The sequence below is a fragment of the Ascaphus truei genome, chromosome 5 (assembly GCF_040206685.1).
Source record: "Ascaphus truei isolate aAscTru1 chromosome 5, aAscTru1.hap1, whole genome shotgun sequence".
NCBI lineage: Eukaryota > Metazoa > Chordata > Amphibia > Anura > Ascaphidae > Ascaphus > Ascaphus truei.
Genome location: NC_134487.1, coordinates 83,112,225 through 83,256,403, shown reverse-complemented (window position 1 = coordinate 83,256,403; position 144,179 = coordinate 83,112,225). Strand labels below are relative to the sequence as shown.

The 144,179-nt window shown below is 43.8% G+C and overlaps 1 protein-coding gene across 1 annotated transcript; it reads left to right on the top strand.

Annotated features, from left to right (window-relative positions):
• Positions 1 to 84,537: 84,537 nt before the first annotated feature.
• Positions 84,538 to 142,699, top strand: SLC38A1 (solute carrier family 38 member 1). The gene is made up of 16 exons (XM_075600131.1): positions 84,538 to 84,738; positions 87,043 to 87,230; positions 92,076 to 92,151; positions 92,453 to 92,568; positions 111,090 to 111,163; positions 112,868 to 112,960; positions 118,462 to 118,543; positions 120,011 to 120,093; positions 120,547 to 120,605; positions 120,718 to 120,846; positions 128,103 to 128,182; positions 128,315 to 128,415; positions 128,984 to 129,102; positions 131,254 to 131,395; positions 133,228 to 133,325; positions 135,781 to 142,699. Exons 2-16 carry the CDS (start codon positions 87,112 to 87,114, stop codon positions 135,880 to 135,882), a joined length of 1,473 nt encoding a protein of 490 aa, XP_075456246.1. The 5' UTR covers positions 84,538 to 84,738; positions 87,043 to 87,111; the 3' UTR covers positions 135,883 to 142,699.
• The last annotated feature ends 1,480 nt before the right edge of the window (positions 142,700 to 144,179 follow it).

Here is a 144,179-nt window from a genome sequence, read left to right as displayed (position 1 = left end):
TTCACCACCACTCATTCCCCTCACCCCCTCCTACCTGTTCTGGTTGCTACTCTAGAGACCTTCGCTCCATTAACCTCTCTACACTGAACGCTAACCTCTCCTCCTTCCTCTGAACCTTGTCAAATATTAAAACTATCCTCCTCTCTTTGTCCATTTGCCCCTTCTTGTCTCCGATAGACCCGTGCCTCTAACCCACGGCCATGGCTACATTCACAAACACTCTTCCTTTGCATGTGTTCCTCTGAACGCCTATAGAGGATATCTCATACTCTGCCTGATTTCCTGCACTATACATTTCTCCTCCTGTTTTAACTCTGCTCTCTCCATGACCAACAAACACTACTTTTCCTCTCATCAACACTCACAAATCTAATCCATGCCGTCTTACCTTTTGTATTTGACTCCCTTGTCTGACATTCCACATCTCATCCTTCCTTCACTTCTCCTCAAGACTTTGCCGACCACTTTAAAGGCAAGGTGGAAGCTATCCACAATGAGATTCCTTCTGTCACTTTCCCCTTCTCTCTGCTTCTACCTAAACCTTATTTTCACTTTTGATGCCTTTTCTCCTGTTACAGTAAAAAACTTTCAAGCTGATTTTCTTTTCTCCCTCTACCACATGTCCTCTTGATCCCATTCCGTCACACCTTAACAGAACTCTTGCTCCTGTCTTAATCCCCACTTTCACCAATATCTGCGAATCCACCCTGACCTCTGGCATTTTTCCATCCTTTAACATGCGGTGGTTACACCTATTCTCAAACGCCCTAGACCCAATGGGCCTTACTTACTACCATCCTATATCTCCCCTGCCTCTTGTGTTCTCCCATATGATCAATTTCTTTAATTCCCATGCACTCTTGGACCCTTTATAATCTGGCTTTCGTACAGCTCTCTCAACATATACTGTGCTCCCTAAAGTAGCCAATGGTCTACTTGAAGCAAAATCCCGTGGTATTTATGCTGCTCTATCTCTGGTGCCTTCAATACTATCGATCACTCTCTCTTTCATATTCTAAACTCTTGGTATCCCAACAACGCTCTATCCTGGTTCCCTTTATACCTCTCGCATCCCACATTTTCAGTCTCTTTTGCTAGCATGTCTTCATCTCCGGTTGATCTGTTGGTGTACCTCAGGGCTCTGTTCTGGGACCTCTACTTTTCTCTACCTGAACACTATCACTTGTGACCTAAATAACGCTTTTGGCCTTAGGTATCATCTTTATGCAGATTATTTGCAGATATATATCCACCCCTATCCTCACACCTGCAATCCAGTCCCAAATCTCAGAATGCCTCCTGGCTATATCCTCGTGGATGCTGCTCAGCCGCCTTAAACTTAGTATGTCTAAAACTGAGCTCGTATTTCACCCTAAACCTTGCCTAATATCCAATTTTTCCATGGTCGTAAATGCTACGGTCATGGCAAAACAGAACTTCAAACCAGGATCAAGGACAAAAGCAGTTAAATAAAGTGTGTTTATTCTGTCCGAAGCCAGCAGCAAACCCAACACATACTCATAATCAGAGCTTACACTCACCAAAACGGAATACATGGGGAAAGACTCTTGTTACCTATTTGCCACTTCAAGTTTTACCCCTGGTTTGCTTTCACTTCTGTTGGGGTAGGGACCATCCAGACCTCTCTGGTGCAATTCGTGGCTGAACACTTTCAAATTACCTGCTCAAAAGTCCTGCTCTCTGCCTCTCCAGCAAATTACTCCCGCAGCACAGAAGCACTTTTAAATCTCCCTCTCGGTTAGGTGCCCAGCATAATTTTCAGGTGTCTCCGTCACAGCCTCGGAGAACACCGCTTAGTCCACCTAAATGCTTGGATCAGACTGAGACCTGGAACGCAGATCTGGTTTCCCTTATATAGATTCACCGCTGCCATAGGAAATAATAGGAGACAGAGTGGCGACCAATCACAGCACAGGTGATGCAATGCAGAGTCAGCTTGAAACTTAGCGGGGCTGGATGCCTTGGGAGAGCATGGGGCCTCTTACCTGCTCCGGCATCTTCTGTTCCTCATCCTAACAATATTGACGTTATGTTGTCATGGCAATGCGACACAGCTACGTCACGTCATGACAATGTGATGCTGCGATGTTGTAGAGATGAGGAGAACCCGGATAAAAGGTAACAGGCACTTACAGAGGCCCCACTCTCCCACAGCAATCGGTTTAACTGCTGTGGGGAAGAGTGTGGGGCCTTTGTAAGTGCGATGCTAGGTGCGACTTCACCGATGGTACCGTCATGAAGCCGGCCCACCAATCAGGATGCGAGGAGGGCTCGCCAGCATTGGCCAATCTGAACTGGACGGGGGAGGGCGAAACCGAGTTAAAGGGCTTTGAGTGAAATATGAACGGGCCAATGTGAGCAGCGCCTCCCAGCAGAAGATTGGCTTTGGCTTCCCCGACCAGCAGGATATCCCCCTCTGGGCTTGGTGACGCAAAGTCTGGGGGATTGGCCAAATGCTCTGTTTTTCGGGTAGATAGCCCCCTGGCCCCCAATCTACACTCCCGGGTATTATCCCTTTAGTCCCAGTCTCCGGACATGTGGGTTGCACAGGCCCGCATGTCCATAGACTTTGGCTATACTTACAGTGTGCATCATCACATTTGTATACTTCGGTACAGTTTAGAACACACAGGAATAAAGGATTACATTTACAGGTTATGCAGGGAGCTACCTGGTTGCTCCAGGGTCTGGCGGCCAGACGAGCCACAGGAAAGGATGGGCAGAGGCAGGGGACCAGACTTAAGCTTTATTATTCTGGACCTGGTCCCCTACCATCAAAGGTCTACCATCTATCCTGTTGCCAAAGCACGTTGCCTAGGAAGGACATTTGGCTTCTCCCTTCGCATTCATAGTATGGCTAAAACTTGTTGCTTCGTCCTCCATAATATTGCCAAGATTTACCCTTTTCTCTACCAATCTACTGCTAAAACTCTAATGCATGCCCTTATCTTCTCCCATCTGGATTATTGTAACATACTGTTAACAGGCCTCCCTGCCTCATAACTTTCTCCTTTGCAATTTATCCAAAATTCTGTTGCTAGAATAATATCACTTTCTCCAGAAATAGTCTCTGCTCATCTCCTTAAATCCCTTCTGGCTTCCCTTGAAATTGTGGGTCATATACAAAGTTCTCCACCTTACCTTCAAGGCTTTCCTCCCATCTGCTCCTCCCTGCTTTGTTCTCTCGTTATGCCCCTGCTTGTCTCATGCAGTCTACCGGTAACTGTCTCCTTTTCACCCCTTTCACCTTTACTGCTCTCTCTCGCCTTAAACCTTTTCCCTCTCTGTCCATAACCTGTGGAACTCTCTCACACTCTGTATATGACAATCATCTTCAATCCCCACCTTTAAGTCAAATCTTGGAACTCACCTCTTAAATTAAGCATGTCAATAGCCTACAGTAGACTCATGTCTACTGTCCTACAGTCACAGTCACTCCTACCAACCATTGTGGCCAAGCACTGCCATCTACAGCACTTATTCCCTCACCTGCTGTCTCTGTAGATTTGCCAACATACCAAATAGATTGTAAGCTCTCCAGGGCAGGGATTTCCTATCCTATTATCTTATTTTGTCTATTGTACTTATTGTATTATAATTCCCTATACTTTATTGTCTCTTTTGTAAAGCACTGTGGGTGCTGTATAAATAAAGGTATACATACAGTTTATGGACTTTATAAATAGAGCTGTGAAATAAAATTAAACAATGAGGTATTCAGAGCAAACAAAATTCACACCCAGGTATCCTATGCTGACATAAGGCACACCCATTAGTTACAATAATCATCCTGACAAGTAGTATGCCTATTTTTATTTATAGACCTGTCTAAGACATGCAAATGAGCACACAGTAATATTTCCATTTGCTATTTTTATTTAGATAGTGCCAACAAAGTACACAGTCAAAGAGCTTTACAAAAGTCAATGCGATATAGGGAATTTTTAATAATAATACCATAAAATCAGACGAAAGGAAATCCCTGCCCTGGAGATATTATAATCTACAGCAGGCCTGCACAACATATGGCCCACGGGCCTCATGTGGCCCGCCTGGCCTCTCTGTGCGGCCCGCGATGACTCCGGCCGGGCGCCAGTTAATTAAATAAATTAAAAAAAAAAAAAGTTAAAAAAAATGGCGGCGATCCCTCCCTCCCCGCCCCGGGTTTTGCGGTGCGCGGGGGCAGCAGCAGCATGAGGAGGATGCGGCAGCCTGAGTATTCTTTTTTTCAATAGCAGGGGTTGGAGGTCAGAGCATGCCGGGGGCGGGGCTTAGTACTGGGGAGAGAGGATGTGCTGATCTAAGAGGTGTGTGTGTGTGTGTGTGTGTGTGTGTGTGTGTGTGTGTGTGTGTGTGTGTGTGTGTGTGTGTGTGTGTGTGTGTGTGTGTGTGTGTGTGTGTGTGTGTGTGTGTGTGTGTGTGTGTGTGTGTGTGTATAAACCGGGCTGGTGGGGGGGTGGGTGTGAAAAACAGGCTGGTGGGGGGGTGGGTGTGAAAAACGGGCTGGTGGGGGGGTGGGTGTGAAAAACGGGCTCGTGGGGGGGTGGGTGTGAAAAAAGGGCTGGTGGGGGGGTGGGTGTGAAAAACGGACTGGTGGGGGGTGGGCTGCTGACATGTGAGGGAGGGTGGGCTGCTGACATGTGAGGGGGGGTGGGCTGCTGACATGTGAGGGGGGGTGGGCTGCTGACATGTGAGGGGGGGTGGGCTGCTGACATGTGAGGGGGTGGGCTGCTGACATGTGAAGGGGGTGGGCTGCTGACATGTGAGGGGGGGTGGGCTGCTGACATGTGAGGGGGGGTGGGCTGCTGACGTGAGGGGGGGTGGGCTGCTGATGTGAGGGGGTCGGCTACTGACATGTGAGGGGGGGTGGGCTGCTGACATGTGAGGGGGGGCTGCTGACATGTGATGTGCAGGGGGGAAGTGATGTGAGGTGCAGGGGGGGGAGAGAGTGATGTGAGTTGCAGCGGGAGGGTGTGATGTGAGTGGCAGGGGGGGGAGAGAGTGTCATATTTAGAGGAGGGGAGAGTGTCATATTGAGAGGAGGGGGAGAGAGTGTCATATTGAGGGGAGGGGGAAAGAGTGTCATATTGAAAGGAGGGGGAGAGAGTGTCATATTGAGGGGAGGGGTAGAGCGTTATTTGGGGGAGGGGGAGAGTGTCATATTGAGGGGAGGGAGAGAGAGTGTCATATTGAGGGGAGGGAGTGTCATATTGAGGGGAGGGGGAGAGATTGTCATATTGAGGGGAGGGGGAAAGAGTGTCATATTGAGAGGAGGGGGAGAAAGTGTCATATTGAGGGTAGGGGGAGAGAGTGTCATTGAGGGTAGGGGGAGAGAGTGTCATTTAGGGGAGGGGGCGAGTGTCATATTGAGGGGAGGGGGAAAGAGTGTCATATTGAGAGGAGGGGGAGAGAGTGTCATATTGAGAGGAGGGGAGAGAGTGTCATATTGAGGGGAGGGGGAGAGAGTGTCATTTAGGGGAGGGGGAGAGTGTCATATTGAGGGAGGGAGAGAGAGTGTCATATTGAGGGGAGGGGGAGAGTGTCATATTGAGGGGATTGGGAGAGAGTGTCATATTGAAGGGAGGGGGAGAGTGTGTCATATTGAGGGGATTGGGAGAGAGTGTCATATTGAGGGGAGGGGGATGAGGATGAGAGGTGCTGGAGGAGAGATGATGATGATGATTTAACCCGTGCGGCCCAATTTTTTTTTCCTTGGAGCAGTTCGGCCCTTCTCACTTTACGAGTTGGGCAGGCCTGGTATATATATATATATATATATATATATATATATATATATATATATATATATATATATATATATATATATATATATATATTTAGGCACTGGACCGTGTATTAGTGTCTTTGGATGTAGCACTGAGCTCTGTCTGTGTTTCATGTTCTGTTTCTGGTTTTAAATATGTATTGCCATGCTCAGTAGCACTCCTCTTTGACACTTATACGCATATATATATGTTGTGGTTACTTTGGGGGTTCAATATGAGCTTATAGGGGTCCTGTATGTTCTATATGGAAGTGGCAGTTCCCAAACAGGCCAAAGGCATTGGGCAACATAGTAAAAGACCCACCAGGACTCCCGTATGGGCCTAGTGAAATCGTATTAATCTTGATGATATCCGGAAGCAACAAAGGAGGGGGGGTCCCAGATCTACGTAGAGCAACAAAGTAAATGTGCCTCCATTCGAGTGTTAAGAGTGGGCACTAAAGGAGGAACCATATTCATATATGTCTGATATAAAATACAGTGCAACGTTGTCGAAATGTGTGTGAGCGGTCCTTGTGCTTGGGGGCACAGATAAATGTCAGTTGTACTACAAAAGTTCCTGGTGCCCATTATTCTACTACCTTGCTACCTCATCGCCCAGCCGCCCTGAATCCAGCACCCTGAGTGAAGATAACCCATGCGGAGAAGCCATACATAACACACTGATGTAATCTCTCTAGAAGCCTGGCAAGGGGGGTTACATTTACTATATACGAATATTTAGCAGACATGTCAAAAAGGTAGAGTGTCTGCCTTGGCCACGCAGAGTGGCCGGGTCTCACAAAGTGTAAAAATATATATCAAATAGTGACATGAGAGAAGCATAGAAATAAACAAAGTGATGTAAATGGCATTTTAATGAAAATAGAACAGAAAGGTATTGCATGTGGCAAAATAACGTTTCTTGAGAGCATCTATATATATGCTTTTACTAGTATTGTGTCTAAGGTTTTTGTTCTCTTGAGGGAAAACAGGGCTTTTCTTTACACAAATGTCCTGTAACAGAATCTTTCTGAAGAATATATGGTGCTGGTTTTTTTGCAAAGTTTTGCCACCCTTTTGCTCCTGTGATATTTTACTAAATAACCTCTTCCCCTTGAAAAGGGGAGTCTCCGGACTAGCAGCTTTAAGAGATTGCACCTCCATAAAGACCACCCACCCACGCCAACATTTTCAACATTACTTTTCCTATCAGTAAATGTGTTATGAAATCACGGTCATAATAATGTGCGAGAAATCATTACACCACTGTCCTGTTTCCATGGAAACACTAAAGTAAATACACCGGGGCGTGGTTCTCTTGTGCGTATTATACATAACTGCAGTGCGCAGATTCAGGCACTGCTGCTCACAGCGTAGAAAGAACAAATATTTGCAAAACCAGGCAAACGTACTTTGCAAGAGGCAAATGATTGACATTGTGCAGCAATTTGACCACTTTTAAAACTTAAAGCTTAAAGAGGATCGTGACGTATACATTATGGCTTGGTACAAAACAGGTACAATTGTAGTGCAACAAGCACCACATGTCAAAATAAACACATCACATTATTTGTTTAGGAAACAATATTTTTTTCATAGAGGTTCCTCTATTTCAGGGGGGCTCAACTCCAGTCCTCAAGACCCCCCCAACAGGTCAGGTTTTAAGGATATTGACTGGGCCACTGATTGAACCACCTGTGCTGAAGCTGGGATATCCTTAAACAGGGCCACAGACAGATTTACAGGGGACCAGGACTAACGTTTCGGAACGTTTAACGATATCCCCGGAGTAGGATTGTTTAAGCTAAACATCCATCCTGCATATGCCAGTTACTTAGGGCTCCCTAGACCCATATGGCAACCAGCCTAGTTCACAGGACTGGGAGATAGCTATTTAATTCGGTTTTAAGTGTTTTGTGTTTACCTTAACCCTACATGTAATTAAATGTAACGGGTTTCCCCCCCCCCCCCAATCGCACATTGGCCCGGGTACTCTAGCAACCAACCCCCATTACGTGTTCGTGTTTGGTGGTGCATCTGTAGGCAACAGGACTCCTGAGTCTCCCGCTTGATGGTATTAGGGGATGTCATCAGGACAGGTAGCTGAGGTAGTGGGTGCGAGTTCAACTTACATCATGTGCAGCGCCTCCACCTCATCAGGGTCTATGCTTCCGCAGGGAGATGGTCCTGGTGAGGAACTCCTTCTTGGTGGTGCCTGCCACTGTTGAGTAATTTCACACTCACACAGTGGGGTTTTCGTTAGCAAGGCCATCTTTATTGTAGTTTGGGATGTAGCAGACTGCCCCATGCAGCTGCCGGCTCTAGCCGCACATCTCTCCGTGCTGTCCCTTTGCCAGGTACGCCCTCCCAAATTGAAGTGGGATTCCCTCTTCTCCTAGAGAGATCCTCTCTGTGCCAGGTCCCTGGACACAGAGTGGCTTAGACAGGCCGATTGGTCAACCTGGACCGCTAGTTACTGCACTAGGGTCACAAAGTGTTCCTACAATCCCTTATGCAGGAAAATACAACTTCCCAACAACTTCCCACAGCTGCTGGAACACACACTAACTAACTGTGTTGTGCCTTATATACTTCAGGAGGCAGGCGCATCCCTGATGTCACTATCCAGGGACTCAGAACATACAGCCACTCCCCTCCATACATAGGGCACATCACCATGGTGTGAGGGAAAACCTCCATAACTACTCCTGGCATACCTGTACTTACCAGGACTTACTGCCAACAGAGAGGAAAGTAATATACCATTATTATGCATGGCTATATACTCCCCCTGGTGAATCCCCACCGTCCCGGCTGGGGCCTAAATTTGGTGTACCTTGCTCCAGGAAACACTGAAAAAGAACACACAAATTAAGCGTCAAACATTATCACCTTCACATAATAATGCAAGAACCTTCCGCTCACTGACCAGCAGGGAGCGTTAAAGAAAAAGGCAGACCACTCGTTGACGGAACCTAATAATAGTGTCGAGGGTCTGGTTTCTTCACCTCCCGTCGCTGCATCGGTGACTGTCACGCTATACTCTCGGGGCAGGCCTCGCTCATTACAATACACCACTTTGTGCATATAAATGCTGCGCCCAATTTTCCAAACCCTCATCAGTTGGGAAACCCTCTGCTCAGCTTGAACGCCCTTAATGGCTCCTCCCTTATTAACAATATAATATTCTATATCATTACGAAGCCACCTCTCTCGGTTGTCCTCTATCTCCCTCATCAGAGGTTCAGGGACATATGGGTACTCAAGCCCATGAGACCGTTTATACTTGGCTGTAATGGCCCGCTCAGCTCGGCAGGCCCGGGTTAATTTAGTTTGCCCAGCCTTTCCCGGTAACACCCATGACAGGGGCTCATCTGACTCCACCGGATCATCTAACCCTTCAGATCCCTTTGGGGTAATAAGACCCCCTTGAATGCGGTCCCACCTTACTCGCAGCTCTTTGAGGTATGCCTCATCGTCGAAATCCCCGGCAGCCCACCAATGGTCAACTACCCCATCCCTTTCTAGAATGAAATGGGTGCGGTCTATCCAGGCGACATAACCCTCATATAGTGGGGCCCACCATCTAGTTTCCCGTACCTCCTCCGAGTTGGATTCTAGTGGCTCTTCCTCTTCAGGCCCGCCCGATGATACCCCTGAAGTACCCTCAGATTGCGTAACCTTTCCCCGACGCTGTGACCAGTGTCCACCCGAGATACCCAGCACACTAGCACAATCACTGGGCACCGACCCTCGTCAGGAAATCCTCCCTCCACCCTCCGATCCATCATCAGAAGTTCCCCAGTCTAGGCTCCCAGTCCGTTCCTCGGTAGGACCCCGGGAATCCCCTGACATCCACAGGCTAGAGGTAGACCCGAATGAACAGGTGACAGGGACAGGGGATTTAACTAGGGCCTTGGGGCTAACTTTGGGGATGGACGGGGTTGGGGGACGGGGCCGGATGGTAGGTATCGACAGGGTTACGGCCTGCTCCTCAGCAATACCTGCCTCACTTTCGCCACAAAGTTCGTTCTTTCCTCCGGCAGCTGAGCTTCTCGGTCTCCGGCTCGAGCGCCCACTCCGTCTGTCAGTAGGGGATCGACTTCCACTGCTCGACCGCAGAGGCGCGATCACCTCCCACTCGATGCCGCTCTGGTTGTCCGGGATCTCCTCCGTACATGCACGTGCTTCGACGCCATCTTGAGTTGGGTCCCCAATCGAGACCTCTTCATCCACGAGGACATCCGGCAACGCCCGTCTGCTACGCGGTCCAGCCTGACCCTGGATCCGCTCCTCCTTCACCTCCACCCCCTTGGGTGGCTGAGCTAGCCTACTGCTCCGCAGCGTCGGGGTGGATCGACCTCCTTCCGACCCGCTAGTCACCACGGCAGTGGGACTCCGGCGATCGGGTTGTCGCGGTACTGGAGACACTCGACTCCGTGTCTCCACACCACACGCAATAGCATCTCGCCACGGGATACCACTGGTACGGTACTCCGTCAACAAGTCCTGTGCATCTGCCAGCCTGGCACAGTCCTCGTCCGAGGACTCTAATTTACAGTTCGGGCGGGGTATTCCAGTAGGGGACCGTCGATGGGCTCCTTTCTGGTCACTTCTCCGATGGCTAGTTTTCTCTGGCTTGAGAACCCGGCTTGATTCCTGCTCCGCGGGGCCTGTACTCTCACGCCACAGTGCACCCGGAAGCTCCGCCGCCGACATCGGGGTAGAATCCTTCATTCCCCCAGCTTGTACCGGCACAAATGTAGTCATGGGCCACATATATTGCAGTCCACAATGAGGACATCGAGTCTCGCTGCCCACAGCTCCGCCCGGCAGTCTGCACTGTAGGCAGAGACAGACCACTGTCTCCACACCCTCTACGCGGATAATCAGGAAGCCTCCTGGAACCGAATAGGGATGGGTAGATATCAAGGGACTCTGATCCACTTTCTCGGAATGTTCAGCCATAGTCACCAACGGAGGCACTCTTCTTAGAGGTCTGTATCGATCAATGGCTCTTCGTAACTGAAGAGCAGGGGATGGTTGAACAATCCCTCCCCCTACTTCCTCCATCGGCATCCGTTGGAATTGCAGACCACTCCCCCTGGTTGAAACTAGGGGGATGTCTCGTAGACTTGTAGGCTGACCCAGCACAGGTGCAGAGAGAGTCATAGTCCATGAGGGCGCAGCTCCAGCTTTCGCGCCAAACTCCACAGCAGGGTGGAGTTTTCTCGTTGCCGCCAATCCTGGCCAACAATTAGCAAACTGCAAAGTTGCAAGACTTTCTGCAGCTGGCCCACGCGGTGTCTCGGGAACGCGGGAACCGCCATCTTGGTGAGTACTGTCCTTCTTCATATTTGAGGTAGCGTCTGGCTGTTTGTTTATTGGTGTATAACAAAGTCCATTTCGTTCCTCCCATCTCGCAAGGCTGTCATCCTCACTAGTCTCGAGGGTACTGTCCCGAGAACATAGGCAGGACAAACACGGCGCAGCCACGGCTTTCACGCCATTCCATAACAAACACACAAGAGTCTCTCCTGTAGCTTGTTCTTCTTCCTCAGTCCGGCATCCTGGACATTCTGCTCTTTGCAGATCCTCCATTCTGACGGTTGTTTCTCGATCACTGTATACTGGATTATTGTACATGGAGCTCCGCTCTGCGGGGCAGCTACCACATCAGTACAATAAACATGCCTTGTGCACCACCTTATGTACCTAACGTAGATCCAACTCGTGTTTGCACTACCTCAGGCTAGGCTCACTCTCTCAGTGTCTACTGTATCTCCTTCCTCCCAGTCTGTGCTCCCTTCGGTAAGTGATCTGAAATGGGCTAGAGTACTCTGGGGCTTCCATGCAGTACTTGGGCGTCTACCTCTCTTGGTCAGCCTAGTGCAGACCCTCTCCAGGAGTCCTGACCTAGTTAACAAGCTATCCCTTCAGGCGTCCTACCCCTAGCGCTACCTCAAGGTGACTCGGACAGCTATAGCCCCTCTCCAGATCCACTAACTTCTCTCAGGTTCCCAGGTTACTCCTGCGGTTCCATCCCAGCACAGCACAAAGTGGAAGCATACACTTTCCCTGTTTCCTAGTGTGTGCCTAGCAAAAGCCTGTCCTGTTGACAGGTATATATATCTCAGCAGCGCCTCCAATTGTAACGGGTTTCCCCCCCCCCCAATCGCACATTGGCCCGGGTACTCTAGCAACCAACCCCCATTACGTGTTCGTGTTTGGTGGTGCACCTGTAGGCAACAGGACTCCTGAGTCTCCCGCTTGATGGTATTAGGGGATGTCATCAGGACAGGTAGCTGAGGTAGTGGGTGCGAGTTCAACTTACATCATGTGCAGCGCCTCCACCTCATCAGGGTCTATGCTGCCGCAGGGAGATGGTCCTGGTGAGGAACTCCTTCTTGGTGGTGCCTGCCACTGTTGAGTAATTTCACACTCACACAGTGGGGTTTTCGTTAGCAAGGCCATCTTTATTGTAGTTTGGGATGTAGCAGACTGCCCCATGCAGCTGCCGGCTCTAGCCGCACATCTCTCCGTGCTGTCCCTTTGCCAGGTACGCCCTCCCAAATTGAAGTGGGATTCCCTCTTCTCCTAGAGAGATCCTCTCTGTGCCAGGTCCCTGGACACAGAGTGGCTTAGACAGGCCGATTGGTCAACCTGGACCGCTAGTTACTGCACTAGGGTCACAAAGTGTTCCTACAATCCCTTATGCAGGAAAATACAACTTCCCAACAACTTCCCACAGCTGCTGGAACACACACTAACTAACTGTGTTGTGCCTTATATACTTCAGGAGGCAGGCGCATCCCTGATGTCACTATCCAGGGACTCAAAACATACAGCCACTCCCCTCCATACATAGGGCACATCACCATGGTGTGAGGGAAAACCTCCATAACTACTGCTGGCATACCTGTACTTACCAGGACTTACTGCCAACAAAGAGGAAAGTAATATACCATTATTATGCATGGCTATATAAAGGTTTATTATATTTATTTCCTTTCATCACTTTACGAGTGCTTGTTCCAAAGGGGTCCTTTTTCTTGCCTAGGCAAGTACATTCCATGTTACTATTTCACTTACCCTTGGCACCGTTTCTAAGACAGTAGCTAGAGCTCACTCCCCCACACCCCCCTCCTTTATTTATTATAAATAATATGCTAGTGGATTTATTTATCCAAAAATATAACAAAAACAATGGGTGCTCTGTCCCTTTAAGTAAAACCAAACATAAACAAAAGCCTATCCCTGTCAGGGAAGCTAACTAAACTAGGTTAAGCCTATCTACCCGGCTGGTTAGCCAAGCTAGACAAGACCAACAATATTTGGTAATACCACTTGGCTCCTTACCTGGGAGCTTTATTCCACTGGGACAGCACAAGTCTGTGGAGCCTGGGTCTGTCTGTCCATCTGTCTGTCTGTCTGTCTGATCTCCTCTGTCCTCTCTCAGTGTCTGAGAGAGACTGCTGCCCCAGAGGCATTTCCTCTTCCTCTTTTTAAAGGCAGGTGAGCTTACTAATTAGGATCACCTGTGGACTGCTTAATCAGCTGGGTTAACTCCTCGTATACTGGAAAGCAGGGATACTGCCACCTCCTACTAATGTATACAGAGTCTATGACTCTGTCACAATACTTACACCCCCCCAAATACATACTTACATTACCTCCCCAAATACATACTTATACTAAACCCCCAAATACATACTTACACTAACCCCTCAAATACATACTTAAACTAACCCCTCAAATAAAATTGAAAAAATTAATGGTCACTACTCCCTTGTACCGACACAAGCTTGATAAATTAAAAAATAAATTTTATTACAAAAAAAGGCTGGACATCATGGTTAAGACCACTCTGACGCGTTTCATCCCGACATGGGACTTTATCAAAGAGTCAAGGTTAAGGGTTAGGGGCAGCATTTTTGGGACACATATTGAGCTTACAGGTGGTATGTCTGCGGTCATATTACCATGTACCTCTAGTTCCTATCTGCTAATTAACCCCCGACTGGTTTATTTATACCATGAAGCCACCCCTCATCTTATAACTTTATTTGCCATTATCTTATACCTATGTTGAGACCTCTTTCCTTGTTGTATCTGGACAGTGATTGTATATCTGCCTATACACCTCTACATGATTGTTCAGCATTGGAATATTGGAGGTCACTCCCCACATTTTTTTCTGGATATAACCCCTCAAAAACATACTTACACTTCACCCCAAAGACATACTTACACTAACCACCCAAATACATACTTAAACTAACCCCTCAAATACATACACTACCCCCCAAATACATACTTACATTAACCCCCCAAATACATACTTAAACTAATCCCTCAAATACATACACTACCCGCCAAATAGATACGTACACTAACCCCCCAAATACATACTTGCACTACCCACCAAATACATACTTACACTAACCCCCAAATACATACTTACACTAACCCCCAAAATACAAACTTGCACTAACCCCTCAAATACATACACTACCCCCCCAAATACATACTTACACTACCTCTCCAAATACATACTTACACTACCCCCCAAATACATACTTACAGTACCCACCAAATACATACTTATACTACCCCCCCAAATACATATTTACTCTAACCCCCCCCCCCCAATACATACATTTACTTTGGGGTGGTCTCAGGAGGCTTTCCCCAGCTGCTGCTGGCCTCCCTCACTCACTGTCCCGTGCCAGACCTCTCTCATTCTGGGGGGCCCGGCCAGCCAGCGCTGGAAGTTGGGCCGGGCCAGAGGTCGAGCCCAACTGTCCGGATGTATGGCCTCTGATTGCCGCTAGGTCCTGGCTCTCCCATGCTTATGTGGGCATCCTTCACTCTCCCGCGGCCGGCATCTCTCTCACGCAGTGCATGCCGGAAGCTGGGCCCAGCTTCTGACGCGCACCGGCATATGAGAGAGCCTCATGCATGGAGTGGGGAATGAAGGAGGCCTGCAGCTGGGTAGAGCCAGGGTCCAGTGGCAGCCAGAGGCCCAGCAGCCGGACACTTTGGCTCAACCTATTGCCGGCACAACTTTCAGCTCCGCCTAGCGTGACCCCCCGCAGCCACCAGACACTTGTCCCGGCTTTCCCCCCCTGTAGGCGGCCCTGTCCTTAAAACTTGACTTGTTGGGGCATCTCGAGGACTGGAGTTGTGCATTCCTGCTCTTTTATATGGCCCCCTGTATACCTTGCAGGTTGATTTGCTCTTATCACTGGTAACTTTTTAATTACTGTGAACAAAATATGTACCTAGAATAAGCATTGGAGATTGGCTCTACAATGGGCTTTTCTACACACAATGTTTGTAGTTTGTAGCCAACTTTAGGATTAAACAAGGAAGGCATGGAAAAAAATATACACCGGATGTAAAAGACAAAACATGCACCAGCAGATTCCATCATGCTGGGTTTGCACGCCCATTAGTACAGTAAAAAAAAGTAGCCAGGAAATTCGGGGAAATCCCTGTTAAGTTATTTTACATTAGTACAGTGAATTCTTGCATAACTTATTCGCTAGCCGACACCTATAATTGGCAAGAATCCTTGTTTTGTGATTATGTTATATAACGCAGGGCCAGGTTAGGAACTTTTTCCCCCCAAATAGGATACCACTAATAATACATGCTCTGCAATGCAGGTTGGGCCAGTCACACAACTAGTTCCATCACTAATGAACAGCACTTGAAAATATCACTTGTGAGCACATTCACATGTCCAGACAGGTCTGCAAACCTGCCTTTTGCCATTACTTGCCATTGCTTAGCATACATACATTGCTTCCACTGCAGTCAGGGATTCTGGGTAATGACATGCGAATGAACACACAATGCGTCACCTTTTGCTTCTTGTCCATTTTAACATGGACACCTAGAATGTTATGTCTGCCATAAGGACCTATACAGTTTTACATACTCCTTCATTTGCATGGAGTTCATCTCTTACTGCCTAAATTTCAGTTCTTTACATACACACTGCACTGTAAAATAATTTCACATACCTTAGTACAGGGGAGCGCAAACTTTTAGTGCTGTGCCCCGTCTCTCTCCTTCCGGCTCTCGCACCTCCCTCCCCCCACTCCTCCGCCTACCTTCATCCGCGTCAGATGACGCTGCAGGGTCATGTGATGTCCCATCACGTGACCCGCGGCGTCATTTGACGCGCGTGACGTCACATTGTGCCGTGGCATCAGATGACGCCGCGTTGCCATGGCGACGCGTCACAGCCGGCTGAATCCCGGTAAGTAAACAGTTGCAGAGGCCTCACTCGATCCCCCGGCATTTAATTTAAATGCTTGGAGGAAGAGCGCGGGGCCTCTGCAACTACCCGTGCCCCCCCCCCCCAGCAAACTCTCCCGCCCCCTTGCGGTCGTCGCGCCCCCCACTTTGCGCACCGCTGCCTTAGGCCTCGTTCAGGGTGCAGGCTTCGGAGGGAGGGCGTGCTGCCGTGTGAGCTGCCGTGGGACACAAAGTATTCAAATTGAATACTGGTTGTCAGGGTAGCAGCTGCCCTGACTCCGAAGCCCAGAGTTGACGCTGGCTACAGTTTCAAGAAACAAAAAATTCGTTTTTTGAAGCTGCAGCAGCGTCACTGGGACCTCGGCCGCCAATGAAATCCTTCTTGAGAACGATTTCAAGACTGCAGCCTCGATCCCTAACCTCACGTCTGTAGCCCCGCCCCCTCCTCAACACCTGAAAATGTCTGCTGGGGATGAACACACATCGCCCAGCAGACTGCCGCCCTCCCTCCCGAACACCCGCCCTCCAACTCCTGCCTCTGGCACCCTGAACAAGGCCTTAGTATAACCTCTTTGAGTGCCAAAGGGCAAGGCCTTCCAGCACTTGCAATCACGTGATGGCTCTTTCTCACTTCTCCGTCACTGGTGACAGAATGGAAGGAGTCATCCCCCTTCCCACAGGAGCCCAGGACGTAATCTCCCCTAAAACAAGGTGCATTTTCCTGGGGACGGAGCTACTATGTCATGGGGCAACCAGCGTGACAGAAACCATTACATAACGACATCCCAGGGGACTCAAAGGGCTAAGGAAGCCTTCTCTTCCACTACCCCCTCCCCACCGGGCTGCAGCATTTCTAAACTGAGAGACATTTTATTATTTGAGGAGCGTTATTTGCTTTGTCCATGAAATCTGTCGGCCAACCTTCTTGCCGGAAGACAGTCAGTAAATTGAAGGTCACCTGAAAAACAAATGTAAAAGTTTGGCAAACACTGGACATCCTCTATCTGCATAAATAGAAACATTTATCAAAACATTGCGCAGCATATTCCAACGGATCCATTAAAGAAAAACATGATTTATTTCCCCCCAAAAAAACGTCCAATTCATTGTATCTGTCCCCAGAAATGGATGCATTGCTCAAAATTGTTACATTTGTCATTCATCTCTTTGTGCGACTTTATAATCTTTGCATCAGTTTTGGTTTCATTCGAATACTTATTGGCAAGCCGTTTTTGAAGGGGTTACATGGAGCAATCAGGTGAATCAGAGAAGCATTCATTTGATGCATCAATGGTAACACTTTGCATACATTTCCCACTCAACATGCATCACAGAAATTCTCTTGTTCTTAACGTAATTTAAAACACCACATCTGAGCTGACGCTACCCTTGCCTGACTTAGAAACCTGAAGCAAATGTATCAAATATTCATTACATTTGACGTAGCTGCAAGAGGAGGAAATACTGAGCAACTTTCTACACTTTGGAAACAATCCGCTTCATTAATGACTAAGCAGTTTGTTAGACTCAATGTAGGTTGTCATACATTTTAGTTGACCAAAAATTAGAGTTCTTCCTAAATAACGTTATCACAAATCCTCATAGGTTTCTTCTTCAAATGTGCTCTCTCGGGTTGTGCTTCCTTTCTTTTGAGCTGGCATAGTTATTGTTTTCAAGACTATTTGTTCCATTTGCTGCCAGAAGGACCAGCAAAGCTCCCTAGGAGTAAAAAGGTTAACTGATTCCTTGAAATCGTTTGTTGAAATGTGCTGAAAATCTGTGTAATACAGCAGGCATAAGCTTATAGGGCTCCATGTTAAAATGGACATGAAGCAAAAGGTAACACTGTGTGCTCGTTTGCATGCCATTTCCCAGAATCCCTTGCTGAGTGGAAGCACTGTATGCTAAGATACAATGGTGAAAAGCAGGGTTCAAACCTGTCTGAGGCATGTGAATGTGCTCACAAGTGATCATTTTATTTGCAGCCCGCCTTTTTATAACAATGATATTGCTGTAGCCTTTTACCAAGTCTTTGTATACTTTGTACAGTAGTTCTGCCCTTGCACGTTATACTGTAGCACTCCAAAACCATTTGCCTATAAATTTGTAGGCTTTTGAAAACTTCTGAAATGGCGGATGTCTCTTTTTGAAGATACAGCCAGAATAAGGCATTTGTGATATAATACCTGTTTTTTTATTTATTTTTTTACTGGAAAGTATTGGGAAGAAAAAATAGCCCAATGCCATCTTTTTTATAGAGTTGTGATTTTCTTTGTCTTCCTTAAAATAATGCTGGATTTACTATATCCTTAAGAGGAAATTAAATAATATAAACATGAGAAGATCCTCGCAGGAGGGGTGAATGGAGCACAGCAGCGGGAAAATGCAGGGATACGGCACACCAATAAAAACTGAAATCCAATTTATTGCAAGGTGACAGAGAGAGACATCACACAAATAGGGCCAAAAGGACACTCTGACGCGTTTCGGGCAAAGTCCTTTTTTGTCCCTATTTTTGTGATGTCTCTCTCTGTCACTTTGCAATAAATTGGATTTCAGTTTTTATTGGTGTGCCGTATCCCTGCTTTTTCCCGCTGCTGTGCTCCATTCACCCCTCCTGCGAGGATCTTCTCATGGCTATACACTACCTATGATGGATGCACGCCTGTGAGCCCCTACACATTCAACCTGTGAGTTATCTCTTGGAATTTTCACATGTGCTTATCACCCTGTGTTTGCCGATATACTCTAGGTAGTTTCTTAGCGTGGTGGCGAAAAGGTCTGACTCACCCTTGTTAAAAGGGGTTAATGTCTCTCCCCAGTACACCTTAAATCCCACTATTAGATTCATGCCATAATATGGCAACTACCATTACATGAGTTAGTGGCTAGTATCATTGCAAGATGTGTTATGTGCTTGGAGAGGATAACAAGCTTGCACAAATTCCTGTGAATATACTTCAATGAACGTTCTTAAAAACAAAAGGGGCTCACACCAAGGGACAATAAGAAGACAATCAGAATATATTTGCTACCTGTTCTAGTTCCTGTCGCACTGATATTTGGACTGTATGTCTGCTGGTTTATCTTAAATAATATAAATAAAGAATGCATGGAGAATGCTGTCAGTTCTATGTCACTTTCTGACATTTGTTTCTCTTCTCGCTAGTAATACGTTTTCTGTCACATTCCGTCACCTTGTCCTTACTATAATCTCTTCCCACATTAGTAGAGATGTGCGTTTTATGTGCAGAAGTTCACAAATCAGGTCAAACATTTTTCGTGAAAACTGCAACTGTTGCAGAATGTTTATCAAGGGAAAGGAGAAAAATGTTTATCAAGCATTAAAAGTCGGGCCATGGACTATAAGGAAAAGGGTCCATGACTACAGGGACAAAAACCTGCGATGGTGATGAGGTCAAATGTTTAAAAAAAAAATGGGGTGAGCAGTGATTGGGCATGTGTTGGTGGGTGGGACAAGCTGTTGAAAAAGGGCAGCTCATGTAGCACAATGCAAAGGTTTCCTGCCCTCCCGCCGTTGTTTAGAAGGTATGGTTATGATCCCCTCTGTCTCACTCTCTCCCCCTCACCTCTCCCCCTCTCTCTTTCCACTCATATACTCCCTCTCTTACTCTTTGTCTCCCGTTCCCCGCCGTCTCTTACAACCCAGTCTCCTCCCTCACTCTCCCCCCTAGCTCCCTCACTCAGTCACACCACCCCTCGCTCTCCCATCCCACTCTATTTCTTTCTCCCTACTCACACTCCCCCCTCTATTTCTCTCCCTCTTCTCACACTCCTCACTCTCATCCGCTCCCTCCCCCTATGTTTTTCTCTCCCTCTCTTACAGTCCCACCTTCCCCCTCCCTCTCTTACACTATCTCTCCCTCCTTCCTCTCACACAATCTCTCCTCCCTCTCACTCTTACACCCTCTCTTGCTCACTCGCTCACCATCCCCCTCTTGCTCACTTACTCCCCCTCTCTCATTTGCTCACTCTCACTCCCCCTAACTCCCTTACACTCCCCTCTCACGCCTCCCTCCCCACCCACTCTCCCCCTCCATGTTCCCCTCCTCAATCCCCCTCCCTCCTCAATCCCACTCCCCTTCACACTCAATCCTCCCACACTCAATTCCCTCCCCCTCCTCACAGTCAACCCCCCTGCCCTCACTCAATCCCCCCTCCCGACTAATACCACTCCCCCTCCTCACAATCAAAACCACCCCCTCCCTTGTAAGGAATCCGCTCCTGGGTTTGGCTGAATCCTATTCCTTACAGAACTATGCAGTTTCTAGACAACTCCCCCTTGTTTCTGCAATCCCCTGCTCCTGCAATCACTGCAGCATGCATGCCTCCTGTGCAGCTCTGCCCCTATTCGCTGGCTATACTATATAGAGACAGCCCCTCCCACCAGGAAGTTGCTGAGCATAGACAAGTTGGACTTGAATGTAACTGTGTTTGCCACAAGCTACCTTGCCTTAGCCAATCTGTTCCCGTGCTGAAGCGCTGGATTCTAGTGCAAGCTGTTCCTGTGGCCTGCTGCATTACCTCCTTGCAGAGGCCTGCTCACTGGTTCCTGTGGCCTGGTGCATATTCCCCTTGCAGAGGCCTGCTTCCTGGTTCCTGTGCTGAAGCGCTGGATCCCCAGTGCTAACCTTTGGTGTTCCTAGGCCGGCCTGCATTCTCCACTTGCAGAGGCCTTCATCATGGGCCGCTCCCGCTCCTCGCGCATAGAGGCCATTCCTGCGCTGCAGCTGCTACGCTGAAGCGCTTTGCACCAACCTTCCTGTTGCCGAACCCCAGCCTGGATATCAATTACCCTGCCGTCTCCAACCTTGACCCTGGCTTGTCTGTGGATTCCCTGCTTTCTCCAACCCTGACCCAGCTACGTCTGACCACGGAATCCACACTCCGGACTCGGCTTCGTGGCCTAAGGTCGGTGTATTTACATCCCCACCTCAGCCCCGCGATCCGGTCCCGGTTTGTGGCGAGCACGTGCATTACATCCCCACACTCAAAACCACCCCCTCCCTTCCTCACACTCAAAACGACCCCTTTCTCCTCCTCACACTCAATACACTGTGACAAACGCCCCTCTTTTGTAGTGCTGACGTCTGTCTGGGTTCTTCCCGACACAGTCTTCTAGGGTTAATTATACAACAAACAGGATCATGCAAAGTATTATGCTGCTTAACTCAGGCTTCTGCCTGCTTTATTTTCATCCAAGTAAGGTACTGCAGCTTTAACATGTGAAGGTTAGAGGTACTCAGATACTTTCATTCAGCAGTTCACATATTTCAGTGTTACAATATTTCCCCCCACTGTTATTTCAAGAAATAAAACCAAAATCATATAAGCAAAATCCTATCCCTTTCAGGGATCTAACTACACATCAGAATCAGTCTCTCTAACAGCTGCTGGCCAACTAAACTGGTTCCCCAGCTTAAAATAATGCTCTCTCATTTAGGGTCACAAGATACAGCACAGTCTTTTAGCAACAGCAGTAACCATTTGTTTTGTCTTATCTGTTTGTGGTGTCCAGGCAAATCCTCTGGTACTGTGATACGTGGAGGGGCCGTCAACCCCGACACTGGATGCAGGGGAGCAGCGACACCCCCAGCCCCCAGGCTCTAAGGAGAGAGAGTGAAATGCAAAACCTCTCTGCTCTAAATACCTGTGCATGTTATTAGAAGAGCAGGTGAGGGAGAACTAGAGCCATTGTAATCTGTGGTCTGGATTTTCCATCCAGCTGCCTGAGTTAATGGGAAGCTGTGGAACGGATCATTTTTAACTATTCCTGCACTTTCTGCTCTAAAATGGGGCAGAAAGCTGCCTAACATCTTTGGACTATGTCACAACACACATACACTCAATACACACAGACTCAAAACACACACTCATTTTACCTTGAGAAGAGTCATCTGGTGCCTGACCGATCCTGCGGGTAGATGTTGAAGTTGAACCTGACTTCCAGGAGGGCCCAACTTCCGGTGCCGAGCACCATGCATGGGGGAGGGGCTTGGGGTGTAGGCCCAGGCTTCAGCTGGGGAGAGCCGGACCTGGCAGCAAACAAAAACCAAACAGCCGGGCCCAACTCCCAGCGCCGGCCAAACCACCTACAGCTGCCAGACCCGGGACATTTGTCCCAGCTCTCCCCCCTGGGGTTATATGATATGTTTGTGGGGTTGTTAGGTTTAGTACTTATCTTTTTGATTGTTAGTCTATTGTCACAGCATGCAGGATGTTGCTTGCCAGCTAAAGTTGGTTGGGAGCTTTACCTGGTTTTGGGTCCCTTGTTGGGGTCTGGTAAGGTAATAGCAATGCCGATAGCCTTGCAGCAGCGCTTGCACTAACCTTTGGATGATACAGCTATTTGCCCATTGGCCATTGCCGTCAGTGGCTGGCAGTATATGTTTGTTTGAACTGTGTGTAAATTACGTTAATATTTGCTGGCCATTTTGTGTGATGTTTTAATAAATGCTGTGTCAAAATTTTATTGGGATTTGGATAAACTGGTCTGAGAAAGCCAGGAAAATGGAGAAATCTGGAAGTCAGGTCAATGTAAAGCGCAAAATCCAACACAGAAGCAAATGGCAGCAGGTCACATGACCCTTTATGTACTGAATTTTTTTTGCACAATTCTAGCTAAAGTCTCAACATTTCATGGGCATCTAGTGAAAATATTACATGTCGCCAGATTTTGTTGCATTCCCGAGCAATGTGAATGAATAAACATCAGATAATCTCCTGGGGCAGGGGTGAAAATGGCTGTTTTGACCTATTCACCATAATAACCATAGTAATCCCAGCTTCCCAATGCTATCCATCAGAAATATGTTTTACAAAAGCAATAGGTTGTTTCATTATTATATACAAATGATATCACATTACAGTGAAACATTGTAAAAAAAAATTCTACAAATTGATCTATTTTGCTTAAACAATAGAACATACTAGAAAACAAACCAATAACGTGAAAAATAATATATCTGCCAGTACCGTTATTTTGGGAACTCAGGGGTACTGAGGGAGAGCATTGCTGGGTAGAGCATTGCTTTTAGGAGTGTTGCATTTAAAGTGGGCAGTTTAAGTGAATATGTGGTTAGACTGTAGTTGGACTCACTAGAGTCACTGTCTGTTGATATTTAGCTGACAGCTTGCGAAATTGCAAAAATCTCAGACCAATTTTGCAACATTTTTAGTCCTTTGAGTCTAGGCGAGATGTATAACAAGGAATGGAATTTTGTAAAGATAAAAGGAAAAAACGCTTAAATGTTTGCGAATGCCTCTAGGGCAGTTTTGCGCATCTCTAGTGCTAGCCAAGGTATATAAAATGTTCGGTCCAACCAACTCTATTAGAATCACAATCAAGTCAAAGCATTCATCCTGAATTCAAAGCAATGGGAACCTGCATTCCCATTGTTACTATTTGCTTCATAACTTAGCACAGGGGTGTGCCCCCCAGGGGAAGTGCGCAAGATTTTCTGAGGGGGGGCGGCGGCGGCGGTTACAGAGGCTCCGCGCTCTTCCCGAAGGCATTTAGATTAAATGTCGGGGGTGTGGCGAAGGCCTCTGTAACTTTCCTTACCTTGGCTCCGGCGGCTTCTGGTGACGCGTCGCCATAGTAACGCGTCACATGACATCGCGTCGCTGTGGCAACGTGACTTTGTGACGTCAGAACGCCGGAGACAAGGTAAGGAGAAATATAATAAAATATATAATGCATAAAGCTTTTGTTACGGGGCTATAACTATACACGGGAAATATTCTAAAGCTGCAGCAATAAGGGGTATAATTAAAGGTATAAAGTCAGGGTTTTGTTTATCACAATGGTTACAGCTTGAAGGGGTCCTTGCAAACTGAATTTTATCCTAATTATAATTTTCTTAATTTCTAGTCATTTTTGTTTTAGAGTAAAATATGTTGTAACATAAGCAGGCATGGAAAAATTCCCAGGCGCCTGTGCTGTGTGTGGTGATGACTGAGCTGATTGCAAAGACCTCACAGTGCAGCTCAGGGAGGAGGGCTGGGGGCGGAGATAGCTTCGGAGCTGCGAGCGAATATCTGAGAGTCTCTTTGTGTGTCTGCGCAGCTCAGTGAGGGTTGCAGAGGGATCGGAGAACAGGAGTCAGAGGATGTGAGGGCTAGTCAGAGCGGGGCAGAGCTCATTGGAGCTGATAACAGAGGTGTTTGTGTGTGTATCAGTGTGTCTGTGTCAGTGAGAGATTGTCAGTCAGTGTGTGTGTGTGTGTGTGTGTGTATCAGTGTGTCTATGTAAGTGAGAGATTCTCAGTCTGTCTGTTTGTGTGGGAGTGTGTATGTGTGTGATAGATACACACTGACATACACACAGTGACAGAGCTGACATGCGCCTAACCCTGGCTTCTTAAAATTCGGTCTGGCTCTTAATTATTTTATATTTTCAGCCACCCCTGAATACAAGTTAGCTGAATGTCTAAGTAACACACAATGAGAGCGGTTCAATGTGTATGTTCCGTGATATTTTTTGTTATGCTTTCAGACTTACATTTGGAAAGCTTTTTAACTTAAATTATCAAACAGGTGCAAGTACATTTTCAATTGTGCGAAAATAACAGTGTACTTCAGTAATAGGTGATACCTTTTATTTGGACTACTAATGTTTGGAAACCATACTGCCAAGAACAATGCTTGTGTTAAAACCATAACAAACATCTTTTTCCCATCATTATTTGAGTATATTATTGCACCACATTTCTATTGAATTGGAGAACTCCACAGTCTAAATCTAAGACTTTGAAATTATTTCACACACAGATGCTACTCAGGTATTATGAGTTTGTCCAAATGGTTGTAGAGTGGGCAGATCCCTCTGTGACTATTTGTCTTGTGCCAGAGTCTGTTATTTGGAGGAAGTAGATGTACACTGTGACACTGTCTCGTTATAATGGAAGAAATAAGTCTTTGTAATAAATTGCAGCACTCAGGAAAGAGCTAATTTCCCTTGTTCCGTTGCTGCAAACAGGATTTTTAAATATTTCGTAAGTACAAACCATAAGGGGACAATTCCTACTAGGACCAAAGTGAATGTATTCCAGTGACATGTTTAAGGGGTCTCATTTTGGTGATTGATACATTTTTGTACCCAAATCTGACACATATGGGTATTTATTATTTCTTTTTTTAAAGTTAGACTTGAGAGGGGTTTGAGTACCTTTGGCTACTTATGTGTAATGTCACTGTGTGTATGGCCAGACTCCCCCTCCACGTCCCCTCTTAACTATTGGCAAGGACAGGGAGGGATAAGGGCAAAGAAAACAATTGATTGAAAAACACTTCCCTATTGTATGTATCATTTTATTTATATAGTGCCAACCATGTACGCGGCACTTTACAACACTACAGTAGGAGGTAAATAATGTACATTACAAATAATGGGAATACGTGCAACAGATAAATGACAACATACGGCTAAAGGAGGCTCTGCCCCAAAGAGCTTACAATCTAAGTGTTATGTTGGAAGGCTTACAGACACATTAGGAGTGCATTATTAGAAGTGCAGACAGGGGAGGTCAAGAGCATCTGGAGTTCGTGGCAGAGGCGTAAAACGTTTAATGAGGCGAAGGAAAAGCAGCAAGATTTAGTAAAATTATATGTGGGGAGAAGGAAAGGGAGGAGTCAAATGCAACCCCCACACTGGGCGGACCTTCAGGCTCCACCAGACGCAGAACCTCAGATGGATCCTCAATCACCTCTGAGGTAACATTGGCCTCCGGAAGTCCAGCTGAAAGGGTCTCCAGAGATATTTCAGCAACCGTAGAGATAGGTACGACATCGCTCCTCTCTTCTGGGGTGGAACTCACAGGTTCTTGTTCTCCTTCCACCGATCCGGGATGAGGGGCTTCTAACTAACGGGAGTTCAGGGATGGAGCCGTCTGCTTTGCTCATGTCCCTACTTCCTTGCACAGAGTTTATCATGGACTCCATTGTCCGATGATCATGAGGCTGCATGTAGGGCAATTGTACTCAACACACCTGGCAGTGCTGGACAGTTCTCCTCCAGGATGTCAGCATCCAAAAAAGTCAGTCTGTAGGAATTCGGTATCTCCCACAGTAATGACAAAAACCCTGCCGGGGATATCAAAATGCACAAACTGTGGGGTACTAGGAAGTAGAGGTCATCTTACCAGCGCCAAAGCAATACAGTCTAACATGCAGTTACTAGAGTGAATGATATAGTCACTCCCTGTTCCACGTGCTTCTTGTTCTCTACAATACTCAGTCCCATCCCTAACAAACCAGCAGAAGTAGGGCATGGCCCATGTGATCCTGTATCTCCAGACTGTCGCTGGTGAGTCTGAGGTGGGGTATGGCCGTACACTTTGTGCCACCCGGCAACAGTCTCTGCACATTGCTGCAAGTATAAACAGGTGAACAATGAGTTAACCTATAAGGTGCTTCAGAAGTTACAAGTAGTTGCTGAATCTTGCAAAATAATTCAATATATGCAGCAGGTCTAGGCAAAGCTTAAAACAAATGAGTATAAGAGTCTCTACCAGCAATTGGCTCCCCAAGAGCACCGTAAGAATTGAGATTGAGGTACTCACAGTTTGTAAAGCAAGTGGCGCCGAGCCTAAGTTCTCTTCCTGCAGTCTGTTGCACCGCCAACCCTCAAGCAACTCGTCCGTCGCGATGGGTGGTCTGTGACCGGCGGTGAAGAGGCTGCCAACCGAGACAGCCCTTCCCCCATCCCCCCTCTCCCTTCCTCCCCCCCTTCCCTCTTGTTTTATTTTAGCATGCATATATTTACTGTTTATTATTAATAATCTTTATATCCAGTTCATCAATTTGAGTAACTATGTGTTCTATTTACTGTACATTCTCTTATCCATTTTTCTTGCTCTCTCATTTTCAATATTTGGGTTTGTATTCATTGTATTTCTTATTATTTCAATATAAGTGTATCTACTGTCACAGATCATTTTATGTTATCTGTTTTGTTTTTAATATTATGACCAGTTCTTCAACCTTGTTTTACATTTGTGTTGTCGTTAATTTTATAATGCATATGTTTCACACTGGCTTTATCTCTGGTCCAATTTTTATTTTTATATGTTTTCTCTGATGTATGCGTGTCACTCCTTGCTCCTGCTTCTCAACAGGTGATGAGAGGTATTTACAGGTGTCAGGTATTAGACATACTATATCAGGACTCCAGGTTGTCTGACGGATCACTCTTTGACAAAGGCCTGCTGGGCTGAAACGCGTCAGAGGATCCGTCAGCCCTACACTTCTCTGCAATAAAGTTTTTTTTAGTCACATTACCAGCCTTCATCTCATTCCTCACTACAGCGGTGCATCGAATCTTCCTCCCGTGGGAAGTGTTCCTGTTTGTTTCTGCACATTGCTGCACCATGCACTCTTGCATCCTTGTCAGGGAACTTAACCCCTCTTGACTTGGCAGGACACTCAGCCCCTTTTAACTGAGGCAAAAAAATCCTGGTAGTGAGGAGTTGTACTCACTACAATGTTGCTGTCACTCGGGCTCTCAGCCCTAAATGCACTACATCTTGACCCACAGTGATTTATGTCCCATGCACACTAATTTCTTTTTCAGAAACAACTTCTTGGCTATACAGCAAGGCTGGCATTTGTGGCTGTGGACCGACGCCATTTTGAACGTACATTCCTCTATCTGGGATTGATGCAATTTTACCTTCCGAATATCGGGAAAGCTTTGCACGTACATAGTCCACGATCTTTCTTTCCTTATTTATTTTTTTCTTTTAGAAGCATTCCTGTCTTCCTAGATGGGAAGCATGCAATGTTGTCAAAGTCCACACAAAAACAGACTCTTGGACCTAAAAGTATCAAAATGAGTAAAACAACAACATTCTTTCATTCTCTTTCTTGCCCAGTCCCACGTTGGGTGCCAAAATGTAACTTTCCTTGCCCAGCTTCTAGGAAGATTACATCAGTGTGTAATATTTGGTTTTGGCTTTGGCTTATCTTGACTCAGGGTGCTGGATTCAGGCTACTTGGCGACGAGGTAGCAAAGGTGAAAATGATGGACTTCAGGACAACTTTGTACTATTTTCTCATGGTTATTCATGAACACTGTGCTTCCTTAAGTGCCCACCCTTAATACTCAGAGGGAGATGTATCTGCTTGGTTACTTTACTGGAATTGGAACTGTCCCCTCTGCGGAGTGATGTATGTTATACCCCTTTAGACAGGATCCTTACTGGGATCCTGAACGGTTGTATTGTATTGTATGTCTTTATTTATATAGCACCATAAATGTACATAGCGCTTCACAGTAGTAATACATGTTGTAATCATATAAATAACAAATAATATAAATAACAGGTCATGGGAATAAGTGCTTCAGACATAAAAGTAACATTAAGGAAGAGGAGTCCCTACTCCGAGAAGCTTATAATCTAATTGGTAGGTAGGGGAATATATTGAGACAATAGGAGGGAATTCTAGTAAGTGCGTCTGCAGGGGGCCAAGATTTATGTATCATGTGTCCAGGATTATCCAGTGCTATTCATATGCTTCTTTAAGCAAATGTGTCTTAATGTGGGTCTTAAAGGTGGATAGAGAGGGTGCTAGTCGGATATTGAGGGGAAGGGCATTCCAGAGGTGCGGGGCAGAAAGTGAGAAAGGTTTAAGGAGGGAGAGAGCTTTAGATACAAAGGGGGTAGAAAGAAGACATCCTTGAGAAGAATGCAAGAGTCGGGATGGTGCATAGCGAGAAATTAGGGCTGAGATCTAAGGAGGGGCAGAAGAGTGTAAAGCTTTAAAAAGGAGGAGGGGAATTGAGTGTGAGATGCGGGATTTGATCGTAAGCCAGGGGAGGGATTTCAGGAGGGGAGACGCGGAGACAGATTTAGGAAATAGTAGAGTGATTCTGGCAGCAGCGTTTAGAATAGATTGTAGGGGAGACAGGTGAGAGGCAGGAAGGCCGGACAGCAGGAGGTTGCAGTAGTCGAGACGGGAGAGAATGAGGGCCTGAGTCAGAGTTTTAGCAGTCGAGTAACAGAGGAAAGGGCGTATCCTTGTGATATTGCGGAGGAAAAGCGACAACTTTTAGAAACGTTTTGAATGTGAGAGGAGAGAGAGAGGAATCGAGTGTGACCCCTAGGCAGCGTGCTTGGGCTACTGGGTGAATTATCGTATTTCCAACAGTAATGTGGAAGGAGGTAGTAGGGCCAGGTTTGGGAGGAAGTATAAGGAGCTCTGTTTTTGCCATGTTAAGTTTCAGTCGGCGGATGGCCATCCAGGATGATATTCCAGAGAGGCATTCAGAAACTTTGGTCTGTATAGCAGGTGTAAGGTCAGGGGTTGAAAGGTAAATGTGTGTGTCTTCAGCATAGAGGTGATATTTAAACCCAAAAGATGTGATTAGGTCACCTTGAGAGAGTGTGTAAAGAGAAAAGAGAGGGGGTCCAGCACAGAGCCCTGGGGTACCCCCACAGAGAGATCAATAGAGGAGGAGGAGGTTTTAGCAAGAGAGACACAAAGTACGATGGGAGAGGTAAGAGGAGATCCAGGATAGAGCTTTGTTCCGAATACCAAGAGTATGGAGAATGTGAAGGAGAAGAGGGTTCTATGCAAGTGAAGATTGTACCACTTTCCTGTTTGGGAACTGCCACTTCCACATAGACTGAAAAGAGTACGTGTACGGATCTGCCAATAGAGCCAATCCACTGACACCCAGGAGCCCTCTGTCTTGGGCCCTCTGTAGTGTCGGTCTCTCCTCTCTGGTACCTGCTTGTTGCCATTAACCATCTCATTTGGATCCTAACTTAAAAGACTGTCCCTATCTATAAAATAATAAAATAAGGGGGGACTGGTTGCTTCTATTAGTTTATGGACATATCTCTATCTACTCTCCCAGCGGCTCCTCTTGTCCTCCAGGAAACAAACCTTCCAGAACCTTCCTCCTACCTTAAATACTCCATGCTGACGTCAGTATCCCTTTAGCATCACAGGGTTGGGCCCAACATATAATAGCCTGCTAGTAATCCCTTCGGAGTGTATGTGTATATATATATATATATATATATATATATATATATATATATATATATATATATATATATATATATATATATATATATATATATATATATATATATATATATATATATATATATATATATAATATGTGTGTGTTTATATATATATATATATATTGTGAAGTAGTGAAGGGTTAAATTCCTCACTGTGTGGCCACAGACTACACCCTAGCTGGTAGGCTGTGTGTAGACAATAAACCCCTGAGCATGGCTTTAAAAGGCAGGAAGTTGCTTTCTGTCATTGGTACCTGTTCCAGAACCTGCAGACAGGTCAAACGCTGGCGACTGCCCAGAAGGGTGTGCCTGGGAGCTACAGGACCCCGCGGCTGTGAACATGGTGAGACTCGGGGAATCAAGCTGCCCAGAAGGATGGGGACAAGACTTGGACTCTCCCCTTGTGCCCCAGTCAGGAGAAAGCTGGGGTCCAGAAGGTACAATTACCTGTCAGTGACTTTTGTTTACTATAGTTGGTAAGGGGCTAAGCCATCCAACCACTAGGTTAGGGACTAACAACGGTATGAGTTATTGCTCTCAGAGAGGAGCAAGGCATTTTGTCTGATTGTTCTTTTATGCCTTTACGAATAAACCTGCTAACAGATCCTTACGCTTCCTGCCTTTAATGTGTGAGAAAAGGCCATGTAAAGTGGCTGAGTTGTCAAAATTGGTGGAGAATGCAGGCACCCTAAAAGGCATAGGACTTAAAGGTCTGTGGGTTTGGGGAAAAAAAAAAAACATGGATTTTTAAAATGGCTGCTCAGCAGGAGTAAAACGTCTACAGAGACACCTACGAGAGATACAATTCTGCAAGTAAAGTCGGCCACACCTGCATGACTACCAGCTGTGATTGTAGCATATACAGAACAGTATTGATGCAATAGCGCCTCCTGTGGTCATTGTGAAGAATACACCTGAAGTGCCAGAATGGAGGATATAATGTGTTTATTGTGTAATGAGTCCAGCCACACGAGACGTTGTCCCTTCAGGAATAAGCATTCCTACGTGGCCCCAGAAAGGGAGCAGTACCAGATGTATTTATGGTGTAAAGAGCCCGGTCACATGGAACAGTGTTCCTTGAGGCCTGTTGATGTTGAGGATGACTCCTATGTGAGGACTCCTATGTGGCCCTGAAAAAAGAGCAGCATCAGCAGAAAGAGGAATATATTTTTTTCCAGCGAGCCAAGCAACTGCAGCAGCAAGCAACACACTGTGGATGCAAGAAAAATGCAGACACTTTTAACAATGAATGTGTGCTCAGTGCCATTGATGCATCAGAGTATTCAAGGTAAAGAGGAAGAGCGAGAAAAAGAAAAGAAGTTCTCAACAGAGGAAGCTGCAGAAACGTTTAAAGATGATTCTGAGACGTCAGGAAACCGTATGATAGAAAGGAGCCGAGATGTACTGCAGCCCAGATTGACTGGCAGATTCATCAGGAGAATGGTGGAATCTCCAGACGCTCCTCAGAAGCAAGTGCTGGACCGTAGCTACAGCAGAGGCCCCGACGTACCAGAGCGTCCAATGCTGAAATAGCGTACCAAGAAGGTGCATCTAACCGGTTCTAACAGTAAGAACCCCTCAACAAACAGTACTAGGGAAGTGTACGAGGAACCAAAGAGTGATGATTCCTTTAGCTGTGCTGAAAAATCACTGCAAACTGCCAGGCATGATGTCTCCTCCATCAACGATTAGATAAAGAGCAAGAAGTCAAGGCTGAGCAACAGAGGTATTTGTCCGCAGCGATCGCTAAGTGTGTATTTATGGATAAGACAAAGTGTCTCATGCAGAGTGAGTTGGAGGATGTGACGACTAGTCTGGAGAAGGCAAATGCTGTTGTTGCCGATGTGGATGAGAGGGAAAGAAAGTCTGACAAAATGATTGCTGACTGGAAGCAGAGCTATGAGATCTCTCAGAAAGAGGTTATTTTGGGGGTTCAATATGAGCTTGCAGGTGTCCTGTATGTTTTAAGAAATCGATTCCCCCACATGTCTGAAGTTGATGGTACGACCCGGGACAAAAGATTTCTAAAATACCATATCCTTTTTAAAACCAACCACTCAAAGGCACTTGTACCCCTAAGCCAGTAACTCCACACCAAATTTCAAATTTCTTTCTTCTTTGAGTTACAGGGGCCTAAAATGTCCTATGTTAAATTATAGGCTACAAACTTTTAACACACCTCATTTTGTCTCCCCTGCAACTCAAAAACAACGCAACGGATTGGTGAATTTTTGAGTTATGACCAACTGATGAATGGGGTTTATAATGGAAGTCTTGATCAAACCTTATCTATGGATGCGCATCCATAATCTATGTGAGGATGATGCTGAGTAGGATGCGTAAAGATTTTCATGTGGCTCTATGCATCCAATAAATGTACAAAAACATAAGCTTAACTGTTTCTCTGTACTGAAGTTCAGTATTAACATGAAATGAATGTGTGATTCTTCTATAGTGCGGCAGTAACTGCAGTTGCAGTCTGCTGCTCTAGATGGCAACCATTTTGTAAAAATATCAGCTCATTGAGCTTTCAATAGTCCTTTTATGGCACTAGATGGCAGACAAATTTGGAACTAATTCAAAACAACTGATTGAACCTGAACACCGAACTCCTGTAGAAAGCCAGAAATACATTTTTAGAAGATAGATTTTATTTCCCCCCTGAGGTAATAGCAGGCTACTGACAAGATCTCCAGATACTTGCAGATTTTTTGTTTTATTATCATTAACACTATTATTTTAAATCATATATCAAACTAGTATGTATAAATATAAAATGTATTTATATCTGTACTACAAAAACAAATCCAGCTTTAAATAAGAAAAATTGTCAGCAAAAGGATGTATCCACTTCCAGTCAGTATTGCAGCCCCATAAGTTTGTTATTTATTAGTACACTAAAAAATAGTGCGGGAACTTAGTACCACTTAGATATAGCCCGGTGTATGCTTATTTTGTATTTATTTACAGTGTTCGACAAACCTATACATTTGCTCGCCCCGGGCGAGTGGATTTAACATTGTGGCGAGCTCCTATTGGCCCAAGCAGCACACGTTTGGTACTAGGTGGTGAGTAGATTTTTTTGTGTGGCGAGTAGATTTTTTGGTGATTTGTCAACCACTGTTTATTTATATTTGTTAACAATATTGTACTTGTGTGGGTTTCACTCGAGTGAAATGCGGAGTTATGGTTTCAATGCCGAGCTTGGCTTGTTTGCAGCTGAGTGACTTTATAAAACAGGTCTGAGTATGTGATCATATGAGGAGCACGATTAAGTCTTAGAGACAAACTTTGGTCATATTGTAGTTCTGTAAATTTTTGTAATTACAAATCAGGGAAATATAAAACACAAAAAAATAAATTAAAAAAAACACACAAATCCCACTCATGGGAGTCATTTTCAAAGTCTCCAAGCTACTGGGGCAAAACTGCTGCAAATACACCGCCCCAGTGTTAATACATTACCCCGTAAGAGCATAGAATATATTAAAATATATAAATCATTTGGAGAAGCGTCATTAGGAGTGTCACGTACGGCACACCGAGGAGCTTACAATCTAATTGGTAGGTAGGGAGAACGTACAGAGACAGTAGGAGGGAATACTAGTAAGTGCGTCTGCAGGGGGCCAAGCTTTATGTATCATGTGTTCATGATTATCCAGTGCTACTCATATGCTTCTTTAATCAGATGTGTCTTAAGGTGGGTCTTAAAGGTGGATAGCGAGGGGGCTAGTCGGGTATTGAGGGGAAGGGCATTCCAGAGGTGTGGGGCAGAAAGTGAGAAAGGTTTAAGGCGGGAGAGAGCTTTAGATACAAAGGGGGTAGTAAGAAGACTTCCTTGAGAAGAACACAAGAGTCGTGATGGTGCATAGCGAGAAATTAGGGCTGAGATGTAATGAGGGGTAGAAGAATGTAAAGCTTTAAAAGTGAGCAGTAGAATTGAGTGTGAGATACGCGATTTAATCGGAAGCCAGGAGAGGGATTTCAGCAGGGGAGACGCTGAGACAGATTTAGGAAAGAGTAGAGTGATTCTGGCAGCAGTGTTTAGGATAGATTGTAGGGGAGACAGGTGAGAGGTAGGAAGGCCGGACAGCAGGAGGTTGCAGTAATCGAGACGTGAGAGAATGAGGGCCTGAGTCAGAGTTTTAGCAGTTGAGTAACAGAGGAAAGAGCGTATCTTTGTGATATTGCGGAGGAAAAAGCGACAAGTTTTAGAAACGTTTTGAATATGAGAGGAGAATGAGAGAGAGGAATCAAGTGTGACCCCTAGGCAGCGTGCTTGGGCTACTGGGTGAATGATCGTATTTCCAATAGCAATGTGGAAGGATATAGTAGGGCCAGGTTTGGGAGGTAGTATAAGGAGCTCTGTTTTTGCCATGTTAAGTTTCAGTCGGCGGATGGCCATCCAGGATGATATTCCAGAGAGGCATTCAGAAACTTTGGTCTGTATAGCAGGTGTAAGGTCAGGGGTTGAAAGGTAAATTTGTGCGTCGTCAGCATAGAGGTGATATTTAAACCCAAAAGATGTGATTAGGTCACCTAGAGAGAGTGTGTAGAGAGAAAAGAGAAGGGGTCCCAGGACAGAGCCCTGGGGTACCCCCACAGAGAGATCAATAGAGGAGGAGGAGGTGTTAGCAAAAGAGACACTGAATGTACGATGGGTGAGGTAAGAGGAGATCCAGGATAAAGCTTTGTTTCGAATACCAAGAGTATGGAGAATGTGAAGGAGAAGAGGGTGGTCCACGGTGTCGAATGCTGCAGAGAGGTCGAGTAATATGAGCAGAGTGTAATGACCTCTGTCTTTGGCAGCGTGGAGGTCGTCTTTTATTTTAGTGAGGGCTGTTTCAGTAGAGTGAGCAGTGCGGAAGCCAGATTGTAGAGGGTCTAGTACAGAAATGTTACTTTTATGTCTGAAGCACTTATCCTCATGACCTGTTATTTATATTATCTGCTATTTATTTGATTACCCTGAGTATTACTACTGTGAAGCACTATGTACATTAATGGCGCTATATAAATAAAGACATACAATACAAAGCGTGAAAACAGCTCATTCAGAGCCCAAAGTATCACTTATTAAAGATTTGTTTCAATATATATAAAAATACAATGCATAGGTTACAGAAAAAGACTATTACAAGAACATACAGTTAGAATAAATACAGACAAGTTTCTTAAAATAAAAGGATAAAATATAAACAGAAATCCTTATACAGTACGTTACCATGTCATAGGTCCTTACCCAGAGAGGTTACTGGAGTAGAAGAGAATTCACGTGTTCGGATCCCAAAACACACCTTTGTTGAATTCTAATTTTCTATAAAAAAATGCCAACATTTATGGTCAGACCTTCTTGCATTGATACACACAAGACCCATCCCTGTCGTAAATCAGCTCCTTGGTTGACATATGCAACTTGAAAGAAAAAAAATAATCTTGTGACGTTTAATGTCTGACTGAGTGAGATGGACCGGTAGTGACGAGACGAACGCAGAAGTGATCCGGGAGACGCAGAGACACTCAAGCACCTTTTAATCTCTATGGCAGTTGAAAATGGTGGCAGTGGGCACACAATTTTGTGATGCGGGATAAAGGATCTGGTGGAGGTACATCTAAGATAAGGAACCGTGGCCATATCAAGGTACTAGTAGAAAAGCAGCACTTCAGATGAGTTTGACTATACGCAGGTTTGCTAAATCATGCATAGATTTATTTGATGCAGAGTAAAGGTTATAGTGACAGAGGCACAATATTTCAGGAAAAACCTTTGTCAGGTGTTATGGGTTGAGCTTCTGTCCCGGTAACCATCACTCCGCATCAAATAAATCTATGTACGGTTGAGGCAAACTGCGTATAGTGGAATTAATCTGAAGTGCGACAGGACTTGCTGTTTTACCTCATTCACTTTATATGCACTTCTTCACTCTGCAATATTGTTTGTCATTCCCTATGATACCCTGAGGGACGTATGAAGGTATAACCTGGGTGAATAACAGAGTTAAGCAATTAATTATAGGATATATCCTGCCTAATGAACAAACATGGTTTAATAATCCCACAATTTTTAAGATATAACCCTATTTTTTTCTATTTCTGTCTTATTCAATAATATATCTGTAGTCACCTACACTTCTGAATTCACTTGATGCATTGGGTGCTAAACACCTGCTGTTTACATTAGATCAGACATTCCTCTGAATGTCTCTCCGCTATATCATCCTGGGTGAAACCACGCCGACTCAAACTTAACATGTCAAAAACAGAGCTCCGAATACTTCCTCCCAAGCCTGGCCCTATTGCCCCCTTCTACATTACTGTTGGCAGCACTATCATACACCCAGTATCACAAGCACGCTGCCTAGTGGTCACATTTGACTCCTCCCTCACATTAAAAATGTAGGTAAAACCTGTCAATATTTCAAAGATACGCCCTTTCCTCTGTTGCTCCACTGCTAAATATCTGATGCAGGCCCTCATTCTCCCCGTCTCGACTTCTGCTGTCCGGACTTCCTGCCTCTCACCTGTCTCCCCTACAATCTATCCTAAACGCTGTTGTCAGAATCATGTTACTCGGTCGCCTAAATCTGTCTAAGCATCTCTCCTGTCAAAATCCCTCTCCTGGCTTCCTATCAAATCCTGTATCACACACACAATTCTCCTTCTCCACTTTTACGGCTATACACTCTTTTGTCCCTCCTTATATCTCAACCCTATACACCATCCTGTGTCTTGCGTTCTGCTCAACAATGTCCCCTCTCTCCCCTTTTTGTATCTAAAGCCTTCTTCCACTTTAAACCTTTCTCACTGACTGCCCCACACCTCTGGAATGCCCTTCCCCTCAATATCCGACTAGCACCATCTCTATTAAACCTTTCAGACCTATCTTAAAACCTTGATAAAGTGTTTTCACACGAAACGCGTAGGAAGTTGTTCACCTCCGTTTTTTAGATGGTTTAATAAAGAAGATTTTATTACATCTTTGGGACCCATTCTTGGCTGTGCGTCAGTTTTTTCTCTTGTCTATCTTAAAACCTACCTCTTTAATGAAGCATATGGGTAGCTCCGTGGCTGAGCTCAGCGCACGCCAACGACAAAGAGGCTCTGCGCGCGCCGGCAGAGAGGCCCTGCCCGTGTCGACATCAGAGTCTTGAAGTGGGACAGTGTTAGTGTCAGTGAGGGAGCCCTGCAGCTGGGGAGAGCCAGAGCCCGGCTGCAACGAGAGGACCGGCAGCCGGTCAAAGAAGTTGGGCCTGGCTAGAGGTCGGGTCCAACTGCTTTGTACGGCCACGAGCTCCCCACAGCCACCACGCCCGGGACACCTGTCCCGGCTCACCCCCCGTCAGCAACCCTGCCTGCTTGAGTCGATAGCCATTGCAGTACACTTTACAGCAAGAGTGCTTCCCCTTTTGTGCTATTATAACAGAGCAAGAAGATAAGCACCATATGATATGAAGCTTTTGATTTCAAGAATATTGTGAATGCAGTGAATTAAGTTCTTTTAATACAATTTTTCACTTTAAAAACATATTGCATTATGTGTTTTCTTTGCTCTTTTCTCCTTTTCTGAGGTCATTCCGGCACTGGAATTACATCTTCTTTGGATGCACTGCTTCCATTTTTAGGGGGCGTACATACCATTAACATTCATACAACTAGCACAGTCCGTTTATGTGGGAATTTAAAACAAAATCATTTTTGATGATAGCGCAGATTGAGAAAATTCAGGCACACACAAGCACAATTTAAAATTAGATTTCCGTGAGAAAATTTTGGACCAAAAAAGCAGCTTGAGACACTTAGTTCACAGTCCCCAAAATATCTTGTGGGCTTCATTGAATCTAGGCTTTTTCTCAACCCAGGGGGAGCATGTGGGAAAAAAAACAACAAAGAAAAAACACACTAAGTGCAGACAATAATGTTCAATAGTGAAGTAATGTGATGCTTGGCTCCTATGTGCTGCCTACTCACAGAATGTCAGTAGGATAAAGACAGTGGCGGGATATATGGGGTCTGGTGGGTCTCTCTGGACACAGACAGGAGGCAGCTAGGACTAGGATTCCAGGTGCAGACTTACATGGTAAGATAAAGACAGACCTCCATGGTGCAGATCAATGGTACAAAGATAATATTTATGTATTAATAAAAAATGTGCACTTACAATAGTAAAAATCAAAAACAGCGTTTTAAGTGCACATTTTTATTAATACATAAATATTATCTTTGTACCATTGATCTGCACCATGGAGGTCTGTCTTTATCTTTCCATGTACGTCTGCACCTGAAATCCTAGTCCTAGCTGCCTCCTGTCTGTGTCCAGAGAGACCCACCAGACCCCACATATCCCGCCACTGTCTTTATCCTACTGACATTCTGTGAGTAGGCAGCACATAGGAGTCAAGCATCACATTACTTCATATTGAACATTATTGTCTGCACTTAGTGTGTTTTTTCTTTGTTGTTTATTTGCCACATGCTCCCCCTGGGTTGAGAAAAAGCCTATTGATCATCTGGGACCAGTCAAGACAGTCCCTTCCAGAGGGTCTGAGCAGGGGGTTACAACTTTTATTACTTTTTCACTACTGCACTATTTTTAGTCACTATTAATTTTTTACACTATTATATGTGTGTTATATATTCACTGTATTTTAAGTGATCACTAGCATTCAATTAGCGCCAGGTTTCACCAATCACTTTGTCACATTACATTCGGCTTCATTGAATCTAGCCATTAAAATTAGAGGCGTCCAAGAGAGTACACAGAGGAAGTATTATTTTGGACTCATTCAGAGATAAACTAATCAACTATGAGTCTTGTTTACATGTTGTAGAAATATTACTGTCTATTTCAGCAAACTAACTTTCTAACCGAAACAAAAAAGTAGTAGAAGTTTTAGTTCCATCTGAACATGCCAGAAAAATCTACAATATAAACAAAACACAGTTGTGATGAATATGTGGCAGGAAGACCAAAAAATGACTCTACTGCACGCATAAACTGAAAAAATGAGCCTAATTATACATTATGTGGAAAGACAAAAGACCACATAAAAGAGGAAAAGGTCTCTGTAAACCGAAGCATGACAACATACCACAGATGTAATAAAGACAAACAGTAAAACTGCACCAGGAAAGGGGGCTGGTATAACAACGGATGGAGCATTTTCAGCTTCATGCAAATCAGGCAGCTCAAAATCACCATTAATAAGATAGGTCAAAAGGTCGAAACAGCTGTCTGTGCCTGAGACGTGAATGTACCCACAAGTGACATTTTTATTGGCAGTACACTGTACGGTGGAGGGTTCTTGTCACTTATTTACCCACCATAACATGTTTTGGGTCCAATTAATAAGGTTTAAAGAGAAGACTCAGAGGGTCATTTACCAGTCTTAGGCCTCGGCCAGGCTTACCGCTGGCGTGCTGAGGCGCGCTGAGGCTCAGGGAAAGCGGGTGCTTTCCCTGGCCTTGCGGTTGCTTGCCCAGCGCGCCGTCAGGGGGCGTGCCGGGAGCGGGCTGGGGGCGGGCCAGTGGGGTCACGGAGCTGGTTCGCCCTCATTGGGCGAACCGCTCACGTGACCGGCCTGTCGCGCCGGCAAGCGGGGGACTTTTAAATTCCCCTAAGACCTACGCTTCCGCGCGCTTGCGGAAGCGTAGGCGAGCCCCTACTAAAGCCGCTCTAATTGCGGCTGTAGGGGCTCAGTGCTGAGCGGGAGCGCGCCTCAGCGCGCTTCCGCCAGCAAGCGGTAAACATGGCCAAGGCCTTATGCTGATTTAAATGCGAATATTTTTCCTTAATAAATCTGGTGCGTTTTTTTGTTATTGTTATGCAGCCGCGAGATTTAATGCAACACAATATGTATTTAATTCAGCTGATGAGGTTTGCCAGAAACAGGTTTTCCTGGGGAAGAAATAGTTTTGTGTTAGTATAAAAATGTGTTTAATTATCATAACTATAGCATTCTTGTTGTTTTTGTAGAAGTGAATACACTGGTCATTTTGAAACAGCATAATGTATACTGCAACGCTTTAAGGGAAACTGGTCCTGAACATGAAACATGAAATGTAGCAACATGTAAAGCTGGGTTTATAGAAATGTGTGTTTCCATCAATAGTTCTCTAGGTAGGAAAGTATGAGGGGATTCTGCAAAGACGTGTATGAAAAAGGATAACACCTACATGGGTAAAATGAAATAAGGAAGTAAGTAGAATTCAGTTTATTGCGTACAAGGTGAGTATTAAAAAAATCGCCGGTCCATTTAATTCGCCTGTTTTTTGAGCGTTGCTATCACCGTATTCAGAAAGCCTCGATTACCTGTGATAGCAAAATTCCCAAAATGGGCGAGTAGCCGGCGGCGTGAAGATCACCTCTCTGAAAAGGTAAAATCCAGCGATTTTGTCATGGAACAGGAATACCCCTGTCTGCACTTCTGTTTCACCCCCCCCGCCTTTCCTCGCAGCCCTGCTTGCCAGCTTATTAGTGCCAGCTGTATGTGTTTGGTTCTGCACACAAACACAGTGCTTGTGTGATAAATACAGTGCCATTTCCCCTCTCCCAGCAGCTTGTTGTATTAAAGATGCAACATTATTGCTACATGTTGTAGCTCCCCCAGACACTCCTGTGAGTTGCCATAGCAGCCCCAGCTTTTCTCTCAAATGGGCTAGTCTGCCTTCTCCCCCTCTGCTCTGCCCACAGATGGTCTGTCCCCAGACTATCTTACTACCCAGCATACATTGCCATTTCCTTTCCACCATTCCTCTGGACTCGTGAGTACCTTGCTGTAACCCCTGTAATGGTACTGCAAGATTATCTTTTCACCTCCCTTTACTACTAAGCACACACAGAGATATTTAGACCTACACCTCTACACAAGAAACTGTTTTTACCTGCTTTCTCCAAAATAAAGTAAGAAAAGAAACAGACCTTGTCGTGCTTGTAAAAGAGGGCGAGTTGACACTATCTGAGCTAAGTCATCACCACGTGACCCTCTGGCTTCCAGAATAGTGAAAAGATATCGTGTGCCTTACAGACACTTACAGGAGCTGCTACTCCAGACTCCATGATAAAACAGAGCAGTCTGCAGACAAAGGAAGCACCAAGTAACTCAAACTGCACACAGCCTGCAGCCTTAACAGACAAGCAGCAGCCTACACTGCACAGCAGCTTTGCAACAAACAGTGCTTCTTACACAAAACCTAACTTGCCTTTCTCTGTCTGAGTTCACCCTCTGCACAGCCCCAAAGTGGGGAGCCACCATCTTACCTACCCCTGCGCACGTCCCCACGGCCAGCGCCATCAAGGGCCACGCCACCAGACACCCGCCAGGACACGGGTCAGAGCCACTGGACACCTGTGAGTACAGCTACCCTACGCTGCATGCTGCAGGACACCGCTCGGCATCATCTGAGACAGACGCCCATCGCTGACAAGGTAAAAGACCGCACGCCACACGCACTGGCAAAAGGCCTACACACACCTACAGCATGGCAGAACTCAGAGCCTCACCAGACATCACGCAGGAAAGCGATCACTCAGACACAGAGACCGCTGCGCAACTGCAACAGGCGCAGGCAGGCACAAGGCCCAAACGGACAATCACACTGACACAAAAGGCCCGCAAAAAATATGAGACTGACATTGAAGCGCACCGCGCCAAATTAGAGTTGGCCTGGGAAACAACCGCACTTGGGGTATGCAATGTCGCCGGCGCTGGCAATTCTGTACAACAGCTCGAGCAGGCAATAACTCAATTAAAGATAGATCACACACGCTACCAAAGACTGTCAGAGGCATACGTCACTTACCTGGCCAGGGCTAACACCGGTGAAAGCCTGCAAGAAAGGGAATTACAGCACAATATCGACTTGACACGAGACAGCCGCGTGCGAACCGCCATCATGGACGCCCAAAGCGAGAGAAAAGAGCTCCTCCTGGAGACCGCATCGCAGCGCTCAAACACATCCAGACACTCATCAAGGTCAGCAAGATCAGCACAATCCAACGCGTCCAGCGCAAGCGCAAGCGCTACAAAGGCGCGAGCCACCGCGGAGGCCGCACGTGCCAGGGCCGAATATGGTCGGAGAGAGGCAACCGTACGGGCAGAAAGAGCGCGCATAGAAGAGGAAGAGCGGAACGCCGCCGCTGCTACCGCCGCCGCTGCCAATGCCGCCGCGCATAGAAAGGCCGAATTGGATGCGGATCTAGAGGCACTTAACCAAGAGAAGGAAGCCGCCGCCGCCATAGCCCAAGCTGAAGTCCTGGAAGCAGCCGCGAAACAGGATGGCGGGGAGCAACCGTACAGACGGATTGCCTCAGAGGATCCGGTCCGACGCACTGAAGACTACGTAAGGAGCCTCTTCAGTGTGAACACCAGCGCACCATCTCAACACGGAGGGAGTGACAACACAGACACCGAAGACTCGCTAGGAGTACGCAAAAAGACTGCGGGCAGCAAACGCACACCAACCCCAAGTAGGTCTTGACCTAGTATGGGAAAGGCTAGAAGAGTCCTATGGCAGTCCCGAAGCAGTCGAGGATTCGCTCTTCAAAAGAGTCGACAGCTTCCCCAAGATCACAACCAAAGACTATTCGAAGTTACGAGATCTTGGAGACCTGCTGCAAGAACTGGAGTTCGCAAGGAAAGACCATTCCTTAATAGGGCTCAACGTCCTAGACTCAGCTCGTGGAGTGAGACCATCCTGGAGAAGCTACCCTTCAACCTCCAAGAAAGATGGATTTCACAAGGTTCCAAATACAAAAGGCAGAAGCAAGTCGTCTACCCCCCATTCTCATTCTTCTTGAGCTTCATCCGCGAAGCGGCAAGGACAAGGAACGATCCCAGTTTCATCATAGGTGCGCAAACCACATACAGTGCAAGCAGCCTGAGGAACGAGAGACCAGTGACGAGATATGGTAACACCCAAACACCCATCTCGGTCCGCAGGACGGACATGTCTCCCACGACCCAAACTACTCCCGATCAGTCGGTCGCCGGAGACAAAGAACCAAGGGACCCAAACAGGGAATGTCCCTTACACAAGAAGCCACACCCACTCAACAAGTGCTTTGGGTTCAGGATGAAGTCCCTAGAGGAATGCAAGAGGTTAATTCAGGAGAATTCAGAGTTTGCTTCAAGTGCTGCGGTTCCACGACTCACCTAGCCAGGGACTGTAAAGAAGAGATCAAATGCACAGTGTGTGAAAGTGACAAGCACGTGACAGCGTTACACCCAGAGGCGCTGACACTCCACCAACTCAAGAACCCATCCTCCGTAGCGGAGCATGGCGGGGAGAAAGAAGAAGGAGAGCCAACATCCGTCACGTCTCAGCGCACTGAGGTTTGCGGAAAAGAAGGTGACAAAATGTCCTGCTCCAAAATATGCCTTGTCGCAGTGCACCCCTAGGGACAACCTGAGAAGGCTATTCGGATGTATGCAATCCTCGACGACCAAAGCAACAGATCATTGGCGAAGACGGAGTTCTTCAACCTATTTAACTTACAGGACAATGCCTCACCCTACACCCTCAGAACCTGTGCAGGGTCAACTGAGTCAACAGGGAGAAGAGCAAGCGGTTACGTCATACGTTCGGTGGACAACATAGTGAAGATAGCTCTCCCTACACTCATCAAGTGCAGCCACATGGCCACAAACAGGGACGAGATTCCCACACCGGACATGGCACGCCATTACCCGCACCTCAGAGGAATAGTCAACTACATCCTGCCGGTAGAACAAGGCGCCAAGATCTTGCTGCTGCTCGGTAGGGACATCATGAGGGTACATAAAGTCCGTAAACAGCTTAATGGACCCCGCAACGCGCCATACGCCCAAAGACTTGACCTAGGATGGGTGATAATGGGCAACACGTGCACCAACTAAGAGCACGGGCAAGACTACGTTGATGCCCGCAGAACGGTGGTGACAGAATGTGGACACACATCTCTCTCTGAACCATGTCTTGGCCATCTCCAAGTGACCGAAGGGCCAAGTGAAGAGAAAAGACAAGGTCATACCCCTGAGATCAACAAAGACATCCTCACGTCGAGGGGATGTGACAATGGCCTGGGATGCTCAGCAGTCCAGACAGCTAAGGATGATGAGTCGATTCCACCGAAGGAAGAAAGTAACCTCCCAAAGGTGACCGACAAAGGGATCGTCCAAAAGGCAATGAACAATCAAACAGTCCTCTCGCGAGCAGTGGCACGACTAAGATGTACAGTTGTTCCTCTCCACAGAGTATCAAGTGACAAAGCACCCAGCTGTCACGGCTGGTACAGCCGCAAAAGATTGCGCCCTACAGGTGAAGTCCCAGTGTCAAAAAGACTGTCCTCTCACACGTCTAAAAAGAGACGGTCACAGAGACATTTCATAAAGGGATTTACTAGGGCAAAAGAGACTGTTCTTCTTTATGTCCGGGGAGAAAATAACCTCCCGATGGCAGTCAACAAAGAGACACAAAAGCGTTTCACCAAACTACGCGGAGATGTTCTCGTGCAAGAGAAATGCACCGATGACCTACGGTGCACAGCGTTCCAGACAACAAGGGACGACGACAAACAAACACCATTAAGGGAAGATAGAGGATTCCCGAAGTTAACAGTCAAGGAGCTCTCTAAAGACGGACTAAGCAGTTGGGTGACTCTGCCACCATTCCGTTCACCAAGAAGGCGCTTCCCAAACAATGGAGAACATGCCATCTCTAGGTTCACTTCGCACCTCTGCGACTTACAAAGGGAACCAGAGACCAAAAACAACCTTGTGGCCTTCATCCAGAAGATATGCCTTACCGGCCACGCAAAGCCAGCACCTCTAATGAAGAAAGGTGAAGAATGCCGGTACCTCCAATCATCTGGGGCCTACCACCCTCAGGAACCCGATCAAATCCGGGTAGTGTTCAGCCCCAGCGCTCAGCTCCAGGGAGTCCCCCTGGACGACGCCCTCTCTACTGGACTAGACACGACAACCAGTCTTCCAGGAGTGTTGTTCCGCTTCCGCAAGGAGCTAAAAGCCATCTCCCTTTGCCAAACGCCAGGTGATAGAGCGACAGGCTACCACGACTGGCATACCTACAAGGGGGTGCACTCTGTGGGCAAAACTACAGAGACAAAAAGACTGTTTTCTCACAAGGCTAAAAGGAAACAGTGCCAGAGATTTTTACAAAAGACATTGTGGTGCATCAAGCTAACCAAGAGCTGTGCACCCACCTGGCTTCCCTTACTGGAAGGTTGGCCAAAGGACTTTGACGCAAGTGGTACCGGCCGGTATCACCTTGCTATGGGAATATGGACCTTTGCATTGTTATGTTATGTTTGCATTGCACATATGTTCCACATAGCCTGTCATATAGTGGTATCTACAGATACCAGACGGGGAGTGTCATGGAACAGGAATACCCCTGTCTGCACTTCTGTTTCACCCCCCCCTTTCCTCGCAGCCCTGCTTGCCAGCTTATTAGTGCCAGCTGTATGTGTTTGGTTCTGCACACAAACACAGTGCTTGTGTGATAAATACAGTGCCATTTCCCCTCTCCCAGCAGCTTGCTGTATTAAAGATGCAACATTATTGCTACATGGTGTAGCTCCCCCAGACACTCCTGTGAGTTGCCATAGCAGACCCAGCTTTTCTCTCAAATGGGCTAGTCTGCCTTCTCCCCCTCTGCTCTGCCCACAGATGGTCTGTCCCCAGACTATCTTACTACCCAGCATACATTGCCATTTCCTTTCCACCATTCCTCTGGACTCGTGAGTACCTTGCTGTAACCCCTGTAATGGTACTGCAAGATTATCTTTTCACCTCCCTTTACTACTAAGCACACACAGAGATATTTAGACCTACGCCTCTACACAAGAAACTGTTTTTACCTGCTTTCTCCAAAATAAAGTAAGAAAAGAAACAGACCTTGTCGTGCTTGGAAAAGAGGGCGAGTTGACACTATCTGAGCTAAGTCATCACCACGTGACCCTCTGGCTTCCAGAATAGATTTGTTTCAGCTACAGAGAGCTGCTCAGAGAGAGCCGCATCTCCCTGCGCAAATCTCGCCCGAAATTAATGTTTTTTAATAAAATGTTTAATACTAGTGTATGAGCAGGGGGTCTCCGGAGCAGAACCGCATTGATTTGAGGTCCGGGGACCCCCTGCTTCCTGAGATACAGGCCCCGTTATGTGGTGCCCGTATCTCCTAAGCAGTGGTGGGATTCAAAATTATTAGCAACAGGTTCTCTCTCACGGAGAGGGGGGGGGAGAAGAGGAGGGGGAAGAATAGATGGGGGGGAGGGGGAAGAAGAGGTGGGGGGGGAAGAAGAGGTGGGGGGAAGAAGAGGTGGGGGGGGAAGAAGAGGTGGGGGGGAGAGAAGAGGTGGGGGGGAGAGAAGAAGTGGGGGGGAGAAGAGGTGGGGGGGAAGAAGAGGTGGGGGGGGAAGAAGAGGTGGGGGGGGAAGAAGAGGTGCGGGGGAAGAAGAGGTGGGGGGGAAGAAGAGGTGGGGGGGGAAGAGAGGTGGGGGGGAAGAGAGGTGGGAGGGGAAGAGAGGTGGGGGGGAAGAGAGGTGGGGGGGAAGGGAGGTGGTGGGGGGGGAAGAGAGGTGTGGGGGGGAAGAGATATGTGGGGGGAAGAGAGGTGGGGGAGAGAGAGAGACGGGGGAGAGAGAGATGGGGGGAGAGAGAGAGAGAGAGAGAGAGAGATGGGGGGGAGCGAGAAAGAGAGAGATCAAGGGGGAAGAAACACCGTGGGGGGGGGGGTGTTAGAGAGACCAGGGGGAACCAGTGCAAATAAGTTCAACCTGCAACCAGTGCAAATACAAATGGACACATGCAAACTACACAAGCAGGCAAACTGCACAGGACACAAACACAGGCAGAACACACCCAGAACACAGCCCCCCTCACATCTCCCCCAGCCCCCCCTCACATCTCTTCCAGCCTCCCCCCCCTCACATCTCTTCCAGCCCCCCCTCACATCTCTTCCAGCCCCCCCTCACATCTCTTCCAGCCCCCCCTCACATCACTCCCAGACACATCTCACATCTCCCCCAGCCCCCCTCACATCTCCCCCAGCCCCCCCTCACATCTCTTCCAGCCCCCCCCTTACATCTCACCCTGACCCCCCTCACATCTCACAGGGGTGAGAGATAGGGGGGAGGGAGCATAGAGACCAAGGGGGGGGAGGGAGCAGAGAGACCATGGGGAACCACTGCAAATAAGTGCAGCCTGCAACCAGTGCAAACAGGACACAGGCAGGAGACACACAGCACACAGACAGGCAGGAGGCACACAGCACACAGACAGGCAGGAGACACACAGCACACAGACAGGCAGGAGACACACAGCACACAGACAGGCAGGAGACACACAGCACACAGACAGGCAGGAGACACAGAGCAAACAGACAGGCAGGAGACACACAGCACACAGACAGGCAGGAGACACACAGCACACAGACAGGCAGGAAACACACAGCACACAGACAGGCAGGAGACACACAGCACACAGCACACGAGACACAGGCAGGACACACCCTCACCTCTCTCTGCTGCACGCTTTTTCTCTGCTCTTTGGCCCCATCCCCCAGGCACCTCCTCCTGATTGGCTGATGCTGTGTAAGGCCTCGTTCAGGGTGCAGGCTTCGGAGGGAGGGCGTGCTGCCGTGCGAGCTGCCGTGGGACACAAAGTATTCAAATTGAATACTGGTTGTCAGGGTAGAAGCTACCCTGTCTCCGAAGCCAGGAGTTGACGCTGGCTACAGTTTCAAGAAACGAAAAAAATCTTTTTTTGAAGCTGCAGTAGCGTCACTGGGACCTAAGCAGCCAATGAAATCATTCTTGAGAATGATTTCATGACTGCAGCTTGGATCCCTAAGCTGCCGTGTGTAGCCCCGCCCCCTCCCCTCCTCCTGAAACAGTCTGCTGGGGATGAACACACATCGCCCAGCAAACTGCCGCCCTCCCTCCAACTCCTGTCTCTGGCACCCTGAACGAGGCCTAATGCAGCCAATCAGGATGGAGCAAGCTGCCCAGCCTTTTAGCAGAATCCCTGCTCTCTCCCTTCTCGCACCGGTTCTGCGAACTGAGGAAAATTTAGGTACAGGTTCGCACGAACCGGTGCGAACCAGCTGAATCCCACTACTGCTCCTATGCATTTAAATGTCCCACGTCACGTGACAGCGGGAATAAAATGCATAGGAGATACCGGCACCCCATAACGGGGCCTGTGTTTCGGGAAGCAGAGGGTCCCCTGACCTCAAATCAACGTGATTCTGCCCCAGAGACCCCCTGCTCATCATCACCCTAATAAAAATCCTCATCATCCTTTAAAGTGACGTCCCATACTTTTTAACTAATGTAACATATCACATGGTACAGCAACCAATGGGATTGTCTTCAAAACCAGTGGATGTAATACCATGTGATATAGCATGTGGTTTTAAGGATGTGACGTACCTCCCTTAAAGAAGACGTCACATCCTTGAAAAAAAAAAAAAAAGAGGAGGGCAAATGATACAGCGTCCAATCGGATTGGAGCTGTACCATCTGACCATAAAATGTGACGTTACAGGCCATATATAAGGCCTGTACGTCTAATTTTACCTCAAGATAGCCTCATAGCCGAGGAGAGAACATCCTGTTCTGGATTTACCACGGGGCTTTGGATTGACAGATGAGGAAAGAAGATTAAAGAAAATAATGACAGATGAAGAAAGAAAACGGTGATAGAAGATAAAAAAAGAAGATTTTTTTTAACCTGATGCTTGTCTTGAAGGTGGATGACGTTGGATTGCCGGTGATAACGTCGCGGTACGAGAGCTTACAGATACAACGGGATTTGGAGGGTGAAGACTTCTAAAGGTAAGTAAAATATTGAATGTATGTAAATGTCTTTTTTTCAGGTTTTTTCATTGTATTTATTTTTATGTTTGTGATTGCCCATTGACTGATAATGTATTAATCTGTGCCCCTTTAAATACAGGGACAGACAATGCATTTTTTAGCCAATGCTTGTTTTGAATTTATTGTAATTTTTTCTATTTGTTTTTATTGTTTGGATTCAATTATTTGCAATTTGGATGGCTTGATTTTAGTACATTTTAGGATTAGCGTTTTAAATTAATTATTTGTTTTGTTGGCTACTGGTTTAAATTCATTAATTGTTTTGTTGGCTAGTGTTTAAAATTAATTCATTGTTTTGTTGGTTAGTGCTTTTATTTATTACATTGATTGGCTAGTGCTTTTATTTATTTATTTATTTATTTAATTGGTTGGCTAGTGCTTTTATTTATTTAATTGGTTGGCTAGTGCTTTTATTTCTTGAATTGTGGTGTTTAGGTGCTTTTGTATATCTTTTATTATTGTGTATTTTTGGCTTTCATACATTTTTATTAGGGTGACCATTGACTGCTATAGTGGCTTATGATGCCCATATTATATGGGTATGATGTACCACTGTGCCAATCAATGGGTAGAGGGTGGGTATAGTGGTCCCGGGGTGGGTGGTTAGGCCTCCCGGGTGGGTAGCGGGGGAGGGTGGGTTAATCTCTTAATTACTATAGCGGTTATTAACCGCTAGGGTGATTAAGGGGTTATGGGCCATTAGATTGTATTTTTTATTGTATTCTTTCTGGCAACAGAGGACATGGACCTGGAGTATGCTGTTGAGGACGCCCTTCAAGATGGCAGGGGTAAGTAGAAAGGTTTATTTACTTTATTTATGCTGGATGGCTAATGTTTTATTTTATAATGGGTAAATGAGGTATTATCCATATCTGGATAATAGTTATTTTGCCCATTACTGTACTGTATGTGTTGGGGGGGGGGATGGGGGAGGGGTGTGTATTTATTTCAATGTATTGCACTTTTTTTTTTTGCCATAGGATTGGTACCGCAGGCCAGTGGGTACCCATGGAGACAACCCAAGGGCCCCCAGACACTCATGTGGACCAGTTGAGGGCCCCCAGACACCACCTGAGGACTCCCGGACACTCACGGGGACCACCTGAGAATCTCCAGACAACCACGGGGACCACCCGTGAGGAACACTCCCGGGGCCCCGCAGAGACCACCTGAGAGCCCCTTGACACCCATGGGGACCACATGAGGACACCCTCAGGGACCACCCGAGGGCACCAAGACACCCGCGGGGACCACCTGAGGGCCCCAGACACCCGCGAGGACGACATGAGGACACCTATGGCCTCTGGTAGTAATCATGTGGGGATAGAGGAGGTGGGTATTAGTGTTTATTGTGGGTAGCGGGGGTGGGTGAAGGGGGTATTTGGCCCTTGGTGGGTAGCGGGAGGGGTTAACACCTTCATTGCCTTAGCGGTTAGCCGCTAAAGTAATGATGTTGCCTGTAAATGCTTTATTATTGCATGGGATTCATGACGGGGGGTCACCGGTGCTGATATTAATGAGAATCAGCTCAAGGAAACTCCTGGCATTAATCCGACGCAGAAAAAAAGCATTTTTTTTTTCTATGTCCTGTATCGCCGCCTCTCAGCAGCTTCTCACCAGCCTCACACCAACTTTTTCTCGCATGAGGATTTTGTGAGAAACTCGCCATTCTAGAGCTGCGATAGGCCCGATAACCCAACTGCGGCTACTAGAATTGCACAAGTTTCAGAACCTGCCGATAAGTGGCTTATTGCCGCTCACCCAGCGATTTTTTTATGGCGGCTGAAATTTTTGGCGATTCATGCCTTTATCGCCCACTTATCGAGGCTTACTGAATAGCAGTAGGCATTTTGGCAGATAAGTGCTCGATAAGTGGCTTATCGACGCTTATACCATAGGCCCCTAAGTGTTTGTCTTAGACACTTTCTTTGCTTTTGTCAAGAACCGTTTTCAGATACAGTCTGACCCTGGTTTTAAAAATGTTTGCTTTTTTTCAAATGCAAAATTCAGGCAATTATAGACTAAGGTGAGTCATGATCTATCTGAGCAAAAGCTCTTACTGAGACTTTGTACACACTATTAACCCCTTCGCTGCCACGGGTTGCGGGTCTCTCTGGCGGTGAAAGGCTTGAGGTAACGTGTAAAAGTAAAAAGCTCTAAATTCATTAAATAGCCAGGCACAAATGTCAGAGCTCACAGTGGAGATATTAAATCAGTAAATCACTAATGCAAAAAATGGCATAATCCAGCAAATCCAGCAACCTCACACTAATCTACTGCATGCCCATCCAGCACTGAAAAGGGTTAAACTTTCTTAGATGTTTATTTGCCATGATACCAGTGTTGCTGTGAGTAACAAACTGATGGACCAGTCATTCTTGTGCTTTCCTGAGCTGCCTGCATCACAATCAGCTTAGGGTGTTGTGATATATTTATATCTACATATCCAGGCTAATCTTTTGCATCACAGTTTAAGCCCCTGGGAGTCATTTGTATTCTCTCATTTATAACATCATGACATGCAAAACATTTAGTATTCAGTTCGGTCGCATATACTCACAGAACTATGCTTAAAAAACATGCATTATAATTGTAGTTTTTTTTGCTGTAGAGAATGTTACTTTTGATTGGACGTGACATCCATGTAACATCTTTTCTAAGTGCATTAGCCTTGTATGTCCTACACATGATCAGGGATTTCTTTCGTTTCAAACATTGCTACGTGCTCAGCTTGAATGACATCTGCGTGACTACATATCACAGTCCTATATCAATATTTTAGAAACTTGTTAGTCAGTTAATGTTCGTACCAATGGAATTCTGCCTTTTTTTGTTTGTTATTTTCAAACTTCTGCAACCGCATTTTAAATATTCAGTGGAAAAATTCTTCAAGAGAAAAATCATTGAATTATTTGGATGGCAGTATTCAAATAAACGTATTTTGAAAAGGGTGTATAAATATTTTCATTTAGTGTGCTTACTCAAAACATGTATGTGCATGACTCATATCTGAAAAGATGTTCAGATGCATTGTGTTGCCATGATAATATGGTGTATATAAAAAATAAATTAATTCTGTGCTCAGGATGACGTAACTAATATGTGGTGAACAATGTAAAGTCACACAGTAACGCTGAGACACGTGTTCTTTATTATTACTGTACGGTGGAGGGCTTTTGCCACTATTTTTACTCACCCTAACTGGTTTGTGTACCTGGACAGTAACAGTGACAGTGATAAACACATTGACATACACAGAGACAAACAGACACACATCATTGCTCCTTCTCTTTGATACCTTTCTTCAGACCTGCACCCTTCTTTCTCCCCATCCCGTCTCCTATTGATCACATTCTCTCGAGTCACAGGTAGATGGCTCCCTTGGGGTCACATAACAATCAAGTACAGCGTCAGTGCTGCTGTTGGGTCTTAGGCCAGGTACCAGTCAACAATGGGGTGGCGAAAATCTACTCCTCCCCCTTATAATGCAGCCATGCTTCTACTTCCTACGTCAGGGATGGGGAACGTCAGGCCCGAGGGCCGTATAAGGCCAGAGGGCCGTATAAGGCCCTCGAAATCATTTGGTCTGGCCCTGCTAAGGCAACTGCTATAACCGGGGTCGCGCTAATTTTTAAAAAATGGCCGCCGCGCGCCCGATCGGGAGGAGGTGGTGTGAGGCGCCAGCAGCCCTACACCATCCCCAGCAGCCACCGTACTAGCCCCAGCAATCCCTCAGCAGCCACCGTACTTCCCCCGCACTCCCCCTGCAGCAGTCCCCGCACTTCCCCCATGCTTCTCCAGCAGTTCCCCCCGCACTTACCCCAGCATCCGCCCTACACGATCCCCAAGGCTGACCGGCGTAATAGCAGTGCTGAAGCAGTGCTGGCTGAATTCATAATCATCCTCGAAGGACCCATCTGGCCTAGGGTTTTCTGCAATAAATATCCCTGTGGTTACTTCTCTTCTTTTCCGTGGCTGCAGTCTATTGCTAATATAATAAAAACAAAAATGTGTTTTTTTTTTAAATTTGACTTAAGGGTGTCTCAGTTTGTGTAAGCTCTTTAGTGCCAGTGTTCCTCCAATGTGCCACTTTCTGATATTCTTCTTCTTTCGCATCGAGAAAAAAAAAAAAAGTCAGGACTAAGCTGGAACAACCATGTCTGCAACAGATGTAAGAAACACATTTCTTTACATTTGAAGTGGGCGCTCACAGATGGAAGAGAGAATCGTTGATGAGCTACATCCTGAGCATGATAGAAACGTACGTATACATTTGTATTAACAATTAAGCTGAAACTAATTGAGATCAACAGATACAAGGTAATTAATATAGTGAGAAAGGCATCTTGTTCTGCTGATTTTGTGTCTATGTACTATGTGTCCTAAATGTCTTTTTGGGAGCTCAAAATTGGCTCATGGAAGTCTCATTTAAAATTGCTCTAGATTGGGCCTATGTACTAAGCTGCCATTTTCCAATCTGCACCATAAGAGGCAAACATTTGTTTTTTCCATTTTTGGGGACGCACAGAAATGGATTGCGCTTGGCACACAGATAACAGTATGTACTAAAAAAAGAATGTTTTTGTGTGCCCACAAAATGTAGAGACGTCTGCCAAGTTCAAACCCTAAAAAAGCTGGTAATAGTGTTACTGCAAAGTTAAGTTGCTATGTATCAACCCAAAAATTATTTGTCACAGCACGGATGTTTAATTATGTAGATTAATAAAATGTATTCAATTCATACTTAGCTATTGTAAATGTTATTACACTAATAATTGATATTTCTAATTGATATTTCCAAACATTAGTTATAAAAACAAAATACGCATCATTCTTTTTTCATTTAAATTGTACCAATCATGTATTCATCATCACACAATTCATTTAATTTAAAACAACAATTAATGTACCATATGTAGGAAGCCTTCACACATGATGCATATTTTATCAAGGATTGTACTACTTATTAGCACTAAAGTTTTGATGGTTTAAAAAATTCAAATATGATTTCAGTACACTGTATTTTAATGAGTCTCAGGTGCAGCTGATCCCTTAAGAATTAATTGTTAACCCTATATTATTTATATTCATTATACAGTAATTACATTCTACTAGTACAGTATCTTTATTTAGCTAGAGAGCTCAGTTACACTACATGGGAGCATATTCTGCCCACAGGGATAGCCCTAAAAATATAATACTATGTCTTGTGAGGCTGTCAGTGCGTTGAAGTGTTTTAATGAACAGGAAAGAAAAGGAGAGAGTATTCTTATATTGTTAGTTATTAAATGTTTTACCAGGAAATAATACATTAAGTTACCGCTCGTTTTCAAGTATGTCCTGGGCACAGACGTATCATGACAATACATGGTTACATTAAATGAACAGGGTTATACATAATATTTACAAACATTTCATGGACAGGTTGAGATAATATATGATTATGGACATATGTAACAGTTGCAGACAAGATTAAATTGTGTTAGAAGAGGTAGGATAGGCCTGCAATGTATTGTTAGAAGAGGAGGGATAGGCCTGCAATGTATTGTTAGAAGAGGTACTGTAGGATATGCCTGCAATGTACAGTATTGTTTTACAAGAGGAAGTATTCTGGGGGTGTATAAATTATAACCGTCATGTACCATAATACTAAGGATTTGATGGAGTAATTGCTGTAACATTATAGGGACAATGACATCTTTATATTTCCTTCTGTGACCATGCAAAAAAAAGCAGAAGTGATGTTCCTGACCTATCTGTATCTTTTTTTTTTTGTCTTGAAACAATCCATTAGATACTCACACACGTGCATCAAGTGCAAGCATTTCCCTATTTTGAAATAATATATTAATAAAAAACCTATGTTTCAGGCAATAGAGAGGAGACTCTACAAATTGTATTTTTTTTACAGTAGCATATTTTTCTAAAAGTCTTGAACTCTCGAGCTACTGAACCAACCATTTTCCATACGCTGCGTTCATATCTTTATCAGTTACTAAACCTTCCCATGTCCTTTATCACCCTATGGAAATGAGGTTCCATTTTTCTTACAATAAGATTTTCCTCCTTCTACCCTTTGGTGACCAAAAAAAAAAAAAAAAAAAGGCACTGGTTACCCAAAACCCCTAAACAAAAACATAATTGCCACAAACTGCCACGACAGAAAACATTCAAAGCAATTGGCTTTGTAAATGAACAATGCCTGAGTGCAATACATTGGTGGGATTCAGCCGGTTCGTGCGAACCTGTTACTAAAATTTCCCGGGTTTGACGAACTGGTGCTTAATTCTCTCACCTGTCTGGGTGGCGTCTATCAGCAAGTCCCAGCATCCTCTCCCTGCAAATCTTCTCCATATGGCCGCGCGGCATCAAAATGCGCCGGGTTGCCATGCCAACAGGAACGCCACGTGACGTAACCACATCACTTGATGCCCTGTTGCTATGGTAATGGGATGCTACGTGACGTCGAGGTGTTGCGTTGTCATGGCAATGCGGCACCATGTGACGCCGCACAGCCATATTGAGAAAATTTGCAGGGAAAAGATGCCGGAACATGCTGGTAGACGCCGCCCGCTTCCCGGACAGGTGAAAGAGTTCAGGGGGAAGATGCCGGGAGGACGGTAAGAACCGGTTACTAATACTTCTGAATCCCACCACTGCCTGGGTGTATACTGGATACATGTGCTACTGATGACTGTGTATTGACACAACCTCTTGATGGGTGTGCAGTATATGTTTTTGTAATATACATAACTCTGTACTTCATTGTACCGCGCTGTGGAATATGTTGGTGCTTCACAAATAAACAATAATAGTAGTAGTGGCTACACATGTGCTACTAAGCAAGCAACTATTTCCCTGTGTGGTGGATAACAGAAGTTAGACTGTGAAGTGTTTGAGGCAGAAATTCCTTGGGGTTTCCACGTGCACAAACAATACATGTAATTATGAATAATAACAAATCATTCACTTCTCCTTTTTATCTCTTTGCATCAGACTTCTCTTTTTTAAGAAAAACATCCTATTTCTTCCAGTATCAATCTTAGATAATGTAGTGCTGTTCGGTGTCAGACTGGGCTATTAAAGACCAACAGAGTTAAACAGATTGTTGGGCCAACAGCAGACAAAAACATTCCAATAAGGCTTGCACTCATGGATCAACACACAGGTTCATATATGCATTAATATGCATACAGACGTACTCTCATAGGAAGGAAACAAAGAACATGTTGCAATTCAAAGGTTTCGTGATATACAGTATGTTTACCTTGCATTTTTGTCTATTGCTTAGAAGCTATAACACAAAAATAGCTGAAGGCTCAACGACCATGAAAGCAAGAGGCTGGGCAAGAAAGACCTGATTGTCAGTCTTGTCAGTCATATCACATGCAATCTGTGCATAGTACCAGCCACTCAGGAGTACAGTATTAACTGAAAAAATTGCCTGCAAAATTATCTTTCTGTGGAATCACATGACACAAGCCATTCCATCTTCACAACCCTTGTGCTGCCTGAGGGACCGACACACTGTGGAAAGGGTTCTCAGAAGTTCCTCAGTTCAACATACTATCTAGAATTTGTATAAACATGTGCCTAATTTTGATAAAATTGAAATATTTAAGCAACAGTCTATGTATAAGTTGTTTAATGTATCTTAACTAGGGGGTCCTCCAGTGTGATCCATGACCCCACCTCCCCCTACCCCTCTCCCCTTTTCAAGAAATATTTGTAGGCGTTTTTTGTGCCAGGGTTTTAAAAACCCAGAAAAAAAACAAAAAATCTGGCTGCAGGATCACCAACAGAAAGTCGCAATATCATCTCTCAATCCATCAATCATGTCACTGTCGCCAGAAACCTTTGGTTCTAGGAATATGCACCTTTGCTTAAAGCAAATATGTGTCTGGTTTTGTTTCTTTGGAAATTACTTTGACAATATCACTAGCATATGAACACAGTTAAAACAGAGAAAAACACTGTAAAACACTCACCACAATCAGTGAAAGCAACTACGGGGTTAGCAGGGAACTCCTAACTCACAAGGTGATGAGCGCCGCCAAAGCAAGTGTAGCCCAGTGTCCCTGGCTTTGTGTTTTCTGGCCCTGACATTATAAGTCATGGTAAGAGCAGGCAGTGTTGGGGTTAAATTCCTCTAACATGGGCCAGCATGTGAGTCTCCCCATCCGAGAGTTAATTTGTTGCGGTTTCCCGGTGCCTAGTCTGGAAACCGTTGGAGCATGTGCCAGGGGGAGGGAGGGGGGTGGGCTCACTGGAGTGGTGCTGCCCAGTTACTGGAGCTTACATCTGTGGGATTGTATCTCTCTTGCATGGGAGTAATATGGAGAAGGAACTGTATGAACTGGTCCAGCAATAACCCTGTTATACTTTTCATGGTCTGTGGCTGTTTTACTGAGAAGGTTCCTGTTGGGATAAAGCCCTGCCCCTGGCAGAGCCCTGCAGGATGGAGGCGCTGCACCATGCTAAAACCCGGTCCTGTTGTCTATTCCCTATTCAAACGCAGAGACTCAGACCACCTGAGAGCCTACAGATGAGCACCATACTACCCTAACACTACCTATGTACATGCAAATCTCCCTTAAGGGGGGATAGGGGTGTTACATTTGGAGGTGCTGCTGAGATGGATAATAGGGACATGCAGTAAAGAGAATGGGATGTGTGCTGAGGGAGAAGTGAAAGACTAGTCACTGTATCCAAGCTACATATTCCCCACTGCTAGCAAGATGAGGTGCTCCCTGAGGAGGTGTCAGGAGTATCATCTAGCTAATGATTCCAAGCTCACCGCAGCTAATCTGAGAAATGAATGGGGCACTCACAGTATCAGAGCCATTTGAAACTTGATTGGGACACCTGCCATATCTTAACAAACAGTCCTTTTATGCCAAAACACAAACCATAACAAAAAAAACCGCAGTAGGGAAGCTAGCTACACAGCAATGGCCCTAGCTAACCAACTGGGTAGCTAGGCTATTCCCAGTTTCAAACATAACACAAATGTCTGGAAAAATATAATAGTTCTTATCTTAGTAACTGGCAAGGGTCCCAGCTGTCCCAGGCACTCCTTTGGTTATTGTAGGCTTGTCTCTCGATCACCGGTAGTGGCCACAGGGGTTATTTTGCCCAATCACTGAGCCTGTCTAATCGCTAGAAGGTGTCAAAGGCATGACAGAATGTTGTCACTGCCCGTGCCACCCCCGGCCAGTAGAATTTCTGCATAAGGTGGGCTCTCGTGAGAGTCACACCCTGATGACCAGCTAATGGGATTGCGTGGGCCAAGCGGAGAATCTAGGACCTGTTTGCTGTGTGTACAACTAGCTGCCTAGTCTCCGTCCTGTTGATCCAGAGCTGCATGGCTTTGGAGCCTGCATAAAAGTCTGCACCGGCACAAAAGATACCCGGATCTGGGTTCAGGGGTAGTATCAGCAGTGCACTGCCTCATGCCCTTCAACTCCAGGTCCAACTGCAAGGCTCCCCAAAATGTGCAGCACTGCTCCGTACCCTCATTCCTAGTAACACAGTCATGGTTAAGGGGATTAGTCACGTCATTCTCTCCCCAACTTACCTCACTGGTCTTCACCAGCATATCTATATGTGTGGGCTCCAAGATCGTGGAAGCGATGGGTTCGGGTTCAGCCTCCCGACAGCTGGAGCCTCCTGGCTAGCGGCGGCCCGCCTCTGGTTGTGGTGACTGGGGCAAAGTGACCATAGTAAAAAACAAGCCCCAAAGTCATTGCCGATTAGCACCTCGCTGTTGAGCCTTGGGAGTATACCCATGTCTCAGTATCCCCGGCTCGCTCTCCATTTGAGAAACACATGGACAATCGTGATGGACATGTGGGCTGCCCTCGCAGGGCAAAATATCCTCTGGTTCGACTACATCAGGTGATCCACATTGCACCTCTAGCATACATTTCCTGAGGAATTAGTCCAAATCACAAGGTCCAGGAGTTTCCTATACGTAGTGGCCCTACACCCTTCCACCCAGTGCGTTATGTTGTGGGTGAGGTTGGCCATGCACTTCTCGTGGGTGTCCTGGGTGCTCCAATTCAGCACCCGGAGTTGGATCCGTTAGTACCCTGGTGTTATCTTGTACCAGTCAAGCAGGACACCCGTGACCACTTAGTAGTCTCTGGCATCCTCTGCCTCCACTTCTCGGTAGGTGTACACCGCTTTGTCGGCTATCTGAGGGGTCAGATACTTCACCCAGTTTTCCTCAGGGAGGTGGTGGAGGCAGCAATATTGCTCAAACACCCACAGGTACCTATCAATGTCCCCGGCTGCCTCATGGAATTTAGGGAAGGTGCTGTAGGACAACCTAATGGTGTTGCTGGAGGGGAACCTGTCAAGGGCAGGTTTCCGCATACAATCCGGATTCATTACTTTCGCCCAAGAGAGCCGACACCCAGCAACTGCTACCCATTTCGTCCCACGTACAATGTTATGAAGGTTTCTATTACTTTTTAAAATATTATCTTAGTCATTAAACTGGACTTAAGTATACCATATATTTAGTATACTAAATATAGAATGTATAGTGAATATACAAAACGAAATATATATTGAGAGGAGGTATATACTGTATACCTCCTCTCAATATATATTTCGTTTTGTATATTCACTATATTGTATTTATTACATTTATTTATTTTAATTTAATATTATTAGGTTAGTGGTTAGCTCTACTTCTTTTTCCTTTCTGCACATTAAAACATCTTAGTATCCAAAGTTTGCAAACTAACTTTAGAAACATATTTATATTATATTAAAATAATATCTTAGTAAAAAATGCATCAATCACCCAGATGTAACCCCTTAAACAGGCCATTAGTACACCACCCATTTAAAGGGCATTTGATTTGATACATTTGATTACTGTATCATTGGGGTAGTATAAACAAGATTCTCAACTACCTTCTTTTTAATGTTGAAAATAAAAATAAATAATAATTTTCACATTTTCAAAAATGATTGTAATAAAAATATTTATATGTGCTTGTTTTTAGCCTATTGAACACATCATGTTATTAGTTAGGTTTGGATGAATGTGGAACTGCACCTTTCCTAAAGAATGCTCTATCAGACCATGGAATGTCAAGAGCAGCAACCTTAGCACTGCAGGAGCTCATGCGGTAACTTGTGTTACAGGCAGCCTCAGTCCCTTCCTCCATCTCTCATTGCCCAGCTGTTTATTATTTCTATCCTTGACTTTTATCTGCAACAATACAGTACTCTCAGTTTCACAACACAGTGCATTGTGTTTCCTCTACGAGAATATGTAGGGCCTACTTCCTCCGTTTGTAAAACTATATAACTGAGTGTCACGTATGGTACACCTGTGAGCATGTGACCTGCATACGGGACAAGGGCTAATACACAGCTCGCAAGCTGGACTACTTTTCCCCTTCACAAAGGTCCCTAAATTAACGATATCTCATCTCAATCCGTCCCAATATATCATCTGTCACGGACAGCACACAAGTGAGCACATGACTTGATATGCAACCAGGTTTAATACACACTACTACTCTAGCCAACTCACCTTTCTCCTGTGTAAGGTATTTTCAATGAGTTAATATTAACCCCTTACTCAATTGCAATCATATCTATACACTTCCACCACCAAGAATGATACAAAATATGTAAATTAATATATCTGCGAGGGTCTCAGGTCCCTGTTTATTATAGTAAAAACTATGCATTTAACCTAACACACAAAAATATGTTGTAGCAAAATGGGTCAGAAAATGTAAACACTCTCTCCAGAGTGTGCAATAGTTCATTCAGAGCCCCATAGCATTATTTATTAAAGAATTGTTTAATATATATATATATAAAAAATACAGTACTTTAGATTACAGAAAAAGATAATTACAAGAACGTACAACTACAGTAAATGCAAAACAGTTTCTTAAAATAACAGGATAAAACATAAAACAGAAATCCCTATACAATACTTTACCATATGCCATGGTTTTCCCCAGAGAGGTCACTGGCATATAAATCTAAGAATTCACGTGTTTGGTCCAAAACATACCTCTGTTGAATTCTGATTTCATAACTCCAGGTCAAGCCCTATACACAATTATTTTCCAATTGATACAACATAAGCCCACCTGGGTCGTAAATCAGCTGCTAGGTTGACGGTTTTACGACAAAAAAAAACTCCTAAAAAATATGTTTAAATCTTTGCCTAAATATATAAACCCACTCATATATTCCTTTCTCTAATACGTAGACAAGTTAGTAATAACAATAGATTCAGACAATTATGACGGACATAACAAGACTAATTATCACCATCTTGCTCTTAAATTTGAGTGACAAATGGATATCTGTCCTTGGCATCTCTTACCCATATAGTGTGTGGTACGGTTTGATTTGTCTTTTTGCCACAATTACAAATATGTACCTGTTATTATGCAGAGTAGATGACATCACATGATATTCTCATTTTTAATAAAGTCAGTCTTTGGTTGAATATGTTTTTAGCCATGCCCCCTGAACCTTGCAGAATCCTGCAGCGAATGCCTTTGAAAGTAGCTCAAAAAGTATCCTGTTTATAAAGTTGTCAAGATAGACATATTTTATTCCCATCTATGGCAAAACAACTGCCCTTAACTCATATAAGTTAACTCCATACAACACATCTTGTATTTTTAGTGGGCCATAAGTCCTCTTTAAAGCTCTGGACAGACCCAGGAAGAGTCTTGACCTGTCATAAACACATTATTTTGTATTTTTTAAATCAAACTGTAGCTACATTAACCCCTGAAGCACCAGTTTGAATAAAAGGTGTAATATCTTGTGATATTATTATGATACTGAGCATGTCACTAAGGTTGTAATGTAGCAAGCAGAGTTCTACCTTACATCACCAGCACCCGAGGTATAAGCAGTCATATAAAGGCAAACTTTTCATTCTGTGGTATAATTTGAATGTGGCGAATAAGCCAATCAGAGTGCTTCTGTACAGCAGTGTAACATAGCTTCTTATCTTGAAACAGTGGTTTCCTTCATAAATGACTAACATTCGTACAGGCAGTTTAAACCATATAAGGAAATAAATCACACACACAAATAAAATATATATATAAAACGGAAATAGCCATGCTAGTCCAGTTGCGATACTGCAGAATAAATGAGTTCTTCAGTATTAGGTGATACCTTTTTTATTTGGACTAACAATTTATGTCATAGGTCAAGCATTCAAGAGTTTGTCCTATGACATAAATTGTTAGTCCAAATTAAAAAGGTATCACCTAATACTGAAAAACTTATTAAATAGTTGAATGGTTTTACACTATGGGGTGTGTGCTTTCTCTTTTTGTTATGTATATAAAACAAAAAGAGAAAGCACACACCCCATAGTGTAAAACCATTCAACCCTTAAATGTAAAGAGGGGGAGGGAAACATGAGCACTCACAAGAGTGGGGAATTAAAAGCATTGTGTGATATAATCACCAGCCAGCTAATTCTGCAGTGACAGTCTCACAAAGGGTCCACAGTAAACTCAGTTCTTGATTGTCCAAAAAAGGAGGAACACCTTTGAATCAAGAGAGCTTGAATCTCGCGGCCTGTTTGCACCAGGAGAAGGACACGGCCTCATCAAGCTCCGATTGCGTGATGACGTAATATCAACATGTTTTACCAAAATATGTCGACTTCCTCAGGGGTATGTATACCTCAAGAACTACAGAACAATAAGTCTACTTCCAATCACTTACAAGATTTTTACGAAGATACTCATTAATGGGCTACAACAGACACCGGAGTTTGTCTAGTCTAGATAACATAGAAAAGAATGCTGTAATGGCGTATCACTGCCGTCCGGTGGGTATGGACAAAACATTAAGCGCAATTAGTAGAAAAATAAAGAGTTTAATGTGCAAAAATGGTTGTACACATTAAAAGAGAGAACTCTGACGCGTTTTGTCCTAGGTATAGGACTTTGTCTCTTTAACAATATTTTTTCTACTTTGGATTCCGGGCAGGAGCACGCCGAACATGCACACGGTATGCAGTCTTTCCTACTTAGGTGAAAAAACAAGTAGTTATCAATGTGGCGCTTAAATATAATCAGTGATATTTAAATTAAATATACAAAAACCGTGCAAATAACATACAATAATGTGAAAGTGACAATGCACCCAGATTGAAATATGCAGCTCAAACCCTAATATTAGATTGTCCTCGCAATCCAAATGAAAGTTGTAGAAATCCAGGTGTGTTTGGGGAGCGCAGATATGTAAAAGACAAAAAACACACAAAATATAGTGCAATATGTCTGTGTTAAATTAAAGTGATGCTTTTCTTCAGATTCTGGTGAAGTGTGTACTCACAAGTCTCTCTCTTGTGTGGTGTATATAAAGGTATCTGTATGGCATCGTGCCTGGCTTCTCCATACAGATAAATTCCTTATTGCTATAATGAAGCAAGAGAACCAACCATAGTGCGATCAGAAAGTAAAAGCTTTATCTTAAAAATATGGTAAAACACACTCACATGGTGTTGGTAGGAAAAACAGCAAATTGATCATAAAATGATCCACGCCGGCAAACAGAAGCTTCCTGGTTGGAACAGTACACCCCGTCCGCTTTCTCAGCTGATCGCTTTTCCCGTCTGTGTCTGTTCCGGTGGAATCCCCGGGTGACGTCAGATGACGGGGGCCATGCTTGGACAAACAACAGGTCGCGCTGCAATCAGCCTCCCTCTTGGTACAGGATACAGGATACAATCAACGCGTTTCTCCTCTGCTGAGGTTTCATCAGATATGGATAATTGTGCATTTGCCCATTACTGTACTGTATGTGTTGGGGGGCGGGGGGGAGGGTGTATTTATTTCAATGTATTGCACATTTAATTATTTTTTGCCACAGAATTGGTACCACAGGCCAGTGGGGACCCATAGGGACCACCCTAGGATCCCCAGAACCCCTGCCCCCCCGGGACCACCTAAGGAATCCCAGACACCAGCAGGGACCACCCGAGGGCCCCCAGAAACACATGTGGATCACCAGAGGACTCTCAGACACCCACGAGGACTACCCGAGGACCCCCAGACACCCATAGGGACCAACTGAGGACTCCCGGACAAATGCGGGGACCACCTGAGGACCCCCAGACACCCACGGGGACCACCCGAGGGCCCCCAGACACCCGCTGGAACCACCTGAGGGCCCCCAGACACCCATGGGGACCACCCGAGGGCCCCCAGACACCTTCAGGGACCACCCGAGGGCCCCCAGAAACCTTCAGGGACCACCCGAGGGCCCCGAGACACACACAGGGACCACCCGAGGACTCCCGGACACCCGCGGGGACCACCTGAGGACCCCAGGACACCCGTGGGGACCACCTGAGGACCCCTGGATACCTGCGAGGACCAACTGAGGACACCTAGACACCCACAGGGACCACCCAAGGGCCCCCAAACACCCGCGGGAACCACCCGCTTGGGCCCCAAGACACCCACTGGAACCACCTGAGGGGCCCCAGACATCCACAGGGAATATCCGAGGGCCCCCAGACACCTGCAGGGACTACCTGAGGGCCCCCAGATACCCACAGGGACCAACCGTGGGCCCCCAGAAACCTGCGGGGACCACCAGAGGACTCCCAGACACCCGCAGGGACCACCTGAGGTCCACCAGACACTCGTGGGTACCAGCTGAGGACTCCTGGACACCTGCGGTGACCAACTGAGGACCCCCAAACACTCATGGGGACCACCCGAGGGCCACCAGACACCCGTGGGAACCACCCGCTCCGGCCCCCAGACACCCGTGGGAATCACCCGCTCCGGCCCCCAGACATCCGATCAAACCACCCGAGGGCACCCAGACACCCACGGGGACCACCTGAGGGCTCAGAGACACCCGCAGGGACCACCCGAAGGCCCCCAGAAACCCACAGGGACCACCCGAAGGCCCCCAGACACCTGCGGGGACAACCCGAGGACTCCCGGACATACGCGGGGACCACCAGGACACCCGTGGGGACCACCTGAGGACCCCTGGATATCTGCGAGGACCAACTAAGGACCCCTAGACACCCACAGGGACCACCCAAGGGCTCCCAAACACCCGCGGGAACCACCCGCTTGGGCCCCAAGACACCCACTGGAACCACCTGAGGGGCCCAGACATCCACAGGGAATATCCGAAGGCCCCCAGACACCTGCAGGGACTACTTGAGGGCCCCCAAACACCCACAGGGACTACCCGTGGGCCCCCAGAAACCTGCGGGGACCACCCGAAGGCCCCCAGACACCCACAGGGACCATCCGAAGGCCCCCAGACACCTGCGGGGATAACCTGAGGACTCCCGGACATACGCGGGGACCACCTGAGGACCCCAAGACACCTGCGGAGTTCACCTGAGGACCCCTGGACACCCGCAGCCTCTGGTATCAATCATGTGGGGGTAGAGGAGGTAGGTATTAGTGTTGTTGTATTTTTAATGTTTATTGTGCGTAGCAGCTGTTTTAATATAAAATGTAATACTAGTGTAGATGAGCAGGGAGTCTCTGGAGCAGAACCGCGTTGATTTGAGGTCCGGGTACCCCCTGCTTCCTGAGATACAGGCCGCGTTATGGTGTGTCGGTATCTCCTATGCATTTTAATGACCCACGTCACGTGACCGTGGGAATAAAATGCATAGGAGATACTGACTGGCACCCAATAATGGGGCCTGTATCAATACGGTTCTGCTCATCTACACTAGTATTACATTTTATATTAAAAAATGTTGATCGCTGGCAGAATATGAGCAGGGAGAGGCGGCTCTCTCTGAGCAGCTCTCTCTGCAGCTGAAAGAAATCGTTGGGTAAGGCCTTGTCAGAGGCGATCTTCATGTCACCGGCTACTCACCCGTTTTGGGAATTTTGCTAGAACAGGTAATCGAGGCTTTATGAATACTGTGATAGCAACGCTAAAAAAACAGGTAAATTAAATAGCCCGGCAATTTTTTTTTTATGAACGCTTATAGCATGGGCCCCAATATCTTATTACTTTGGAGGATGAAATTATTAGGATGATATTAACTCACTAAATACTCCTATCAGGTTTATACTCAATGTTAACAATACACACATTTTTGCATATGATATTGTACAAAACAGGTATGAGTATTTGCACTACCATTTATACAAAGCCTACAGATAGAAACACTTTATTCTTGGAAGCTAGCTTCCACCCCTCCATTGAAATGCGTTGTCTTACTGACACATTTTGAGTCTTTAGGATAGTTGGTGACCCAGCACTTGCAAAAACTGGGATTGACCAAATGGCAACACGATTCATTGAAAGGGGGTATTCAAGAAAATAGGTATTTGTAAGCATGAAACAGGTATAAGCACTAAACAGAGAGGAAGCACTTAAAAGGAAACCTCAGACTCTATACTTGATAGAATCATAGTTACATAATTATATAGTAGATGAGGTTGAAAAAAGACTTCCGTCCATCAAGTTCAACCTATGCTAAATTTAGACAACAGATACTTTATCCTATATCTATACTTATTGATCCAGAGGAAGGCAAACAAAAAACCCCATTAAGGGGAAAAATTCATTCCTTCCTGACACCAAGAATTGGCAATCGGATTAATCCCTGGATCAACATCCTTCCCATGTATACTTATTTGGTATATCCCTGTATACCTTTCCCATCTAAAAATATGTCCAACCTTTTTTTGAACAAATCTATTGTATCTGCCATCACAGTCTCCATGGGTAATGAATTCCACATTTTAACTGCCCTTACTGTAAAGAACCCTTTCCTTTGTTGCTGGTGAAATTTCCTTTCCTCCAACCTTAAGGGATGGCCCCGAGTCCTTTGTACTGCCCGTGGGATGAATAGTTCTTTTGAAAGCTCCTTGTATTGTCCCTGAATATATTTGTATATAGTTATCATATCCCCTCTTAGACGCCTCTTTTCTAATGTAAATAAATCTAATTTAGCTAGCCTCTCCTCATAAGTTAGATTGTCCATCCCCTTTATTAATTTGGTGGCTCTTCTCTGCACTCTCTCTAGTTACATAATGTCTTTTCTTAGGATTGGTGCCCAAAATTGTACTCCATATTCAAGGTGTGATCTTACTAATGCTTTGTAAGCAACTTTACTACAATTAATACAACTATGTCACCATACATTTAAAAAAAAAAAAAAAACTATTTTCATATATTGAGATTTAATGGCTAAGGAAACTGCTGTACCAACCATCTTACAGAAGGTACCAGTGATGTGTTTTCAAAGAGGACCACATGTGAAAGTTCTGTTGGTTAGGGCGGATCCAACTAACAGCTACAAGAAATCAGTCCCAAATGAGGATCATTTTCTACAACAAAGAAGAAATAGATGTTTTAAATTCCCTAGTTGCACCACCTGCAGAAATTGTATTTGTGGAGCTTCATTTAAACATCCGCATTCAGGCAAAATTCTACATATTCGCCAGCATCTTACCTGCACAAGTCAATTTAATAATGTATTGTTTGAAATTCTATCCTAAGAAATTAAGATGGGTGATGGATTGTAATGGCAGCTGTTGGGAGGATATCTGAAGAACTAAAGAGGTGAGGCTAGCTTCCAATAATAGGATTGTGGGTAGGATTACGTATATTCGAGGCAGCTGTTGGTAAGAAAAAAAAGATCTGTGACAATTTGGGACCATGATGTGATGACTTCTGAAAGTGACACGTTTGAGTTGATTTCCTTATATGAATAAGGTGTGTGATCAGTCACACATTATGTCACATAGATTGAGATAGACTAAGATCCATGGTAATGTGTTATTCAGAGATAATACTTACGATAGGAAATGGCTGTGTATGTAATTGTTCTCTGCATAAAAGACTAGCAGAATTGCCTATCAGTTAGAAGAAGGAATCTATCTGGGAAGAACAGGAATCCCTACGAGAGGATAACATCAGAGTGAAATGGCAGGAATGACAAGTTGCCATCTTGGAAGAGCACATGCCATTTGTCATGTGATTAAAAAGGGTCGGAGATGGGGGGGGGGGCATGGCTTGGAGCCTGACAGTGATGGACGTGTGTGCCTGAAGCTCCTCAAACTAGATCTTTAATACAGGGCAATCTTAGCCCAAATGTAGCCACAAAAATAATATATATCAAAATTGGGTGGCACTTGAAACGGTGATCATTTTGAGCTCTGACCTGAGCAAATTGCACATTTAGCCCCAAAAATTATATAAACATCCTGGGGCAAAGTGGATTGGGGCCACGCTCATCAACCCCAGACTGCAGCGCTAGAGAACAGCTACCAGGACAGGCTGCCACGAAGGATTTGCTCAGCGGGAGACAGCAATAAACGTGAGTGGCAGGTTCCCCGTTCATCTTGGCCATAGACAAGTGCTGAAGAGGCCTCGCTACTAAGGCAAAGTTAATCAACAAACATTTAGTGCGCCCCTCCCCCTAAGCAAATAAAGAACATAATACAAGCTACTCAGACAAAAATAAAAGCGTTGGGGCAGAGAAATCCCCCCCAAGCTACATCGCAAAATAACACAGGAGTGGGGCAGGTGCGGGAGGCGCGAGGAGGGTGGTAGAGTGGCCATCTTGTCCCTGCGGGACAGCCGCAGCAGTGCAGGCGTGAGGGCAGAGAGTCACCTCCTCTGGGGGTTGTCACTGCGGGGGGTTGGGGCGCTCAGCTGTGGTGCCGTTGGGGTGCATGGGCCAACATCTTACCACTGCAACCCGTCCCATTATCTGGGGTGACTGCATCAACTCCCAATCACCATCCGGCAAATTCCAAAATGGCCACCAAGACCGCACAGTGTGCCTAGGGGGACCAATGGAGGCTCTGGAGGACGGCAGAGAACAGGAGCCGGGTCTCCCCCTCCCTCCCTTGTGGTGGTGCACAGGAAATCCTCTGGTGCAGTTATCAGCAATCACGCAGCAGCACCACCGCCACTGTGGGCTCCCCTCCCTTCTACACCTTAGTGAGGAGGAGATTTAAGATGGCCGACGGTGAGAGGCTTAGAGGTGAGAGGCCGCAGACAGAATCGGTGTGAGGAACAGAGGGACCGGCTGAAGCAGGTGAGAGGGACCCCCAGGGCCTATAAAGGTGTATCCCCATGGATATAAAAAGAAGGCAGCGAGAGGGTGGCCATCTTGGCTAGGCCCTCTGAGGCTGATTGGATCACGCGGGCCAGTTTTGCCCCCTCCCTGCCCTTGGGAACCGACCGTGGGAGCTGGGGGGCTGAGTGACGGGATACCGCTGGACGAGCCTGCCTAAGCGGCGCCGGTAACTGTTGCCGGGCTATTGAGCTGCGGGAAGACAGGGAGCAAGGAGAGGTGGCCATCTTGTGAAAGCGCTCCCCCTCAGCAGTGCAGCCTCACCGCCAGGTACGGACCCGCCTCTTCTTCTCCCCGCACATGGGGGTTGGCGGAGCAGAGCCTCCGCCGGGTGGAGGATATCCTGCAGTGTCCTCACCGATGGATGAGCATGGGATTACGCGGTGGGAAAGGCCGCGGGACCACACAGGAGTTCCAATTCCCTTTCCATCTCACAAAATGGCCACCATAAGTCCATAAGTCACTGAGCAGGTACATAGACACCCAGTTACAAGAGAATATTCCTGGGCTGACTGTTCCCGCATACCTATATCTCCAACCTTATATAAATCAAAATAAATTGTTACAACTGAAGGTTGCAGTCTGGTGTGTATCCCCCAAATGACCAATCCGGAAACTCACAGTCTATAAACTAACAACCTGCAAAATCACAGCCGGCAAACTCACAGCCGGCAAACTCACAGTCTGCAAACTGACAGTCTGCAAACTCACAGTCTGCAAACTCAAAACCGGCAAACCCACAGCCTGCAAGCCCACAGTCTTCTCACAGCCTGCAAACTCACAGTCTTTAAACTCACAGTAGGCAAACGCATAATCTGCAAACTCACAATCTGTTTACAGGCTGCAAACTCACAGTCACAGTTCCCCCATTACGGAAAAGTGGGGCCACAACACCAGAGTGGCCCTTGGGTGGACAACCACATCCCAAAGACCCTGAATGAGAAAGAATAAAGGGCAAAGAGTAAACATATACCCTTACAACCATAGATACAGCTAAGGGAAAAATTCAAAATCATTAACCACCACTGATGAAATCAGACTAAAACTATGACTTTACATCATTAATAATGACCAGATAGGAGACTTCCGGTGATGTCACCGGAGATTGAACCCTTAGCCGCGAATATATGAGCAAATGAAAATATACGGAGTATAGTAATTGGAAAAACAAATGACAACGTTTCTCTTTTTGCAGATGATATTATTTTAACACTAACGAGCCCCCAGACTTCTCTACCCAATCTCCAAAAAGTCTTGTCAGATTTGGGAAAATCTCAGGATATAAAATCAATAACGATAGGTCAGAGGCCCTAAACTTGAATCTTCCAGACCCAGATTTTAAGCTGTTAAAAATGAATTTCAACTACAGATGGAGTTCCTCTCATATTAAATACTTGGGAGTAAATTTGTCTACGTACTACCACTCTCTATATCAAAGCAACTACCCACCCCTATTCAATATGATCAAAAAAGATTTAGCAAGCTGGGAAGGTTTCCAGGTGTCGTGGATCAAGAGAATAATATCAGTCAAAATGAATACTCCCAAGGTTGTTATATCCCTTCCAGACCCTCCCAGTCCAGATACCTGGATCTGAATTAAAAAAACCTACAAAATAAAATATTCCACTATATTTGGCAGGGCTAAAGGCCCAGGACAGCCAGATTACTTATGCTCACGTCAAAAATAAGAGGGGGTATGGCCGTCCCAGATGTCTCAAAGTACTACCAGGCAGCTCAATTATGGCAAGTGGTGGTCTGGAATGCCGACCCAGCTCAATATTGCTGGTTAGCCATTGACTCTCAGTACGCCAGAACATCTTCTCTGCCAATGTCCTTATGGGCCCTGGGGAAACAAGGAACTACAGGTGAAACAGTTTGAGCTGGGACCGATGAGATGTACATGGGAGGTAGGGAGGTATGGACCAAGTCTAATAGTAAATTTAAACTTATGGCAACCACCATTATTCCACTTTTTAACAATCCAAATTTCCCCCAGGGTGTGATACCAAACAATTTGATCAATTAAAAGCTAAAAATATTAGGACAATTGCCGACTTCTTACATAAAGGGAAATTCCTTAGCTTTCAGGAGCTAGGAACAAGGTATGAGACCCAGACCTCTCTATGTTTAAATACTTACAGATTCTGCACTTTCTGCAAAAAAACTTCACCAAAATTAGAATTTCCCCCTCTCTCAAATTTTGAAGCATTATGTAGAAGAGGTACTTACCAAAAAGGCCTGATCACAAAAATATATGTGGGTATGGAGGCTGCGGGGGACACCCCTGATCACAATTATATGCTCAAATGGGCGGCCGATCTAAATCTTGAAATTGATAGAGAGGATTGGGATGATATTTGGGAGTTTGCCGCAAAGACCTCTATTTGTACAACTATCAAAGAAAATATTTACAAAATGTTATATCACTGGTATCTCACCCCAAGTCGTCTGAAGCAGATCTACCCGGCAACATCAGACCTGTGCTGGAGGAGTTGTGGACAAAGAGGTGACATGGTTCACATTTGGTGGTCATGTCCAGTGATTCAGAAGTATTGGACCACTATCCAAACTATTATTAAAGATGTAATAGGAATCTTTCGATTCCTATAGACCCATTGACCTTTCTCCTGGCAAAACCAGTTGAAGATATAAGCTGGCCTATGAGGAGGCTAGTATCATTTATTCTGATGGTGGCTAGATGCGCCGTGGTGGCTTCCTGGAAGTAGTTTGCCCCCCCCCCCCCTCTAGGCGAACTGTAGAAAAATGAATAACCTGTAAGGAATCGGGGAACATGTCCTTTGCGATGTGTGTTCCCTCCTTGGCTGTCTGTGCGCAGACCACAGTCCGGTATACTGAGGACTAATCTACAAGTAATACATTGGGATGATGTTTTTGCCGGGGAAAAATATAGAAGATAATTGGGCAGTCTTTAAAACATTGTTAGAAAAGCACACTCATCAGTGTATACCCTTGGGTAATAATTATAAAAGAAATAAGTCTAAACCAAAGTGGCCAAATAAACAGGTAGGGGAAGAAATGGACAAGAAGAGGCAAGCGTTTAGATACTTTAAGTCACATAGGATGGGGGCATCATATCAAAATTATAAGGCATGTAATAAAAATTGCAAAAGGGCAATCAAATTAGCAAAAATGGATAATGAAAAATGGATTGCAATGGAAAGTAAGATCAACCCTAAAAAGTTCTTTAAGTACCTTAATAACAAAAACATTTGAAAAGAAAATATAGGACCCTTTCAGTGTGAGATGGGCAGGCAGATTATTGGAGATAAGGAAAAAGCAGAGGTATTAGACAAATTATTTCCCTCTGTGTTTACCAGGGAAGAATCAATTTGAAATTGTAGTGCCGCAGGAGGAAGCCACAACCTCCATATTAATGAACAGTTGGTTAACTGTGAAAGAAGTTCATAGGCAGCTTGAAAAAATTAAAGTAAACAAGGCACCTGGCCCCGATGCCATACATCCAAGAGTTCTCAAGGAGTTAAGTTCAGTAATAGCCAAACCATTACATTTAATATTCAAGGACTCAATTTCCACAGGATCAGTACCACAAGATTGGCGTAAAGCAGATGTGGTGCCTATATTTAAAAAGGGAGCTAGATCACAACTGGGGAATTACAGATCTGTAAGCCTGACTTCAATGGTGGGGAAACTACTTGAAGGTTTAATACGGGTGTAACGGTGTTTCCCCCACCCAATCGCAGATAGGGGCCATTACAGGGTGTGGGGTGCATATACCTGCTGGCAACAGGAGGGCCGAGCCGTCCGCGATGACTTGAGGACACAAGAACAGGCTTCTGGGATACATAATACTCAGCAGTGCAGCGCCTCCATCTGCCATAGGCTCCAGGGAAATGGAGATGATCTCCCGCGGTAGAACTGATTACCTCTCCCCCCCAGTTAGATCACACACCAGGCCGGAGGTATATTGCAAACAGGAACGGTTTATTACTACGTCTGCAGTAACACAACAGGTACTCAGCAGTCTTCTGCCGGATTCAGTATCACTCAGTATTGGCTCAGTTATCACTGAAGAGGGTCCCTGGACCGCCACTACAGGCCAAGGGCACCCGCAGCCATCCTAGCTCTTCCCCACCTCCCTAGCAGAGGCAGAGGTATTGGTTCACACTCACTCCTCCCCGTTGGGAAGAGCACATGGGAAGGTCTCAGGCTCCCAGTCGTGTGACCTGCTTACCTCAGAGGGAAGGAACAACCTCCAAATTTAGGGCGGTCCTGCCCTTAAGTACAGCCAGAAGGCGTGCACCCCATTGTCCCAGCTGCAACAGGATGTACCACCCCCTGCTGTCACTCAAGTGCAGTACCAAAGGTGAAGGGGAAAACCCCATACCAACTACTGGCAACCTGATAGTACCAGGGTTTACTACCAGCGCATTGGGTAGAATAGTAGCCAGGGGGTACCCCACTACATGGGATAATATTCAGGAATACCTAATGGAAAACAAAATTATTAGTAATAGTCAGCATGGATTTATGAAGGATAGATCATGCCAAACTAACCTTATTTGTTTCTTTGAGGAGGTAAGTAGGAATATAGATCAGGGTAATGTAGTTGATGTGGTCTACTTAGATTTTGCAAAGGCTTTTGATACGATTCCACACAAGAGGTTGGTGTACAAAATAAAGCAAATTTAACTTTTTCAGGTTGGGCTAAGGTCGTGAGTAGAGTACCTCAGGGATCGGTACTGGGACCTCTGCTTTTTAACTTGTTTATTAATGACCTTGAGGTTGGCATCTAGAGCAAAGTCTCCATCTTTGCTGATGATACTAAATTGTGTAAGGTAGTAGAATCAGAGCAGGATGTAATTTCTCTCCAGAAGGACTTGGAGAGACTGGAAACTTGGGCAGGCAAATGGCAGATGAAGTTTAATACAGATAAATTTAAGGTTATGCATTTGGGATGCAAGAATAAACAGGCGACTTACAAATTAAATGGGGATACATTGGGGGAATCCTTGATGGAGAAAGATTTAGGACTGCTTGTAGACAGCAGACTTAGGAAAAGTGTCCAAAGTCATGCAGTAGCTGCAAAGGCAAACAAGATCTTATCTTGCATTAAACGGGCAATAAATACACCTTGAATATGGAGTACAATTTTTGGCGCAACTCTTTAGAAAAGACATTATGGAACAAGAGAGAATGAAGAGAAGAGCCACCAAATTAATGAAAGGGATGGACAATCTAATTTATGAGGAGAGGCTAGCTAAATTAGATGTATTTACATTAGAAAAGAGGTGTCTAAGAGGGGATATGATAACTATATACAAATATATTCGGGGACAGTACAGGGAGCTTTCAAAAGAACTATTTATCCTAAGGGAAGTACAAAGAACTCGGGGCCACCCCTTAAGTTTGGAGGAAAGGAGATTTCACCAGCAACAAAGGAAAGGGTTCTTTACAGTAAGGGCAGTTAAAATGTGGAATTCATTACCCATGGAGACTGTGATAACAGATACAATAGATTTGTTAAAAAAAAATAGATTGGACATCTTTTTAGAAAGGTATACAGGGATATACCAAATAAGTAAACATGGGAAGAATGTTGATCCAGGGAATAATCCGATTGCCAATTCTTGAAATCAGGAAGGAATTTATTTTCCCCTTTTGAGATATCATTGGATGATATGACACTGGGTTTTTTTTTGTTTGCCTTCCTCTGGATAAATAAGTAAGTATAGATATAGGAAAAAGTATCTGTTGTCTAAATTTAGCATAGGTTGAACTTTATGGACGTATGTCTTTTTTCAACCTCATCTACTATGTAACTATGTAATCATCCGCAATTCATGCATAATGCGAATATAAGTACATAGCTAAGAGTGTTTGTATGATTATTCTAAAATATCCCATTGATATTATTTCTACTCATTGTATAAGAACGTTCACTCAGGAGTATTTTTGGAGCTCTGATGTCTGTGATTTTTACTATGCAGAAAACTAATAAAACTATTTGGAAAAATAAATAAGACAAAGTTGTACCTTAAAAAAAAAAAGGTCGGAGATCGTGCCATAGCTCTATTATAATTGGAGCCTCATTGGATACACAGACTTGGCACCATACCATAGCTCCTAGTGGACTGAATGAAAGCCTCAATTTGGGTTGTTTTCTTTAAGAACGGTACAGAACACATTATGTTAACAGATTGCATGCCTATTTATTTGAAATGTTTAATGTATGTTCAGATCTAGTGCAGTAAAACTAATCATTTTATGAATTTTGACAAGTACAAAATCATGGCATCAGGTCAACATGTAATACAGGCATACCCCGCATTAACGTACACAATAGGACCGGAGCATATATGTAAAGTGAAAATGTACTTAAAGTGAAGCACTACCTTTTTTCCACTTATCGATGCATGTGCTGTAATGCAATCGTCATATATGTGCATAACTGATGTAAATAACGCATTTGTAACAGGCTCTATAGTCTCCCCGCTTGCGTACAGCTTCGGTACAGGTAGGGAGCCAGTATTGCTGACAGGCGCATGCGTGAGCTGCCGTTTGCCTATTGGGCGATATGTACTTACTCGCGAGTGTACTTAAAGTGAGTGTCCTTAAACCGGGGTATGCCTGTACAATGTTATTCAATTGCAATGGGCGCACAATCAAGTCCTGTAGAAGTGCATGGTCAGGCCCAGTGTTGCTCTATTTTTTATTTTAGATTTTTGCACAACCAGGTTCCCAGTGCGGTTCACTAAACTTGTGCCTAGTGCTGTTACTTATTCTTCCTATGTGTCTCAACTGCTGTCATTTGCCGCACGGAAATGTAATGCTAGGAGATGAGATGTTTACAATAATCAATAGATTAGCATATTTTCTATTTAAAACAAATGTTTGTGCTATTACAAAATGTGGATGCTGGACCTTTAATGTATATAATGTAGTGTGTTTGATTCATAATTTTTAATATGTGTATTAGGCCACCTGACAATGTATAATTATTTATATATCAATTTTGTTTTGTTATGGAGTTTGTATTTCCATATTTTCCTTTCACAGAATATGTTCACTAGTGACTCGTGACCTTTAATTTTTCTGAACACTTCATTTAAACATACTTGATCAATAATCGACACATACATGGGTAAGAATTTGTTTCACATTAGTATTTCAATTTTTTCCTGTAAGCAGGGTTGCAGTGGTGTAGCTAGAAATGTGCAGGCCCCCGGGCAAAAAAAAATTCAGGGCCCCATTAGTATTAATATTGACTGCAATTTTTTCTCCCTGCCCCCATCCTCTTCCTGATCCTCTCTAATCTCTCCCCATCCCTCCTCCTCATCATCTCTCCCCCTTCTCATCATCACTCCCCCTCCTACCAATACATAATAAAAAAATACATCCCATTACCAATACATAATAAATAACCATCTCCCAATACAAAATAAAAATACACCCCCAATGCATAATAAATACACCCCCTCCCCAATACATAAAACAAAATACACCCCCCCTCCCCAATACATAATAAAAACACACACCCTCCCCAATACAAAATAAAAATACACCCCAATACAAAATAAAACATACACCCCAGCTTGTGTAGGGACAGCGTGTGAGGGAGAGAAACCTGCAGCAGGGGAGAGCTGGGCCCGGCGGCAACTGCTTTGTGCGGCTGCCGGCCCGCCAGCAACCACCGGGTCTTAGTCTGTCCCCGTTGGCCGCGGCATACCAGGGGGAGAGCGGGGCCCCCAAGTGCGCGGGCTATATCTACGCCCCTGCATGGTTGTATAACCCGCATAGTAACATGAATAACTGAGAACAATGTACTATAGATCAGGGTTTCGCAAACTTTCCCCGCTCTCTCCCCCTGCTCGCGCCCTCCACCTTGTCTTCGGTGTCAAATGACACCGCGGGGTCACTTGAGCCCGGGCTTCATTTGATGCTGTGTTGCCATGGCGATGCGTTGCCGAAGACAAGGAAAGGGACGTTGCATAGGCCTCGCGCGATCTCCCGGTATTTAATTTAAATGCCTTGAGGAAGAGCGAGGGGCCTCTGCAACCGCTGCGCCCCCCCTTGAAAAATCTTGCGCGCCCCCCAGCTTGCTCACCTCTGCTCTAGATGACACAAATTCTTTATCTCAAATATAATGTAAATGTGACAAGTTTTACAAATAGGTCACAACACAATTATTTTGTATGAAAGACACCTTGTTTTTGTTGTATACAAATCTGTTTTAAAATTGTAGTTACCGGTTGCTTATTAACCTGATACGTAAGGGTCAATGTGTAGTGGCTTTCTTGAGAAAGGTCCGACTTCGGTTCCAAAATGTTGACTCATTACAATATTTTTTTCTTTATGTTGCCATGATATCCAGAACTTCCTGTGTGAAAGATTACAAAATGGCAACTTGGAACTTCCTGTTTCCATTTTTTTTAATACTTGTGACTTTTGCTATGATGAGATAATGTATACATTTCTGAACCGGCACCCACAAGAACTTATGAAATGTAAAGAATTTTTATTATTACATCATTGTTTCAGTCCTCTCTGGATCTTGATGTAATAGTAAAACTACTTAACATTTCAAAAGTTCCTACTAGTTCCTGTTCATACATTATCTCATGCAATCAGTTTTTCTACCAAGGCATCAGTTTGACCTGTTTCCTAACACATGCTTTCTCAAAGGTTAAAATAAAAACAACAAGCAGTGAGTACATAATATTTTTCCTTTTCAAATGTTTTTATTTTGAGTTACAGCAAGTGAAAAATCATACAACAGTTGATGTAAAATGAGAGATGATATTGCGCTTTTCTCACAATGGGACTCAAAGCGCTTCACAATTACAGTATAGTGTGCGGTACCCAGCACATAGGAATTTTACAGACACAGTCCCTGCCCAGATGAGTTTACAATCTGTTTTTGGTGCCTGAGACACAGGGAGATAAAGTGACTTGCCCAAGGTCACAAGGAGCTGGCATTGGAACTACCTTGATTCAAACTCTGTGTCATTGTTTATGGAGTCAGCATTTTTACTCACTGAGCCGCTCCTTCTCCCTTATAAGTTAATAAAGAGACAATTCTGTTACAGTTTTCAACATTTTTTGTATAAAGTATAACAGTAGTTTAATAAGTAGGAGTCATCAACTTAACTGGAATAAAACTAAGTTATATTAAGTAATTAAATTAATTACAGTAAATTTAATTAAATGTAATTAAAATAAAGTATATCATAACCATGGTTGTAAGGTACCTAATATTTTTAAGGTGAAGGAAGAGGCCGACAAAAATAGTAGTGTCCTGTGCCGGAAATAAAACTAAATCTGAATGTATTGATTTGCACATTGCACAAATAAAGCTTTTTGGGCCATATTTTATGTAACAGTGTTTCCCCCACCCGGTGGGAGATTTGTCCATTACTACGGTGTATGGTGCATATACCTGCTGGTAACAGGACGGCTGAGTCGTCCGCCGATGGTAGTGGGGACACAGGAACAGGCTTCTGGGATTCATAAGTAGAAATATCCCAGAGAAACTCCAAGATGAGGCCGTTGCTGCCAAAATTGTGCACTTATAATAATCTACCATATGTCCATGAAAATAATTCAATAATTGCACTCCCGTTCAGTCTCCCAATGTGTGGTACATAAAGTAAAATGAAACTAATGATACTGTGTACCTGTGACTCCCCTCCGGCACGGGGCTAGAGTGTGGTAAGGGGGGAAGTATGAACTCGGTGCAGCCGTGTCCCCAGCCAGGGAACTATATGCGGTCTTAAGACACCCTGATCCTCCGCCACTGCCCTCACAAAACCGGCGTCACACACAGCAATAAACCCCACAGCGGGGGTAGAGGGAGTACTCACGATCTTGACACGCCGCGTCCCAGCTTCGGAGCTCCACAGCTGATCCACCAGCTGACGTCAGGCTCCACTGATCCGGAAGTGCTTTGAAGCGTGCTCCAGCCGAGGTATGTATAACAGGAAAAAAGGTATTTCAGGCGGTTCACTGCAAACCGCGGGGGCACAAAAAATGGAAATCCTCACGCAAAAACTAAAAGGTTGTTTATTGAGTGCATTGGCACGGTAAAATACACTGCTACATGGAAACTCTGACGCGTTTCGTCCGCGAGCAGGGACTTTTTCAATGAAGCAGTGTATTTTACCGTGCCAATGCACTCAATAAACAACCTTTTAGTTTTTGCGTGAGGATTTCCATTTTTTGTGCCCCCGCGGTTTGCAGTGAACCGCCTGAAATACCTTTTTTCTGGGATTCATACCCCACATATCTCTTTAGTAGTGCAGCTCCTCCATCTGCCGTAGGCTCCAGTAACTGAAGGTGATCTCCCACGGTAGAACTTATTACCTCTCCCCCCAGTAAGGTCACGCACCAGGCAGGAGGTATATAACGGCAGGAACGGTTTATTGTCTTCTGTACAGCACAGTTACACGGCAGGCTTCAGCCCGATGTAGTAATCTCATCTCTCACTGAAGGATGTCCCTGGACCGCCACTACAGGCCAAGGGCACCTGCAGCTGTCCTAGCTCTTCCCCACCTCCCTAACAGAGGTATGGTCCACACTCACTCTCCCCCGGAGGGAAGAGTACAAGGGAAGGCCCCAATATCAGGCTCCCAGTAGTGTGACCTGCCTTCCTCAGTGAGGGAAGGAACACTAACAATTTAGGGCGGTTCTGCCTTTAAGTACAGCCAGGAGGAGGGCATAAAGTCCGGCTCATGATTGGTCATGCCCAGGCCTGATGTCACCACCACCCGCTGTCACTCAAGGGCAGCTCCTCGGAGGGGGGAAACCCCATACCAACTACTGGTAACCTGATTGTACCAGGGTTTACTGCCAGCCCAAGGGCAGAATAGTAGCCATCAGGTTACCTGGCTACATTTAGAAAGATGTATACAATATTTATGCTAGAAAACAGAAACGGAGAGGGCCTAATTAAAACAAATCCATGTTACTTTTAATAAAAAGAGGTACAGTAAGTGTGTGACAAAAAAAGTAGTGGACCTGGAAATCTAAAACAATAGTGATAATCAAGGATAAACCAGGAAAGAAAATCAAAAACTAGTTGTAGTCTTTCTCCCCCATCCCACCCCCCGCTGTTTCTCCCGCCCTCCCTCTCCTCCCCCCCCCTCCTTCACATCACACTAACCACAGGACGTACAGCAGCCTGCCCTCCACTGACAGCAGAACAGTCACAGAGAGTAAATGTTAATTTATAGAGAGTTACTCGGAAACAGGAAGAATTAAGGGAGGAGACACATGACACACAATGTTGGTACGTGTGAATTTTTGTGCCATAATCATGTTTTCCTTTATTTATGTCCGACAGAAAAAATATATATATCTGAGCTACACTAAGCTCTAAACTTTCTATGACTAAGAAAAAAAAAGGCAGAATAAAAAAAATCAATATAACTTTTCTTGAGCCAGAAAGTCTTCCCCCACACATCTGCACAATTCTTACAGATTATATATACTGTGGGAAGCATCCCTCCAAAGTCTCAATTTTCCTTTGGATGTTAGAAGTACTGCAGGTGTTACGCACCCTATTCATTTTACCCTCATTTCTAAGTGTAACAGGTTTTCCCCCACCCTCTGGCAGATTTCACTATTACACTGTGTTTTAGTGCTGCTCATCTGCTGGCTCACAGAATACTGTGCGTCTGCCAATGGTAGTGGGGATGAACAGGACAGGCTTTTGGGGTTCTTTCTCACTTCTTCACTCGGTGCAGCGCCTCCATTCCCTGCAGGCCCCAGCAGAACTGGGTGCAGTCCTTGCAGGAAAACTCTCATATACTCCCACGGATTAACTGCACTCTCAGGCAGGAGTATATAAAACAGGAATAGTCTTTAGTCTTCAACACAGAACACAGCATACAACTGGTACACTTGGATGGTCCCTGGACTCAACACAGGAGGCTTGAGGCCCCAAGGGTCTATCCTCAGCTCCTCTCTTATTCCCTAGTGGAATAAGAAGTAGATTTCCCAGTCCCCTAAGGGAGGAGAAGGAAGGTGGCCAGAGCCCTGGCTTCCAACACAGAGAATCACTCTGTAGAGCTCCCAGAACTAACTAAATTTAGGCTCTGCAGCACCTTTTGTGCCCAGGGGGAAGGTCTTAGGTCTGATCCCATGATAGGGCAGAACACAGGCCTAGTCACTCAAGAGAGCTGCTTACTGCAGGGGAAAACCCGGATTAACCCTAACACTGCCTGCACTGGTACCAGGGCTTATGTGTTAGTTAGGGCAGATTAGTAGCCAAGAGGATACATGGCTTTATTTGCTATTTCAAATGTACCACCAATCTCGAGAGCCACATAATAACTTTGTAGATTAGTTACCAAAATATCCCATTTCAGCTTTTTCATTTTTTTAGCAGTGCAGTGTATGCATTTCTTTACAAAATTACAATACAAGATAAATAAAGTACAAAGAATGAGCATAAGAGCAGATAACGTAAGGGAAAGGACGGATCTGCCCCGAAGAGCTTACACAAAACATACAAAGATATTACAAAATGTACATACAGTACACAAGTACAATAGGGTGGAGGGCACTGCTCGAAGGTTTATTTACAGTAAACATGTCACTGTCCTTAGTTTACCTTGGTTATTGGCGGGTCTGCCCCATGAAGGGAAACCTTTCCATTGTAGTAAGTCACTCACATGCCTTTAGCAAACTCCCTCCGCAAATACCAACTCATGGCTGGGCCCTGATGAAGGCTATTGACTTGGCTCCAGATGGGCAGGCAAAGCATTGGTAACTGCAGTCCTCCACACCCACAGAATCAGAGGGTAACAAATAATGTAACATGTATGCAATAACACAGGGCTGCCCCCCCCCCCCCTTACTTTTTCTCCAGCGTTTTTTGACTTCACAACGTCATGTGACGTGGCAACGCGACATCATGTGACCCCGCTGCGTCATTTGACACAGTGTTGCCATGGTGACGCGCCGCCAGGGACAAGGTAAGGGACTTACGACTTACAGCAGCCCCGTGAGCTCCCCCGGCATTTAATTTAAATGTTGTGGGGAAGAACCCAGGGCCTCTTTAAGCACCACGCCCCCCCCAGTTGACGCACCCCTGCAATAATACATTCACGTAACTGAACTACAAATGATGTGCGCACTGTATTAGCATGTATTGGATGAAGGAGTGGCTCAGTGTGTAAGGGCACTAACTGAGAACAACGACGCAAAGTTTAAAGCAGGGCAAATTAATGTATCTCTATGTGCGTAAGGCACCAACAAATAGATTATAAACTCTACTGGGCAGACACTCATGTCTGCAAAAATCATATGTGCGCTGTACAAGAAAAAACATTAACATTATTATTGTAGCCCCCCCCTTTGCGAACTACTAGTTTGTACAAAGGGTTAACAGCCTTTAATGGGAACACAATTCAGACCCAAAGGGCTTACTTTATTTGGGGATTGAAAAAGTTTTGCCCCATTGGAGAGGTGGCAATTTACTCCAGCAATTGTCTCAAAGAGAAACATTTTGGATATATTAGTGGAGAACACTACAACCAAAAGGACTAAATGTGGATTTTGATTGTAATGCCTTTTTAACATGACTTATGATATTATGATATAGCGTGCGAACCTGTTACTAAAATGTCACAAGTTCGCCGAACTGGTGCTTAATTCTCTCATCTGTCCGGGCGGCGGGCAGCGTCTCCCGGCATCATTTCCCTGCATAGCTTCTCAATATGGCCGCGCGGCGTCAAATGGCGCCACATTGCCATGCCAACGGGAACACCACGTGACGTAACCGCATCACGTGACACCCCATTGCTATGGCGTGCAACATAGCGCCATGTGACGCCGCGCAGCCATATTGAGAAGATTTGCAGGGGAAAGATGCCGGAGCATGCCGCCCACCCGCACAGGTGAAAGAGTTGCAGGGGCAAGATGCCCGCACAGGTGAAAGAGTTGCAGGGGGAAGATGCCCGCACAGGTGAAAGAGTTGCAGGGGGAAGATGCTCGCACAGGTGAAAGAGTTGCAGGGGGAAGATGCCCGCACAGGTGAAAGAGTTGCAGGGGCAAGATGCCCGCACAGGTGAAAGAGTTGCAGGGGCAAGATGCCCGCACAGGTGAAAGAGTTGCAGGGGCAAGATGCCCGCACAAGTGAAAGAGTTGCAGGGGCAAGATGCCCGCACAGGTGAAAGAGTTGCAGGGGGAAGATGCCCGCACAAGTGAAAGAGTTGCAGGGGGAAGATGCCCGCACAGGTGAAAGAGTTGCAGGGGGAAGATGCCCGCACAGGTGAAAGAGTTGCAGGGGGAAGATGCCCGCACAGGTGAAAGAGTTGCAGGGGGAAGATGCCCGCACAGGTGAAAGAGTTGCAGGGGGAAGATGCCCGCACAGGTGAAAGAGTTGCAGGGGGAAGATGCCCGCACAGGTGAAAGAGTTTCAGGGGGAAGATGCCCGCACAGGTGAAAGAGTTGCAGGGGGAAGATGCCCGCACAGGTGAAAGAGTTTCAGGGGGAAGATGCCCGCACAGGTGAAAGAGTTGCAGGGGGAAGATGCCCGCACAGGTGAAAGAGTTGCAGGGGGAAGATGCCCGCACAGGTGAAAGAGTTGCAGGGGGAAGATGCCCGCACAGGTGAAAGAGTTGCAGGGGGAAGATGCCCGCACAGGTGAAAGAGTTGCAGGGGGAAGATGCGGGGAGGACACAGCTGAAGGTAAGAAAAGAACCGGTTACTAACATTTTTGAATCCCACCATATGCATCTATCTGCATATTCACACCCAGCAGCACCTGAACAGGTATGAGAGACTGAGTACAGCAATGCATCCAATTCGATGTAAACTCTTTTAGAGCCAGGCAATGGAGGGTTACATTATATTTACAAACAAAAAAAAAAAAAGGAAAAGAGCATCCCACAAAATAAGTGTAAATAGCCCATCCTCACTGGGTGGGGTTAAAGAGGTTTTTTTTTTAATTACATTTACTGACTTGTCAAATCAATCCAACAGTCAATGAAATATTGATATGAGATATTTTCTTCTGGGTCTCTTAAACCACTGGCTGTCAGAGAGACCACCAATTTGAATTTTCCCTGGTCAAATTCCTTCAGACTTTGCAAACTGCAGCAGATTTGGAATTCCGTATATATTGCATAGTCCATGGGAGCTCGGCATATATGTATATGGGGCGCATCTTAAAATACACAGAAATAACACTTGAATGGAATAAGTGCTACTTCAGTGCCATTTAATAAATAGTGATCCCCCTCAAATTGTGGGGGACCTAAACATGTTTATTATGCCATAGGACAACATCTGTCCTACATGCTCCTCGTGATTATATTCCTTCTTAGCAAAAAGAATACAAATCCTTGGTCCCATATGATGTGTGTAGGAGACGGACACACACACACGCACACGCACAGTCTGATGCAATCGGCAGCGCGGTCCCTGTGACTCACGCCCGCCCCCCCCCCCCCTCCCTGCAGAAGATTGCTGTGGATTTACATTGAATAAGTCTTTCCAGTTGACACATGCGTCCCCCGGCTCCTCTCCCCAACCTGCCTGCTCTGAGCCTGTGATCCCAGGGATTCAAGCACCAGGGCTCGGCATTTCCGACCCTTCCTCGGCTTTGCTGTCTATTCTCCATTGTTGGAGCGACCTTGAAGCATCTCCCATCACCCAGGTAAAGACAAAAAGCCCTATCTTATTACCAGCACACCCCAGCCGATCTGCAGCATCATTCCAGTGTGCATTATGATATGTGGTTATGACTCAGTGTCGTGGCTTCTCCCTGGGAAAAGGGGGTATTAAGATCCAACCTGCCATGCTGCTCCTATTAACCACTCTAGCGCCAGCCCACCAGGCACTGCAAGGGTTAATGATGGGAAACAAATGTTCGGCACAAGAGGGGTTATTTCGTCATTTACCCTTGGTGGGGTGGGGGGTCAACAACGCATCGGATGCCCTCTGTGGCTCTGGGCGGCATTGTTGTGTGGCTGCTTCCTTCTGTCCTTGGGTTTAAACGTTTTCCCCTGTGGGGTCTCATCGTGATTCCTGCAGATCCTGGCAGGGTGTGTGTAAACAGGACCACGTTTCCATCTCTATTATTTTCACGTGAACAGGGGAGAGAGGAGAGAGGGAGAGGGGGGGGGAGAGGCAGAGGGAGGGGGTGGGGGGGCAGTCGGTTGCTGTGAACGAAGCGATCAATGACGAAGAAGTTGCCCTTTACAAAGATCCCCCAGGCTGGCATGTAATTATACACCTCCATGATATTTCCATTTAAACCGTAACGTGGCCTGTAAGCTTCTGGTGTCATAGAACCACACCTTTAAATATTTGACTTTCATGTCTGGAGGCATTGCCTAGTACTGTATCATTTCCCTCTCTTTTAAACGGGCTGCTCGTCTAACACCAGCACTAAAACATACCTGGCTGGCCACGGCTAAACATGAAACACGTTGAGCTAATGCTTAGAATTTCCCTTTTTTTAATTATTATTATTATTATTTTTTAGCGGTATTGTTTAAGCCAGGGATTTAAGATATGCTATAGTTGCATTATTACAAATGCTGTAGTTTGATCTTTGCATATTGTCCACATCACTGCTATTCCTGCCTCTGCCAGTCACCACTGAGGCATGTACAGTACACTTCAAACATGTTTTGGCAACCAAAGCTTTAAAAGTAACTTCTTGGAAACATTCCTGTATTTTCTTATTAGACACAATGCATATTACCTGTAAAAAGGGAAACCCTTTAAGGGTTAACATGCACTATATATACATAGAGCAGAAATGTGTTGCAGGAAGCTGTAACTGCTTAAAAGTTTATTGCTCAACAATAATTTTATACTTCTTTGAAGTAGCAATGCGTCCTTTAATAACTTTTTTTTTAAATTAATTAAACCACCTCAAGCGTAATTGCCACTAACCAATATTTAGGAGGGCGTTCCCATGACTTATTGGCTCACAGTAAATACAGTTATGCTACAGGAAACCCAGGTTCCGCCTGAGATAATCAGCTCAGATATATCCTGTATTAGGGGTCTTCTAAGAGGGTGAGACAGGGCAAGTCCTGCTACATGTTCGTGTAACTGCTTTAAATAACATTAAACTTGTTCTTTATAAATAAAGCATGTATAAAAGCTGAGTTGCCCCATTGGAATCCACCACCGCCCACACGTTAATAATTGTACTATGTTATTACAAATGTATAGTGAGGGAAATAAAAAGATAAACAAGGATCCTGGAACAATGAAGGGAATGGCCTGTTTGTACTCAGATCATGCCCGTTGTGATGGTCAACATCGGGGAACGTGAGAGAAAAGCATAAGTAGTGAGAATTTGTGTGTCTAATTCAGTGCATGTGATGGCATTTGTTGTGGCAAAACGTGAAAGAAATAGGGGCGTTATGGCTTTCGGCTGCAAAAGATATTAGCCCATATTTATGAAAGAAGAAATTCTCTTTGGTTTTAATGGCTAATGCAGGGTTTTTATTACTCCACTTCTGCAAACGTGATTTTGGTAACTGACCCTCATTTTGTCTGTAATTAAGGTGGCTCTGAATCAAAGTCTGCCATGTGCAAAAGTTGGACAAAAATTAACCAACGCCATGTTTATCAAAGCAATACATTCTACTGTATCCTATGGGACCTCTTTCTTTGATAAATATGGTGCAATGGTTTTGCCCTTTTTTGGCACCCTATAGACTCTTATACATAACCCCCAAAAAGCGGTGGCAACGTTGTTGAGGGCTGTGCAGGTGGTACCGGTAACATTGTGGAGGGGACAAGAGAGAGGCCCATTGCCTCACCAGATGTGTAAGCAGACACCTTGCTTCAATGATGAGGGGGAGAGCCTGTCTGATAAGCCCCATTCGTAATTGGCCAGGCCCCTTCCACGATTGGCCAGGCCCCTTCCACTCGGCCCAAGTCTCTTGTCCTGACTGTCCCCCACTGACTAATGTGTTGCCTTTTTTTTCCCCACAAGCTTTGTTACGTTTGTGCTGCAGATACCAACCATCAAATAACCAACAATCACTGGACCAGCCATTGTACAATGCCTTTTAAACGTGGTTTGGAACTAACCGAATTGCAGAACATGAACACACCTGAGGATGACAACATTAGTAATGATTCAAATGATCTAATAGAAGTTGACAACACTCCGATGAGTAGGTGGGTATCATTTCCTGTATTATCGCCTATCATGTTATTGTTCTGTAATACTTTAGGTCTCGCTCATTGGAATTCAGAGTAATTCAATAGAAAAGACAGTTACACACTTTCTACCTTTTTGAGCAGGATGCATGAAATCTTTACAGAACAGGCGGGGAGGAATATGTTTTAGTATACAGAGAGGTAGAACATGTTCTTATTATAAGTTGCAACTTGTGAGGTGGAATTAAATTAAGTTTACTACGGAGCTGGAAAGAAGAGTCTCATTCTTAGGTTACGACTCATAGCAACAAAGCAAAATAGCACTGGATTTATAATCCCTTTGCTTTCCAAAGTAACCCAGCAAAGTTTATCACTGCATTTTGTTACATTTTCCAAGCATAATGTGTGAATCAAAATTTCCACCTGTCTGACCGCTGATGCCCAGATCAAGCAAAGGGTGCTTAGCTTTAGCCCACCTTTAGTCCCATTCACATTGTACACAAAACACTGACACATTTTTGTATTCCTTGACTAGATCATCACTGTATTATGAATACAAAATAACTGAATAACAAGGTCCAGAGGGACCGGTGATCTAGAAAAGAATCCCTACTTACAAGCACTCAATATCACTCATATGTAGAAAAGTAATTTAGATGGTTGAATGGGTAGTAACTAGATAGTGAGTTGAATATGTAGTAATATGTAACGATGTTCAAAAAACCTTTTAATAGTATAAAACTATAAAATCTAGGGATTTAAAAAAATGGCAAGTAGGCACCAGAAATGCTGCTCTGGTGGAGGGGGGGGGGGGGGTAGTGTGGACCAAAGTGAGCCAACTAGGAGGAAGGGAGCTTCTAAACCAACTCCCCCTCCCACGACCATGCTGCAATTCAAGCTATATTAATTTGGTATACCGTGGTAGGAACGGTTCAAATGTACATATACCGCGGTAATAACGGTTACAAATTTGCGGCTTTGACTATGATTATTGTGTAGATCAGTGTCTGCAGTTTAAAGAAACCCTCCTCCAGTGAGTACCGTGGTTAGAACGGTTCTCTTGGACTGGATCTGCACAGACCGTGGTAATAACGGTTACCATGGACCAGGGTAGATGGGTTAGGGCAGCGGTGCGCAAACTGGGGGGCGCGCCCCCCTGGGGGGGCGCAAGATTGTTTAGGGGGGGCGCAGGAAGCAGCGGCGATTTTGCCAGGAGCAGAGGGAAAAAAGCCGTCTGCAGCTGCAATTTTTCTTTTGGCCATTAGGTGGCGCTGCGCTGTGCTACAGTACACAGCAGCATCTCGTTGCTTCCTGCATCAGCGACATGGGGAGAGGGGGTGAGTGAGACTGGCACATGGGGGGAGTGAGACTGGGACATGGGGTGAGTGAGACTGGGACATGGGGGAGTGAGACTGGCACATGGGGGGAGTGAGACTGGCACATGGGGGAGTGAGACTGGGACATGGGGGGGAGTGAGACTGGGACATGGGGGGAGTGAGACTGGGACATGGGGGGGAGTGAGACTGGGACATGGGGGGGAGTGAGACTGGGACATGGGGGGGAGTGAGACTGGGACATGGGGGGGAGTGAGACTGGGACATGGGGGGGAGTGAGACTGGGACATGGGGGGGAGTGAGACTGGCACATGGGGGGGAGTGAGACTGGCACATGGGGGGGGAGTGAGACTGGCAAATGGGGGGGAGTGAGACTGGCACATGGGGGGGAGTGAGACTGGCACATGGGGGGGAGTGAGACTGGCACATGGGGGGGGGAGTGAGACTGGCACATGGGGGGGGAGTGAGACTGGCACATGGGGGGGGAGTGAGACTGGCACATGGGGGGGGGAGTGAGACTGGCACATGGGGGGGGAGTGAGACTGGCACATGGGGGGGAGTGAGACTGGCACATGGGGGGGGAGTGAGACTGGCACATGGGGGGGGAGTGAGACTGGCACATGGGGGGGAGTGAGACTGGGACATGGGGGGGGAGTGAGACAGGGACATGGGGGGGAGTGAGACTGGGACATGGGGGGGGAGTGAGACTGGGACATGGGGGGGAGTGAGACTGGGACATGGGGAGGGTGTGAGTGACATGAGGGGGGTGAGAGTGTGAGATGGGGAGGGGGGTGAGAGTGAGTGTGACATGGGGAGGGGGGGTGAAAGAGCTACATGGGGATGAGAGAGACATTGGTGGGAGGGAGGGAGACACTGGCAGGAGGGAGAGAGACACACAATGGCTGGAGGGAGAGTGTGAGAGAGACACCGGGTGGAGGGAGAAACAATAGCTGGTTGGAGAGTGCAAGAGAGACACTGGGGGGAGGGAGAGGCAATGGCTGGAAGGAGAGTGAGAGACAATGGAGGGAGGGAGACACTAGGGGGAGGGAGAAAGAGAGAGACACACACAGGGGGAGGGAAAGAGAGTGGGGGGAGACACTGAGGGGAGGGATAGAGAGGGACTGGAGGGGGAGTGTGAAATACAGGGAGTTGGAGAGACTGGAAGAGGAGTGTGAGACTGGAAGAGGGGAGAGAGTGAGAGACAATGGGGGGAGGGAGAAAGAGACACACTGGGGGGAGGGAAAGAGAGTGGGGGGAGGGGGAGACACTGAGGGGAGGAATAGAGAGGGACTGGAGGGGGAGTGAGAAATACAGGGAGAGACTGGAAGAGGTTAGAGAGGTCCTGAGGTGTTCTAATGTGGCGGGAAGAGAGAGATTAATAATACAGCAGAAATGGGAACGCTATTAGACAAATATTATAATATTTATTTTTAAGTTATGTAATTTGTGCTATAAATACTTTTTTTGTAGACGCGTGGCGGGGGCGTTACAAAGCTGGTTCGCACTGACGTCATGTGATTTTGATTACATCAGGCAGGGGGGGCCCGAGAAATTTCATGGATGAAAAGGGGGGCTCGGCATAAAAAGTTTGCTCACCCCTGGGTTAGGGTACAAGCTGGATAAAAAAGCACCAGTTCAAATAATTATATTATATTGCTGTTAACACTGATGTGTGGATGGGAACAATGTAATATGCCAGGGTATATATATATGGCACTGTCACAGGTATTCCTCCTGTATAGGTCAGTATTATAGGAGGCTTAAAATGAAAGCTATGGTAATACAGATAGTATCTCTAGCACTGCCCTTGTAAATGGTAAGTGAGCATTAATGGTTACAGGGGCTCCCGATCAACAAGTATTGTGAACCAGTTTTCCAGCAGTGTGAAGAATGTTTAGTAATAATAAGTGTCTTATATTTTGAAATATTCTTTCAAGTATTAAGTTAAGTTCAACTTTTAAGAATTTCCATTCTGATATGTTTAAGGCTCAGATCCACAAAAGGATGTTAAACTTTAGCCCACCGTGATTCTCATTCATATTTTCCACACTTTCATATATTATTCCCATACTCTTATGAATAGGAGTAAATGCGTGCTACAGCGTAGCACCCTTTGTGGTTATCGGCCTTTATGGGGGTCGGGGGTGTGGGGGGAGGAGGTTAAGCAAATCTCCTTACTGGGGTATTTTTTATCAATGTCTCCCAGCTAAAAGAAGTAACTAGGAGAAAACAAGTGTAAAAGTGCCAGCTTGTTTTTCAAGAAAAATAATCTAAATGGAAACAATGGTATTTTTTTCTTTGGATAAATATGGTATATTTATTTGCACTGTTTTTGCTCCTGTTTGGCAGCTGGGAGGCTTTGAAAAATAGACCCCAATGTATGATACGTGATCATGCATTCTAAATCAATATCACAAGTCTATTTTCCTACTCCTATCAATAGCAATGCATTGATTTCTATGTCAATTGACTGAGTGTGACCTTGAAGTTAACATTGATTTGAATATGTGATGTTATGATCAAAGTTATGATGATTCCCACATGCAAACTTCATGTTTCCCTGATTCCTGTAAAACCTGATGCTTTCGTCTTCTAGTCGTTTATTTCATTTTACTGCAAGGATTGAGCCTATCACTATACATTAAGATTATCTTTTTAATTTAATGGTGAGTAGTAAATATTCTGTATGTAATATTAAGAGCAAACGCTACAGTTTAAGTTGAAACATACAGTAAAATACCTGTTTCTTAACACAGATACTTCTTTATACTTGTACAGTTTATATTGTCATTCAGATATTCACAATTACTAGTATCAACTTAATCAATGGGTTTGGTTATATTTCCATGTGAAGAAAAAATATGAATAAAATTCTTTTTATTTATGTCATACTTCACATTCAACATATATAAGCATAAGTATGACAATTAATTAAGCAATGTTGTACCAATAATTATACGTAAACATGGTGTGTATGGGTCTTGGAGAAATATAGATTCAATGTAGGTTGTGATGCCTTAAAGCTGCAGTTCAGTCAATATCCTGCATGTGTGTTGTTTTTTAATATATCAGTTCTGTAGTAAGAAAAAATACTTTTAGCATTTTCTGTTTTAAAAAAACAACAACTTTGAAAGACCAATTTTCTTGTATTCTATTTTAACAAGCATGCTTGTTCCTATAGCAACGATTTACATTCCCCATATTTAAAGATGTCGCCAAACTTTGCCGATCAATAGACGGAGAACGAATTGACCAGCAGCTATGCAGTTCTTTAGGTAATTAGAGATTGCCCGCATGAAACTATTGAAGTTAAAAAATAAATAAAAAAAAGACTGAACTGCAGCTTTAAATGGAACCAACATGAGAGATGTTGTAGATTAAATTACAGTGTACAGAGTTTTCAAAAATTCACATGATTTTTCTTTAAGTGCATCGCAACCTACAACATACCTCATGATGATGACATGTAATTGTTCCTGTTGTACAGATCCTCTTTCAGACAATGTATAATTACTGTCTTCCTTTCCAGCAAATTCTTTGCTGATCGTGAAAGTAGAAGAAGCCTTACCAACAGTCATCTGGAGAAACGGAAATGTGATGATTACGTAAGCGTTTTTATCAATGGATTATTGTCTTCTTTTCTTCTTTATATTACTTCCGTCCTTTCTTCTCATTGTGCCTGTGCAATATGCTGTGAGACCACTTCCCAGAGGGCTTCGAGAAGAGTTTAACTTCCAACCAAATCTCCAGCACGGTGAAGTGCTTTCACCGCATAGTGTATAAGTGCCTAGGCCTATGCCTGGAAAAGATTTTCTTCTGTGCATCTCTACAATTGCAATGTTATACACTATATTAACATAGAAACGTGTCAATTTTATAAACAATGACATTGTTTTCCATCTACAGAGTCCTGGGACAACCTCAATAGGAATGTCTGTCTTTAACTTGAGTAATGCTATTATGGGCAGCGGGATTCTTGGCCTTGCCTTTGCTTTGGCTAACACGGGAATCATTCTTTTTGTGTAAGTATCTACACTGCAGTTTGAACATCTATGCTATGGTTTCCAAATAGGCCCTAGCAACAGCACAGTAATATTTGTCGACAGGGCAGGCTGGGACGTTTGCGGGGCTCGGTGCAGGGGTTTTTGTGGGCCTCTTACCTTGTCCGGCATGGCATCTCCTCAGACGACGTCGCGGCGACACCTTAAATGGCAGAGCAACGCCATGTGATGTTGTGGCGTCATGACAACGAAACGCTGCAGGAGGAGATGCCGCCGGACAAGGTAAGAGACGGCTACAGATGACCTGCGCTCTCCCCCCGGAACTCCGTTTCATTGTGGTGGGGAAGAGCGCGGGGCCACTGTAACCGCGAGGCTCGTGCAGGGGCACTGGTGGCATCGCCTACAAGCCGGCCCTGTAAAAATTGCAGAACATACACATTTTAACATTTAATTATGCAGCACTGAGAAAACTATTAATATCCGCAGCTGCTGTCATGGCAAATGTAGATGCTAAAGCATATGGAATATTTTGTTCAAGTTGACCTCTGTAAATGGGTGCCAAGACAGGCATGAAAAGGGGATTAAAAAAAAATGATTAAGAAATATGAAATGACATGAATTTGAATTGCTAAAATTGTCCCACTGCATTTCACAGCTGAGATAGCACTTATCCTTTATAATGTAAGTTTCTCTCAATCAAAGGAATATGCATTTACTTCCTTAGGCTGCGCTTATAGTGACAGCGATGCGACGTCGCATCAAAACAAATGCATTGCCGCCGTCGCGTTCGCTTATAGTAAGCACGACGCGATGGAGCGATGAAGTCATCTCAATTTGATTTTTCCAGCGACCGCAGCCTGACGTCGCCGGCCCTATAAGTGTAGCCAAAGTTACAATTGTCACAGAGGTTAAGTAAAAATTGAAGTTGGGTGTTTTGAGAGGCAATTCACAATATTTTGATCCATGCCATGTTTATGTTAGAAACATATTTCTTTGGAATTCAGTGCAACTAATGTGCATAGCCCAATATATACTTTCTTATAGTAGTTACAGATGTTAAAAAAAAAAAATATATATATATATATATAGGCATTCCCCTAACCCATCAGAAATGTTTTGAAGTAGTTGTATATGGCACACAATGAAGAGGTTGCTAAAATATTGACGATATACAGTAAATGATTGGGCGTGGAAACACTAGCACTAAGATAAATGAGACTGCATTATTGCTGATATGCGCACGCTGCTTATCGTTGTTCATACCTGCGCTCCAGCTGAAGAAATAGTGATTGTGTTTATTGCCTTCACGTTTTCCATGACGTTCTGACCTCTTGTCATGGTTTGTATGCAGTTACCAAGTATTTCAATGTTTTGAATGTGTTTTTATTTCGGAATGAAGACAGGGACTTCTATAAATTGATATAGGCAGTCTTAGCCCAGTGCATATTAATGGAGGTCATTGCTCCATATATTATGTAAATTTAGAGGTACTTCTTTGATAAGGAGGGTATTTGCAGGTATTTTGCGGGGGGAGGGTACAGTATAGCCGCTTGTTAAGATGATCACATTTGCCAAAAGCAAGTTTGATCCAGAAAGAATTTATAAGGGAAAATTGTAGCACATATTAGTTAAAGAAGGAGTTAAATAAATGTGCACGAATTAACATGGTAATGATGTTTTATTATTCTTTATGGGATTTTAAAAGATGCTTAGTTTTTACTTCATACTGTCTCTGAATATTATATTGATAACCATAACTATAGTTATTGTGCTATGTCTATACTGGTAGCACTCTGGCATTGTTGCGGGTCCCAGAACATTTTTTGTTGTTATCTTCAGCTTTTAGCCACTTACATTTTAAAACAAATTGCTTTTGTATCACATAGAAAATGGAAGACGTCACCGGTTTGATTATTTTAATCTACTGCAAGTTCTAATAGCAATATTTGTTCTAAAGACATGAATATTTGTCACAGATTGTGATATCTTTTAATATACCATACGACTCATCTACCAACAACTCTCTAATCGGTCCATGAGGAGTTAGAACAGTTGATAAATATTATGCTCCCAATGAGCTTCAGACCTTTGAAGAATAACAGTTTTCGTGGTACAAAATAACACACATAATTAAGAGAGAAACCAGTTAATTTCCAATTGTCTTAAAACAAAATGTAATTGTAGAAAGCAATACAAATCTGTGGATATACATTTTAGGCACTGTATAAGATAACAATTGGTAATGATGATTGAACCGGGACCATGTAGTCAAGTGTGAATAATGTGAGATTTGTCCATTGTGGACCCCAACATAGAGGCATGTTTCAAAGAAGATATGTCCATGCTAAAAAGCATGTTTTGTAAGCTGTTTTGGAAATGTGTGCACATAATACAGTAGGGCCCTGCTTTACAGCGTTCCGCTCATACAGCGTTTCCCAATGTATACCTATATTCATTAGGTTCGGCGCTTGTTCCGTTTTTCCGGTGATTTTCGGCATGATGTGCAGAGAAGCAATTGTCACTAATCAACAGTTTTAGTGCGTGCGCAACTCCTTGTTAGGTGCCATTTGTCAGCGAAACAGTCGGTTTACAGCTCTGCATCTGTGTTTTCAAATGTACAATACAGTACAGTAGGGCCCCGCTTTACAGCAATTTCAGCTTTACGGCGGCGGCCTGGAACGGAACCGACGTATGAACGGGGCCCTCCTGTACAGTATCACTTTGTTGAACACATTTGAGTTGTTTTAGTAGCCTTATCTGTTGATAGTCCTACTGAATGTTAAATGTGCAATTCCATGTACCCAGCCAGAAAATATACGTTTGTAAAAAAAATACAAAATAAAACGTTAACGGACTTCCCTAAACAAATCTAACAATGCTAATAGCAAAGGCGTGGTTGTTATAGTTTATGTTAAAAATACTTACAAGTTGAATTTCTTAAGGGCCTCTGAATGGGAAAGTGTTTGTCAATGAAGTGTTTTCTTTATCTTTAGCCCACCCTGTCCTTGTCAGAGAACCAATAAAGATAAGGGTAGGAAGTGAGGGGACTTTGGCTGTACAAGCTCTACATACTAAACACACAGTGACATCACGCCGCAGAGAGTAGCTAGAGGAAATGAAACGCCTCTCCCAGATCCAACTTGAAAAAAAAATATTTAGATACACTTATAAGTGTCAGATGTGCACACAAAAAAGCCTCAAAGACCCAGATGAGAACCCATAAGGCCTCGGTCCCGCTGCGCTCGTTGGCGCGGGCGGCGGGTCGCGAGTTCCCCACCAGCAGGGGAATCCTCGCGAGCCGGTCCCGGTCCCCACTGGCTGCACAGCTGACTACACGCTGTAGCGCGTCAGCCGCTGGAGACACCAGAGAATGGTGTTTTCTAGCTTTGACGCGTGACGTGTGTGGCTGTGAGCCAATGGGGAGGGGAGGCTTCGGGAGGAGGAGAGGCTTCGGGGAGCGGGGAGGAGTGTGGAGTGAAAGCAGGTGAGTGCCTTTCTCTGTGTGTGTGCCTGTCTGTGTGTGTGTCTGTCTGTGTGTGTATGTGTCTGAGTGCGTGAGTGCCTGTCTGTGTGTGTGTGTGTGTGCCCGAGTGCCTGCCTCTGTCTGTGTGTGTGTGTGTGTGTATGAGTGCGTGAGTGCCTGCCTGTGTGTGCGCGCGTGTGTATGAGTGCGTGAGTGCCTGCCTGTGTGTGTGTGTGTGTGTATGAATGAGTGCCTGCGTGTGTGTGTTTAAACTTACCTTCCAGCTCCAGCCCGAGTCCGTGGAGGGAGGGGGGGAGAGTAGCGGGTCCCTCCGCTCAAGCCACGCCCCCCCTCCCTGTCAAACCGCCCACCTCCCGATCAAACCTCCCACCTCCCGATCAAACCTCCCACCTCCCGCTCCGGCTCCCGCTCCCTACAGACCGCAGATCGCGGTCTGTGTATCTCAGCGCACCGCCTGTCAGCAGCGCAGGTGCGCTGACTCTGGGAGCGGGGCCTTAGCCTAAAGCTGCAGTTCAAGCTGCCGTTTATTTAAAAAAAAAAAATTACATTCAATATGTGCATCAATACAATCTGCACACTGACAAGTGATTAGCTAAGTTGCAGTTCGATCCGTTCTCCTGTAATCGATCACTTTGCTCGGGGTTATTTAATTCAGTTATTGCTGCAAAACAGTACCCACGATGCAAAGTTCTGTGACCAGACAGTTAGTTCCTAGATACAATTGGTGCACACAGCTAGAGAGAGGGCAGGACTCAAAAGACAGAGCCTGTCTCAGAAGAGGAAGGGGGTATGACTTTGTAAATAGTTTCTATAGAAACAAACATGCTTGTTACATTAGAATACATTAAACATGTCTTTAAAATTGTTTGAAAAAAATGCTAGAAGTATTTACTCATAGTACAGAACTGATTTATTTAAAAAAAAAAAAAAGAACACCTGCCGGATATTGCTTGAACGGCAGCATTAAACATGCCAGTTCACTTTGTTCCTTTTAGGGATTGTCCCTTAAAGTATGCTTTTCATTCCCAGTTGCTCTGATGACAAGAAGGGGTTCTACATAAATGTGTTCACATTGTCATCTAGGTGGAAAAAACAAAGAAAACAAAATCCACTTTAATTGAAAATTGTTTTTTTGTTGTTGCTGGAACTGAATCTTTAAACTGCGTGCTTGGAAAACACAAAAGAACACAGGTTCTATATGTTTCACACATTCCCAGAAATAACAATGACCACAGTCTCGACACAGGCTTAGGCCGCGCTCATGGTGGGGGCTTTGGGCACGCACACTTTCGGGACTCTTACCTGATTTGTTATTGCAGTTCCGCAAGTGCCCGCAGCGCTACGCGCGTCGATGGTGCTACATTTTGACGAGACAAATCAATTTGTCATTCCGGGCTGCAGTCGCGTGACGTCAGCGTTACGTGAGCTGGTTCAACCAATGAGGGTGAACCAGCTTTGTGATACGTCCGTCTCCTGCAGCCTAGTGCACACATCGCTGGGGCTGCAGGAGCGCGCGATGGCACTGTTGCAGATTCAAATAACAATCTAAATCTTCCACTTATTTTGTCTCTCCAAATGCGCATGTAACATTTGTTTTTCTACTCAAATCCTCAAGTGCCATACACCACAGATACCTTTGACGCTTAAATGGTTAAAACAACTCCAGCTTTTCTTTTATATAGTAGAACTGGAGATTGTCTATTTTACAGTTTAATAGGCAGTCATTGTATAAAGTCATTCTACATCAACAGAAAACTTCCATAGATAATCTTCTAATTTAATATGAGGATTGAAGGAACAGCCAGTAGACCACAGGTTCTTTCCTAGGCTACTAATTAAACAATGCATGAGTGGATGTATAAGTGTAGGCCAATAACTATGTTTATGCAAAAGGATATTTGCTGGCTTAGAACAAATAGCACATTTTCAAACGTCTCCTGAAATCCTCACCTGGATATGAGGCAGACACAGGTGGTGGGATGAGTGACAGTAAACCCTTCTATCTTTATTCTTAATTAAATGAGATGCATTTTTTTTTCTGTTTTACAATAGAGAGGAGAGAACAAGAAAATATACAATATATCAAAGAGCATCAGAACATGATATAATTTAGGCTCAGAAGGAAGACAGGTGTGCCTGCTCCTGCCTGTTTAATAATTGCTTTTGTAAGGCAATATGGCTCAACGTGGCACCAACACTTCTGAACGATGAACCGTGGTTTGCGTGGCAGCCTAGGATGAGAATCTGCCAATGTAATATGACAGCAGAGAAAGTAAGAGGCATGGAAAGCTTGCCCTGTGTGAGCGAGACATGTCTTGTGGTTCTTCGCACAGGAGAGGAGTTTTCAGAGTGCTCTTGATACACAATCCTGGAGTGACTGAGTGTGGGTTCCACTTTAAAAAAAATGTTACACAGTAAATTGCTTGTTATCTCCAATTAGCATACACGTCACACGGCTACATACTATCTATGCATCATTGGATACAATTAAATATGAAACTGCTGATAGATGTAGCAAAACATTTAGTTAAATGTGTCAGAGCTATTTACAAATGGCTTTCCTCTTTGTACTTTTGCAGGATGAGAATACGTATTTCACCAGGAAATGATCAGTGAGTCATTCAAAAGATAATCAATGTTATCTTATTTGTCACTTCCTCATCTTGTAATTTTTTAACAGACTATAAAGTTGCGTAATAACCGTCACTACAAATAATGTAAACGTTTTATGATAGTAGAGGTGTAGTTTATCAGCATGGCTGCGGTAAAATAAACCCAACCCCATTCCCTGTTAGGTCTTCTCAGAAAGCTGCTCTATGACAGGGATGTGCAAACTACGGCGTCATTTGATGCCGCATTGTCATGGCGACGCATCGCCTGAGAGCAGGTAAGGGAAGTTACAGAGGCCTCACACCTCCCCCGACATTTAATTTAAATGTCTTCGGGAAGAGCGCAGGCTTCTGTAACCGCCGCACCTCCCTTAGAAACTCTTGCGCCCCCCAGTTTGCGCACCCCTGTTCTATGAAATACTTCAACCTGAATGAAAAGTGCACTCTCTCCTACGACCAAAATGAACTAAAGTAAGCAGTCACTTGTTCAATAGGCTAAAGGTAGTTGTGTGTGGGACCATAGGACAAAAGACAAGTGAGGTTACCAGTTTATTACGCACAAGCTTTGGCTTGGGTGACCTAAAAGAGGGAAGGCCGGGAAAAAGAGACTAACCTTAGGAGAAGATAGAGAAGATGGAGGAGGGGAGACAGGTGGTTTCATGAGTAGACAAACAGGGGAAGCAGGCAGGAAGGTTTGGGTTTAAATAGGATTATGGGGGAGCCTAAATCTCATCCACAATCCAGGGCATTAGATTTGCAAGAGACTGACCACTTAAAGCAGCAGTTCAAGCAATATCCTATATGTGTGTGTGTTTTTTTTTTTTTTTTAATAATAATAAATCAGTTCTGTACTATGAGAAAATACTTGTAGCATTTAGAAAAAAAATGTTTTAAAGACATTTTTAATGTTTCTAATGTAGGAAGCATTTCCAAAGTGACAGCCCCCTTCCCCTTTTGATAGACTCTGGCTCTTGAGCCCCACCCTCTCTCTAGCAGTGAACCAATTGTATCTTCCATATCTATATTCCAAAACTACATTGCCCACAATGCTGTGCAAGAACTGAATTAAATAACCCTGAGCAAGCGATCGATTACAGGAGAACGGATCGATCTGCAGCTTCACTTGTCAGTGTGCAAATTGTATTGATACACATATTGAATGGAAAAAATATATATAATTTATTTTAAAAACGGCAGCTTGAACTGCAGCTTTAAAAAAAATCAAGCAATTATAAGTGTATGGAATCATTGTGTTGGTCTTTTAATGGTTACATCAGAGGGTTTGGGGTCTGCCCCTTAAACCAGCCAAAAGAGGGAGTAATAGTACACTAGGTTACTTTCTCAGTATGATTGAGGATGAAAGAGGGAGTACTATATGTGATTGTTTCATGACATGCATTGTTTCTGTATTGAACTTTTGGGTATTGTTTTTGTCCTGTGTTTAAATGCCCTTCGGTGCTTTGCAATGGGGTTTAGACCCTCTAAGCAATGATTAATGTTAAATGGGCATTTCCTCTTTCATGTTTTTTGGTTTGTTTTAATAAATGTAGCAGTTCCTTGCCTTTACGGCAATGCAATTGCCTAAGCTGCAGATTGATCCGTTCTCCTGTGATCGCTCGGCGAAGATCCTGCTTCCCAGGGCACGCAATATGGCTGCCTATATCAAAAGAGGAAGTGCCTTGCCTTCCTAAATAGTTGCTATAGCAACCCAAGAAAGCTCAATACATTACATTTGCAAAAGAGTGAAAGAAAAAACGCAGTAAGTACTATTTAATACTACGCAACTGATTTAGTAAAAAAACATTTAGGATTTTGAATTAAATGCTGCTTTAATATTACGTACTATAGAAATCCTACATTATATGAGTTGTGACTGCTGACTTCACTTATGATGTAATTTAGGAGGCTCTTTTGTAACCTCTGTTTCCTCTGGTAAATGCTGTTTAAAGTTTTCGCACCATATCTTAATAATGTCATTAGGGAGGAGCTGAGATTAATTAGTGAGTGGCTCTGTGAGTAAAGTCATTGACTGAGAACAGTGGCTCTGTGAGTAAAGTCATTGACTGAGAACAATGATACTGTTTAAAGCAACACAGTTCAAATCCCTATATCTGCAAACTGTGATCTTGGGCAAGTGACTTTATCTCCCTGGGTCAGAGGTTACGGCCCCAGTGCTGTGCGATTGAGCGCCTCCCGGTGCTCTCCCCCTCCAGCCGCGCGATCTGATGGATTCAAGATCACCTAGGACTGGGGAGCGCACTTACAGCCTACCAATCTTTTCTTAGGCTAAGGCCCCGCTCCCTCAGTCAGCGCGCCCGCACTGCAGACAGGCGGGGCGCTGACAGACACAGACCGCGATATACGGTCTGTAGGGAGCCGGAGCGGGAGGTGGGCGGGAGTGGGAGGCTTGAGCGGGAGGGGGGCGTGGTTTGAGCGGAGGGACCCGCTACTCCCCCCCGCCCCTCCACGGGCTCGGGCTGGAGCTGCTGATGGAAGGTAATCAAAAGCAACACACACACACGCAGGCACTCATACACACACACACACGCAAGCACTCATACACACACACGCAGGCACTCATACACACACACACACACACAGAGGCAGGCACTCACGCACTCAGACACACACATACACAAACACAGACAGGCACTCACGCTGCTTTCCCTCCACACTCCTCCCCGCTCCCCGAAGCCTCTCCTCCTCCCGAAGCCTCTCCTCCTCCCGAAGCCTCCCCTCCTCATTGGCTCACAGCCACACCACGTGACGCGTCGACGCTAGGGATGACAATTCTCTTGAATCCCCTAGCGGCTGACGCGTCACAGCGTGTAGTGAGCTGTGCAGCCAGGGGGGACCGGCTCGGGAGGATTCCCCTGCTGGTGGGGAACTCTTGTGTGGCCGCCCTCGCCACCGGGCGCAGCGGGTCCCAGCCCTTAGAACTAACCACTGTCCCGACCGTACAGCCGGCACCTACTTCTTTGCATTTAACTACATCCTTTGTAGCCTGACAGTTCTGCTGTTGTTGTAACGCTAAATCCTGTACAGGCATACCCCGCTTTAACATACGCAATGGGACCGGAGCATGTATGTAAAGCGAAAATGTACTTAAAGTGAAGCACTGCCTTTTTTCCACTTTACAATGCATGTTCTGTACTGCAAACATCATATATGTGCATAACTGATGTAAATAATGCATTTGTAACCAAAATAAATACAGTAGGCTTTATTCAAATAAAATCTTTAATGCCATCTGATTTTTCTTATAAGTGCTGACAGATACAACTTGGATGAATGGAAAATTATTTTAAAAATATGTAGGAAGGATGAAGGAGAGGGCATATCTTCTACTGTACAGTATTTTTACTGAAAGGGCATGAAGGTGAGGTGCATTTATTTGACTGACTGATATATTTCTAGGACTTTGATTTGTGACTTTGGTGAAAACAATACTGTACAGTACAGTGTTTTACAATGCTGTGCTTCCTTAGGCCGCGCGTATAGTGCCCGCGACTGGCGACGTCACCCATCCCCGCTAGCGAAAGTTATATTTTGCTTTGCGGCGGCGTCGCGGGCTCCCAGGCATTTGATTTGTCCAGGGGCTGTCACATGAGGTGACAGCCCTTGAAAAATCAAATATTCCCGGCTTCCAAAGATTTCTCCGTCACATTGCTGCTGTTGCGCTTACTATAAGCGCACGCGGCAGCGGCAATGGGTTTGTTTTTGGGCGGCATCGCCGGCACTATACGCACGGCCTTACTCAGGTCCTTGATCAGCTTGGCTTACACGCAGGCACTCCCTCAGTCACGCACGCACTCAGTCACGTACGCACTCCCTCAGTCACGCACGCACTCCCTCAGTCACACAATCTCTCACACACTCCCTCAGTCAGTCACGCACACTCAGTCAGTCAGTCACGCACACTCAGTCAGTCACGCATGCACACACACACACTGTCACGCACACTCAGTCACGCACGCACACTCAGTCAGTCACGCGCACTCAGTCAGTCGCACACACACCCAGTCACGCGCGCACACTCAGTCACGCGCACACACTCAGACAGACACACAGACAGACAGACAGACAGACACACACACACTCAGACAGACAGACACACACACACACAGACACGCACTCAGACACACACACAAGCACAGAATGCAGTAGAAGAGCACCTCCCCCGTAGCCTGTAACTCACATGCAAAGTTCCGTTCTACAGCAGCAGCAGCAGCAGCCGGCTAGAGCGAGCTCTGAGGAGGAGGGAGGAGGAGAGCAGAGGTAGAAGAGCCAGGAGCTGCAGTGCGGACGGAATCACTGCTATAGCTGCTGATTGATGGCACGCCCGATCTCCCCGTTCCCCCTGCCATCTGGCCCCGTTCCCCCTTACCTGCACTCCGGCTCAGTTAGGGACCACAATGAAGGAGGTTGCAGTATTGATGAGAGGTGCGCACGCACGCCGCTCCCTGGTGTCCGTACTCGCGAAGCACGCGTACGTACACAGGGGTATGGTGCAACTAAAAATAAATGTACGTACTTGCGAGTGTACGTAAAGCGGGTGTATGTAAAACGGGGTATGCCTGTATTGACATACTGTAACTTGAACAATATCCTTCTGTTGTCTCCTCCCTTCCTCCCCCCCCCCCCCAGGCTATATACTCACCATGTTCATAAACCTGAGAAGATTTTAGTCTCATTCATTTAAATGGAGCTGAACTCTTTTCCACCACTGGCTAAGTGGCTTCACAGCATATTGAATGGGGGCCAAGGTTTTGAGGCAAGTCTGATGGTATTGGGAAGGGAATTCCAGTATTGGAGTTCCGCCCAAACAACATATTAGAGACAGGCATTGTCAGAGGTTTTCGCAAAAGAGGGACAATTTTTTGGCAGAAAGGTGTGGACGTGTCTGGGAAACAATGGAGATGTAATCCAAGATGTATAGAGGGGTTTTTCTCAGGAAAGCTTTGGAAGTGAGAACAAGGATCTTGTATTTGATTAGGAAGGATATGTGGCGCGGTTTGTATGAAGAGCTGACAATGGAGGTTTGTAAGATAAATGATTCCAGCAGCAGCATTCTTAGTGATCTTTAGCGGGAATATGCAGTGCAGGCAGAGTCCAGCTAAGACGAGGCGGCATTAACTGAGACTGGATATTGTGAGGACTGTATTCACTATTGTAATCTGCTCACATTCCGAGACATTTAGTGTACTGTATATCTCGCTCCTTTGAGGAAGCTTTGACATTGTGTGTCAAAAATGTTTCACTTGACAGGACAAAACATCCTGACTCATTGTCTTGGAAAGTTTTGTGTGTCAGATCCCAAGGCTAATAAAGTCTTTTAATACCTAAAATATTGCAAATGTAATCTGTAGCTATCTGATTCTGATTTTACTTTTACATCTAAGAAAATATATTTTTTGAGGCGAGGCACACCTCGAAGTGAAATAATTGAACTTAAAACCTATAATTGAGTTAACGCTGTCTCACTGTGTCGGTCAGTGCAAATTGATTACTGATTGCCACAAAAAGATGCATTCGGTGGTATTGCTTATTGTCCCTATTTTTAAAATACAACAATGAACAATGAGAAGCATTCGTCTTCATTTTGAACTAAACATAAAGAGAGGAAGCTTTGTCTATTGTTTTTCAGAATGATGTAATTTTTGTTGTCCACAGCCTCATTTTCTAGAGTCTGTAAAAAGAAATTGCACCAATTTAAAGCATGAACAAAATACAGATGAAGAGAAACAATGGCCTATGCTAAGAAGTAACCTGGGGAATAGTCAGGCACAATTCCAGGGTCAAAACTCAGGCAGCTACAATAGATGAGGTAATTGTCACTGGAAATTGGGGAGCAGCCTTTTCCGGATCAGTGTAACTCAGCTTAAAGCAGAGATCAAATTCAGCATCATTATCAGTCATTGGTGCCATTCAGAATTTCAAAACCCACTGTGCAAGACCCTTTCTAGGCAGAGGGTGTCAGTGATTGCTCACAATGAATTCACCATTTGTAGCTTAGTGAATATCTATTCACTGCTGGTGTGTCTATATAGTCATTTACAATCATGCTGTTCTTTTTTAGCAAGTCTTCAATTTATATAGGTCATAGTTTTGATAAAGATACTAATTTACTAGTTTATAGCAAACAATTATTCCCGTCTTTATGTTCAATCCTTTCAGGGTGATATAGGCCCCTGGTCTGCCTTATATGTCATTATTGTTAAATGTGTCTCTATGCCGATAATGTGTATCTACCTCTCCATTTTTATTTATATATTCTTAAATTCTAAAAGATTAAACCTAAACAAACTTTGAACAAATCTCCTTATTAGCATGGCCTTCATTTTAACTTAGAATGAGATTGAGGAAACATATGTAATATTCTCTATTTCATGGGCTGACTCCTTCAAGATTTATCATAGAATATTTGTTGGAACAAAGACCCTTAGAATTTAACAGCAAAAAAGAACCACTTGGCCCATTCCCCTATTTGTTGTAAAATCTCAGACCCTGTTTGATGTTTGGTTTTCTTTCATATTGAGGGTAGCCTTACTGTGCGCTGCACACAACGCACAGCCCTCTGGGGCAGGCCCCAGTTGGCACACTCAAGCCGCGATGTGCGACCGCCTTGGCCAAAAGACAAGATCTTTTTTTTTTGGCGCGGTAGCCGGGATTGGCCATGTGACATCATGGCCACGCCCCCATCCCCGTCGGATCTTTGCTCTTCAAAGCAGACCACAGGTCGCAGCTGAAACCGTCTCTCGTCTCTCCCAAGCTGTAGATATTAAGGTTCATTAGTCTTTACCAATAACTTTTATGATGTAGACCAGGGGTGCTCAACTCCAGTCCTCCAGTCCCTGAGCCTCTGATAGAGCCACCTGTGCTGAAGCTTCGATATCCTGAAAATCTGACCTGTTGGGGGACTTGAGGACTGGAATTGAGCACCCTTGATGTAGACCATGCACCATTTTAGCAGCCCTTCTTTGCACGATCTCTAATAAATATTAAGCCCTTCTAGAGATAGGGTCTAGACAACATTGACCATTGTATTTTAAATGAGGTCTGAGAAGAAAATCTAGAATGAATAAAACTGAACAGAATGTGTGATAATTATTGTATGCGCTTATTCAGTATCCTGTAAGTTTCCCTTCCCTGTGCTGGAAAAAGAATCAGCTCGACAAATGAGTCATGCTACTACTTCTGAATACAAAATATAGAAATCCATTGTCTATCAAGAAGAAGGATTATGTGTATCCTTGTGTAGTTATGGAAATACGGAGAAGTGCTATACCATTGTTTCATAACAATTCAGCCAATGCTAAAATGGCTGTAAACACTGAGCAGAAGAGACATGGAAAGACACAAAAGTGTCCTGTAGTTCAGGGGTGCGCAAACTTTTCCCTGCTGCGCCCCCCTGTCTGCACTGCACCCCCCTCCTTAGCTTGTCTTCGGCGTGATCACATGACCCCGCCACTGACACCAATGGAAAAACGCAATGGCTATGTATGTAGTTTACTGCAAGACATGACAAATAATTTGCGACAATCGCGGGGTCCCCAGAGCTGGATTGTCAGATCTTCTTAGGTTAAAAAACAAACATTTTGGGTTGAATTATTGATTAAAATTGTGTCGGTTTCCTTTTACTGAAAATCCAATTTAAAGAAATAACTAAAAGTAAGAACTCAAGTAAAATAATAAAAAATAAATTTTCTGAACACATTTCAAATCGAAGTCCAGCTCAACCAGTCACTATGTTCCTAGCACTGGGATTTCCTGTCACCATCTATTATTTCACTTCACATTATAGCATGAGGCAATAGTATGAATGTTAATTGTAACAAAAAATGTGAATTTTTAAAAATACTTTGAACTTTGTTTGATCAATATTTACAGTACATTTCCTATAGGAAATAATATATTGCTGTGTATGTCACTTCTGGATACTTTGCTATGAAGGAGCTTATTCCAAATCTGCCCCAGTCGGTAAAAATCCCCAAAGACTTCAATGTGGATTTTTAGTCGCAAAGGGCCACCTCGGAAGATATAGAATTACCGCCTAAAGCAGCAATCCTGCCTAAAATTAATATTATTTTTGTTAACATAATTGGATATAGGTTATCTACGTTGTTTTTAACTCAGGGGACCCCCTGTTTCTGGTATACTTATAGCATGTAAATGGCCGTCCAATAGGAAGCCTTGAAGGAAGGAAGTTGTGGCTTCCTGTTGGTCCGCGGGACACGCAGGTTTTGGGGCCATATTGAACTCCCAAAAGGAATCAACACACCAGTTCCTATACAGTTAAGTATCTCGGGACCCAGGTGGTCCTCGGAGCTGAAAATAACACGGTTCAGCTCAGGGGGATCCTGTGGTTCCAATGCCTTTAAAATATATGTAACACTCCCTGCCCGGCTATAAAGGAGTTTACATAGGTGTCTGTGTTGTTGGCCACTCCGGTGCATTACTTTTGTTAGGGCTGCTGATCCGTGCAGGCAGATGGCAATGATGGGCGCCAGGAACTTTGTTGTTATTAGACAAAACAGTCTTTATTCATACTATAGACAGGAACAACTCTTCCTGGGCTGCATCATTGCAGGCCTGAGAAGGCGCATCGCTTTAAAGCTGCAGTTCAGGCTCCCGTTTTGTTTTTTTTAACTTCAATAGTTTAATGTGGGCAATCTCTACTTACCTAAAAAAAACTGCATAGCTGCCGGTCAATTCGTTCTCCGTCTATTGATCGGCAAAGTTTGGCGACATCTTTAAATATGGGGAATGTAAATCGTTGCTATAGGAACAAGCATGCTTGTTAAAATTGAATACAAGAAAATTGGTCTTTCAAAGTTGTTGTTTTTTTTAAACAGAAAATGCTAAAAGTATTTTTTCTTACTACAGAACTGATTTATTAAAAAATACACATGCAGGATATTGCTTGAACTGCAGCTTTAACATGGTATGGGGTTCTTTAATTCATGTTGTGGTTAACCATGTTTCTTGTGATATTCTCAATCCCTACCTTTCCAGGGTCCCAGCAGGGGATCCCCTTCCTCACTGTGGAAGGATAGGGAGTCATTAACTCTACCCTACCCTGCTCACCTCACATACAGTACTCTGGTACTGAGGTCGCAGGGGATGATTCTTCATACGTGCATGGCACTTTATTCTGTCGGGATCCTGCTTAAGTTAATGTGTCATGACTTCTAATGATCCTGACTTCAGATTAGTCCGAGGGCTACAGATCAATCAAGAACACTGATCTGTTGAAGCCTTTACTTCTCCAGCTTCCTTTACTAGGGGCTTTACTTTAAAGAACACTTCCCTGCTCTGGAAAACAATAAATTAAACTCCTACTCCTACAATTGAGATCCCTCCCTGATCTCTACTACCAGGATCTGAGGGTTGAATCCTTCTGCCCTTCTATTATCACCTCTCCTCCACTCCTTGTCTCCAGAAAAGGGGCAGAGCCAGGCCTCTGGCTGGTCCTTTGCAAACGCACTTTAGGCACATTCCCTGTAAACATTCTGTCGTATCTAAAGGGGAAGGTGTTCAGTATCTGAATCCTTCCACCCATTACAGACAAAAGAAGGGGGGTTACACTCTCCCCTTACAAAATATACATGTTGGCCTCAACATCTCAGTCCTTTACTAGAGATACCTTTTCATAGAGCATGTTATACAGTGCATGCCGACAACCAATATACCACTGTTTTCCACTAACACATCTATTGATAATAGAGGTATAACTAAAACCTGAACATAGTAATCAGCACATACTACCGGTAACCCCACTGCCTATTATTCCATATCTTAGGGCCTATGCCACGCATTAGACTTTGGGGATACTTACCCCTAACAGGGACACTCCCCATTCTCACTGTTACTTTTCTTGAATACCAACACTTCCCAGAATATATATGACCCAATCCTTGGAATACAGCCACAATTCCTGTAAAACCGCAATTTGAAGCATGAATAATGTGCATTTAAATACACAAAATACATTTATGTAATACATTTTCTTTTATTACGACCCACTGTAATGGTGGACCGACAACATACACAGAGGGTTTTTATAACATTTATACTAAAAGCACATTTTCATCAATATATTCCACCCGATCTATATATATATATATATATATATATATATATATATATATATAGACCCATATTTGCTTATATGCTCTTTTACCGCTTCCACTACTCAATGAGGCCGATGATACTCTGTGGCCCTCATAACTTTCTCACTCACATACGGGTAATCATTCCCTGCTGTCATTATGCGCACCTGATCCCTCCCGTACTACAAGGTCAGCGCAACTTAAACGGGGAGTATAGGGAGCCCCTGTCAATACTCATATTAGTGGCTCATCCACCACCGGTGGGGCCATAGCCATATCCGTAGTACATCAGCATTGTAATACAGTCTATCATCAATACTGTCCGCTCTCTCTCTCTTTCGCTTAATGGTGTCTTTTTGTTCCTCTGTGAGTCTTCCTGCTTCCCACCAGGATGCACCTCTGCCAGCACGGCAACTGATCACCTTGGTCAGATTGAATTTAGGCACATACCCTGTAAACATTGTGTCATATCTAAAGGAGTAGGTGTTCAGTATCTGACTCCTTTAACCCATTACACCCATATAGTAACCCCAAAGATGGTGTGTGTGTGTGTAAGGCTGGTTGTCCCATCTTCCATCCCCCATTCTATATCACACAGACAATATAATGTTGAAATATTCTTTCAAATATACAAATTACTGGTTTTTTTATTGCAATCATCATTTGATATGCTAAAATAAGCATTTATCACTCAAGCTTCGTCCCATTGGCGTCTATAGTGAATATAGCAGCTATCTTAATTTTAGTCAAACGTGTATGATTTTGGATATCCGAAATATTTAAAATATGGAGAGGGAAAATATTGAATATCTATCTAAAAGGAAAATATATTGTAAAGCATAATGACTCTGTGAAATGGCTACATTAACAAAAAACGATATGAACTCCGGACTAAGGCCTGGGACATAGTAAGCGCTTAGGTGCTGATGTTCGCTCTCGCTTGCTGCCGCTCGCTCTACCAGGAGCTTTTTGCTGTCCTGATAGAGGAGACAGCAAGCACGCTTGGGAGGCGGGTATCACTGTGTGTGTGTGTCACTTGGTAGCTGTCAGTGTGTGTGTGTCACTTTGAAGTGGTCTGTGTGTTTGTGTGTCACTGGGGAGTGTGTGTGTGTGTGTGCGTGCGTGCGTGCGTGCGTGCGTGCGTGCATGCGTGTGTGTGTGTATTATATAATATTTTAAAAATTAAAAAAAAGACATGTGAGAATTAATTATTTATTAACATTGTGCAACTTTGATAAATATATTCATGCACGCGCACACACATACACAATCATACACACACACACACACACACACACACACACACACACACACACACACACACACACACACACACACACACACACACAAAGGCACACACATACACACACATGCATACACACACACATGCATACACCTACACACACACACAAGGCACACACACATGCACACAGATATACATACACACACACATATGCACACACACACACGCATACACACACACACACACACACACACACAAAGGCACACACACACACATACATACACACACACGCACACACATGCATACGCACACACGCACATGCACACACACACATGCACACACACATGCACACACAGACACACACACACGCAGGAGACATGGATCGGGGCAGAAGGGGGACAGACCGTCAGGGGGCGGGCCGGGGGCGGCGCGTCACTGGTCGGGGGCAGGCCAGTGACGTCACGGAGCTGGTTCGCCCTTATTGGGCGAACCGCTCACGTGACCGGCCTGTCTCGCCGGCAAGCGGGGGAATTTTAAATTCCCCTAAGACCTGCGCTTCCGCAAGTGCGCGGAAGCGCAGGTGAACCCCTACTAAAGCCGCTCTAATTGCGGCTGTAGGGGCTCAGTGCTGAGCGGGAGCGCGCGTCAGCACGCTTCCGCCAGCAAGCGCCAAACATGGCCAAGGCCTTACGCATCTTCCGTCACCGGTGGATACCCTAAAGCAGCAATCCTCCCAGAAGAATATGAGTTTAACTCCTATACTGTAATGTTAAAAGAATTGCACTGCCTAAGAAGTATGGTCCTAACTGTTTGCAGCAAAGATTTCCAGTGTGTTTGTAACTAAATATACTTGCATAGTTTCCAGCTTAACTAAAAACATGTTGTAAGTACACATTGAATTTATTTGGATTTCTTTGAATTGTGAGAATCGCACTGTACCTTACGAAAAGTACATTATGTCATACTTTTCTCATCTGTTTTTGTCTGAGAAATACAGCCAAGTACTTTATTCTATGTTAGCTAACTGGTTATTACTTGGATTTGCTTTGTGCTTAACTGCAGCCTTACATTTATTCTTGCTTTTTGTTTTCTAGGTTGCTTTTGATTTCAGTAACCCTGTTATCGGTTTATTCTATAAACCTTCTACTAAAATGTGCAATGGAGACAGGTACTTTTCATTTTTTTTTTAAATTATTGAAATATTTTGTTTGTATAAGGAGTATTAAATAAACAACTATATTTAACAAGTAATTTGTGATGACACTGTTGGCCTCATTCATTTAGCACTTCAATAACATCAACGCACAGTATATGTGACTAAAATGGTTTTGCACCTAAAGTGATCAATAGAGCACACCAGTTGTGTTCCGTTCACAAAGAGAGCATGTTTAATAATTTTACCAATCCTAAACACAGGGCGATGAAGCGACTTTTTCAGTGTCAAAAAGAACTGGTGCGAGGTTCTCCTGCTTTAAAAGCAGTGTTGTTACAACTAGACCAGGGGTAGCCAACTCCAGTCCTCAAGAGCTACCAACAGGGGAAGTTTTTAGGATATCCCTGCTTCAGCACAGGTGGTGCAGTCTTCGACTATGCCACTGATTGAGCCACCGGTGCTGAAGCAGGGATATCCTGAAAACTTGACCTGTTGGTAGCTCTTGAGGACCTGGAGTTGACTACCCCTGAACTAGACCACTTCTTCTCTCCAAAAACAGGTCAGTGTATTAAGTCAGACGTTGGAATGTGATCAATGTTTTCATAAAACTTTGCAAACTTGAGTGCGTAACAGCTATGACTGTAAGAGAGTCTTTGTGCTGAATGTACGGGGTTTACCCTGCTACAGAGCCCATGCCTCAAGTTACATTTTTCATAATCCTTCCAGATGCAGACTGCTTTCTTTTTTTTTTACAATGTAAAACTGTTTGTAATCACAGGATTAAAAATCAAGGAATACGTAGTTGAATCGCTCTGCAATTACATCAAACAATTATTGGGTGTGGTCTTGGGACATTGCAAACGTTGGGTTACCATGAAACTATCACTCTTGAAGGATCCAAATGGCCTTTTAGGGATATCTCTACTAAGTCCTGTTAAGTCAGGACTCATAACGTGACGTTATACCTGTCTTGGCGTTACTCCAATCCAGACTCTGAAATAGGTGTTTAACTCAAGTTTAGAAAGAGGAGAGTGACATAATGCTGGAAATAAAGCTATTTTAGTTAACCCATGCTTTACTGTGGCCTTACACCCATCGATACTACAGAGCCTGGTAACATTAAGTCCACGCATTTGTGGAAATGCAATGTTAGGGGAAATCCTAATTTGCATATCATTTGCATGTCATTGTCACTCACTAATGCCAGTTATAGTTGACGGTAGAAAACACGACTTAACATTACGTTTCTATTCTTTGAAAATACAACGATGAGCTTAATTAATATTAAGTGACTTAACTGAGCTTCGTGGAGTGGAGCATTATGATGTTATTATTTAATAGCAATGCAACTCCTGCAATGCCTTATTTCCATTATAACCACATTTGGAACCCAAAAAGCTAAATGGTTGTTATTTCATATTGTGTGCAAAGGGAACCATTAATGCAAGCACTGATAATTGTGCATCTCTGCAAAGCACAGTTTATTGCGGTTTGTTTTAGTTTTGATGTAGAAGATTATGGGACTTATCAGGCGAAGCGGCTGGTCCTTTGGCCAAAATTACCTATTTAAGCCAATGGGGAATTCAAGCCAAAAATATCTCAATCGGCCGTTTGGGCTGATGAGTAATAAGCCTTTATGTAGTGGGAAATATTGATAAGTAATAGCCGTTTTTGAGATGAACATACAGTCTGTTATCTTTCAACTCTTCATTTTACTAGAGTGCATGGTATACGAAAAATTAGGGGAGCACGTGTTTGGTACCCCGGGAAAGCTGTTAGTATTTGGATCGACTTCTCTTCAAAACATTGGAGGTAAGTAACCACTGTAATGAAAAGTAAGCACAACATGTATACATTAATATAGTTATCCTCTGCTTTCTGATCCCTTAATATATGCTTATTTCCTTTCCATTCTTAGGGGAACATTTACTAAAATCTCGGGACTATATATTTCAAAGTCTCCAGGTTGTAAATCTAGCACAAAAAAAACTGCATCAAAGCAAAAGGTCCTATTGTATCCCATAAAAACCTTATTCTTTGATAAATATGATACCATTTTTGCTGATGTTTTGCAGCTGGGAGACGTTGCTACAGTACACTGCCTCATTAGAATTACAAGGACTAACTGAGCATTAAGTCATTTTCAGAGGAAATATGGAGTATTGGATACTTTTAAATAAAAAGTATACAAATAGACCTGACAACATATTGATTTAAAGGACTCCTACTGCAGTACAGTGTCTCAGGGTTCTGCTGCCCAAACTTCGTAAAACACCAAACTATACCAGTCACTCTCTTGGGAGACTGTGGTTCCACTTCTAGGCACATGCAGTGATATCACAAACATGGCAGACATTTTTCACATGCAACAAAAACTAGAAAGGTCATACAGAGAATATAATAAATACAGTACCTGTTGTGGTAATTTCATAGCTGACATCGGAGATAAAGGAGACATTAAAGCCGGCGAATTAAAGAAAAAAGTTTTTTTTATATGAGTAGAATTGAAGCAGGGGTCTCCGGAGCCCCCTTCTTCCAGAGATACTTAGCTCAGAAGTAGGTGCCGGTAGCAGCTCTGGCTCAGCAAGCAGGGCTTTAAAGTTTGAAGCTCCCGTGTCGCATGGGCCAATAGGAAGCCGCATCGATGATGTCATGGCTTCCTATTGGCTTGCAGGACATGAAATCTCTGAACAGGGCTGCCAAAAAGAAGGATCCAGCGCTCCACGGATTTTGCAAAATTTCAAAATTTATTGCGCCATACACAACGACCGTTTCGACCTTAATAGGTCTTTTTCAAGTGAAAAGGCATAATGCCAAAGACAACAAACAGGATATATATACACACACCCCAAAAAACAAAATAAAGTGATAAACCCCAAACAGCTGAACATCTAGCACTTAGCACATTTGTTTCTTATCAAAAGTCTTATCTTTGAACTCCGGATTAGCTGTAGTGTGATTCCTCAGCTTCTTCTCTTAATCCCCACTGCTGTAAGTAATCCTCCTTTATTCCGGATGAGAACCGGAAATGCGTCACATGTAGGCACCTCTTGCGTTCCATGGTAGCCTCTCTGCGTTCCAGCGTCGATTCCTCTCTGTTCCGGATGCCGAACGGAAGTGCGTCATGCACAGACGCCCTCGTGCGTTCCAGGACCTTCAGCTATGCGTTCCAGATGAGAACCGGAAGTGCGTCACATGTAGGCACCTCTTGCGTTCTATGGAAGCCTCTCTGCGTTCCAGCGTCGATTCCTCTCTGTTACGGATGCCGACCGGAAGTGCGTCATGCGCAGGCGCCCTCATGCATTCCAGAACCTTCAGCTATGCGTTCCAGCGTCGATCAGCCGATCGATTGGTCCCACAGCCGAAGTCCTGCGATATCACGGTCCTGCTTCGCTTTTCTTGAGGCTATACCTTTAGCTCTCACGGTCCTGCTTCGCTTTTCTTGAGGCTATACCTTTAGATCTCCTGGGTTCACCCACCATCGTGGCTTTCATCCTCAGGAGCCTGTGGTCATCAATTTCTTCATGGGTGGGATTAAGTCCATGTGTGGGAATAGATAATACATACTTGTGCAGCTTTGGTGAAATAAAGATAATCAGAAACATGTACTAATGTGCTTATGCTTTCTCCCATGTGAAATAAAATTTATAAAAATAGAATTTAGGGCTATACAGTGTTTTGTTTTTGCATATTTTATTGAGGTTTGTGAAAACGCCTGGCAGCAACAACCACTACTTCAGCCTCCAGTTTATCTTTTAGATAAGAAACACCCAAATTAAATATAATTATTCAACCCCTTGGGGTGTACTGTGTCCATCATATATGTCCAAAAAGTTTCTCGCTGTAATAGCAGAGTTTCTCTGTCCTGACCTGTGTTACCTGCTCTAATATGTTCGATGCCCATAATTCTCAGTGATGCGGTAGTGTGTTGATGCTCTATACAATGAGTGATCAGTACAGTATCATCAGACATATTCCGTATCCTACTCTTATGCTCAGTGTATCTCGTTTTGAGCATTCGGTTGGTCTTTCCGACGTACATGAGCCCACATGGACATTTGATTATGTACACAACATGAGTAGTGGTACATGTAATTCTATTACGTATACTGTATTTCTTACCACTTCTAGGATGTAAGAATTCACTACCGGTTATTAAGCTATTACAGACTGAGCAATTACAACATCGAACACAGCCTGGTCTGGGTTCACTCAGAAAATGTGGTTGAACATAATGCTCACTTCTATCTGCTTTGATTAAAATATCCTTAAGATTGGCCCCTCTCTGGTAGGGGAATCTAGGATATCTCTCACAAATGGGACTTAGGGCAACATCTGTCTGTAACACTCTCCAATGCCTCCTAATTGTTTGTTTAACAAATTTGCTAGCCGTAGTAAACTTGCTAACAAATGTCATAATTTCAGACTTGTCCCTAGAGACATTTAATGAGGGCTCCCTTTCTAGTGCTTGTGTGACATCCTTTTTTCTATGACCTCTTGAGAGGAATCTTTCTTTTATATCTTTTACCGTATTCTCAAGCTGTTCTGGCCGGTCAATAATCCTACTAGCCCTAATTTTCTGTGAAAAAGGGAGCATTTGTTTAAGGGTGTCAGGGTGAAAACTGGCACCATGTAGGGTAGAGTTCTTATCGGTTGGCTTCCGATATAAATCTGTGTGTGTGGTATGACCATCATAACTAATTAGAACATCCAGAAATGATATTTCTGTTTTGCTCCAATTGTTTGTGAATTTCACTGGTGTAGGTATTACATCCAAGTATTCAAAGAACTCAATCAGTTCTAACTCTGACCCCTCCCAAACAAAGAACAAGTCCTCTATGTAGCGTCCATAGTACAACATTGTAGTATAGTAAATTGTGTTTCTAATGTATGTCTCTTCGAAGTCCGCCATAAAAAGATTGGCATATGAGGGTGCCACATTGCTCCCCATTGCAATTCCCGTTGTTTGGTTTAAAACATCTAAAAGTGTGCAGCATATTACTGTTTATTTGATCTCTGAACAGGGGACATATTGTGAGCCCTGGTAGCCGAGGAGAGCAGCTACCAGCAGGTATCTCTGGAAGCAGGGGGACCCCGAAGCTGAAATACACGGGTTTCAGCTCCAGAGACCCCCTGCTTCAACCCAATATATATTTATTTTTTTAATTCGCTGCCTTGCATTGCTTCTTTAACACTGAAAAATATTTACAATGCATTGTGCTCTGAACTAGAGATGTGCAAATTTGCCAATTTTCAGTTCGGTAATTTAGCAATTTAACAAAATTTAGTGGGGGAAGTTATGTGTAATAGCAATAAACTCAATTATGTAACCTGGATGGTGGCTGAATGAAGCCGCTGTTTCCCTTACCTGCTGCTGGAGCAAGGAGTACAGCCAACCCGCAATCTAAGGAGAGGCTTTGGTTAATAACCCACAAATGGTTGGGTGGTAAACCAATGTATTAACGGGGAATAATAATAGAGACGATAACGTAGAGGAGCCATACTTCCTATATGTACCGACTCAGGGTCTTTTGTTAAATAGCTAAATAAATATGTATACATATATAAATCTTTATGGACATAAGTTAATGAAGAAACACATACGTGAATAAACCAGAAATCAGTTCAATAGCAAATATTTCTGAACGAATACTTAAATAGTCCATTCTCTAATGTACCTGGCAACGATTTATTCATTTGTTGGTAGTTGTTTTCACTATCGAAACTTCCTTAAGCCTTTGGGGGGCCTATTCTAGTAGTTTTGAAGTGTGACAAACTGCTTCAAAAGTGCCCTTTAGCAGCGGATTGGCATGTTTTGCTATTCTGTAAACCCATGCATGTCTAATCCGTATGTAAAAGGATTTTTTAGAAGCGGTTTCACTGGTTCGGTTGTCAAAAAAGCCTCCAAAAACTGCAGTTCTCGTAGCTCCGTTATGCAAATCGTATCTAAAAACCTCACGTTTTTTCACTGCACGGGTGTCGAGATTGTTTATGCGAGTTACATCCAGAGCCTGAAATATGGGTTTGTCTGAGAGAGCAGAACCCATCAGTCAGACTGGGGATGGAGCTAGTACCACCTCAGGTCATTCCACTTCTAGAGCAAGTTTATCACTGTTTATATACGCCTTTTAGAAGATGCCATTCGCAATAAAGAGGAGGGTTTTTCCTCACATTTCATTCCACTATTTCTGAACATGCCAAACCGTGTGGTTTGACAATGATTACGTCTGAGCTACAGTATTAAAATAGGCCCCTAGGTGAGAGTTTTATGCATTATCTTTGGAGAGACAGATTAAATCATTTTCTGTTTTTTGAAATGTAAATTTCTTAGGAAAGTTACTTGTTTAGTTTATTTTTTTAGTTACTCCACTGTTTCCAACCTTTTTTTGGTTAAGGAACCATCGAATTATATTGCGAAACTCTGCGAAACCCCGACCCTCTCAAATAGCGCGTCTGAGATCAGATGCATTGTAAGAAACCCAACCCTCTCTAATAGCGCGTCTGAGATCAGATGCATTGTAAGAACCCCAACCCTCTCTAATAGCGCTTCTGAGATCAGATGCATTGTAAGAACCCCAACCCTCTCTAATAGCGCTTCTGAGATCAGATGCATTGTAAGAAACCTGTCCCTCTCTAATAGTGCTTCTGAGATCAGATGCATTGTAAGAACCCCAACCCTCTCTAATAGCGCTTCTGAGATCAGGTGCATTGTAAGAAACCCCAACCCTCTCTAATAGCGCTTCTGAGATCAGGTGCATTGTAAGAAACCTGTCCCTCTCTAATAACAAGTCTGAGATCAGTTGCATTGTAAGGAACCCCAACCCTCTCTAATAGCGCTTCTGAGATCAGATGCATTGTAAGGAACCTGTCCCTCTCTAATAGCGTGTCTGATAAGATGCATTGTAAATGCTTCTGTACTTTGTACAATTTTCTAATGGCCTGAAAATTGCAGGGAACCCTTTACGGATGCCAGTGGAGCCCACGGTTCCTAGGAACCCTGGTTGAAAAACACTGAGTTACTGTATCCATATATTGGTACACAATCCGCAGATGGAGGTGTCTTTTGATGTAGCAATGTAACTTGCCTCTCTCCCCTCCTCTGTTTAAGTGAATATTATGCAACACTTTAGCTTGGTGAAATCACGTTTCTGTTCAAATAACTCATAACTTACTAATTAGATAGAGAATAGTAAAGCATTCACTACACCAATCACACCAAAATTAAATGAAAATTACTTTTTTTCTGAGGTAGACAGCCTCCATATTCATACAGTGAGATACAAGATATTAAATCTATTTTTTTTCCCCCACAGCAATGCTGAGCTACTTATTCATAGTAAAAAATGAATTGCCCTCTGTGATTATATTCCTCATGGGAGAAGAAGAAGATTTTACGTAAGTTTTGTATTTTTTTTAGATTTAACGCAAGACCTAACGAGGTCTATTAAAGGAGCAATTCATGCAATATCCTAAGGGTGGTTTAAAAAAAAAATCAGTCCTGTGGTATTAGATAATACTTACTAAAACATATTTTTTTAATTCAACTCTTAGGGCCATTTTAATGAGATTTAATATACTGAGCATCCTTTGATTTCTATAGCAGGTGTTATCACACCTCTCCAGCAGTGCAAAATCTTTGTAGCACTTTCATGTTTGTGGTAATTTGCTGTTGATATTCCCAGCAGTTTGAGCTGCAAACTGTAACAATAGATAATGTTACCTTAGTAATGTAAGAATACATTGTAGCTGCTGAGTTACACTGAGTGAATCATTGATTGAAACTGAAAGGCAGGCTTTTAGTGAACTCTGGGAAGCAGGATTTTGCTGATTGATCACGGGAGAACTAATCGATCGTCAGCTTAGGTAATTAATTGCCAATTAAGGTAATCAAAGGCTGCATATATTACAACAAAAAAATATTTATCTTTTTACGTGCCGCTTGGACTGCCTCATTAAGGTAGCCGGTTTATTGTTGGCTACACAGCTTTGGAGAGTGGGATGATTTGGTAACAGTGTTTTGAACATCACCTACTGTTCCATTAATAATTTAGCTCACAAGTACAGATGCAGCAAGACTTAGCTCTTCGGTGCCGCGGCCGCTCACTGTCAAGCGACCGCAGTGGTCCCTGCACCAAAGGATTACCGCTGCGGGGCGGTCCCATTCAGACGCGTGGACCCTACTCAGTGTGATCGCAGCAGACACTGTCCCCAGCGCAGCAGACTTCTGCTTGTTCGTCTGTGGCACTGGGGATAGTAAGTCTTACTACATCTGTGGTCAGTGCTTATTGTTCATGACTGGAATCCTGTTAGTAGAATTGTTGAATTGCATCTATCCTATTAAACACCATCAGTGTCAGAGGGGCCTGTGGGAGCGTTTTCTATTCATAACGCAGGGTGACATACTTGTATACAGTTCCAGTAAGACTAGAGATACCAGTACCTGAACTTTTGTGATGCCTGTAATCGTTTTAATCGCCCTGCTTTAACATATACTTTCCCCCTTTTTTTCCCCCAACTATATTTTATTGAATTATATTAAAATAATAAGAGAACATTTTAAATACAACAATGAAGTAAAACAATTATGAGTAAAACACAAAGTCATGTAGAAATAACATGTATAATTAAAGCCTATGGGGGGGGGGATAAATAATAAAGTAAACTAATATTATATGCTACAAGTAGGTTTAATAATCAAATAGATCCCAAAAAATATTAATTATTGATATTAAACCTGTCGAGATTTACACTCTCTTTAGTAACCGTAATATCTCTGTATCCAGCAGGAAATCTTTGAATAGTAACTGAACATGTATTTATATATGTATACTGATATTTTCCCTGTTAACACTTGTTTTACAGGGCATGGTATGTGGAGGGACGCATCCTTGTAATCATTGTGACCATTCTTATTATATTTCCACTGTGTCTTCTCAAGAATCTAGGTATGAATGTATATGATTGTCAGTAAAGGACGTGCAAGCATCACTTTAACAGTACTGTACACTGTAACTTCACCGTACATAGTTTGAATTCAATGAAAACACTCTATACTATGTATCACCGTCTGTGACATCGTAACAGTTATCTCATATTTCTTTGTTATGGTTAACCATGTTTTAAATTTATATCCCAATGTGGGTCTGTCAAAAACACAGCAATAACAAATATCTGGGAACCCCCGGGTTTCCAGTACTATTAAAAAATCCCCATCCCACCCCAACTCTACACACACGCACGCACACACACACACACACACGCACACCAGCTTTAATAATACATTTATTCTTCATCTCAAAGTCAACAATTTGTACCAAACTGAAACAAATTTATTTTGGTTAAAAAGCTGCATCAATAAAATGAGCCTGGAAGTGACTTGATCTCTTTGATTTATACAGGTTATCTTGGATACACCAGTGGCTTCTCCCTGTCCTGTATGTTTTTTTTCCTGGTGGTGGTAAGTTAGACTAGTACTTGCATTGATTGGTCAGCATAGCTGCATTAACATTTACATTGTACAAAGGTTATTTTTCATTGGTTTCTTACACTGTCATTTCTTCCTAATACAGGTGATCTACAAAAAATTTCACATACCGTGCCCTTTAATGGAAGCAAATGTAACATCGCACGCTTTTCCAATACAGAATGGAACAATTGACGAAATGTGTACAGCGAAGTATTTTACATTCAATTCCAAGGTAATCTTTTGATACGGTATTTATTTTTTTCAAGATTATCAATTGATTTTACAAAACATCATGGAAGCAAAAATAATGTCCTTGCTCTCTACTACCCTGGCTCATGAATACTCAGTGTGATTATACATCCCATCTAATAATTAGATCAACTTGAGGTTATATACTTACATCATGTATAAATATTTATAACGACTAAATACTATATTGACATATGAAATATATGGTTGTGAAAATACACAACACCGGCGATATATTTGAAGTTAGCGCTCATCCATTTGTTTGCTTTTAAAATTAGAGCTATACAATATTCCTGCACAAGTGGAGAGTGTTGCATTATAGCAGTGACTTAGATTAAATTAAAAATATAATTCACACTCATCCAGACTAAATCCAAATGTTACTAAACAGCGGTAAGCATTAGCACCCCTTCAAGTGAATGGGACTTTAAGTGCAGGTAAGACTGTGCACCATTTAGTAACTTTGTGATAGCTGTTGTTATCAATTGCTAACAGTCATTCAAGTTTGTGATGTAATTAGGTGTTACTATATACACAACCACTCAGTCCAAGGCGTCAAATGATACTGCAGAGTGATGTCACACGCATGTCCCCGTGACAACGGGGTGACGTCACGTGACCCTGCGGTGTCATATGACGCCGCCGAGTAAGGTAAGGGGGCCGCGAGAGCAAGTGGGAGCTGGCAGGGGGGCCCAGCGACAAAAGTTTGTGCTCCCCTGGGCTAGATCCTTAGAAGTCTGTTAAATGTTTTATCGCTATGTTACCGCCATTTAACGTATCACTACCAGTAACAGATATAAGCAAAGGTGATTTGCGTTCTTATTCCCTTGCGTTAAGGAGGAAAATAGTGCATCGATACATTTTAACAGCCTTTAGGCTTACTTATATGCTAATTATATGCTAATGAGCCATGAACCTAACATCGCATATACTCAAACCTCCGTTCCTGTTAGCACATGGAAGTAACGCTATGATAATTAGGTCAAACCAAAACCTGCCATTACTCACATCCATTGTGCAAAAAGTGTTATTAAATCAACACATTACACTAAAAAGTGCAATAAAATATTATTTCAGTGATACAATAGGATAGTAATAGTGCAACAGTGTCAAACACAGAAGTGAAAATTAAAAATTAAATATACAATTTTATGTAAAGTGCTGCTCAAACCCTCCACAGAATTGCTTCTTCAATCCTCAGTAAATGTGTAGTCCAGTGGTTGGGGAGAGCAAATATGTGAATAAAAATGAGAACACAAAATAGTGCAATATGTCTATTTAAATAAATAGAGTTCACTGTAACCTATAGACTGCATACTCGCAATCTTTCAATTCTTTAAAGCATATCCATCAGTGGCAACAGATGACCGGTACTTCTAGATGTGTGGGAGCATGGTGTCAGGATATAACAGGCACATAAGTAGTGATTAGGACCGGCATGGGCGCCGCCTGGAATCGTCAGCGTTCACCCCCCACTTACGTCAACAGCTCTTCCTGCGTCTTTCCTCCTGGTAACACTTGCAGTTGGCTGACCTCCGCACCTCCTGGTTTGAGTACCCGGATGCTGATTCGGGGAAGAACCGCTGTGATCGTCAATGTTGCACAGCTGCGGTCTGTGGTCTTGTGGCACTCTACGCGTTTCCATGTATCGCCCAGTTTCATCAGGAGCCCATCATATAAAAGTCTGAAACATCATAAACTATACTATGGTTTTTAGTGATTAAAGTGAATGTAGAATATGTTTGTGTGACCTAATATGGTATATAATCTTTACTGTATTAAGTATGGTGCACAATAATATTTATCCATATAAAGAACTGGGATACAAAATAATCCCTGTTATAAGCACTCTTGATGAACCTCTTCAATAATAATTCACTTTTAATAATGTACAATTAAAATAAACGAAGCAAGAGTACTATAAATAATGGGGGGGGGGTGAATAAAGTTATCTATATGTAGCCCTCTTTCCCCCCTGACTAAAGAGACTACTGATACTGCCGTCACCTGTTTGGTTACCAGAAGGCCTGAGCATCCACCACTGGGAGCCTGGGGTGATATCTTGCTCGCCTCTGGGCAGCGCCTCCACCTGCGAGGGATCCCAACGTAGTGGGAGGAGCCCCTCACAGGAACCAATAGTAATAGTAAACACACACAGGTATATAACAACAGTATTTATTGACATATAATCTGCAGCGCAGGAATAACCTGCAAGGCCACACCCACACAGTAACGCCTCCCTGGTGAAACCTCCAAAGTACTGGAATGCCTGGGCACTTAACCCGTTAGTGTCCACTGACCAATCCCTCCCCAAAGAGCGTGTGTGGGATAACGCTACCCACAGTGTGTTTAGCCGTTGGTGCACGTGGATGTAATACCTCCCTGGTCTTAGTCCAGACCAGGCCAACCGACCAGCTGAGTCTGAATCCGCGACATGGTCCCACGCTGTGATCTGCCGGATCCTCTGCTGCGCTGATCCGTAGGCAGTTGCCTCTAGAGGGGTTTCCCGCTGGAGTGTGCCCCTATAAAATAGTCTCTAATGACGTAGTGGTGGTCTGGTCCCAGACCACAGGCCGCGATTCACCGCACGGCATCTTTCCTGTGTCCCTGACACTATACAGTAAAATGGAGAAGCGTCCCTATCTAGGTGCCTTCTTGAAGCAGTTACAAGTGAGATGGGGCCTATCTGGGACCTAAGGGGTGATCTAGTCCTAATCTGGATGCCACTGACACCCAGAGGGTGTGCACACTCTACATGACTGCCGGAACTGTGAATGCCCTGCCTGGGCGTCCGCTCCGGAGCAACTTTATTTCAATAGAATAGGTGCAATAAATTGAATTATTTGCAATAGTGTACAATACACAAGCATAAAAAGGTACAGTTATTGTTTATAGTGAAACACAAGTTGCGTCACTGGCCTGGGAGTCAGCAAACCACTGTACAGGTTATCACACCCTGATGTGGTGCTACCTGCCATTCAAGTCAGTTGTCGTTACCGCTGGATAGACGTCCAATAGCCCGCAGCGCAGCTACTGACTATTAGATACTGGTGTTTGAATTCCATAACCAAGTAACATTTCTAAATACATTTAACCTGAGACTCACCTTATTTGTCAGTTATGTCACAGAATATTATTTGTTACCAAGGTTGATATACCGCAAAAGGAGGAGTAGTGGTTAATGTAATCTTCATCTCCTAATCGCTGACATTTGATAATCTCAGACAGATAAGGACGGCTCAATAAAAACATAGTAATTTGCAGTTTGATGTGATTGTTTAAATGCAGGAAGGCATTGAATGTTTTGACTGACTTTGATGACTTAAAACATAGCTTCTTACAGTATTTCCCAGGATTCAAATTTATAAAGCCATAACATTACCTTCAAAATACCTGAAAGCCTTATTAATAATAATAATAATAATAACAACTTTATTTCATAAAGCGCTTTTCTCCCAATGAGACTCAAAGCGTTCACAATTACAGTATATTGCCCTGTATGCAGCACATAGGAATTTTACACACAGTCACTGCCCAGAGGAGCTTACAATCTACAGTATATTCTTGGTGCCTGAGGAACAGGGAGATGAAGTGACTTGCTCAAGGTCACAGGTAGCTGAGACGGATTTGAACAAGGTTCCTGTGTTTCAAACTCAGTGTGGTTATCAGAATGAGTGCCTTTACTCACTGAGCTATTAATAGGCACAAAGTTAATGTGACAGGGAAGAATATGAGAATTTACAGTTCAAAACTGAAAAATAAGTAATTATAGTACTTTGACAATATTGTATACAGTTTCATGAAAACCTTTAGAGGATACATACACATACACACACACACAGATATAATTCACCAAATCTGTAGACCACCGGAGAAAAAGACACAGCAGCACATCAGGTAAGTGAAATATCAAACAAGCTGTATTGAAGGCATATAAATAGAATCCAATGTTTTGAGGTTAGTTCAAGGCCCCTTCATCAGGAATTTTGTATGCCTCAATGCGGCTTTTTGGATCTTCCACTTACCTGATGTGTTGTGTCTTCTTCTACAGTCTACAGATTTTGGTGAAGTATCTATTTATTAGCTTTTTATGACTTGTGCACTCGCCTAAATTTATTGCTCAAGGTATGCTTTCTCTTATATATATATATATATATATATATATATATATATATATATATATATATATATATATATATATATATATACAGGTAAACCCCGTTATAACGCGAATCGGTTATAACGCGGTTTTCATGTGGCTCCCGTTAAAAAAAAAAAAATTACATTTATTTTTATTTAAATTTTTTGCACACTGCACACACTGCACACTCTCACTGCTCACTGCACACACTCTCACTGCACACACTCTCACTGCACACACACACTCCCACTGCACGCACACACTCTCACTGCACGCACACACTCCCACTGCACACTCCCACTGCACACTCCCACTCCACACTCCCACTCCACACTCCCACTCCACACTCCCACTCCACACTCCCACTCCACACACTCCCACTGCACACACTCCCACTGCACACTGCACACACCAGACACTCCCAGCACTCACTGCACACACTCACTGCACACTGCTCACAGCACTCAGCTCTCACAATACACTCACATGTCAGCAGCCCACCCCCCCTCACATGTCAGCAGCCCACCCCCCCTCACATGTCAGCAGCCCACACCCCCTCACATGTCAGCAGCCCACCCCCCTCTCACATGTCAGCAGCCCACCCCCCCTCACATGTCAGCAGCCCACCCCCCCCTCACATGTCAGCAGCCCACCCCCCCTCACATGTCAGCAGCCCACCCCCTCACATGTCAGCAGCCCACCCCCCCTCACATGTCAGCAGCTCACCCCCTCACATGTCAGCAGCCCACCCCCCCTCACATGTCAGCAGCCCACCCCCCTCACATGTCAACAGCCCACCCCCCTCACATGTCAGCAGCTCACCCCCCTCTCACATGTCAGCAGCCCAACCCCCTCACATGTCAGCAGCCCACCCCCCCTCACATGTCAGCAGCCCACCCCCCCTCACATGTCAGCAGCTCACCCCCCCCCTCACATGTCAGCAGCCCACCCCCCCTCACATGTCAGCAGCCCACCCCCCCCTCACATGTCAGCAGCCCACCCCTCACATGTCAGCAGCCCACCCCCCACCAGCCCGTTTTTCACACACACCTCCCCACCAGCCCGTTTTTCACACACACCTCCCCACCAGCCCGTTTTTCACACACACCTCCCCACCAGCCTGTTTTTCACACACACACACACACCACCTCCCCCCCCTACCTTAGATCAGCTCAGCACCGGTACTAGGCCTAAGCCCCGCCCCCTCATGCTCTGACCTCTCCGGAAGAAAAAAAACACACGGCTGGGAGGGAGAGGGAGGGGGCTGGGAGGGGGAGGGAGAGGGAGGGGGCTAGGAGGGATGAATTGCCGCCGTTTTTTTAAACTTTTTTTTTTTTAATTTATTTAATTAACTGGCGCCCGGCCAGAGTCATTGCGGGCCCCACAGAGAGGCCAGACGGGCCGCATGTTGTGCAGGCCTCTTCCTCCCTTCCCTCCTCGCTCCCTCCCTCCCGATCAGGCGCGCGGCGGCCATTTTTTTTTTCATTTAGCGCGACCCCGTTACTAACGCGGTGGTTTCGGGGTGGACCCCGAGGACCGCGCTATAACGGGGTTTACCTGTATATGTATATGTGTATATATAAAACAAAAAAAAGTCTGTTGCTATAAGGTCACTGTGCTTGTCCCATACACATAATGTAAACGATATTACCATTCTTGCGGCAGGTAAGTAAAGACAGCACTCCAGTAGAATGATACAAAATGAGTGTATTCAGGCACGTAGACAAAAACGAGACGCCCAATCCGATGTTTCGGTCCCGGAGCGGAGCCTTTCTCAAGGGGGGTGCAAGGAGACTGATAAAGAAAGAACATATATACCCACACAATATGTGAAAACCACCTGTGAACAATTACCTGCTGCTGCACCCACGAAAATCAAAGCCATTTTGGCTTTATTTTTGTTAAATAAATCATAACACGGTGTAATATGTCATATGTTGTTCTTCATCTGAGGTTGTATTTACCTAATTTTAAGACCTGCTAAGGAACCGATGATTGTTATTATGTCCTGATATGTAAAACTATGGAATTCAAAGAGGGTGTACTTTCTTTTTCACACCACTGTATATCCTAAAATAAATGGTTTTAATAATATTAAAAAAAACAAGATAAATGCTGCACACCAAACACTGAAAACTCTAACTGATACTTGCTGTTACCGGTGCTTCTGATCCAGGGGAGTCCCTGTGAATGACAGACTCCAAAGTCAGCAAAAAACGGAGGGTTCAGGGCTGTACGGATTTAAAGAATGTATTATATCAAATACACTAATAATATTAAAACATGTATAAAAAAAAACTAGAGTGAAACTGCAGTAACGCAGGAATACATTCATTTAAAAAAAGGAGTGATATCTAACACATAATTGAAACCAAAGGGGTTTTGGTTTTAAGTTTAAAAATCCAGTACCTGCTCTAATATTATCTTTGAGGGACTCAATTGCTGAGAAATTGAGTGTTTGGGTGTCACACTGGTGTATCTGTAAAAAATGATCCATCACAAATGTTGAGTCCTTGCTGTGCCGGCCCCTACAGTGAACAAGTGGTCTACTGCAGTGGGCCGGTGCAGGTAGGTAAGATGTTGGGTTGTGGACTTTAATGCAGCAGTCTAAGCTGTTTTTTTGTTCACATTTTATTTTTTCCCCCTTTAATATGTGCATCAATACAATCCACACAATGATAACTAATTAGCGTAGTTGCCGATCGATCCATTCTCCTGTGATCGATCAGCGAAGATTCTGCTTGGGGGTTCACTAAATGGCTACAGAGGCGTATTCTGCCGTTAGTGTGACTTTGTAAATGGTTGCTATAGAAACAAAAAATGCTTGTTACATTATAATATATTAAAAATGTCATTCAGAGTTATTTTTAAAAAAATGCTACAAGTATTTTCTCATAGTACAGAACTGATTTATTTAAAAAAAAACACATGTTGGATATTGCTTCGTCTGCAGCTTTAAAGTTTTCTTATTTATTGAAATGAGTTTTTGTGTCTGTGAGCCTTACATGTACATTGTGCATAGGATTAGACTAAGATGGACTCAATGTAAAGTATTATAAGATCTCGCTTTGAATGGGTGTGTTTCTTCTTGTTTACAGACTGTGTATGCATTGCCGACCCTGGCATTTGCATTTGTGTGTCACCCGTCTGTCCTACCAATATACTGCGAACTTAGAGAGTAAGTGCATTTCTAATCAAATAAAACATATATAGTAAAATAATTTCACCTGCAAGCATTTTAACAAAAACAAACCTCCAAAGCATATGTCAGTGAAATATTTTCATTATGTGTTTGCTTTTTGCTTTTTAGCCGTTCACAGAAAAAAATGCAGGTGGTTTCACATCTCTCCTTTTTTGCCATGTTTGTTATGTATCTTCTGACCGCTGTCTTTGGCTACCTCACTTTCTACGGTAAGTACAAAAGAGATTACTTTGTCATAAATCCATGATTCAGAATGTCTTCACAATATCATTTTTGCACATATATTTGCACATCACTTCTTTCTACGAGCTCCGAAAATGACGTCACTAATTGTTTCCACTGACTTAAATGACTAAAAAAAAAACATTTCTATTCCAAATGACTTAGATAATTGAGGACCGGACAGTCATATATTAAACGTAAATAAGTGAAATGATGTAGTGCAGAAGGGAAACTCTTTTAAGCAGACACAAAAGCTGTTTTAGTTACGTAACCCTAATGGCCATTTTCTACTGTTAAATAGCACACGGTTTTCATTAATTCATAGTATATCTTTCAGTCTGCTTGTGAATGCTCTCTCATCCTTCATGAAATCCCAAATGGCCCTGGCTGCGTTATTTTCTGATCATGGGATTTTGCATCACCATTAGCACTAATCTTCTGCCATGGAAGATTAACATTTGCTTAAAAAAAAAAAGTAAGCTACGATTAGGGATTCCCCTTCAGGCACTGATTGCTTGTTTGCTGAAATCCTGACCTGGTTGTTCTTTCCTTTAGGCAATGTGCATTCTGAGCTGCTTCATACATACCAGAATAAAAATGATGCTCTCATCTTGACTGTGCGTCTGGCTGTCATAATTGCAGTCATACTCACAGTGCCAGTATTATTTTTCACCGTAAGTAAAAGTATTGTTGTGGTCCACAAAAGTGACAATCCGTGCACTGGGAAATATTTTCGTGTCTTGTGTTTTTAGTATGGGAATATGATCAGCATTTTGCTTACTATACAGTATGTGCAGCTGACAAATATTGTCAGCAACAAAGAGAATATAAAGCAATCATGAAATATATAGAGAAGAGAGTTTAAACTTCAGAAACAAACGTAGAAATGCAAAAACAATTAGGTAGAGATAAAACCCTTATGTTTAACGGTTAGTTTGTAGAAGTAATTTATGTTTAACAGTGCGAGGTTTTAGAAGTAACAATAGTCTTGTAAGTTTGCATATGGAAATAGAATTTTATCCATAAGATTTGTTTCTGCACAATATTTTTTAAGAGTTAAACTTAATCAATTAATTACAATCTTTCATCCTACTCTACATAATTTACAGGCTTTTTATAAATGTTTTATTAGCCCTGTATGATTGCTGCCATCATTGCTAGTCTTTATATTAAGATTGAGGAGGCATTTAATTGAACTGAACCCTACTTATGTAAAGGGGGAAGCATATATGTATTGTTGGGAGCATAGATCCTCTGATGTTTTCCTCCTACTTTTATGGCACTCGTCTCTATTTTGATAAACCTTCCTGAACCCAATCTAACTCTCATATAGAAAGTGCCAATAAGAAAGGTCACACTAGTTCATTGCTTTTTTTTTTTTTAACCTTTTTTTGGTTAAGGAACCCTATAATTATATTGTGAAATTCTTAGGAACCTCAATACTCTCTAATAACGTGTCTGAGATCACATGGATTTTAAGGAAACTTAACCCTCTCTAATAGCGCATCTGAGATCAGATGCATTGTAAGGAACCTTAACCCTCTCTAATAGCGCATCTGAGATCAGATGCATTGTAAGGAACCCCAGCACTCTCTAATAGCGCATCTGAGATCAGGTGCATTATAAGGAACCCCAACCCTCTCTAATAGCCTGTATGAGAGATTACATGCATTGTAAGGAACCCCAACCATGTCTAACAGCGTGTCTGAGATCACATGCATTGTAAATTTTTCTGTATTTGGTACAATTTTCAAATTACCTGAGAATTGGAGGGTACCCTTTTGAGATGTCTGGTAAAATCCTGTTGAAAAACACTGCACTAATTACTTAGACATACACAATACGCACTAATGTATTTGTATAAAGAACATACAGTTTCTTTGGAAAGTGTGTATGAATTTCTTGTGCTACAATTTCTGTTTGAATTAAAACACAAGTTTTAGCATTTTGGGGCAAGGTTTGGATATAAACTGTTTCTAAAAGGGAAGGGGACTAAGCATTGTATAGATCTGCCTCAACGTAGATACTGGTGACATATGTGATGTATTGTGCAGTGGGGCAGAGGGTGGAATAATAAAACCAAGTATTCATGAACCACGTTTCCATTAGGCTTCCAAGACTTTCTCTACATAATTGCCGTCGGGATAACCAAGCCATTCTTATGGAATCTAGGTTCATTCTCATGTTTGTTAATTTCTTGGTGATTCCTAAAATCTGATGTGACTCTGATTCAGAAATTACTGGTTTAGTGGTTATCAGGTCAGGCACTAAAGTTTATTTAATGCTTCATGTTCTAATGTTTGCTAGAATTGTGTACTGAGAGTACTCATTAGGTAAGTTAGGTTCCTGTGAGGTAAAGGCACCCTTACATTGCTTACATGCATATTACTTGATTTATGTATTTGATGGCATCATAATCACAGATAGTTGCTGCATTCAATGATAACAGAGGTATTACCTTTAGGGGGTTATTCATTAAACTGTGTTTGTGCCGATCTGGGCACAATCACACGGAATTTCTCATTGAAGTCAATGAAAATTTCTGTGTGATAAGGGCCTGATAGGCACTATTGCAGTTTATTAATAACCCCCTTAGAAGATAGCAGGGGATTAATACACACATTTAAATATATATATATGTATATATATATATATATATATATATATATATATTCCCCCTCATACGTCAGCCTAAAATGCATAGTAATTTACTCACCATGTTGAAGTATTATTAAATTATAATCTAAAGCGTTTATCCCAAATCTATATGAAGGTCAAAATGTTGAATATGTAGTAGTTCATTTTCCCCCCTCTTTTTTCCAAAGGTCCGTTCTTCACTGTTTGAACTGGCACGGAAGACTAAGTACATATTTTGGCATCATATGGTAGTGACTATAATTCTTCTAGCTCTTGTTAACCTCCTCGTTATTTTCATACCATCTATGAAGGATATCTTTGGTGTAGTAGGTAAAGTATCAATGTTAATGCTAATATTACTATCTGAATAACCCCTTAGAAATATCGAACTTAGGGAAGGGGGGACGGGAGAACCCTCGCAACAGCTATAGATGAGTAGTGATGGTGCTACAATCTGGGGTGGGTACTGGTGCACGAACTAAAGAGAAAAAGATGACCCCCATAAATGAGAGCACTCATCACAATATAAATGGAGACCAACTGGATGACCGGACAGGAGATCTCAACCCCAGCCCTAACAGCCAAATCTAGTAGGATAATAGCATATCAAATGAATTAAAATAAACTTTATTTGTCCTTGGGGGGGGGGGGGTGGGGGAGGATCTCCTGTCCAGTTGGTCTCTATTTGTATTGTGATTTGAGTGCTCTCATTGATGGGGGTCATCTTTAACTTATTAGAAACATTGCATTGCTACCGTGTTCAAACTATCTGGCGCATGCATTGCTTGCACCCTCTGTTTAGCCCGTTTCTGAGCTGTGGATCGGAGAGGAAGGAAGAAAGAGCTGCTTATAAAGAATTCTTTGTGCTTCACGGAGATCTGGGGCCATATTTATTTAGCGGTGCTACTTCATAAAGCAACTTCCAGCACTGTAAGACACCTTGTGAGCCATTTAAGGGCCCACGTGGTGTCACAGTGCTGGATCTTGCTTTATAAAGTGTCTTCTGGCTCCGGAAGGTGTCTTGTGGAGTAACACACTTAATAAATATGGCCTCTAATGTCCGCATCTCCACACAAGTTTGTCATTTGAGTAACTCTGTTTTATTGATGCATCCATTCCCAACAAGGCAGTGATGTAATGTGCAGCCAGTGCTGGATTAATTAGCAGGGAGTCAGTCGGGGGGAAAAAAGAAAAGATTCTTATATCTTAGTTTGAAGTTGGCAGATAATTTGTCAAGTCTGAGAAACAATGAGCTTTGACTTCATTTTCAAAGCAAAAAAATAGATATGTGAATTCTCACTTCTCACCAGCAGACCAAGGAGGATTGCTGCAGGAAACCACTGGGGGGTTATTAATGAAATTGTGGCGATTGGAGCACTATCGCACAGAATGTGCCACTGATTTTAATGGGAGTTAGTTTGCGATAGTGCCCTGATCAGCACTATCACAGTTTAATGACCGTCTCCCGATATAAATGAGGAAATGTAACCACATAGACAACCTACATAAAATAGATTCCTTTATTTTTCTTGTATAACTCCAAAAAACGTTGAGTTAATAAACACACATTATAAGTTTGGCCCGTGCCTACTCACAATGCACATGATTCCGTAAAGCAGGGGTTCTCAACTCCAGTCCTCAAGACCCCACCAACAGGTCAAGTTTTCAGGATATCCCTGCTTCAGCACAGGCGGCTCAATCAGTGGTTCCCTGACTGAGCCACTGATTGAGCCACCTTTGCTGAAGCTGGGATATCCTCAAAAACCTGACCTGTTGGGGTGTCTTGAGGACTGGAGTTGAGAACCTCTGACATAAGGCATTTAAAAAAATATGCCGTTCAGATTGGCTTTAGAAGATCTTTCACTGGTGCAGTGTTGTCTATTACAATTATTTTAAAATTGATAAATGTTTTTCTGCTTGTCCACCTGAAAACATAAAAATCAAGATTGACCTGTCTATGCAAATGTATTGTTTCTAAAAGTATAGTACAGACAACTATTGTTAGTTTATGGATTTATTTTGCATTACATGGTAATTCACAGGGCTCCATAGATTTCACTGTTTAAAGCATTGATTTCTCAAAGACTGGTATAATTTTTTTTCTGATCAAAATGCTGAAAAATGTGTCTAATTTCAAAATTATGTTTTTGACAAATTTGTAGGTGTAACATCGGCCAATATGTTGATCTTCATTCTTCCTTCATCTTTGTATTTAAAAATCACCAAAGATACTGAGGGGATGCTCAAAGAAAGGATGTGGGTAAGTCTGAATAATAATTCTATTAACTCCTAATAGATTTATGTCATGCTGCAAAACTGATCCTGCTTGTAGACACATTGATATAGTTTGTCAGAAATGGTACACACATTTTCTTTAAAAGGACCTCCCCCGATGTCGGTAGGGTTGCAACGTGTCCAGTATTGAACCGGACTGTCCTATATTTGGACACTCTGTCCAGTAAAAAATGAGAGGTAATACTGGACATAGAAAACAAAAAAACATGAGCGGTAATACAGGACATGTATGTGTATACCTGTATTACCTCTCTGGACATAGTGACCTGACCGGCTTGGGGGGATACAGCAGCAGCCAATCAGGAGGAGGTGTCTGGAGTCTGAGGATGGGGCCAAGGAGAGGAGGAAACAGCATGGAACGGAGAGAGGTGTGTGTGTGTCTCCAGCGCGTCACACCTTTCACCGTTGTATCCAGTGTTTTTGGAGAAGCCACCTGGCAGCCCTACATGGCGGCCTTGTGAGCCCTCCACTTTCACATCTATATTTCTCTCCCACTCTGTCTCACTCCTTTACCCCCCCCCTCCGCTATCACTCAACCCCGCTCAATCCCCCCTTTTTTCACACCCACTTCCCCTGGCCACACACACAATTCCCCCCAATACCCACACAACCCCCCCATCCCAATACAAATCTACCCCCAAATACAGACACCACTACACCCCCCTGATACAGACACACTACACAGAGCCCAAGATACAAACACCCAAATACCACCCCCCAAATAAAATCTCCCCTTCTGCCCCCTCAATTACAATTCCCCCCTCCACAAATACACTTGCCAGCCCCCCATAAATACAATTGCCGCCCCCCCCCCACAAATACACTTACTACCCCCCACAAATATACTTACCACCCCCGCCCCACCCAGCACAAATACACATACCACCCCCCAAAAAACACATACCACCCCCCACAAATGCATTTACCATCAATCCACCAGCACAAATACACTTACCAACCTCCCACCCCCCCACAAACACTGTCCATCCCCCACCAATACACTTACCACCGCCATCTTCCACAAATACATTTACTACCAACCCCTCCCACAAATACTTACCACCCACCAGAAATACACTTGCCACTCCTGCAAACACACTTACCACCCCCCCTCCACAAATTCACTTACCACTTACCTCTGGTTGCCACCACCGGACTCCAGCTCTCCCCAGCTGTTGTTACCTCGTCCCACACGGTCCTCTCTCTCCCGCCGGTGCCAGCCAGAAGTTGAACCTAACTTCCGGGTGCACCCAGGTTGGACAGGGAGAGAGAAGCGCAGCATGGGAAGAGGAGTCAGCAGCTGAGGAGAGCCAGGAACTGGGCCCAGTGGCTTCATCCAGAGGCCCAGCTGCCTGGCAGATGGAGGCAGAAGTTGGGCCCGACCTCCGGCCGGACCCAACTTCCAGCGCTTGCCGGCAGGGCCCCCTGACCGCGCTCTCCCTTCCCCCTGTCGGCGGCACTGGCTCCAACATCATCCCTTGCACCTTCCTATTGGCCCATGTGCTGCAGAACCTTTAAACAGATGAGATACCGGCTGCACTGTTAGAAGTATGTATGTCGGGGAGAAGAGGGTCCCCAGGTAAAATTAACGAGGTTCAGCTGCTGAGACCCCCTAGCAGGTAAAATTAACGAGGTTCAGCTGCTGAGACCCGCTAGCAGGTAAAATTAACGAGGTTCAGCTGCTGAGACCCCCTACTTCCCACCTAGGGGTGATTTTTTTTTTTTTTTTTTTACAGCAATGCTCCTTTAATACTTTTATTATATACAGAAAACTGAAAGTCTTTAGCAAACGGCTCACCATAAACCTGGAAAGAGATTTTTTTTATGAGCTACACAAATGTATTATTTACAGTTACGAACAATAAGATGTGAACATAAATTCTTGGCATACATGCTGTTCCCATTTTGCTTAACTTTGTATTATACACAGAAGTGAAACAGTGTAATGTTTTTCAGATTGTATTAATCTAATTGAAAGAGATCTTCTGTCTCTCCCATGTTTTACTTTTAACTACAACTACAGTAATAGTGCTATTCCATGTCCCCCATGGAATCTATATAAACATTAGTAACTGTTTTTAGAAGTGTGGTGCGTTATAGACACCAGATTCCTTTATTCCTTCATTTCTAGAAATGTCTGCAATATGTAGGTAATAGCAAGGAAAATATATTAATATTGACAAATTCCAGCGTTAAATAATACAATAAAGGGGTTGCTTTTAAGGAAAGATCCCATACATATCACATATCCAGAAGACTTGAATTAGTTTCAGGTTTGTACAGTTCCAGGTGGACCAGGTCTCTCAAAATAAAAATCAGTGACAAACTCATTTAGTACTAGAGGAGAAGTCACGCAGAGTATGGTCTTTCTTATTTATTCCTCCTTTTGTAATTGACACTTGTTGTTTTTGCTTTTGCAGGCCTGTGCCTTTTTGACATTGGGAGTCCTGTTTTCCTTAATAAGCATTCCCCTTGTTATCTACGATTGGGTGCATCCGGGAGACACCAAGGAAGGACACTAAGCTCGTCAATGTTGTTGCTTGCTGCTCACTAGAATCAGCGCTATTCCATTGTATCAAGGGCACAAGTAGACAACAGATTGGTGGAGAAAATGTACACATACCTCGCCTTCTCCCTCTTCTTTTCCATTGCAATTTGATAGCAACTTCACATTTCTTTTATGCTTTTGGCTCTTGGGGGCTTTTTCAATAAGGTCCATAATGGCCAATCGCACTTCGATCGGCCGAAAACTCCCATTCAAGTCAATGTGAGTCCGCATTTCGCTGCTTCATAACTTATTGAATAAGCCTTTTTTTCCCCATATAAATATTTATATTGTCTGCTACATATAATCTAAGAATGTGTTGTTCCGTATGCCGCACCAACCAAATCCACCCTTCCTGCTCCCTTAAATTCCTTTTCGTATGTTATCCCTGATCTCTCTCTCTCCAACTTTCACTCGTGTCATTGGTCTATCTTACTGCAATGTTGAGGTCTCTCCTATACTTTATTTCTTCTCCTGCCTCAGTGTGCTTAGTCTATTTGCAATTTCCTACCCTCCCCCCTTTTCATTGTTATTGAACACCTCCCTTCCTAGTCTATCTTAATCCTCGCCCAAGATGGTTATTGTTTCTATAGTGACAGGTCATGGAGGCCCAGGAGCAAAAACTTTTGTTCATGTCTCCATGCCCAGCGACTGCAGGCCAGAGAGTTATAGCAGGGAATACTGTAGATGTCAGAGAGATTTGGCTGCCAGAACAAAAATTGATGGCCGTGTGGTGGCAAGATCCATTTATTGTTTACCTGCTTAAAATTAATATACACAAAGTCAGCCAGCAATACTATTACACATTTTTACATTAATTAAATATAAGCTTCTTGTAGAAAGCAGACACAATTTTAATGGTTGCAAGTTTAACCTTATAACTTGAGGTTGGGATTGGTTTTATTTTTGTTTTTAATGTTTTTTTGTACAAACTATTACAATGGTCAGACTACTCATATGTTTGTGAAAAACTGTTTGAGAGTCAAAGTTGTTATCATAGAAAACGGAAAGAGTATAAACTTAATTCCAATTTATGTAAATGATGGCGCTCAAAGATAACAACAAATAATCCTTATCTCAGTAATCAACCAAATGTGTTCCGGATACAAAGACCAGAAAATATTCAGAACAAAAACTAATGATGTTTCTTTTCTGTGAAAAATATAGAAACGTTATTTGGTTTACAGTGTGCTTTAAAGTTGTATTCTCACCAATGGCAAAATGTATAATGGATTATTGTAATAGTAGTAATTTTCTCTAATATTTTTTTGCAATCTCTGTGATTGCACAATGCCTGATTTCAGGAGGACTCGAAAGTCTCTCCTCTAGCATGACCTTTCGCCAACAGTTATTAGCAAGTTAAACTACAGCGGTCTAAAACGACACTTTTACATGTTTTAACTTGTCTACACCAGTATTTGAACTTATAAATACATGCAATATTTTGGTGAAATTATGCTCAAAATTAGGCACCTTGAAAATCCTCATCAGAAATACCCAAACTACCATTTTCCTCGTTTTATGACCATTTAGACCCCAGTGTCAAAACAAGTTCAGATTCTTTCACCGCACATTGAAGTGAGTGGGTCTCCATATTGTGACTAAAGCTATTCATAAAATGTAAGAAAACTGGTAAAACACCTCATACAGTTTGCCTTGGGAAGCAAATGAGAAATAGTATGAATTATAGTCGTTTTTGTTTGTAGAGGGAGGGGTAAGCTATTCAATGTCAGTGCAACCCTTAGCAAAGAAAGGGTTATGCACTATGACTGATTTTATGTCACTTAGCTAGAGAATTGGTATCCTACAAACAGTTGAGAAAGAGTACAAAAGAATTCGATATTTTTAGAAAATTACTTTTTTAGAAAATTACTCTCACTACACTGCTAGTAACAAGGTGGTAAACTTTTAAAAGGACACCTGCAATTAACTAATTGCAACAATTGTAATGCTGATTCACGTGCCCACCATTATATTTCCTTTTCAGCATCACATTATTAACTAAAGCAAGTTTTCTCTCTATAAAGTTAAAACTATGACATGTCTACATGGACAGTTTGTTCAGGTTTGTATAAAAGCACAATGAGGCCAAGAATAATTCGAGAAATGTCATTGTTTTGTTAAAATCATCAAAACTGTGTTTTCCTTTAAATAACACCATAGATTAGATTTTGTGAGTAGCTCTATACTCTACCTCCATAACATTGCGGGTTCAAGTAGCCTGTCCCAGTTGACCCTTACATAAACCTGGGTCTCCAACCAAGCTTAGGACCCCACCCATCTTATCTAAGGCTTTCCTCTCCTCAGGAGATATCTCGGGTGGTAAAAGGTGGGCTCTGGCCACAGTGGCGAATGTATAAGGTAATGGCATTTGTTCATTGGCCAGGTTAGAAATATAAACAAATGCCATTTTGATTTCCCGCTAGTGATGGGAAACTGGAGTGTAATCCTGTATCGCCTGAGGTACGAGGCTCCCAGCACTAAATCTTACAACATGGCGCTTCTGCACAGAAAACCCTCTGATTTCCTGGGAAAAGAGTTAAGCTCACTGAGCTGCCGGTAGGTCATTTGTAAAATATCCTGAATTTAATGCACATGCGCATTAAATACTAGGACAATCATTTTGAGAATTAAAAAACACCAAGTGAAAGTTTGATTACACATTTTTGTTAACTACAAAGTGAAAGATAATTGCAGCTTACCTTCTTCCCCAATAAGACAACTTTAAGGGGCACAATTTACATCCTGCACTTGTATGCATCAATGTATTAAGCACTTTGCTAAAATGTTAGCTCCATATGCATGGGCTTGCAATTTGAGGAGCGTCAAATGGTGGAGTTATGGAGGAATTACATGATGCACAGATTACTCGAAGTGTGCATGCTACACTTGACTTACACCCTTGGCCAGTGAGGCTGCGAGGTAGCTCCCCTCTCCTCCCTGGACCCACAGGAAACGTACGAATAACGACAGATTCCAGATCTGGAGGTGTTAAAGGCCGCGGCTATTTATTTTATAACAAATAACTAATGGGGTAAATGTCATTCCCTGCCAGAGTGCTCCTTTAAAAGGAGGGGGAGGAGACGGTCAGCTGGTCCTTGAACCGCTGACCCCGTGCCCCCTTACGGCCGGGCCCCTGTGACCCGGCTGTTGTTGCGAGCGGGCTCCCAGAAGTCATGTCTAAATGACCCTGCCCACTTGCCACTCCCCCTGGGCTTAAACAGCCCAGCTCCCAGTCTGACAAGAACAAGCACCAGCCCCCCAAAAGACGCCGTGACAAAGGCACACTGGTCAACGACCCCTCCTCTTAGGAACTGCATTCCTTCAATTTCCTTGAAAAGTATAAAGACTTCATACTGTAACAGAACAGAGACATCAATATTCACATACTGTACAATATACACATGTAAAACATGACAGGTAGACAATGGAATTGTTGACAATTCGCTACCTATTGGTGTTATGGTTGCCCCGCACGATTCTCTAACAAGGGATGGGTGGGAAATAGCTGGCGGGCAGCGAACAGACTGTGCTCCCGCCAGCTGGGCTTTAAATAGCCCACCTCTGTAGCCCCTCCCACTCCCCCGAGCTGGTGGGAGGAGAGCCAGGGAAGGGGGTGGGCCAGAGAGGCGGAGCCTAGCCCCCGGTCAGGAGGCCCCCGTGCTGATGGCTAGAAGGCCGCGATCTGGAGAGCACAACTCGATTAGATGTATAAATATTGAATATTCTATGTAATTGGCAGCGGTGATGTTTAGGTATTACATAATAATATCCCTTATTTAAACGTATTTATTGAAAATGTTTGTGGTCACACTATGTACTAATAGTGAATCATTAATACAGTAGGTGTGCATAGATTTTTTTTCATTCATCTGACCATTACAAAATTAAGCTCAAAACTGTACTATGTATCATTGTCAAGCAGCACCCCCAAAAAATCTAAATTATATTTTCTAATTTCTTTATGTGAGAGGCTCATGGAGCATGAAACACTTATCTACAAACACATATGTGTCTTATATTTGGGTGACATCCAGTTCCACTTCTGTTTGTCTCGTTAGGTCCTGGAAATCGCTCTCTTTAGCCAATCAATTACAATAAAGTTGTGTCATAGTGACATGTTCGTTATTTATTGGCTCACTGGCAGTAATGTCACGAGCCATATTATCCCCTTGATCAAGAAGTGAAAATGGAGTAAAATGGCTGCAGACCTCGGGGTGTCCCAGAGGTAACCCAAGTAAGTTGTGCTCTAACAGAAAAAATGCAAAAATAAAAGTGATAAAGTGAGGATTGTTGCTCAATAAAGCTCACAGAGTATTATGTTGACTAAGGATCCAATTATTTGCATTGCCTGCAATTTATCAGGACAGCGTGCTATATTTAGTTATATCTAACCACATAAGTGCCAATTGGGCATCTTCCACCGATTGTTCTTTGATTCTTATTGAAGCCTCAAATTCCCCAAGAGTTAATTTAGGTCTGGCAGGGCTGTAATTGTATTTGACACAATTTTAGTCCATTTAAATAAGCAGCACATGATAAACCCACCCCAAGTGAGCTTACAAAAAGCCGTTCGGAGCTAGGTGGAGTCCACATTTTTAAATGTGCTTGTATTCTAATAGAAGTTTTACAGTGATTACATTTTGTGCATGGACCAGCTCACTTAAAGCTGTGAGATATCAAGGTCTAAGCATTTAAAGTTGTAATATTCTAAAACTGCTATTAATGTATTTAAAGACTATTTTAACAGTGGTGTAAACTATAATTGTTACAAAATAAATAATCTAATGTAGGTATAAAACTATTATGTCTTTATAAATTGCTGACAGCAAGTCAAAAAGGGCAGGTGATTGCCATTTAATCATGCTATCCCGATTTTAGGAAGGTATAGAATGGTATCATTTTACCCCATAGAAGAAAAATTGTTTCTAAAAGAAGGGGAAAAATGCAGAAAGTAGAATGATGTAAATATGTACGTTTTTTATTACATAACATTTGACCTTGAGGGCCACTTAGATGAGACTTATTTCAACCCTATATTTTTTTTATTTTTTTTTTGCTATGACAAAGTCATGTTTTAAAAACAGTTTAAAGCAGGAGTGGCCAACAACAGTTAAGCTTTTAAGGATATCACTGCTTCAGCGCAGGTGGCTCATTCGTTGAATCAGCCACCTGTGCTGAAGCAGGGATATCCTTAAAACCTGACCGGTTTGGTGGCCCTTGGGAACTGGAGTTGGCCACCTCTGGTTTAATGCAACACTTTTTTTCATTGGACATCTAAGTTTTCCGTTTGAGACTGTGGTGGCAGGAAATGGTGCAGTCTAGGTGAAAGAATGCAGTGATTATTAGAACAGAAATATGGCCATATTCAAAATGATCTGCTTATATTTATGATACTTCATTTTTCCAAAGACAGTGATATGCAGCAGTCATTCATTGTGGGAAGTAATTAATGTGTGTGTTTGTGTATATGTATATATGCTGTAAATAGATAGTATGCTCTATATTTTTGCAATTGTTTCGTATTAGTTGTTAAGGCAGATTAAACATTTGTATATGAGGATTTTAATAGAAATACGGTTAGATTTAGGTTTTGAAGTAGTCAAAAAAATATCCCTTAACAATCTTTCAGTCTGAATTTTGAATAGCTATCAATAATAATTATTAGATAATCTATAGCACACAAAAAAAAGCAAAATAGAATAAGTGTCTTGTTGTACCAGTCTGAAAACAATTATGTTGTTAAGTACTCAGCCATAACCAACTGTATAATAAACCAAACCCTTAATCCTTCAAGCATTGGTTGACAGAAATACCATTATATGAGAAATGTATGCAAATATAAGCAAGAAAATGTCAGACATTGTTTTTTGTGATGTAAACACTGGTACTGTTGTATCATTCAGTATTTATGTAAATGAAAGGCTTTCAAACGGGTTTAAATTTATTTTCTAAAAGGCCTCTTTCTTTGGGTTTTGGGAAGAATAAAGACTTGAATTATATGTATTGTAAACATGAGCACAAACATAATGTTGTAAACTAAAATGAGGGGGTCATTTAAAGGTCACAGTGTGGCTCGTTTAGCAGCCGTGTGTCCTGCTGAGCACAATGGGGGAGAATCGCATATCCCTGCGGCAAATTATAGCACCTGCTGAATAAGTTCAAACAGAAGGCTCCCAAATGTAACTACAGTACCACAAACTATTTTTAGCTTGATGCAAGTATTTAACAAGCTTTTTCATGCCTTTACGGTGATACTTTATGCAACAGATTTTCGATTTAAACGTTTATAGGCTTTAGACTTTAAAACAACTGCTACTTATTCTCATACAAATAATACAGGCATATGAGATTCAATGTTTGTTTTACTATTTCTAATGAGAGATGGGGGGGGAAAAACATGTTTTTCAAGATTGCTTACATTTTCTGTGTTACAAGACAATGTTGACGGACTTGCTACTTTAAATGACTCCCACAGTGTGTTGCTGAGATGTTCTTGTATGTTACGTTTATGTTTACATCTGTTGCTAATGTAGAATGTCCTCTAATGCCATCACCAACACCAAAAAGACTTTGTGGGTACTTTTCACAAGACTTGACTTATTTATACAAATGTAATGTGTCCTTTTGGTATTTTAGGTATCACGCATCTCAATATGAATACTGTGTGTGTTTATTTGGTATACATTTGTTAGAAGAGAATTCTGGTTTTGTTACTTAAATATTTAATGAAAAATAAGGCTTCTATAAACTGTCACAAACCCTGCAGTTTTTAATAAAGGTACGCACCTAGACTGGTATTGTCTTTGTGTCGATGAATATTCATGATGGAATTCTCCATTCTATTTTAATTTATTTGTATAAACCACGGCATTGTGCAGTGCAGTAACATATCTAAGGTTCACGTTTTATATGTCGATATATATTTTTATACAGATCTTGCCACATAAGTGTGTACACAAAGAAAATATATTAGATGTAAATGTATTCTATGAAAATGACTCATAGGTTCATATTTTGACTGTTAATGTACTGTAGCTAATCAGGTTTGTAAAAGTGTAGTATCATATTTTTATTCAGAGGATTTTTTCCAGTGCAGATAAAGGTGTAATCCTACATAGGACAGCATAATGTTTAATAAGTTAAAACTAGAGGATTGCTGCCTTTTTTTAAAAAATAAACCAGATGTGTGCAAGAATTGTTAAACAGTTTGTGAAACTTTATTCTGCTCAACAACCAATCTGAGCCAGTAACCTGTGAACAACATAGGCCAGCCGGCACAACTGCAACACATGGCATGCGTGGCCACTGCACCAAGGAGGTGCCACTGGATGCATGAGGGAAGTTTGACTGATGGAAGTGTGGAAGGAACTAGCACACACATGGGAGATGGGGAAACAAAGTGCACTAAGGACAATCGGGACAAATCTGTGGTTCAAAGAACACAAGAACACCAAGTGCTTCCTCTATGTTAAAATGAAGACTCACTTAGAGCTCAACTTCTGTCCTCGGTCATGTTTTAAGGACATCCCAGTTTCAGCACAGGTGGCTCAGTTTTCGACTGAGTCTTCTACTGAGCAACTTGTGCTGGAGCTGGGATATCCTGAAAACCTGACCTGTTGGGTGGGTCTTGAGGATTGGAGTTGAACATCACTGACTTAGAGTGCTCGAAAACATGCTTATTTTGGCAGTTACCATCTCTTTTCTTTGTAACAATATTATTTGCTGTCAATTCCTCAAGCAGTTATGAATATCAAGGAAATATTCATGTACAATAATTTAGGTGGACTCAATAATATTAATAATAATAACAACTCAAAAATACTGTAACCTATGACATAGCTGCAGCATTCTTGCCTCACGATTCATTGATCAGCCCCTACTTAGAGCAGAATTGCACATTCACTTAAGTTGTTTTGTGCCTTTCCAAAAAGCTTTGAAGTTCAGTTTAACTGCAAACCAAAGATAACGGTCTAGGTCCACAAAACTCTGTTAAATCAGAACTCATATTGGGCTGTTGCATAAAACATGTAGTAATGTTCCCTGAGTTAACATGGTATCCTCAAAGCTAATTAAATGCAAAAACAAAGTCTGCACTACGTTCCATCTGCATAGGCTTAACGTCAGGTTATGGTAGCATAACGTTGTGTTATCTTCCATATAATGTATATAGGGTGCTCGACTCCAGTCTTCAAGCCCCCCACAACAGGCCAGGATATCCTAGCCTCAGCACAGGTGGCTCAATCAGAGCCTCTGATTGAGCCACCTGTGCTG

Excerpts from the sequence above, each read along its gene's own strand:
- SLC38A1 (XM_075600131.1), top strand. The coding sequence starts at position 87,112 with ATGCCTTTTAAACGTGGTTTGGAACTAACCGAATTGCAGAACATGAAC. Across the intron at positions 92,152-92,452 it reads AACGGAAATGTGATGATTAC|AGTCCTGGGACAACCTCAAT; the intron begins GTAAGCGTTTTT and ends TTCCATCTACAG. Across the intron at positions 120,094-120,546 it reads GTGTCTTCTCAAGAATCTAG|GTTATCTTGGATACACCAGT; the intron begins GTATGAATGTAT and ends TGATTTATACAG.